This window comes from Balaenoptera physalus (genome assembly GCF_965194825.1).
Source record: "Balaenoptera physalus genome assembly, chromosome: 14".
NCBI lineage: Eukaryota > Metazoa > Chordata > Mammalia > Artiodactyla > Balaenopteridae > Balaenoptera > Balaenoptera physalus.
The window spans coordinates 55,413,887-55,558,065 of record NC_138893.1 but is presented as its reverse complement, the minus strand read 5'-3'; the positions used below and the strand labels follow the sequence as shown (position 1 = coordinate 55,558,065).

The following is a 144,179-nucleotide window of genomic DNA, read 5'->3' as shown; positions in this document are numbered from 1 at the left end:
TGCTGTATTAGTACATCTTCACAAATAACATACTATGTATTAATACTTTATCATTGATTATGGTTATAAAAATCAAGCCCAAGGAATCATATTTATGAGTAAAATTAAAGATATCTTTTGGTCTTTATTTCTTTGGAATCACTTACTGTTATCACTTGGTTTACAACCATTGCTACATTCAGAGAAGAGGTAACTTGTTGAAATCTAGTGAAGCTTGTCTTTCCATTATATACATTTTACGTCTCTAACTTAGGTAATGATTTTAACTCTAAACAGGTTTGATTAAAAGTTAAATGACTTTTAAAGTGAATTATAAAAACAAATTTTTATATTTTTATTTCTGGCTTAGACGTGGCAAACTAAGCTTAAAATACGACATGTTGTAACGTAGTCCTATGGTGCATATCTAGGACATGAGTTTGACAACAGCACCAAGCAGATGGCAGCCAGATGCAATAAAAATACTGTCTGTCTTAGGTGTTACTTGGTACCAATATAATTGGAAAGTATGAACACTCACAGGTAGCTGTACTTGACTGTATAGTAGTTGGTCATTCATGTGATCTATAGTGTACTTGTTATACATTTTGTTTAGATCTGATTGAAATGAATACACATTTTAAAACTCAAATTCCTGAGCTATGTCCACAGGTTCCAGTGGAGAAATGCTGCCCTAAAGGATAGATTAATTTGTCCATAATTTTTCCTGATCTCCCTTTCACAAATCTATCTCCTCCAGTCAGATCAATCTACACATCAGCCCCCAAGTCACATCTCTGGGTCTTTTTTATTTCTTCCTCTGAGTCTTAACTACTTTTTAGATTCCTCTATATCATTAACTGTTTGCTTAAATGTCACCACCTGAAGAGGTCTTTGATAGTGGGGGGATTGTGTGAGCCGTTCCTCTTCTCTAAAATATTTCAGGATGTTTATAAAATAAGGTGTGCCTGCTTTCTCGTTTTCAGTACTCACCACCACCCCCCACACCTATACAATTAAGGTGCTCAGATGAACATTTCATTTATTCTTAGCTTTAAAAAGTTAGTTAAAGAAATATAAAAATAGCACAGTTATTATAGAAACATGGCAAGTTTCATTTTCACTTTTTATTGGGATATAACATCTCAATAAAGAAATCGTATACTCAGTTTGGTGTATCCACTGTGTAACTTACCATCCAGATTAAATGGGGTATTTCTTTAAAGAAGGCTCTCTGCCCTTCTAATTAATAACCCTACCCCAAGGTAACCAGTCTTCTAATTTTCATCACCATGGACTAATTCTACATAGCAAAATCTAGTGAGGTTTGGGAACTGTTAACCAAAAAACATTTCTCAGTGCCAATGAAAACCTCTGGTGAGAACAGATCAATTATATAGTTATCTTACCCCTCTTTTCTCTTGCTCTCTGTACAATTTATTACTGGATTTTTGAATAAGGATTTTAGCTGCTGCCGCCACCACCAATACTAAGCGTATTTCTCTGGATACTTGAAAGATATGAAGTGCATCTCATCTTATCGTTTCATCAGAATGAGATCTCTGACATGACTACCTTGTGCCGGGGAACCAGACATGGACTCATTTGGGAGCATGGGGTGCAGGAGGCTTTCCTTTACCCTATTTATCTCACCACCAAGGTTATACCTGCTGTGTTCCTACCTTTTTCTCCACCTTCCAATGAATTCTCTTTATACCAGTACTAGGGTGTATGACAAGTGATAATAGAATATTATACTACTTGGTACAAGACAGGTTTAATCTTTTCATGGGAGAGCATGGAAGCTTAAGTTCTGCATGGACCTGAAGATAGGTACCAGCGATGCCAGAGGTAATCCTAAAAATTAATAATTGATCAACTCATTACTTACTGTTTGGACTTGTTCCGTCACATTCCTCACTCAGATGTGTGAGTGGTTGGCTCCTTGGCATTCAGGTATCAGCTTGCATTTCACTTCAGAATGAATGTCCCTGATCCTCCCCCCAAAGGACCACACTTGCCAATCTGTCAGCCTCTCATCATCTCCACGAGATTGGGTACTTTATCTGTTTTGTTGACTACATAAGAGAGCGTGTTGGAAACATGAAGCAGGAATAAAGTTAGAATCATCCAGTGAACACACTGAATAAGGAAATACTGTTCCCTAGAATTAAAGAAAGATGAAAGATCTCAGATTATCAAGCGCTAAACAGAAAAGATAAGGAAAACTATACGCCCGGATTCATTATAGATAAAATAACATCAAATGCAAAGAGTCTTCTAAAACCAGATCACTCACAAAGGAACAAAGATCAGGTGGACAGCAGATGTGTTATTTTAACAGTAAAATAAGACTTAAAAATTTCAATGTGTTGAAAAAAAATCCCAACCTAGAATCACATCTGTTTAAATGTGAGGGAACAGTGAAGATACTTCAAGGCATACAAGTTTTGCCCTGCAAAAAAGTAAAGTGAAACCAGCCTAACATAGAATCCACATTTCTGACGTGGCTCGTTAGTACCTCACTGAGGATCACCCTAATTCAGTAAGTACTTCAAAATGCAGCCCATTAAAAAGATTTTCTTTTATTGAAGTATAGTTGATTTATCAAAAAAAAACACAATCAAAAAGTGGGCAGAAGATCTAAATAGACACTTCTCCAAAGAAGACACAGATGGCCAAGAGGCACATGAAAAAGTGCTCAACATTGCTAATTAGAGAAATGCAAATCGAAACTACAATGAGGTATCACCTCCAGTCAGAATCATCAAAAAGCCTACAAATAATAAATGCTGGGGAGGGTGTAGAGAAAAGGGAACCCTCCTACATTGTTGGTGGGAATGTAAATTGGTACAACCACTATGGAGAACAGTATGGAGGTTCCTTAAAAAACTACAAATAGAACTACCATATGATCCTGCAATCCCACTCCTGCACATATATCCAGTGAAAGCTATAACTTGAAAAGGTAAATGCACTCCTATGTTCATAGCAGTACTATTTATAATAGTCAATACCTAAATATCCATGGACAGATGAATGGATAAAGAAGATAAACACACACACACACGATGGAATACTACTCAGTCATAAAAAAGAACAAAATAATGCCATTTGCAGCAACGTGGGTGGATCTAGAGATTATACCAAAAGAAGCCAGAGAAAGACAAATCATATGATATCATGTATGTGGCATCTAAAATATGGTACAAATGAACCTATCTATGAAACAGAAACAGACTCACAGACATAGAGAAGAGACTTGTGGTTGCCAAGGGGAAGGGTTAGGGAGGGATGGAGTGGGAGGTTGGGGGTCAGCAGATGTAAGTTAATATATACGGAATGGATACACAACAAGGTCCTACTGTGTAGCACAGAGAACTATATTCAGTATCCTATGATAAACCATAATGGAAAAGAAAATAAAAAACCAGAATGTATATATATGTATAACTGAATCACTTTGCTGTACAGCAGAAATTAACACAACATTGTAAATCAACTATACTTCAATTTAAAAAATTAAAAAAACAAACAAACACAGCCTTCACCCCTTGTGTGGTGCAGATCTTGGTTTTGATTTCTCATGGGTGACCTTTTTCTCCATACCCAAGGTCCTGCCTGGACTGACAGTGAAAGTCTTCACTTTCCTACATTGGTGGATAGAATCCTTTTAATCCTTTTTTTAATAGAATGAAGCAGTCTTGTGAACATCCAGGTCTTATGCAGTTGTTTCAAAACTTAATGCCCCATTTTGAGGCAATAATTCTGTTCTGTCCTTGGGCTTATGAGTCAATTCTGTACTCCACTCTTTATCTTTTGGGTTCTGGCACCTGAATATTTGCCTTTCTTTCCTTTGAGTTTGTATAAAAGTATTTTCGTAATATTTTATGCAGCATTTATATGTGTTTATAGTTGGTGGGGAGCCATTCACGTCAGCTCTGTCTACCATGTTTCTTTGGGTTTATCTTGATATTCTTATTTTATGATTGTTGAAGTTGAATAGTTAGTGAATTTATTTCTTTTCTTGCTTGTAATCCAGTGATTACATGCAAAGCTATACAATTTATATATTGATAAATACTGGGCATTTAATGAGATTTACTTGCAAATAGTTGGGATTTTACTTTTAGAATCTTTTCACACCTATGATTATTTAAATTAGAATCTTTAATTTGAAAAAGATTCTAATTATTTAAATTAGAATCTTTTCACACCTTAATTATTATTTAAGATGTTTTAAAATATTTTGAACAGTACTGTCAAATGGTGGGTGGATTTTTTTTGGTTAGACTTTAAAAAATGAATTCTGATTTCATTGCACTGGGATCAGTGAACGTTGCTAGAATAACAGTGTTGCTTTTGCTGGTCGATTAAGATATTCTTTGTGGCCTAGTAAGTAGTTAATTTTTGAGAGAGCTTTGCTAGCAGCTTTGTCCTGGAGCACATGTAAGGTCAGCTGCACCAAAAGCTTTCAAGTTTGACTTAGCTGTTCCATTCTTTAATGAGGAGGTTGACTGTCTATGCCCTATAAATTCTGCCTAACTACCCCCATTCTACTTGCATCACATCTAATTTCCCATCAGCCAAAGAGAGTCACTGGGGCAAGCCCAGAATCATAGTTGGGGGGCACTGTAAAGTTATATGGCAAAGGTATGGGTACAGGGACGGATGAGGCATTTATGCAAACCATCACTGAGAATTATTTCTTACTCTCAAACGCAAGTAAATACAAAACCAGTTGGAGACAGTTGAAATTGTTTTTGGAAGCCTTGTGATATTTAGTTAGTTCTGCCCAGTCTTCAAAGCTTAGTTCAAATACCATTAATTTTTCTTGATTCCATTAATTTTTCTTGATTCTCACAACAAGGTATTTTCATCCCTTTCAGATTTCTACAGATCCTTTTACCTTTTTTTAGGACACTCATTATTCAGTACCTTATAACTCTCTGAGAATATGCATTTTATTCTTGACTAGAGAATAATATCCCGAGGACCACTTTTTTTTTTTTTTTCCTGAAAAATTTCCTTAATTCCTAATCCAGACCCTGGTGTGCAGTAACTGTCCAATAAATATTTACTGAATAAACACAAGAATGAGCAAATGGAAGAAAGATTAAGCAAACCTTCAGAGAGAGTTTTTGGACATAAGAAAATCCCTTAAATCCTGTGAGAAGTCCTTGTAAGTTCTAATTATAATTCTTTTCTTCCTACAAGGAAAATGCTCAATTTCCAGTAATGTTAATTTAAAACTGACCTTATCTGAAGTGTTTCTTTAAAGAGAAACAGACACAAATCACACCCAGACTTCCCAGTGACAATTTATTTCTCCTAGAGAGGTAGAATTCCATACTGTATATAAATGCATATGATGTTTGAATTATGAAGCTAATCTCATAGTAACTAGGTAGATTTCTGAAACCAAAGGGTTTTCTTCAATTGTCTGTAAAGATAATCTTAAAATCCTTTAAAGTCTGGTGTTTGCAAAGAGCCAATTTCATCATTCAAAAGTGTCTACTTCTATGAAGTTCTAGAAGAGCTAAAACTAATGTATTGTGCTAGAAACCAGAGCAGTGGTTGCTTCTGAGGATGGGGATTGCCTGGAAAGGGGGTGAGGGAACTTTCCAGGGGAATGGAATTATTCTACATCTTGATAGTGTGTGGTTTACTCAGGTGTTGGTGTTTATCAAAACTGACTATATTGTATACTCAACTCTTATCAGAAGGCCCCAGTGTCCCCAAATGAGCAAGATGTTAAAGGCCGTTTCCAAAAGGAAAGGTGTTTCAAGTACCTGAAAATAAACCTTTTCTCATGCCCATTCTGATTTAGACCGACCATGTGTTTATACTTGCCCTTTCAAGGCATAGCTGGGCTTTATGCTTTGCATTATGATTACAATATTTATCTTGACAAAGATGATTTCTGATGACAACTAATAAAGTATTTAAGACAAGACTGGTAAATGCATGTGCAGAAACTCTCCAGTCTTTAAAAAATCAAACCATTCTTTCCAAATAACTTTTTTCCCACTTCTTTCTAAACTAATACGTGTTCTATGTTGATAATGTCAAAACATCAGATACTTTTAAGAAAGAAAAGAAAGAAAAGGAAAAGAAAAATCACTTATGATTTCACCACCCAGCGACTACTGTTAAAAACCTGGGGGCTAATTCCTTCCCACACTTTTCTATGTGAACATATATGTGTTTACATGTTTTCTTTCAAATGGAAGTTCTCTGTATGTTCTTTTCAACATGCCTTTTTAGCTTGATACATACTGAACATTTTGCAGCCAAGACTGTTCCTGACTGAGTAGAAGAGGGGTGAAGCCAGACTGGGAAGTGGCGGGAAGGGAGTGAAGACACAAGGACTGGCCCTGAGGCGTCTCACCATCACTCTGCCCCTCCTTGTCACCGTCTGCTTCTGCAGAGAGGGCTGTGCCTCCTGGGATGGGCGCCTGCAGTGCTGCTTGTCAGAGAAGGAAAAAGCCAACTTTCTTTCAGGGAATCCTGGCTGCACTGACCACAGGAAGCAAAAGGGAGCATGTGCAGAGGGGGATCTGCTTGCCCACAGTGTGTTTTCAGCCAGCTTGGAAATACTTAAGCCCTTTGTCAGGGAGATATGAAGCAGAGTTTTGAGTTACATGCTGTTGTAATCATCTAAAGGGCAATGTTTGTTTGTTTTAACCAGCAAATTGCATGTTTTCCTACTTCAGAAAAATTTTGTCAGAAGCCAGCTAGTAGACAAAGAAAAAATGCTATAGTGACCGTTTAACGATAATGCCAGCTAACGTGTGTATAGTGCTACCACGTGCCAGGCCCTGTTCCAAGACCTTTACCTACACTAAATCTTTCAATATAAATCGTTACAAGGCCATCTGTTAGGGACACCTCCCTGTCAGCGTTCAAGTGACCAATCCAGTATGCTTTTTTTTCCTTTAAAAATTAAAGCTTATCAAATAACAGCAGAACTGTTCTCTAATAGCTGCTTTTATTCTTACGTATTTTAGGGAAAGATCATATAGGTTGGTGCCATCTTTTGCCAGATTTCTACTGTTATCAATTGCTTCCTGGGTTTTTTTCTACTTTTTTTCTCTGTGAATCTGTCCTCAGCTCTTCTTGCTTTAAAATAAATTGCCTTGGAGCTTGCATAACCTGTTAACTGTGTTTAGGCCTCCAGCTCAGCCACTGAATGGCTCCACTGGTCAGTGTGGCTTCTGACGTGTCCCTGAGCCCTTTCATCTTTCACTTGACAATGAATGGAAAAAGTTTTCTTGGTGGCTCCAGTCTCTCTCTCCAAAGAATATAAAAATTCTGCTGCAGACTTAGAATTACAATGTTTCAGTTGAGAAGGAACTTTATTTAGGGATTAGCTAACTCAAAGATTTCCTGTTATTGATAGTAGTGGCTTAGTAAATACAAACTTGTTTTTGATTGATTATAACCATCTCATTCCATAAACAAACTCTTATTTGCCACAAGTAAGTGCCATGAAATTGAAAGAAGATCTCTCAATGTGCAAGCTGGCGGACAATCTCAGAATTTAGCCCTGAAATTTGTACTAAAAACGGTTATACGTGGCAATATATGAAAAGACCACAAGGTGGCGTAATTTCCCCAATTAAAACTGACCTTCCCGGTTCTATTTCAGTCTTTCTATTTTACAAGGTTAAGATTTCCATTTTACTTATTTTATTTTGCCTGTTGAAAAAGGGGAAGAACAACAATTCACTAACTCCTGTATCTGTAACAGCAAGGGAGATTTCTAAGTTATTTCATTATGTTTTAAAGTAGAATCTTCTCTTTTTCTAATTATAAAAGTAACAATTTCAGAAAATTTGGAAAACACGGAAATCATGTTCCTTATCTCTTTCTATGTGCACAATTAAAAGCACATACATACTTACACTCTCAGGATCACATTGTATATAAAACCTAGCAAATTGTTTTTCCTAGTAAGAGTATAAGATTTACAATTTATATCTATAATTATTTTCCAAGAATATTATTGAGTACATACTAAATTATTTTACAATATACATGGATCATTATTATTTTAAAGTAATTGTCTATTACTGGATAAGTGTTGGATATATAGCACCGTCTCCTATATAGGTCTTTGTAAGTCTCTGATTTGCTTCTTGGGATACATTTCTGTAAGTCTGAAGGTGTGAACATTTTCTAGGCTTTTGATAAATATTGTCTAGGAACGATTTGCCCATTTTAACAACATTTACCCATTTACCTAGCACTGTGTGTGTGTTAAGTTGTTCAACCAATTTTGTTAAATCTGGAGTTGTAAATATATGTAAGGCTTTTAATGCATATTGTCTAGGAATGATTTGTGTATATATCTATACTTCCACAAAATTAGACCAGCACTTACCTACTTGAACCAAGTAGTGTGCTTATGTATTCATTTATTCATTCATTCATTTTTTTATTTTTTCAATTCATTTGTGTGTGGTTGTGTGTGCACATTTTCTTTTCATGTCAATGTGTTTCTTACTGAAAGTGATAGTAAAAAAAAAAGTGTTTAAAACCCTGATCATATGGTTACTGAGTACCAAAATTCCTACCAGAGTTCTGTAACATATTATTCCTGTGTTCAGGGACCCTAGAGAACAAGAAGTCTCCTGGCTTCATTTTACTGATAAGGAAACTAAGGCTAGAGAAGAAAGCAATCTTCCCAAAGATGACAGGGCAGAAGCCAGACTCAGAACCAAGATCTCTTGGCTTCCTATACTGAATCCTTTCCATTCTACCATCCTACATAAATGAGCCAGGCATCTACCAAGGGGTGTCTCTGATTAGGTTAGTGATCAAGGCAGGAACTAGGAGAGTAAAGAAAATGAATGAAGACAATTGGAAATATTGAGGCCTCATATAAAGTGGTGAGGACATACCCCTTCTAAAATTATTGATGTTAAAAATTTAAAAACAAGATTTCTGTGGCTAGTAAGGAGTTTATAACATTGGTCTAAGGCCTTTTTATGGAATAACCAAGCAGTTCCCCACAAGGGCTGAAATTCTATGACATCTATTGAAATACTTTTAGCAAAAAAGCCTTTCTTTCTGTGAATAACTTTGTGATCTCTTCATCAGATTCCTTAGGTCGAATGAAGCTAAGAGCATCAGCATAGGCTTGAGCAGCCTTAACCTGAGGTGTTGGGATAGTAAAATTCTGGTGTACCAGTTGATGCCAGGAAAGAGCGACTAGATTAGGACAGGGCCCTGCAGTGGGGACTCTCATGATGATGGACTGAGACAGAAATCATAGGAGCAGTTCACAAGGTTACCTAGGAGCAATCTGTCTTGTTGCAAACTTTGTCTAAGTAATGATAATGATAACGTACCTTGGGGCATGTTCATTAACCACTCTGCTCTACAGAATCCACATCATCTGTTCTTGCTATTACTGTATCTATCACCCATTACTTAGTTTTATAATATGTCTTGATTTCTGGTAGAGTAAAACTTCCCTTCTCCTCTTTCTCATTCTACCCCCTCTCCATTCCCCTCAACTGTTTCCTCCTTCACCTTTTCCCTCCTGCTCCTCCTATTACTGGGATTTTTATTTATGTGGGAACATAAATTTCCTTTCCTTTACGAAAAGGAAAAAAACCTTGTTGGGGCTTTGAGATTGCACTGAGTCTACTGATCAGTTAGAAGAGAATTAGCATCTACACAATATTGGCTCTTCCAATCAGTGGACTTGGTATATAGCCCTATACTTATTTAGATTTTCTTTCATGCCTCTCAATAAAGTGTTATAGTTTTCTCCAGAGAATTTTTTCATGTAATGTGTTAGATTTATTACGTACATGATTTTTTTTGTTATTTTAAATGATAATTAAAAATTTAATGTCCTCTTGCCTCTGATATAAAAAGACAATATAGACAATTGCATCAAAAAGAGTAAAATACCTAGGAATAAGTTTAACCAAGAAGGTAAAAGACTTGTACACTGAAAACTGTAAGACACTGATGAAAGAAATTGAAGGAGACACAAATAAATGGAAGGATATCCCATGCTCATGGATTGAAAGAATTAATATTGTTAAAATGTTCACACTACTCAAAGCAATCTACAGATTCAATGCAATCCCCATCGTAATTCCAATGGCATTCTCCACAAAAATAGAACAAACAATCCCAAAATCTGTATGGAATCACAAAAGACCCCAAATAGCCAAAGCAATCCGAGAAAGAACAAAGCTAAAGGCATCACACTCCCTGATTTCAAACTATATTACAAAGCTACAGTAATCAAAACAGATAGGTAGATCAATGGGACAGAATAGAGAGCCTAGAAGTAAACCCATGCTTATATGGTCAATTAATTTACACCAAAGAGCCAAAAATATATGATGGGGAAAGAACAGTCTCTTCAATAAATGGTGTTGGAAAACTGGACAGCCATATGCAAAAGAATGAAACTGGACCACTATCTTACAACATACACAAAATTAACTCAAGATGGATTAAAGGCTTTAATTTAAGACCTGAAACCATAACACTCCTAGAAGAAAACATAGGTGGTAAGTTCCCTGACATTAGTCTTGGCAATAAAGTTTTGGATCTGACTCCAAAAGTAAAGGCAACAAAAGCAAAAATAAACAAGTGGGACTATATCAAACTAAAAAGCTTCTGCAAAGCAAAGGAAACTATCAACAAAATGAAAATGCAACCTACTGAATGGGAGAAATTTGCAAATTATATATCTGATAAGTGGTTAATATTCAAAATATATAAAGAACACATTCAACTCAATAGCAAAAAAAACCAAACAATGTGATTAAAAAATGGGCAGAGGATCTGAATAGACATTTTGCCAAAGAAGACATACAGATGGCCAATGGACACAAGAAAAGATGTTCTGCATCATAATCATCAGTGAAATGCAAATCAAAACCATGAGGTTTCACTTCACACCTGTTAGAATGGCTATTATCAGAAAGTCAACAATAACAAGTGTTGATAAGGATGTGAAGAAAAGGGAACCCTTGTGCACTGTTGGTGGGAATGGAAATTGGTGCAGCCACTATGGAAAACAGTATGGAGGTTCCTCAAAAATGTAAAAATAGAACTACCATACGATGCAACAATTACACTTCTGGGTATTAATCTTAAGAAAATGAACACACTAACTTGAAAAAACAGGTGCACCCCCATGTTCACTGCAGCATTATTTACAATAGCCAAGATATGGAAACAACCTAAATGTCCACTGAAGGATGAATGGATAAAGAAAATGTGGTCTATGTATGCAAGAGATTACTATTTGGCCATAAAAAAAGAATGAAATCTTGCCATTTGCAACAACATGGATGGACCCTGATGGTATTATGCTAAGTGAAATAAGTCAGACAGAGAAAGACAAATGCCATATAATCTCATTTATATGTGGAATCTAAAAAAGAAAACAACAAAAAACCCCCAAACAACTAAGCTCCTAAATACAGAGAACAGTCTGGTGGTTACCAGAGGTGGGGGCTCAGGGAGGGCAAAATGTGTGAAGTAGTCAAAGGGTACAAACCTTAAGTTATAAAATAAAAAAGTCATGGGGATGTACTGTACAGCATGGTGACTATACATGCCACGGAGAAACTAAGCCTGTACGCTACAGCTACTGAAGCCTATGCGCCTAGAGCCCGTGCTCCACAACAAGAGAAGCCACTGCACTGAGAAGCCCATGCACTGCAACGAAGAGTAGCCCCCGCTCGCTGCAACTAGAGAAAGCCCACACGCAGCAACGAAGACCCAACGCAGCCAAAAATAAATACAATTATTAAAAAAAATAATAATAATACTGTATTGCATATCTGAAAGCTGCTAAGAGAGTAAGTCTTTAAGTTTTCATTATGGGGGAAAAAATTCTGTAACTATGTATGGGGACGGATGTTAACTAGACTTATTGTGGTGATCATTTTGCAATATATACAAATACCAAATCATTATGTTGTACACTGGAAACTAATATAATGTTGTATGTCAGCATACCTAAAAAATACAATATAGAAACATAATTTCTTTTTTATTGAGGTGAAATTTAGCAACAGGGAATTGTACATATCTTAACTGTACAATTTGATGAGTTTTGATCAATGCTAACACCCATGTAACAACCATCTGATCAAAATATAAAACATTATAACTACCCCTGTAAGTCCCCTTATGTCCGATCCAGTCCATCAATGTCCATAATTGTCCTAAAACAATACTTTTCTATTTCTATAGATTAATTTTTCCCTTCCTTGAAATTCATATACCTGTGTGTAATAACATAGTTTGCCAGTTTCGTGGCAGCAAGGGGCAGTACCTACACCCTGGAACCTGCTGAAATTATTCAAACAGCTAATCTTAAGTTTACTAATCATACCTACCCTGTCTTGCTCATTCCTTCCCACGAAAACCAGGATAAAGGCTTTCGCCCATGCTTTCCCTTCACCCCCCTCTGCCTCCTGACCGACCAGGGAGCGTCCACATGTGGCCCTGCCTGGTGTGCTGTGCCTCCTGTTTCTAGGGAGCTGTGGGCAACAATTTCTTCCTTCGTGACAGCCATTTCTGTGTCTGCGTGTCTTACCATACCTGATTAAAACAAATCCCAGGTACGTTTTATTTTTTTTATTTTTATTTTTATTTTTTTAGTGAAACAAGTGAAGTGTTTATTAGGAGGGAAAAACCAGGTACACTTTAATGTAAGTAGTTTTTACAAACAAATTCAGGTTTTCTACCTATAAATTCATATCTTTTGTGAAGAAGGAAAATTTTACTTCTTCCTTTTCAATGTTCTTTTCTGTTTTCATTTTTTTTTTTTGCCATACTTCGCTTACTAAATCCACTATCTAATGTTGAGTAGAGGTGATGAGTGCTTGCCTTGTTCTCCATAGTGTGGGGAAATGTTTCCATTTTTCACTGATAAAGATAGTGCTAACTCAAGAGTCTTTACAGATGTACTTTATCAATGGAGGAAGTTTCCCTCTATTCCAATTTTGCTGGGGGGTTTCTCCATAATGATGGTAATGATTTTCTTCCAAATTTCCCCAAATCTATTGAGGTGAATTTTTGTTTTATCTTTTTTACTTAGTTAACAAGAGTGGACTTAAAATTTGTGTTTTATTTTAAAGGTTATATTGTATTCCTGTTGATAAATGCCTCTTGGTCATGATATTATGCTTGTTGCTGGATCAATATATTTTGTTAAGACAATGTGAGCATGATCACAACCATATTGGTGTGTAATTCTATTTCTGAGTGATGTCTTTCCCAGGTTTGGTGTCAGGGTAATAATTGGTTTCTACAAGACATCAGGAAGTGTTCTTCCTTCCTCTACTTTCTGAAAAGGTTAGTATAACTTTGATGTTGGTTCTTCCTTCAATGTGATAGAATTCATGAAGAAAGCCACTTGAACTCAAAGCTGACTTTTGATTTTGATAGTTTTGATTATAAGATCAATTTCTTTGACCAACATGACTTTTTAGATATTCTATTTGATCCTGTGTCATTTGCGTGAATTTTGATACTTAGTGCATCTGGGCACCTGTCCTCAGATGAAAAGCTGCACTCTTAAGAGATCTCACTCCTTGCAGTTCCTTTTTCTCAAGTAATCCCTTCTAGGATCTATTTGATTTGGGTGGCCCTCCGAACGTGTTCTGTGAACTGTTTTCTTATGAAAAACTTGCCCAGACTGAATCATTGTTATCTGTGAGAAGGTGAGATAGATTAGCTAGCCCACTTTCATGAGAAAGTGAAACTCTCCCATCACACCACTGAACAGAAATGAAAGGGCCCCTCTTGCTCAACAGCACCACCACTGCTGCTTCAGGATGAGTAATGGGAACAGGTCGGGGCAACATGTTTATTCTGATTCAAAGACTCTACTCATATTGGAAGCTTCCCAGGATCACCGTAGGCAGTTCCTAATGTTGGACCCAGGTACAGATGGGGAACCTGAGACTTGGTGGTGGGCAGGGGGCATGCGATTTCCCCAGCCTCATGATGGCTGACACAAAGGATCTGTGTCCCCTTAAGACTATGACAGCTGCTCTGCCCTGAGTGTTTGTGGCTCTGGACCAGACTCAGGGCTGTTGATTGTAGCATGGGACTGGCCTGGGCCTGAGACTCAAGACATTTTGCCCAAATACCTGAGACTTCAGTTGTGCACTCTGCTTCCACACCCGTCCACGTGCCAGCCCTGGGGATACACCTGACTCTGTGTCAGCCCTGCTACTGGGCAGAGCTGCCTCCATACCTCATCCTCCAGTACCAAGGCCCCCACCCAAGCTCTTGGGGCAAGATCCCACTGAGGACATCAGCACGTGAAGCCTAAAGACACCATTTTGAAGAGGGAATTATATTGGGATAGGTCCATCTTTCCAGTGAAGAGTTTGAGGGTCCCCAGTGGCCACCAGGTCTCCTGGTGAGTTGGGGCAGAGGCAACAAGTGATAGCCTGAGGCTACCTCCTTCTTCATGGAACATCTACAATTAGTGCAGCCCCTTCCAGAGCTCCACACAGCCAGAGGGCACTAGACATGGATGGGTCCAGTCCTGTTGGACTCCCACTCCACAGACTGCCCTCTCCACTCAGTCACCACACACTAGTCATTTAAAAATTCAACCATAATTTATTGAGACCAAGAAGCAATTTTCAGCTCTTTCTTGTAACACTGGTAGATAGAAACATTAACAGAGAAAAGTATTTTTAAATTTCAAGTGCCTTTGTGGATTAAACTGCTCACAGATATTGTATTGTTTAAACAAAAATGAACTGACTCATCAAAGAAATATCTACTGCTTGTTATTTCTAGATGTATGATATAATGGGAATGACTTAAACTGAATCGATCCTGAAATATTAGTATCAGGATGAAAGAAAGTAAAACCACTTGCCAAAAGTGAGCTTTGTATTCTAAAAATAAATACATGCATAGTTCCAAAATATTTTGAGGAAAATAAGAAACTCAGTGACATAAAAGTCTACCAGTGTATTAGGATTTTTATGGCTAGTGTCATGAGGGAAGCCACAGGTAACACACTTCAAATTTCAGAATGGCAGTGTCCAGGGAAAAAAGCCAGGCCATGGTGGACAAAAAGGCAGACAGAAACCCCTTGGTAGGATCTGATTCAGAGGGGTGTATTCGGGCTTCCTGGGGTGGTGGTGAATATCCTCTTGCCAGGAGCTCCCCCCTTAGACTCACAGTAAACATGGGTTGGGGAACGGAGCTGCAGGGGGAGGTCAGCCTGGCACTCAGGGGGAGGGTCTGAGGAAAGGGAAGCAGCACCCGTGCACAGAGATTGGGGAGCAAATGGTCCTTTGGGATCATCAGATGTCCAAGGGACCACTTCTAGGAGCTCAAGTTTAATCACAGGGTTTTTCTTTGTCTCAGGTTTGCAACCTCTTCTCTGTAGATGATGAAGTTTCATTCAGTTCCCTCCAAAACTCTCCTGAGGTTTTAGTTCCACGGACAGGCTGCCTCTGTGAAGAAGAAACGATTCTTGCCAGCTTTTTTTTTGAGATCTTTGAATTGTTTCCTGTAGGTCTTGAGCTCATCATTTTCATGCATCGTTAGGTCATTTGCTTCAGAACTTCCCATTTCTTGCTGCCAAGTCACGATCTGCCATGACAGGTCATTCTAAGTTGCTCTTCTTCTTGTCTCTGTTAAAGCTCAGTCATTTCATTTCCTCCCTCCTCAGGATGTTGATCTGCCCATTTGATTGAAGATTCTTCAGTCTGGACACCTTCATGATGATCTGTCAGGTGGGCTTTTTCTTCTCTTTTTTAGCCATGTGGGTGTAGGATAGATTGTTCTTGCTATTTTGAATGTTTGAATATGCATTTGACTTTGGAGCATCCTGCAGAGACATGACTGGACTCTACACTCAGGCTCACAGTGGAGACCTTGAGCCTTCTTTGCAGTCGCCCACAGTAGTTTTAATTGTGATTTAGCTTTTTCCACTTTTTTTGATAGAATTGGTTTCATCTCCCAGAGGCTAGATCTTTTTTTCTTTTTTCCTCAGGAACAGATATCAACCGTTCTTGGTCTGAATAGTGAGGATTTTCTTTCCCCCCATGTTTTATTACAACACATATGATGTTCCTCATCATACGGTTGAACAAGTCGAGGTCACCAGACTTTTCTGCATTTGCATCCTCTTCCCTCACAGGATGAAACTTGTCAGGAGCATTACATTTTGCTACAGCTTGTGCTGAACTGCTGACTGGCAGATTCCTTGTTTCCCTGTAGAGAAAGCCATTCTTTGACTACCTGAAAAATTCTGCCTAAAATCAAGAGAGCTATGAACACCTGAACCATCCCAGCACACTCCACCGTCTCCCACTGATATCCAGGGACAGCGAGACTGGGTGTCTCACTGTCAGTGCATTCTGCCAGGAAACTCTTCAGCATTTGCCACGATTGCTCCAGGTCCACATCCCTACCAGGAAGTGGTTCCTCCATAGTGGCTCCTGAAGCAGAGTCCCCTATACAGCTGCTCCCGTGGCCAGCTGGACCACACCACACTGTGGAGATCACCGAGCTGGGTTCTGCCCAGAATCACTCCTGTGACAGGTAACTGGGCAGACCATGCCTGCAGAGGGTTGAGTGAGCAGTACCAAAGCAATGGAAACTCACACACCCTCCACCCTGCCCTTAGCATTTTCTTTTCTCTACTTACACTTCTCCCTCTGTGGCCCCAGCAGGCCCATCCAATCCTCTAGGCATGCTGTACCCTCAGCCTGGAAAGATCTTCCTCCCATTGCCAATGTGGGGTCACACCCCTTCCTTAACAACTGTGTTCACTTGCCCCTATGTCCTCAGTGCTCCGGGCAGGGCCTGACTGGGATTAGGGGCCCAGTGCTCCATGTATTTTTGTGAGAGGAATACATGAATGAGCATTTGAATGAATGAAGGAAGGAGAAAGCCATCCTTTGCCATCGCTGGAGATTCATACATCATGTTCTGCTGACCCATCAGGCAGTTAAAACTCTGGTCGATGTAGAATGAAGGAGAGATACAATTAAAAATGTCGAACAAATGTTAATAACAGATGACCATGTAATGTTAATGAAAATTCGCCATTTTGGACTATAAAAGATCCTCAATTTAAAAAAAATTAAATAGTGTAATGGAGATCATTTCCTGTAATCCAATTTCAGGATAATTAAAAACAAAGTGTGAAGTAAGTAAAACAACTGCTTGGAGATTTCAGAACTCTCCTAAGTAATCTTTGGATCAGGGACTTCCCTGATCCAGTGGTTAAAACTCTGTGCTTTCACTGCCGTGGACCTGGGTTCAATCCCTGGTTGGGGAACTAAGGTCCCACAAGCCACATGGCCAAAAAAAAAAAAAAAAATCTTTGGATCAAAGAAGGCACCAAAAACAATATTCCACAATACTTTTAAAATACTAACAACAGATATACCAACAATACGTAGAATATAGATAATATTATTCAATGAAGAAAATTCATACCATATAATACTTCTGAACACTTAGGACAAACATGTGAAAATGAATCAAACAATGAATAATGTAGCTTAAAAAGCTAGAAATTGAAAAGGAAATACAAAGAAGGCAGAGCAACAAAAATAAGAAGTTTTAGCATAAAGTATTTTAGAGCTCTGAAAATCGGAACACTTGATAGGAAAATATAAGAACTGCTTATAGAGTGGCTATTTTTCTTTTCCCTGAGGATGTCCAGTGAACTCTGTGGACTCCGTAGAAGCTTCCTCAAGTACAGCTTAAAACTCTACTGGAAAAGTACATACTCCTGTACTAGTGAATATAACAAAAGAGAAACAGATTCACAAATATAGAGAACAAACTAGTGGTTACCAGTGGAGAGGGAAGGCGGAAGGAGTAAGGTAACATAAAGGTACAGGATTAAGAGGTACGAACTATTATGTATAAAATAAGCTACAAGGATATATTGTACAACGCAGGGAATACAGCCAATATTTTATAATAACTATAAATAGAGTATAACCTTTAAAAATTGTGAATCACTGTATTTTATACTTGTATTTAATATATAATTTTGTACATCAACTATACTTCAATAAAAAACCAAATATGATGATATCTTCACAGAATATGTCTTTGTATAAGCATTGCTATTAGTGATCTAGTAATGTAGATAATTCCAGTGACATTTAGATCCTCATGACCACTAAGTGTTGTTTCCTGTTCAGGTCTGCATGTTGCATTGGTTCTGGGCCATGAGTCTGTTCAGTGAAGTCCCTGTCTTCCATCTTCCACTGAATCCACACCTTTTGTTTTGTCAAAATCCCCCTTCCTTGCTGTGCATACTTCATTCCATTATTTCTTACAATGACAGAACAAAGAAAGCAACCAAAGCAGATGTATCTGGAGGTGACTGGGAGGTGGGGGAAGTCATGGTTTCTCAAGCTCTGCCCCCTGAAACTAGCCCTTCCCTTAGTTACCTGAGCAAGTTTCACATCTGCAGTGATGGAGGGGGAGAATCCCTATCTTTTATATCTTGAGAACCCACGACCCTTTTATCCTTACAGTCAAGTAACGAACATCTATCTAGTGTGAAACTTGTTATTCTGTAGACATTCACGGGGTGTACGCTCAGAGAAACTAATGTTTTGGGGGTTTGGTTTTGTTTTCCTAAAATTGTTCTTGAGGCAGCTGTGGTGTAAGCCACAGTGTACCACCATGGGCATTAGAGGATATTATTTCAAATCCCAGTTTTGTCACTTATTAGCTGTGTGACACTGGCCAGACCTCCTGTTCTCTGAATTTCCCTTTCCCCATCTGAAAAATAAAAATTAAAAATTTCTTCTTCTAGTGTTTTTTCTGAGGGGAGGGGGAGAGTTTAATGGTAAAATGTGTGTAAATTTACTTAGCTATTTACTTGATACATGTTTGGACCCTCAAAATGAATGAGTTATGTTAGCTGGTTTATGTTTGGGAAGCTATAATGTTAGTACAGTACACTAAAAAATTTCAAAAGGTTTTCATTTTCAAGGACAAAGTATATTAGTGTTTGATAAAGCATTAAAGGATAAACTTTTTTTTTTAATATACAAGGACTGCCCTCAAAGTCATACATTCTTAACTGGTTACTAATCTGAGAATCCAGAATGTTGAGCAACTTTTTGATCAAATCATTTACTTCACTGGTTGTCAACCACCTGGAGTGTTTAAAAAAAATTACCAGTACCTGGGCTCCACCCCAGACCTCTTAAACTGGAATGCCCAGGTGGGGCATTGAAAAAAAGGGCAAGAGCAAAGAACACCATATTTTAATTATCACAAAGCTAAAGTTCCTTCAAAAGGGAAATTAAAGTAGACCTAGCTGATTGTTCACTTTACGAGTCAGAGGCACAAGCTGAATTAGCAGGGACTGTTATAAAAGCTTTAGATTTCAGGTTCACAGCTGTCTGAGTAAGAAGAGAAGGTTCCAGTGGATCCGGCTGTGGTCCTGGTGCTCTGTCTCTCCTGTCTGCTTCTCCTCTCACTCTGGAAAGAGAGGTCCGGGAAAGGGCAGTTCCCAACTGGCCCCACTCCTCTCCCAATTCTTGGCAATATCCTACAGTTAGATGTTAAGGACATCAGCAAATCCTTAACCAATGTAAGTAGGTTTTATGTTCCTCCAGTGGCTTGCAAAGGGAAAGTAAATGAACATCTACTTTTAAGTAAACTATCTTTATTAAAATATATTAAAATACATTACAATATGTTAAAATAAAATTATTAAAAGATATTATTTTAAGGCAAACACTCCCTTCGAGTATTACTTTTGGTCTGTCATTGTCAATAGTGGAATGCATTTTGTGAGTAGAGAAACATTTAGGTCTTTGTATGGTTGAATCAAAATAATAACGTGACAAAAGACTGAAGTGTTTCTTCCCTTTGTTTCACCACCATTTGCTATGATTTTTGGCTGAAGGTAAATGGTAAGGGAAATGTTTTGTGATTAGAGATTTCATTCAAGAAGTCATCTATTATATAAACTGTGTTTTGTTCAGAATAGCTATGAAAATTGAACTTCTGTGAAGAAGCAAATTATGCCTGATGTTAAGGAAATAGCTTGGGAGTAAGACAAGTATGAGTGAATGAAAGAAAAAAGTAATTAGTCAGAGCCAGCTGGGTGGTAATAAAATCCTTTTGGATTCTGCACAAAGCTGCTGTCTGTGGCCAAGAATGAGGCAGGATGGAAGAAACTGTTCTTCCATGAGCTGCTCATGTCCTGGCACTGCCTTTGTGATGCTTGCTCTCTTTCTGTAAGTAATACTGGCAGATCTTAAACTGGGCTGGGAATTTGAATCATCTACGGTGGTTTTAAAAAATATAGATTTCTAGTATTTATCACTACTGAGTCAGAATTCCTATGGGATGAGCTTTACAGGTGATTCTGAAGCAGTCAACTGGATATTGGTTCCAAGGTAGGCATTGGGGACTGAAAAATTTCTTAAGCATCAGAGGTCAACTAAGCAGTGTTGAAATTTGGGTCTTCTCCTTAATAGACATTCTCCAAAGACACACAGATGGCCAGTAGGCACATGAAAAGATGCTCAACATCACCAATTATTAGAGAAGTGCAAATCAAAACTACAATGAGGTACCACCTCACATCGGTCAGAATGGCCATCATTAAAAAGTCTACAAATAACAAATGCTGGAGAGGGTGTGGAGAAAAGAGAACCCTCCTACACTGTTGGTAGGAGTGTAAGTTGGTGCAGCTACTAAGGAAAACAGTATGGAGGTTCCGCAGAAAACTAAAAATAGAATTAGCATATGATCCGGCAGTCCCATTCCTGGGCATATACCCAGACAAAACTATAGTTCAAAAAGATACATGCACCCCTATGTTCACAGCAGCACTATTCACAATAGCCAAAACATGGAAACAACCTAAATGTCCATCAACAGATGAATGGATAAAGATGTGGTACATATATACAATGGAATACTACTCAGCCATAAAAAAGAACAAAATAATGCCATCTGCAGCAACATGGATGCAACTAGAGATTATCATACTAAGTGAAGTAAGTCAGAAAGAGAAAGACAAATACCATATGTTATCACTTATTTGTGGAATCTAAAATATGGCACAAATGAACCTATCTACAAAACGGAAACAGACTCACAGACACAGATCAGCCTTGTGGTTGCCAAGGGGGAGCTGGGGGGAGGAAGAGGGATGGACTGGGAGTTTGGGGTTGGTAGATGCAAACTATTACATTTAGAATGGATATATAACAAGGTCCTACCATACAGCACAGGGAACTATATCCAATCTCCTGGGATAAACCATAATGGAAAAGAATATTAAAAAAAAGTATATATGTGTAAAACTGAGTCACTGTGCTGTACAGCAGAGATTGACACACCATTATAGTTGAAGTAAATCAACTATACTTCAATAAAAAAAAATTGGGGTCTTCTATTTATTAACTGTGAGACACTGGAAATAAACAGGAAAGCCTTTGAACCTTAATCTCTATCTATAAAACAGGGTAAATAAACCTAGCTCAAAGTTTTGATATGATGATATGATGATTAAAGTTTTGATATGATGAATCTGAGTACCAAGTACCCAGGCCATGGCCCGGCACATCAGAGGTGATATAATAATCACCATCATATTTAGTCTTTTAAAACATTTTTATTGAAGGATAGTTCATTTACAATATTGTGTTAGTTTCAGGTGTACAGCATAGTGATTCCGTTTGTTTGTTTGTTTTGCAGATTATATTCCATTGTATGTTATCACAAGATATTTTTTAAATGAAAATAATGTGGAGATTTATTATTTAAAGAAAAACATCTGGACACACACACATACTCCTAAAGGCTTTCAGGGGGTTGGGAGTGAGGTTTAGAACATAAACATTTTACTAAAATTCTCCAGGTGGTTCTTGATATGAATTACATTATAAATTTGAAGATCAATTATATATTGTAGATACTAAAATTTTTAAAGTCATGACATTTATGAAGGACTACTCGCAGGAACAATATGGATATGTCCATTACCTTTAGCTAATGGTACCCATTTACTAAGAAACAATAGGCTCAGCAACTCATCTCAAACATAAAAAACCAGATTCGTTCTGATATGATATGGTACTACTTTGAATCTGGTAGTAGTACCATCTTCGTAGAATACATGCTTCCAAGATGTTTGTTAGCACACTTTAAAATTACTCTGCCATCATTAGACATCAATTTTGAAATCATAGCAATCCGTGACTTACTTATTTCAGGTAGGTCAGATGATGACCATTCTATTCTAGCTTTTTGAATTTGTAAGGGGGAAAACACCTCGTCATGCACCTTTCCCCAGCACATCAAATTTCAAATTGAAAATGTGACCTGCTACAGTAATGCGCTTGCTAGTACTACACACCTTGTACAAAGAAGAACAGAGGCAAGATAGGTATGGAAAGAGAAAAACTTCTTTCGTTAGCCCTCAAACTGAGTAAAGTTTTGAAATGTAGAGATGATGTCTGACATTTATAATGGATACCTGTATGTTCATTCTTACTATGTAAATAAAATTGCTGCTATGAAGTGACATTAAAGTTTGTCAACAAATGAATTCTTCCTAACTTTACTCCCAGACGAAGGTTTGGATAAACTATGGCTTTCTAACATTTAAATCTACTTTGGAACATAGCAATACAGCTTATACTGTATGAAAGTTTTATGACTTTTTTTCTCTATTAGAGTTTTCCTAATTGACTCGAGCATTATTACATCTCCATTTTTGCATATGAAGATAGTGACTTGCTCCAAGTAATCCCCAGGTAGTAAATGGCTAGAATTTGAACTCTAAAGCCATGCTTTGCTGCCTGTAAGATTTTCTAGAACAAATCTGATTGTAAACTAATTTGTGTTTGTGTTTCACTTGATCCTCAGGGGAAACAGGGGTGCTTTTACCTTGATTTTTCAGATTTTAGAAACATTTCTGGAGGATCAAATTGTCTAGTGAATGTAGAGCTTAATTTAACTAAGTCTTGATTCCAAATACTTTAAATTTGACCTGAAATTTCTTTATCCCTTTTATCTTTTGATATACTCATATGATTATCCTCTATTTTATCTTGTTGATTACTTAACTTTTCAGTTCATCTCAAGTTGCAATCTGCCTGGGGGCAGAATTTGAAACTTTAAAAACTAAAAGCTTATAAATTTATAAAACATTGATACCTTTTTTACTAAGTAAAAAAAAACAAAAACAAATAAATAAGGCTGTGAGTAAATTTAATTCTATGGAACACAGGCAAGGGGCTGGAAAACTGAATTAGAAACTTCCTGAAAAGTCAAGTACTGATTTTTGTTCTTTCTTTTTTTCCAAAGGAAACTATTTCTACCGTAATTTCTAATGTCAAATATGGCTTCCTCTAACTTTTCTCCTTTTTAAAGGAGAACTGTACTAGCTTCCTTAACAACAAAAAAATCCAGTGAGATATTCACCTGATATAAAAGTACCCACAATTTCTTTTTTTGTTTTTGGCCACGCCGCGCGGCAGGTGGGATCTTAGTTCCCCAACCAGGGATGGAACCTGTGTCCCCTGCAGGGTAAGCACGGAGCCTTAACCACTGGACCTCCAGGGAAGTCCCCCACCCCTACAATTTCTTATACTACCTCTTTTTCATTGTTCTTCCTTGTCTTCAAAAGAACAAGAAGGACAGGATAGGAAAGATAGCATTTAGTTTTTCATGGAGAATAATTATGAAAAGAGATTAACCCCGGAAATCATGCCTTTCTGTGGTAGCCCTTAATGTTTAAGGACCAGGAAATAAAATATCCCACTATTACACAAACAGAACCAACTTATATAAATAATGAAATCACTCACGCTGTGAGGCCTCGAGTATACTCCATTCTCTGTTGTTTGATTTGCATAAGCGAAGATTATACGTTCGTATGTCTTGAGAATGAATGATGGATAAATTTGAACCACCAGAAGGATTTTTCATCATAGCTGAAGTCATTTTATAATGTAGAAATTCCTTTTTCCTATTTTAAGTAACGAAAGTCCATTCTTAAGAATATGTTGTCCAACAACTAAAACACTCTCAGGATCCGTTACTTGCCTGTGATTTGTACTGACTCCGCCTTCCGTTATCATCCGATACCCTCGAGGACGGTCTGAAACGGCGTTTGCTTTGCAGCATGTATTATCCAGGACGCTTGTTCCAGGGTTCACCTGGTATAAAAACTCGGCCAAACTCACGCCACCGGGGTCTTCAGCCGAGTCTGCACGCTGGGCCGGTTCAGCAGCGTGCCCGCGCGGAAGTGGCCGCCCGCTGCCGCTAGGAAGTCCCCCAGGTGCTGCTTCTGATACCACGCCGAGCTGTCCAGCACCGCGCAGCTGCCCCGCGTCTGCCCGTTAGTGAGCAGCTGCTGGTGATCAGCAGCCTAGAGCCCCCGGCGCACGGCGCGCACGTTGCTTTGCACGGGCTTTGCGTCCAGGGCCTTGTGCGCCCAGGTACTGCCGCTCCGGTCTCCTAGGCGCGCGGTGGCACCTCACACCGACGCGCTCGCTTTGTGGCCCAATCGGTGGAAGTGAAACAGGCCCAACAGTGCCAGCAGATGCCCCACAGGAAGCGAGTCATGGGGTCGAAGGTGCAGTAGATGGTCTGGGGAAAGTTGCCCGCCATACCACCGTCCAAGAGCTCTGGGAGCCCTGTCTTCGTACCCCTCTCGGGGAAGAACTCCTTGAACAGACCCGGAGCCTGCGGCACCTCCAGCAACCCCCGAGCGCCCGAGTTGGCCTCACGCAGTACCAGGGGAAGACTCTTGACCCGCCTGTGGTACCAAACCACCGCCTCGGGAAGTGCACCGCGATTTGGGCGCCGCCATCTTCCTTCCTGGTGACCTATTACAAGAAAGTGAGTATAATTCCCCGTGCTATACAGTAAATCCTTGTTGCTTATCTAGTTTATGTATATTAGTTTGTATCTGTTAATCCCATACCCCTAATTTGTCCCCCACCTTAGTAACCATACATTTGTTTTCTATGTCTGTGAGTCTTTTTCTCTTTTGTATGTAAATTCATTTGTATTATTTTTTAGAGTTGACATATAAGTGATATGATGTAGTATTTTTCTTTCTCTGACTTATTTCACTAAGCATATTATCCTCTAGGCCCACCCACGTTGCTACAAATGGCAACATTTCATTCTTTTTCAAAAATAATATTTATTTTTTTATTGGTCTTTTTTTTAATGGCTGAGTAATATTCCATTGTATAAATACACCAAATCTTTTTAAGCCAGTTGTCTGTTGATGGGCACTTGGGTTGCTTCCATGACTTGGCTATTGTAAATAGTGCTGCTGTGAACATTGGGGCGCATTATCTTTTCGAATTAGAGTTTTTGTTTTTTTCTGGGTAAATACCCAGGAATGGAATTGCTGGATCATATAATAACTCTATTTTTAGTTTTTTTTTTTTTTAATAAAATTATTTATTTATTTATTTATTTTTGGGTGTGTTGGGTCTTCATTTCTGTGCGAGGGCTTTCTCTAGTTGCGGTGAGCGGGGGCCACTCTTCATCCCGGTGCGCGGGCCTCTCACTGTCGCGGCCTCTCTTGTTGCGGAGCACAGGCTCCAGATGCGCAGGCTCAGTAGTTGTGGCTGACGGGCCCAGTTGCTCCACGGCATGTGGGATCTTCCCAGACCAGGGCTCGAACCCGTGTCCCCTGCATTGGCAGGCAGATTCTCAACCACTGCGCCACCAGGGAAGCCCCTATTTTTAGTTTTTAAAGGAGTCGCCCTACTGTTCTCCATAGTGGCTGCACCAATTTACATTCCCGCAACCAGTGTAGGAGGGTTCCCTTTTCTGCACACCCTCTTCAGCATTTATTATTTGTAGACTTTGTGATGATAACCATTTTGACTGGTGTGAGGTGGTACCTCATCGTGGTTTCAATTTGCATTTCTCTAATAGGTAGTGATGTTGAGCATTTTTTTATATGCCTGTTGGCCATCTGTATGTTGTCTTTGGAGAAATGTCTATTTAGGTCTTCTGCTTTATTGTGTTGAGATATGTTCCCTCTACAACCACTTTGGTGAGAGTTTTTTTTTTTTATCATGAATGGATGTTGAATTATCATTATACATATATAAGATCCAGAAATGTTTGAGGTTATGTGTGGCAGAATAAAAACATCAACAACATGATGTTGATAACAATCTTAATCATGAGCAAAATAGACCAAATTGTGACTTCTTTTGCTTATATTTGCATTTTCTTTACATTTCCCAGCTCTCAAAAGCGTATGGCCCTGTGTTCACTGGGTATTTTGGCTTGAAGCCCACCATTGTGTTGCATGGTTATGAAGCAGTGAAAGAAGCCCTGATTGATCTGTGAGAAGAGTTTTCTGGAAGAGGCAGTCTCCCTGTGTCTCAAAGAGTTAATAAGGGACATGGTAGGTGTGCATGTGTGCATGTTCAGCATTGGTAGTGAGGGTGGGGAGGATGGAAAAGAGGAATTTGAAGAGCCCCCCAGCAGAGCTGGGTCCATCTGCCAGGCTGCCAAGTGTCAGCTCACTCCTCCTTCCCTAGGGCCTCCCTCCTAGTTTCTGTTTCTCCTCTTGGTAGGAATCCTCTTTAGCAATGGAAAGAGATGGAAGGAGATCTGGCGCATCTCCCTCATGACACTGTGGAATTTCAGGGTGGGGAAGAGGAGCATTGAGGACCGAGTTCAAGAGGAAGCCCACTGCCTTGTGGAGGAGTTGAGAAAAACCAGTGGTGGGTGATTCTGTGCTCTGTAACTCTCATCTTAACAGACTGCTCCCTTGTCCAGTGACATCCTAGGAAGCATTTCAGGGACAGCCGCATCTTTCGTATGGGTCATGGTTGTGAGCCCTCCTGTGGAGCGGGGAGAGAGGAGAGAGCCAAGAGGGCTTTTGTGTATCTATGCTTGTGTGTGTGTACGCCCATGATGGTGCATATAGTGTGGATTAAAGGTCATTTAATCTTATCCTGTCCTGAACTTTTTGTTTTCAAATCATTAGGTCATGAAGGTAGAAGGTTTTGAGTCTCGTTTTTTTCTAGCATTAGAGAACAGTGTTTTTTCCCATAGTGTAAATGTGGGTTATGTATTCCAGAACATTTCATCAAGTGGACATGGTGGGAATGACCTCGTCACACCCTTATGGAGCGTGAAACAAATGACATGTGTTTTCACTTGATTGGCCTATATTTGTATGGTCGCCTCACTCACATGTCTTAGGGTTTCTTCTGAGACCCATTGCCTACTGTTCTGGCCAGTAATGATAATTGTCTATGATTTTAGTTGCTTAGGCATCCCTTAGTGCAGACCTCATCAATTGTGATTTCCTTGTAAATAACTGTTTTAAAATGATCAGCTTCAGTTATTTAATGTTGCTCCCTACTTACAGTGTTGTTTTATATATTTTAAGAAATAGATGCTGTGGCTTAATCCTGAACATTACACAAATACCAGGTTATAAAATGATTTATTTAAACAGATTTCAACTATTATTAATAACTCATTACCCTGCCTTCCCTATTAGTTTCTTCTGTTTTCAGCTTTCTTTATATTTCCCTCCCCCATTATTGATATAATAATCATGTTTTCTGTTTTCTCTACTTTATGATACTTTGACATTTTGGGGGCCTTGCAGACCCAGGGAGCAACTGCCTCTCCCAGGGTTAGCTAATTCTGAGATAGAGCATCACATCTTGTGTGTGAGCACTCCTTTGATTTGCAAACCAGCCTATCCAAAGCCAATACCCCCAGGAAACCTCCTTTATGAAACCCTCACACGCCAAGCCAATATTCTCCCTGCCCTAAATCAACCCAGGGCCAGTTACAGGACAACTAGGGACCACCCCTAGGGCCTAGAGCCCTCTGAAATTACCCAAACTATCCAGTCTTAAACTTAGTCAGCATACCTACCCAGCCTTGCTCATTCTTCCATGAAAACCCCAGTAAAGGCTTTGGCCCATGCTCTCTCCTTGTTCCTCCTGCCTCCTGACTGACCTTGGTGCTTCCCCATGTGGCCTTGTGTAGTGTGCCCCCTCCTCTTGGGAAGTATGAGTAATAAACTATCTTATCATCTCCTGATCTGTTGTTGGCCTTACCATCTGAATAAAAATAAAACCCAAGTACATTTTAAAACAATTGGATGGTAATTGGTAATTTTTTACCAATTTTGGTACTTTGGTAATATTTTACCCCTTACTGTCAGCTGTACTGACCTATGAAGTGCTTGTTAGGATGGATCTTATTTTCAGTCTGAATTCCAAATTACCCTGCTTTGTAAGTCTCTCTCTCAAGTGAAAGGAAAGATTAAAAATCAGATTTTAGCTGCCACACACACAGAAATCTTAAGACCTTCTCAAATTATCCCCTACCTTCTAAAGTAAAAGTTTTTCTGCGAGCTTAGTGTCTTGGCATGGTTCAGCTGAAAAGGAGCCTGGCATAGGAGCACTTAACTAAATAGGTTCCTATTACTTAATTCCCTATCGTTTCATCACAACACTTTGATTCAAGTCACCCTTAATTACATGTATGATATGATTTGTTTTTTTTGCATATAAAGTTTATCGATCATCCGATTATAGCAATTTCATGTAAATATTGACCACTAAAAAAGAAAACTACTTTTCCTCTACTTTAATTTATTTGTCTGTAAAATGATGGACTTCATCTAAATTCAAATTAAAAAATTTGTAACAGCATATGGTATTCCGTTGATGGCTATATGTAGCAATATCCCAGAATTCCACAAGAGGGCCTGTTCTGTCCAAATAAATTAAATGTGAGGCCTGATTGGTGATGAGGGACACTATTTCTTAGAGCAGGATGTTCCTCCCCACACCTCCTCACCTCCTCTCCATACTGCAATAAAGAAACAAAAGGACTCCATTTATCAATTTAATCTTTCTTGTTTGCCCTGTGATTTGTTTGAAATGAAGAATTCTTACCTATTTTTATTTTAGGCAAACAAATCTATCTTACAATTCATGTTCATTTGTGTTAGTTTTCTTCTCGTACAACATGGACAGCTTTTGCTTTTTTTTTCTTTGTTCCATCAAACACCTGAATTTTTCCATAATCTTTCTCTCTTTAGTCTTTTCCTTTCCTAATTCTACAAGTTATTCCTTCAGCTATTCACTATATATAAAACGTTTCCAGGTTCCTAACTATTGCTTCCTTCCTACGTCAGTGCTTAATTGTCAACAAGTTTACCAGACAGACGTGATTTTGCACTGATAGATAACCTGAATTATTGTCTTAAAAAACTGACCCTTAAATTTTTTTTTGTTCTTTCGCTCTTCAAAATAACCAGCACCTTGATTCAAGGCAGTGATGTAAATGGAGTATTTGGAGAACGATTATTAAACAAACTAGGATGGAATGGTCAATTCATGTTTGTTTTTTTTTTAACATCTTTATTGGAGTATAATTGCTCCAATATATTGGAGTATAATTTTAAGTATAATTGCTTACAATGGTGTGTTAGTTTCTGCTTTATAACAAAGTGAATCAGTTATACATATACATATGTCCCCATATCTCTTCCATCTTGCCTCCACCCTCCCTATCCCACCCCTGTAGGTGGTCACAAAGCACTGAGCTGATCTCCCTGTGCTATGCAGCTGCTTCCCACTAGCTATCTATTTTATGTTTGGTAGTGTATATATGTCCATGCCACTCTCTAACTTTGTCCCAGCTTACCCTTCCCCCTCCCCGTATCCTCAAGTCCATTCTCTAGTAGGTCTGCATCTTTAGTCCCGTCTTGCCCCTAGGTTCTTCTGACCATTTTGTTTTTTCTTTTTTTTTTTTTGGATTCCATATATATATGTTAGTATACGGTATTTGTTTTTCTCTTTCTGACTTACTTCACTCTGTATGACACTCTCTAGGTCCATCCACCTCATTACAAATAACTCAGTTTCGTTCCTTTTTATGGCTGAATAATATTCCATTGTATATATGTGCCACATCTTCTTTACCCATTCATGTGTTGATGGACACTTGGGTTGCTTCCATGTCCTGGCTATTGTAAGTAGAGCTGCAATGAACATTGTGGTACATGACTCTTTTTGAATTATGATTTTCTCAGGGTATATGCCCAGTAGTGGGATTGCTGGGTCATATGGTAGTTCTGTTTTTAGTTTTTTAAGGAACCTCCATACTGTTCTCCATAGTGGCTGTATCAATTTACATTTCCACCAACAGTGCAAAAGGGTTCCCTTTTCTCCACACCCTCTCCAGCGTTTATTGTTTGTAGATTTTTTGATGATGGCCATTCGGACCGGTGTGAGATGATATCTCATTGTAGTTTTGATTTGCCTTTCTCTAATGATTAATGATGTTGAGCATTCTTTCATGTGTTTGTTGGCAATCTGTATATCTTCTTTGGAGAAATGTCTATTTAGGTCTTCTGCCCATTTTTGGATTGGGCTGTTTGTTTTTTTGATATTGAGCTGCATGAGTTGCTTGTATGTTTTGGAGATTAATCCTTTGTCAGTTGCTTCATTTGCAAATATTTTCTCCCATTCTGAGGGTTGTCTTTTCGTCTTGTTTATGGTTTCCTTTGCTGTGCAAAAGCTTTTAAGTTTCATTAGGTCCCATTTGTTTATTTTTGTTTTTATTTCCATTTCTCTAGGAGGTGGGTCAAAAAGGATCTTGCTATGATTTATATCATAGGGTGTTCTTCCTATGTTTTCCTCTAAGAGTTTGATGGCGTCTGGCCTTACATTTAGGTCTTTAATCCATTTTGTCAATTCATGTTTAAGGGAACAGTGATGTGTTGATTTTAAGCATGCTTAAATTTTTGCTGATAAGGGAATTTCTAGGTAGATATTGCTTCAGAGATTCTCAAATTATCTGTTATCCACAACAAAGTTTTATATTTATATTTTAATAGTGTTTTATAAATCTTTTCAATTCTTTAGGGTCACCCTGTGATCCCACTTTCATCCTGGGCTGTGCTCCCTGCAATGTGATCTGCTCCATTATTTTCCAGAATCGTTTTGATTATACAGATCAGAATTTTGTTAACTTGCTGGAAAACTTTAATGAAAACCTCAGGATTTATGAGCTCCCCATGGATCCGGGTGAGGTCAGGATCCTCTCTTCCTGAGAAATTGTTTATGCTCTTTTCTCTGACAAGTCCAAAATTCTATATGGACCAAGCCGTGAAGTGAATGTTTGAAAACTGGACATTTTGGATATTACAACGTGATAACCCTGGGAATCAGATTCTCCCCTCTCTTTGTTTTGTTTTTTTTTGGCTTGCTCCAGTTTTTTTTTTTTTTTCTTAATTCCCTGCCCAGGGATCAAACCCCTGCCCCCTGCAGTGGAAGCATGGAGTCTTAACCACTGGACCGTCAGGGAAGTCCCTATAGTTTTTTTGTTTGTTTGTTTCTTTTTTTTTTTGCCTTCTACAAGCTGTAGCTATTTGTTTAGTGACTTTTCTAAACTATTTTCGCAAAGTCTCTTTTTTTTTGGCCTTGTGTGGTCACTGGAATCTCTGTTCCTTTAGCTTACGTTCAGCTAGTGTTTGGAGAGAGATGTCTTTTTTTTTAGGAGTGATAGATCTTTCTTTTGCTTTTCTTTTTTTTTTCATTCTTTTAAATTGAATGAAACAGTCTTTAAATTCTGTATTGCTTTACAGTTTTCAAAAGTTTCACACACATGATTTCATATAATCCCGTAATAACCCTTTTTCCCTCAGTACTCCTATACTGCCCCTCCGTCCTTCCCTCTCCCTTCTGATAACCACTAGTTTGTTCTCTATCTGGAGTCTATGGATATCGATATCCGTGAATGTGAGGAGCCAAAAAAAAAAAAAGATGAAGAGAAAGAGATGGAGAGAGAGAGAGAGAAAGGAAGGGGGGAGGGAGGGAGGGAGGAAGGAAATAACTCTTCTAGATTGGCTCTGTGCATGTGTGTAGCTTTCTAAATTTCTCAGTATACAGCGGTGCTTTTGAATGTCCTAATTCCCCAAAGGCACTCCCTCCCCAGCTTTTCTTCCTGGAGTTTGGTGCTCTGTTGTATGCCTTAACTGTAATCTTTTGCCCCAGGTGGCTGTGGGCTGTTCATTAATCTTGCAAGGTGTTTGAGACATCCCTGTTGCGTTTCCACTCTAGGTTAGATGAAACAAAAACAAGTGCCTGTGTCAGTCTGTCAGGTGGCCCCAGACAGGTTAGAACACAGAAACACGGTCTTCGTGACTGAGGTCTGCTCTGGTCCCTCTGGAACCAGGAACCAGGCTCCCACACCACAAGCTGCCTTTGTTAAGACTACTGCCAAGCCGAGGATGGAAGTGGGACAAGGGCAAAAAAAAAAAAAAAAAAAAAAGGAAAAAGAAAAAACAAGCCACAGATCTTTCCTGCCATTTTTAAAGTTGATTCTGACCGTTTCTGCTTGATTTTCTGACATTTTTGTAGGGGGATAGGCCTTTAGAACTGTCTGCTGCATCATTTTTGCTGATGTTATTCTGTAAGTGAATGTTTGAACACAGCAGTCCTGCCTTATTGTCATAGAGTGAACATCTGGGAAAGGTGGCTGAGCCTTTATTTTACAAAGAAAAGAAATGCCTGAGTATAAAGCTGGAATTCAAGCCTGTTGGCTTCCTGGCCAGTGGTATTTCCACTACCCCCAAAGCCCAGTTTCCATAAACTACTTTGGTGACTGTCCAAAAGGATGGCCATAACACTCAATGGACATCCAGGTCCTTGATGAAAGGTTTCCATTACCCACAAGGCTTATCCTCAAATATGTAGTGATTTCTTTATCATGTTACTTAGCAGAAATATCCTAATTTAGGAAGGAAGAGAATATCTCTTTCAAGGAGGGACAATGTTTATGAACGGAGGTGCTTCCGGGGAACACCGACTAGGGCAGGGGTGTTTGATGCTTCAGTTGGGATCCTAGCTGACAGCGTAATTGGGCTTGGGATGACAAAATGATTGGTTCTATGGTGTATGAATCATAAACAAACACCACAGTTTTGCCCTGTGGTGAGCTGATATGTCCTGTACTCTGCCTAAATAAAATCACATGATCTTAGAAAAGTCACTTACCTGCTCTGGTGCACAGCTACTTTATCCCTAAAATGCTGAGGTGGGTTTCATGCCGTTTTTGCACCCCTCTGAGTTGTAATATAGTGATTCTACTTCTGAGGCTGCTTGATAGTAGTAGAAATAGCAGGGAATGGCTTTGTGATCAATATCAGGTTACTCAAAATTCCTTAACCTCTGCCCTCATCTACAAAATGTGAATCATAGTAATTCATCTTATTCTGTGTTTCAAGGTTGTAAGGAAGAATTAATTTAAAAAATGAGAGAATTGACATAAATATGCTTTAATACCATAAGGTTGATGTATGAGTATAGGAAATTGCTATAAACTTTCATCATCTGGTCAGAGTTTTCTCCCTTAAATATCTCTAGCAGCATGAAGAATTATTTTAATGTACACTATAAAATGCTCCCCCTGAAGAAAGAGACCATTTTTTATTCACTTCAGTTTTTAACCAAGGCTTGGCATATGGTAGATATGTCTTCAATATATGTTTTTAGTTTAATAAATATATTTTTAAAATCTTTAAGGTCTGCAATAATTTCCCTGCTCTCATGGACTATCTCCCAGGGAGTCATAACAAAGTACTTAAAATTTTTGCGTATGTAAAAAGCTATGTTTTGGAGAAAATAAAAGAACACCAAGCATTTCTGGGCATTAACAATCCTCGGGACTTCATTGATTGTTTCCCGATCAAAATGGAACAGGTAAAATATTAATGACAGATTGGTTATCTGTTTGCTTGAATTTTTTTGTTCATTGACTAGTTCTGTACTTATTAGGGATATTTAAATGGTTGTGGACGAAATGCTTGACCAGCACTTTGGGTACTTACGTGTGCGTGGATCTGGATTGAGCATCAAAGGAGATTTAAAATTGAATTGTTAAATGACAATACATGGACCCTGTTCGTTAGGTACTAATAGGCTACCTGAGGAGAAAGAGAACATACGTCTCGGGTGAAATGGAAATACAAACAAATGAGAAATACAAAATACTGAGCCGTAAAAGGAAGGTGGATGTGATCATTTCACACAGCATGTGGGAGAGTGAGAAGGAAGGGCTTAGCCTGGGTTGGCTTCCTGAATGTCCTGAGGTTTGATGTAGATCTTCACATATTTGCAATAAGTCATAGGGGAGGGAATTTCAGATTGGTAGAATGGTGTCATGAGAGGTTCAGAGGTGTGTTGTGGTAAGGAGACTAGGTGGATGGAAGAGAGAAGCCTTAAATGAGTGTAACCAAAAATAAATTTGGACAGATGTGGAGTGGGAGTTTGCTGTCTGTCAAGTTACTGTAAACGTGAATGTTGGCAGGAAAAGTTGTGATTTGATCAGGTAGATGTATGAGCCAGAACAAGAGTAGAATGCAAATAATTACTGGGGAAGATTATTCTGGGAGTTCTGTAGAATGATCTGTATGATGAGAATGGAATTCAAGGACCAGCTGTGAGATTTTTAATTTCTTTGGACTTTGGCTTGATGAAAGTCTGGACCATGGAAATGCAGAAGATTCTGAAATAAAATCAATCTGTCCATCTTGTCATAGTATCAGAGATCTATAAGGATTGGTGTTAGTTAGAGGAGAGGATGAGAGTCAAATTGTAGGGACTATATGGGAAATTTCAGTAATAAGACCAAATTCCCTATTTGAGAAGTTCAACCCAGGAGGGAAAAATTCAGATAGTAAATCTGAATAGTGAATTTGAATAGTGGTAGGGTCAAGTTGGAAACTGTGACAAAAGTAATATAGATGCCATAAAAAACCATTTATGTAGGGACGGAGTTGTTCTTGAACTGGGGAAAGGCAGAATCTAGAACACACTGTAAAAAGCTAAATCTAGAGCAGGAAATGTCTTCATTTGAGGCCACCATTATTTTTTTTTATAAATTTATTTATTTTATTTTATTTATTTATTTTTGGCTGCGATGGGTCTTCGTTGCTGCATGTGGGCTTTCTCTAGTTGCGGCGAGCAGGGGCTACTCTTCGTTGTGGTGTGCGGGCTTCTCATTGCAGCGGCTTCTCTTGTTGCAGAGCACAGGCTCTAGGCGCGTGGGCTTCAGTAGTTGTGGCACGTGGGCTCAGTGGTTGTGGCTCATGGGCTCTAGAGCACAGGCTCAGTAGTTTGGCGCGTGGGCCTAGTTGCTCCGTGGCATGTGGGATCTTCTCGGACCAGGGCTCGAACCCGTGCCCCTTGCCTTGGCAGGCGGATTCTTAAACACTGGGCCATCAGGGAAGTCCCTGAGGCCACCATTATTTTATTCAACCACTTTGTAGCACTGGGCAGAAATGAGAAATCAGTTAGTAGGCTAAAATGGCAAGGTGCCAAAGATGCTGATGAAGATGACTTTCAAAGAATTGTCCCTGGATTTGAATTGGACTGCTCAAATCGTGTTCCAAACAGAGTGAAGTTAAGCAGATGGTGTGGTTTGAAGAAATGGAGGAAGGAAGAAGCGAATTACTTCTGTTCTCTGCCTTCTCTGCTGCTAGGGCAATGATTTTTATCTTTCTGGGGTCCAGTTGATTTGAGAATCTGATTAAAAATATGGACGCCATCCCAGAAAGATGCACCTATATGAGTTCTTGGTATTTTGCACATAATTTGAGGGATTCCCATAATGCTATGAAGCCACGCCGCTAATCCTGGGCTAAGGAGGCTCTAAGATGTCTGGTGTTTCATTTAACAGTGGCTGCTTCCTCAGTGCTATATTTAAAACCCACATTGTTTCTCTGGACTTCACTCTAGTACTTAGAGTCTGACATTATTTTTTGATAGCATCTTTATTGAGTATAATTTACATACCATACCCTCACACATTTTAAGTACAATTCAACATTTTCACAGAGTTGTGTAGCTCCCACCACAATCAATTTCTGAACACTTTTATCACCTTGAAAAGAAATCCTATATGCTTTAGGAGTCACCCCCATTCCTCCCCAACCTCCGCAGCTTTAAACATCACTAATCTACTTTCCATCTCTATAGATTTGCTATTCTGGACATTTCATATTAATGGAATTATACAATATGTATAATTCATAAAATATGTATGATAACATCTTTTGTGTCTAGCTTCTTTCACTTAACAATGTTTTCAAGGTTCATTGATGATGTATCATATATCAGTACTTCACTCCTTTAAATGGTTGGATGATATTTCAGTGTGGATATACCACATTTTATATATCTGTTTGTTGGTTGATGGACATTTTGGTTGTGTCTGTTTTTTGGTTATTATGAATAATGTTTCTGTGGACATTTGTGTACAGGTTTTTGTGTATACATATGTTTTAATTTCTCTTGGGTATATACCTAGTGGTAGAATTGTTGGGTCTATGATAACTTTATATTTAACCTTTGGAGGAAGTGTGGCAGATCAAAGACTTAATGTAAGAGGTGAAACTATAAAACTCTTAGAAGAAAACTTATGCATAAAATTGCACCATTTTATATTCTCATCAGCAGTGTATGAAGGGTACAATTTATTCACATCCTTGACAGTACTTCTAATTATCTGTCCTTTTGATTCTAGCCATCCTAGTAGGTGTGAAGTGGTCTTTCCTTGTGGTTTTGATTTGTATTTCCCTGATGGCTAATGATGTTGAGCATCTTTCATGTGCTTGTTGGCCATTTATATATCTCTTTGGAAAAATGTCTATTTCAATCCTTTGCCCATTTTTGAATTGGGCTATTTTTTTTTTTTTAAATTTCTAGTATGGCACTTCTGAACATCCTGTATTGCTTTTTTTTTTTTTTTTTTTTTAAAGCAAGGCAATGCTTTTTTTTTTTTTTAATTTATTTTTTATTTATTTATTTTTGGCTGTGTTGGGTCCTCGTTTCTGTGCGAGGGCTTTCTCCAGTTGCGGCAAGCGGGGGCCACTCTTCATTGCGGTGCACGAGCCTCTCACTATCGCGGCCTCTCTTGTTGCGGAGCACAGGCTCCAGACGCGCAGGCTCAGTATTTGTGGCACACGGGCCCAGTTGCCCCGCGGCATGTGGGATCTTCCCAGACCAGGGCTCGAACCCGTGTCCCCTGCATTGGCAGGCAGATTCTCAACCACTGCACCACCAGGGAAGCCCCCTATTTTTTTTTTAAATTAATTTTTAAATTAATTTTTATTGGAGTATCGAGTAGAGTTCCCTGAGCTATACAGTAGGTTCTCATTAGTTATCTATTTTATACAGAGTATCAATAGTGTGTATATGTCAATCCCAATCTCCCCATTCATCCCACCCCCCTCTCCCCCCTTGGTGTCCATACATTTGTTCTCTACACCTGTGTCTTTATTTCTGCCATGCAAATAAGGTCATCTGTACCATTTTCTAGATTCCATATATATGCGTTAATATACGATATTTGTTTTTCTCTTTCTGAGTTACTTCACTATATATGACAGTTTCTAGGTCCATCCACATGTCTACAAATGGCCCAATTTCATTCCTTTTTATGGATGAGTAATATTCCATTGTATATATGTACCACATCTACTTTATCCATTCCTCTGTTGTTGGACATTTAGGTTGCTTCCATGTCCTGGCTCTTGGAAATAGTGCTGCAATGAACATTGGGGTGCATGTGTCTTTTTGAATTATGGTTTTCTCCTGGTATATGTCCAGGACTGGGATTGCTGGGTCATATGGTAGTTCTATTTTTAGTTTTTTAAGAAACCTCCATACTGTTCTCCATAGTGGCTGTATCCATTTACATTCCCACCAACAGTGCAGGAGGGTTCCCTTTTCTACACACCCTCTCCAGCATTTATTGTTTGTAGATTTTTTAATGATGGCCATTCTGACGGGTGTGTGGTGATACCTCATTGTAGTTTTGATTTGCATTTCTCTAATAGTTAGTGATGTTGAACATCATTTCATGTGTTTGTTGGCCATCTGTATGTCTTCTTTGGAGAAGTGTCTATTTAGGTCTTCCACCCATTTTTGGATTGCGTTGTTTGTTTTTTTGATATTGAGCTGCATGAGCTGTTTGTATGCTTTGGAGATTAATCCTTTGTCAGTTGCTTCATTTGCAAATAGTTTCTCCCATTCTAAGGGTTTTCTTTCATCTTGTTTATGGTTTCCTTTGCTGTGTAAAAGCTTTTAAGTTTAATTAGGTCCTATTTGTTTATTTTTGTTTTTATTTTTAAATTGTTGAGATGTAAGAGTTCTTCAGTGTTATAGATATAAGTGCCTTATCAGATATATGATTTGCAGACATTTTGTCCCATTTTATGGGTTGTCTTTTTACTTTCTTTTTAAAATTATTTTATTTTATTTTATGTATTTTTTGGCCATGCCATGCAGGCATGTAGGATCTTAGTTCCTTGACCAGGGATTGAACCCACGCCCCCTGCATTGGAAGTGCGGAGTCTTAACCACTGGACCACCAGGGAGTCCCTGTCCTTTTACTTTCTTGATAGTATGTTTTGAAATTCAAAAGTTTTTGATTTCATGAAATCCAATTTATTAATCTTCTTCTTTGGTTGCCTGTGCTTTTGGTGTCGTATCTGAGAAACCATTATCTAATCCAAGGTCACGATGATTCCCTCCAAGTTTTCTTCTAATAGTTTTATAGTTTTAGCTCTTATATTTAGGTCTATGATCCATTTTAAATCAATTTTTGATAATAGTGTGAGATATGGGTCCAACTTCATTTTTTTGCATATGGGTGTCCAGTTTTCCCAGCACCATTTGTTGAAAAGACTATTCTTTTCACATAGAATGATCTCGGCAACTTTGTTGAAAATTGGTTGTAAATGTGAAGGGTTTACTTTTGGACTCTCAATTCTATTCCACTTGTCTATATATCTTGCTCTTTGCCAGTACCACACAATCTTGATTACCATAGCTTTATTGTAATTTTTAATATGGGAAGTGTGAGTCTTCCAATTTTGTTCTTCTTTCTGAGATTGTTCTATCTATTCTTGGTCACTTAAATTTCCACATGAATTTTAGGACAATCTCATCAATTTCTGCAAAGAAGCTAACAGTGTTTTTTTTTTTTTTTTTAAAGGAATTCCTTTTATTTTTATTTATTTTATTTATTTATTTATTTATTTATTTATTTTTTGCTGTGTTGGGTCTTCGTTTCTATGCGAGGGCCTTCTCCAGTTGTGGCAAGCGGGGGCCACTCTTCATCATGGTGCGCGGGCCTCTCATTATCTTGGCCTCTCCCGTCGCGGAGCACAGGCTCCAGACGCGCAGGCTCAGCAGCTGTGGCTCACGGGCCCAGTTGCTCCGCGGCATGTGGGATCCTCCCAGACCAGGGCTTGAACCCGTGTCCCCTTCACTAGCAGGCAGACTCCCAACCACTGCGCCACCAGGGAAGCCCTAACAGTGATTTTGATATGGATCATGTTGAATCTGTAGGTCAGTTCGGGAGTAATGCCATCTTAAGAATACTAAGTCTTTCAATAGATGAACATGGGATGTATTTCCATGTATTTAGTTCTTCTTTAATTTCTTTCAGCAAGGTTTTATACAGGCTAACTTACTTTTGATAGGCTATGTGTACATAACCACTGATGCTTCAAATTCACTTGAACAGATGGAAATAGTAATAATGGTTTATAAGAACTCTGCTCTCCTTCTTGGCCTCGGAGTAATTTTGAGTTGACAAGGTTAGAAAACTGTGTGAAGTTGATGTTACCAATGAGGATGACTACTTTTATCTACCAAGTACAACTGTCGATAGGATTAAGTCTATCTCAGTGGTGTTGGATTACATAATATTGGGCATGCCACAGGTCATTTGGGGATTATAAGAGCCTTATTAAATTAGTACTGGTCTGGACGACTGGATAGGAAGAAATTATTTTTTGGTTTGTTAATGACCTCTGTAGTCATTATTTCAGATTGTCCCATTGTTATTTTCAATTTTGAATCACATATGTCCCTCATCTAAACCAACCTTAGTTGTCCTTGTGAAGGGCTTTTACTCTCCCAACTTCTGACTTGTGAGAGCTTTATTCAGTCACTTCCTTACCCTTAGCATCTGCACTTGTTTCCTAGACCAAGTTGCCTATTGCCTCATATCTTGGAATACAGTAGTGGCCAGCCCCATTTTGTCTTTGTGAATCCATTCTCTTTCTCTATAATCTATTCTAGGATGTGCTGCCATGTTAGATTTTGCACATTTTCAACTTCATAATGGGTCTTTAGGCAACACAGAATCCACATAAATTCTTCAATGGGAGAAGAGAATTGCAAACTCTTGATTCTGGCTTATAATGGTTTTCAAAATATAGCTCTAATTTGCTCATTTCTATCAATTAAGATTGTGTTTGCCTACCAATAAAAAAAAAATTAACAAAGGCTTAAAGAAACAGTGGGTTTATTTATCTCACATAGAGAGTGTCTCATGTTGGGCAGTCCAGAGCTAGCCCTGAAGTATCATGGACTCAAGTGCCTTCCATTTTTCTTCAGCATTCTTAAGTATATAGGCTTCATCTTCATGCTCAGATACTCATGTTCCAAGATTACGTCTACACCACCTTCACCTTCATATCTGTGTTTTGAGTATGAAGAAAGAAAGGGAGAAATGGGCATCAGTAGGCCATTGGTAAGAAGTATGTTGCTTGGACAATGTAGCTGCAAAAGAGGCTTGGAATGAAATTTTTAGGCAAGCAAGGGATAAGGAGTAGGTAAGGAAGATTGTGTCAGCCCAATCCACACACTTTGCCATACCATACAGTTGTTGTTGTTTTAATACTGCACTCCAGTGTCTAAGTTTGCTTAGCTTTATGACAGTGTGTGTTATTTTGGATTGAATGTAATTATATATGCTGGCAAACTATCAGATAATTACATCAAATAATTCCTAGGAAAAGCACAATCAACAGATGGAGTTTACTTTTGAAAACTTCATAGCCACTGTAACTGATTTGTTTGGAGCTGGGACAGAGAAAACGAACACCACACTGAGATATGGGCTCCTCCTCCTGCTAAAATACCGAGAGGTCACAGGTATGAGCAAGATGGTGGGCAGAGTGAATTTCAGAGAAGATATTGGGTCCTCCATCTTATTTCTCTTAGAGAAGCTTTACTTTTGAAATTTCTGTGCCACCAGCTATAAGTTTAAAATTAAAATATTTAAAAAAGGTTAAAAGTGAGACAAATTTGTACAACAGGGGAGAAGGACTGAGAAAAGTGAAGACAGTGTGAGCAGTAGCAAAGGCAGTAAAGCTATGGGTTTCATCAATAAAAAATTCTGGATACGTGTCTGGACTTCATGGGAAGGGATTTGAAGCAGGCACAGCCAGCATAAATTGGCCTAGGATTGATTATTAGTTTTCTTAAGAGTCCACTTTGAATGGTAGGTACGTTTTTGCAGAAATCTTTCCTTATTCTGAATATGCAGCATTCTAATGCTAGGTTAGGGAAGATGGGAACTATATTTGTTGAAGTATAGCATAAATTCTAGAAATTTGGTAAGAAAGGCTGAGAAAATTTCCACAGTCTGGGAAGTTCTTTACAAGATTAGATTTAGAAAAAGATATATGCTATTTAGACAAAAGAAGTGCCTAACGGAATTTTTTCCCTTTTTGAACAACTTTAATTTTTACCATTTTATTGAGATATAATTAACAAATATAAATTTATATATTTAAGGTGTACAACATGATTTCATATTGTGAAATCAAATTGTGAAATGATTTCCACAATCAAGCTAATTAACTACTCTTAGCAAAGTTCAAGTATACAATACAACATTGTTAACTATGGTCACCATGTTGTATTGATACTTTAGATCCCCAGAACTTGTTCATCTTATAACTGAAAGTTTGTACCCTTTGACCAACATCTCCCCATTTCCCCCATCCCAGCCTCTGACAACCACCCCTCCACTCTTTGTTTCTATGAGTTTGACTTTTTTATATTTCACATGTAAGTTAGATCATGCAGTATTTGTCTTTTTGTGTCTGGCTTACTTTTTCTTAGCATAATATCCTCCAGGTTCATTCACGTTGTTGCAAATGGCAGGATTTTCACCTTTATTGGCTGAATAATATTCTGTTGTATACATCATCTTTTCTTTATCTATTTATCCATTGATAGACACTTAGGTTGTTTCCATATCTTGGCTATTGTGAATAATGTTGCAGTGAACATGGGAATGCAGATATCTCTTTGAGATACTGATTTCATTTCCTTTGGATATATACCCAGAAGTGAAATTGCTGGATCATATGGTAGTTCTGTTTTTGATTTTTTGAGGAACTTTTATGCTGTTTTCCATGATGGCTGTACCAGTTTACATTTCCATCAACAGTGTATAAGGGTTTCCTTTTTTCCACATCCTCACTAATACTTGTTATCTCTTGTCTTTTTGGTAATAGCCATACTAACAGGTGTATGGTGATATCTCATTTCCCTGATGTTGAGTACCTTTTCGTATACCTGTTGGCCATTTGTACATCTTCTTTGGAAAAATGTTTATTCAGGTCTTTTGCCCATTTTAATTGGGTTATTATTACTGTTATTATTATTAGCTATTGAGTTGTTTGAGTTCCTTATATAATTTGGATATTAACACCTTGTCAGATATGTGGTTCACAAATATTTTCTCCTATTCTGTAGGTTGCCTTTTCATTTTGTTGATTGTTCCTTTTCCTGTGTAGAAGCTTTTTTGTACTGATGTAGTCTTACTTGTTTATTTTTGCTTTTATTGCCTGTGTGTTTGGTGTCATATCAAAAATTATTGCCAAGACCATGTCAAGGAACTTTTCCCCTATGTTTTTTACGAGGAGTTTTATGATTTGAGGTCTTACATTTAAGTCTTTAATCCATTTTGAATTAATTTTTATGAATGGTGTAAGATAAGGATCAAATTATATTCTTTTGTATGTGAATATCCAGTTTTTCCAGCACCATTTATTGAAGAGACTATCATTTTCCCACTGTGTATTCTTGGCACCCTTGTCAAAGAGAGTTGACTGTAGATACATGGATTTACAGATCTTTCTGAACTTACAATGGGGTTACATCCCAGTGAACCCATTTTAAGTTGAAAATGTTATATGTCAAAAATGTGCTTAATACATCTAACCTACTAAATAGCATAGTTTAGTTTAGCCTACCTTAAACATGCTCAGAACACATACATTAGTCTATAGTTGGGCAAAATCATCTGCCACAAAGTTTATTTTATTATAAAAATTGAATATCTCATGTAATTTATTGAATACTGTACTGAAAGTGAGAAACAGAATAGTTGTATGGGTACAGAATGTGGTTGTAAATGTGTTGGTTGTTTATCCTCATGATTGCATGGCTGACTGGGAGCTGTGGCTTGCTGCTGCCACCCAGCATTATGAGAGTATCATACTGCATATTGATAGTCTAAGAAAGGACCAAAATTCAAAATTCCAAGTACAGTTTCTACTCAATGCATATGGCTTTTCTACCATTGTAAAGTGGAAAAAACCGTAAATGGTACTGTCATAAGTTGGGGACCATCTGTATTTCTGCTGTATTCATTATGTTCCATTGATCTATATGTCTGTTTTTATGCCAGTATTCTACTGTTTTTATTACTGTATCTTTGTAATATAGTTTAAAATCAGAAAGTGTAGTGCCTCCAGCTTTGTTTTTCTTTCTCAAGATTGTTTGGTTTGTTCAAGGTTTTTTTGTGGTTCCATATGAATTTTAAGATTTCTTTTTGTGTTTTGGTGAAAATGTCATCAGAATTTTGATAAGGATTACATTGAATCAGTAGATTGCTTTAGGTAATGTGGACATTTAGAGAATATTCATTCTTCTAATCCATGACTGCAAAATATCTTTTTATTTGTGTTCTCTTTAATTCTTTTTTTTTTTTTTTTTAAATTTTATTTATTTATTTATTTATGGCTGTGTTGGGTCTTCGTTTCTGTGCGAGGGCTCTCTCCAGTTGCGGCAAGTGGGGGCCACTCTTCATCATGGTGCGCAGGCCTCTCACCATCGCGGCCTCTCTTGTTGCAGAGCACAGGCTCCAGAAGCGCAGGCTCAGTAATTGTGGCTCACGGGCCCAGTTGCTCCGCGGCATGTGGGATCTTCCCAGACCAGGGCTCGAACCCGTGTCCCCTGCATTGGCAGGCAGACTCTCAACCACTGCGCCACCAGGGAAGCCCTCTTTAATTCTTTTTAATCAGTGTTTTATAGTTTCTGATGTACAGACCTTTCACCTCTTTGGTCAAATTTATTACTAAGTGTTCTATTCTTTTTGATGGTTTTATAAGTGGATTATTTTTATCATTTCTCTCTCAGATAGTTCATTGTTAGCATATAGAAACATAACTGACTTCTATACACTGAGTTGTATCTTGCTATTTTACTGAATTTGTTTATTAGTTCTAACAGTTTTTGGTGTAGTCTTTAGGATTTTCTATATATAAGATCCTATCATTGTAAATAAAGACAATTTAACTTCTTCCTTTACAGAATGGATGCCTTTATTTTTCTTGTCTAATTGCTTTGGCTAGGACTTCTAGTACTATGTTAAATAAAAATGGGGAGAGTAGGCATCCTTGTCTGGTTCCTGATCTTAGAAGAATAGTTTATAGTAATATTAATCAAAGAATTATATTTGCTTAATTGGAATAATATCAGAAAACACCTTTTGATAAAAATCCATCAATGTTGGTATAATTGGGTTAAAATATTCCTTAATAAACTGAGAGTTAAAAGGTTCTGGCTCAGAAGAGCAGGAACAAAATGGTGGGGTCATAATTTCAGGTACTGTTTGTTTCCCACTCACACTGGATTAAAAACATCATGCTGTACATTTCATTTGGTCTCCAATATTCATTAAAAATTATAAATGGTTTTAAATAAATACAATTATACAGCTAATATATTTTACCTCTTAAAAACAAAAAGAATAGCTTATAGCATTTACCTTTTTTTGGTTAACCATCCACTCTTCCCTTTACTTATTTATTTATTTTAAAATTAAATGCTTTATTGAGGTAACATTGGTTTATAACATTATATATGTTCCATGTGTACAACATCACATTTTGTATACACCGCAGTGTGCTCACCACCAAAAGTTTAGTTTCCATCCGTTCACCATACCGTTGACCCCCTTAACCCATCTTGCCCTCCCTCCACTCTGCTTCCCTTCTGGTAACCACTACTCTGTTCTGTGTATCTATGTTTTTGTTTTTGGTTTGTTTGTTTGTTTGTATATTCCACATGTGAATGGAACCATACAGTATTTGTCTTTCTCTGACTGGCTCATTTCACTTAGCGTAATACCCTCAAGGTCTACCCATGTTGCAAATGGCAAGATTTCTTTCTTTCTTTCCTTCCTTTCTCCCTCCCTCCCTCCCTCCCTCCTTCCCTCCTTCCTTCCTTCTTTCCTTCCTTCCTTCCTTCCTTTCTTTCTTTCTTTCTCTCTCTCTTTCTTTCACTGAGTAGTATTGCATTGTATATATACCACATCATCTTTAACCATTCATCTGTTTATGGCTACATAGGTTGTTTCCATATCTTGGCTATTTTAATGCTGCAGTGAACATACGGGTGCATATATCTTTTTAAATTAGTGTTTTCATACTTTTTGTATAAATACCCAGAAATGAAATAGCTGGATCCTGTAGTAGTTCTATTCTTAATTTCATTAGAAATCTCCATACTTTTCCATAGTGGCTGAACCAGTTTACATTTCCACCAACAGCATATGGGGATTTCTTTGTCATTGACTTTTGGCAGTTTTAATATAATGTGTCTTGGAGAAGGTCTTTTTGCATTGAGGTAATTAGGTGTTCTCTTAGCTTCATGCACTTGTATATCCAGTTCCTTTCCCAGGTTTAGGAAGTTCTCAGTTATTATTTCTTTAAATGAACTCTCTGTTCCCTTCTCCCTCTCTTCTCCTTGTGGGATACCCATCATCCTTATGTTGTCCTTCCTAATGGATTCCAATAGTTCTTTTAGAATTTCTTCAATTTTTTTTAACACCTTATTTCTCTCTCCTCTTCAACCAGAATCATGTCTAGATTTCTATCTTCAGGCTCCCTAATTCTCTCTTCCATGGGGTGCCCTATTTCCAGTGCTTTGTAACAGCGGTCCCCAACCTTTTTGGCATTAGGGACAGGTTTCGTGGAAGACAGTTTTTCCACGAACGGGGGCGGTGGGTGATGGTTCAGGCAGTAATGTGAGTGATGGGGAGCGATTGGGATTGGCAGATGAAGCTTTGCTCACTGGCCCACCACTCACTTCCTGTTGTGCGGCCCGATTCCTAACAGGTGGCCCAGGGGTTGGGGACACCTGCTTTATAATGTGTTCTTCATCTCGTTTATTGCATGCTTTAGCTCCAGATTTTTTTTTTTTTAATGTTTCAGTCTCTTTGGTAAGGTATTCTTTCTATTCATTAATTTCATTCCTTAACTCATTGAACTGCCTGTCTGAGTTTTGCTCTATCATGTTGAGTTTGAGTTTCTTCACGACAGCTCTCTTGAGTTGTCTATCAATTAGATCTCAATATTCTGTGATTTTCAGTTTGGCTTCTGGAGAATTTTTATGCCATTGTTACGATGGTGCTTGATGAGTTGTTCTTCTACTGGTGCATTTGAAGTAGCAAACACCTTTCTTCATTAGGTAAAGGTGTTTTGTCTTTCTTTTAAACTTGTTTCTAACAATTCAACAGGTTTGTAATTGGAGGCCTTTTTGTTTGTTTGTTTTCAGTAGATGACACTATAGCACAAGTTTTTGGTTTCTCTTACTTCAGCTGCCTCTGGCTATATTTGAGAATTGGCACTTTCCACCCCACTGCCTTTGCCAGAGGTGTTGTTCGGTGCGCTCATTGTCACTACTTATGCCTCATTGTCACTGGTGCTTTGCTGTTGCTGGTATCACTGCTATTGCTGGCATTGCCACCTGGGGCAACAGAACGGCAGGCACCTTGTCCAGGGTCGTCTGGGCTGTGGGCTTCACTGCCGAGGGGGGAGGGTGGGAGTTGGAGGGCAGTTGGAGCTATGGTCACCTCTGCTGCATTAGGGGTTTTCAGGTTCATGGGTGCTGCTGCTGTGGGCGGGAGGGTGGGGGTCCAGAGTTGCAGGTGCTTCCACAGCTGAAGGGACAGAGTCACAGGTCCTGCTGCCACTTCTCAGTTCCTTGTGGCTGTGGGTGCTGTTGTGACTGGGAGGTCAGAATTGTGTGCAATGCCCCCCCTGCTACTCCTGGATTCTCTGGGGCTGTGGGCTTAGATGCCATGGCTGGGTGCCAGGATCTCAGGCATTGCCTCACCTGTTGCCTCCATTCTACCTCCTCTATGTGTTCCAATCCACCCACCTTTAAGTGTAGAGATGTGTGGAATTCTCTGGCATCCTTGTGTGTTGGGCAGAGTTCCCTTTGTTCAGTTATGGACGTTTAACTGGTTGTAGATTGAAGGTGGGGACAAAGGGAGTGTCTCACACTGCTGTAATGCTGATGTCACTCCCCTCACCGTTGAGTATGTTAGCCCTGGGCTTGTTATATACGTTGAGATACATTCCTTTATTTTATTGAGATACATTCCTTCTATACATAATTTGTTGGGAGGAGTTTTTATCATGAAAGGATGTTAAATTTTGTCCACTGTTTTTTCTGCATCTATTGAGATGACAGTATGATTTTTATCCTTTATTCTGTTAATGTGGTGCATCATATTTATTGTTTTGCATATTTTGAACCACCCGTATATCTCAAGGATAAATCCTGCTTAGTCATGGTGTGTGATCCTTCTAATGTGCTCTTGTATTCAGTTTGCTAGCATTTTGTTGAGAATTTTTGCATCTATGTTCATCACACTTCAAAAGGAATTTTATTATTCCAGAAGTCTGAGTCCAGAAAAATGGTGTTTGCCATAAGAATTTCTTTTCAGGTCAATAGTTTTAACTTTTATGAACAATTTTTTTTAAATTAAAAAAATTATCTTTAAGCAAATTATGTTTTTCTGGGTCAGAATCCCATTGAAATGATGATAAATTAATTACAAATGAGAATTATTCCTGAAGAGTCAGGCGATCTCATGTAGGAAAATGGAGGTTTTTTCAGAGAGGGTGCTGGGCACAAGGTTTAGAAAACATCTATTTCAAAATGGACTCGGTGGATAAAGCAGATGGGAGAGGAGACACCAAGAACAAAAGAGAAATGATAAATTGAGGCTTCCCAGTAATTAGAAAATTAATTACTAAGAGTTTGAAACATCTGCCTGAGCATTTGCAATAATTCTAAATTGGCATCTAAAAATTAGGAATTGAAATATGTGTTAAAAGACCAAGAATGTACAAAAGAGTCAACATAATCATAGTTGTCTTACTTGTACAGTATTTACATAGTCATAATGATATAAACAATGAATAGTGATATAATAAAAAATTGTGATATAAATATATTGGGGAAAATTGAGTGAGGGGAAGTTTTGTGTGTGCGTGTGTGTGTGTATGTATCTGTTTGTGGGTACTTATTTTGTATGGGGTGGTGGTTGAGATGTAAGCCCTTATTCACTTACCAGAAAGTTGGGCAGAGTTCCCTTTGTTCAGTTATGGACGTTTAACTGGTTGTAGTTTGAAGGTGGGGACAAAGGGAGTGTCTCACACTGCTGTAATGCTGATGTCACTCCCCTCACCGTTGAGTATGTTAGCCATTGTCTAAAAATGGATAAATCAGGAAATAAAAGTAGTAATTTTTAAAATAAATGTATTTATTTTATTTATTTATTTATTTTTGGCTGCATTGAGTTTTCATTGCTGTGTGCAGGCTTTCTCTAGTTGTGGCGAGTGGGGGCTACTCTTCGTTGCGGTGCGAGGGCTTCTCATTGTGGTGGCTTCTCTTGTTGCAGAGCATGGGCTCTAGGCATGTGGGCTCAGTAGTTGTGGCTTGCAGGCTCTAGAGTGCAGGCTCAGTAGTTGTGGCACGTGGGCTTAGTTGTTCTGCAGCATGTGGGATCTTCCCAGACCAGGGCTCGAACCCGTGTCCCCTGCATTGGCAGACGGATTCTTTAAGCACTGCACCACCAGGGAAGCCCTAGTAATTATTTAGAAATATGAAATTTAAATTTCAGAAGAAACTGCTAGAATGTTTCAAAGTGGCCACCTTTGGGGAGTATGAGGATTAAAGAAGATAGCATTGAAAGTTGCAAATAAATACACACACAACACATGTACAGTCACACAAACCATACATACATATACATCAGTTACAGAATTTGATTTTTAAAATGAAATTAATACTTGATTCCTGTTTTTTCTTTCTGCGAGGACAGTAATTTCTTGAGTTAATAATGTAATATTTATATTTGAAGCATTTCATAATTTCTATTTGTATTAATGATCCTGTATGCTAATATATAGGTGTGCACAGATTTATCTCAGAGCCTAGCTTGTATGAAAGTCATTTGTACCTATATTATGGCAACTCACTCTGTATGTCTAGGTGTCCTTCTGGGCATATAATTGATGTTTATAATGATGTTGGAACACTTTCACAGAGCTTTATGTAACTCTGAATTGGTATGCAAATGTGGTATGTATTTTCCTGTTTTTCCATCAGTCGCACTTGTGTCTTATCAGCTAAAGTCCAGAAAGAGATTGACTGTGTGATTGGCAGACACCAGAGTCCCTGCATGCAGGACAGGAGCCACATGCCCTACATGGATGCTGTGGTGCATGAGATCCAGAGATACAGTGACCTTATCCCCACCAACCTGCCCCATGCAGTGACCCGTGACGTTAAATTCAGAAACTATTTCCTCCCCAGGGTAAGATTTGTTTCTCCTGCTGTGACCTCAATGCTCTTGAAGTTCCCATATTCACAGTGTGGTTGCAATCCTTAAGATGAGAGAATTGCAAAAGTCATGCGTGGGGTAGCCTGATGGGTTTTGTGTTGTTTCCAATTTGTGACTATAAATCTTTATGACAGATCTTGATTATCTGGCTAAGTCTCCCAAATTTGCTCTGCTTCTTTAATATTGTTTCGGCTACTCTTAGCAGTTTACATTTCCAGATAAATTTTAGTATCCATTTGTCAATTACCCAAAACACTCAGCTATGATTTTTATCAGGTTGATATTAAATCAGTTTGGAAAGAATTGACATCTTGACATGTTGAATCTTTCAATTCACAGATACAATTGATTTGGGCTTTCTTTAATTTTTCAGTGCTGTTTTGTTTTCAGTACAGTGGCTTGCACATCTGTTATGTTTTTCTCAGATAAATAATATTTCTGATGTTATTATACATTGTATAATTTTATTTTGTTTTTGTTTTTTATTTTTTGGTCATGCCACGGTGCATGTGGGATCTTAGTTCCCGGACCAGGGATCAAACCCGCGCCCCTTGCATTGGAAGTGCGTAGTCTCAACCCCTGGACCACCAAGGAAGCCCCTACATTGTATAATTTTAAAAATGCCTTTTCCACTTTTTTGCTATATGGAAATATATTTGATTTTATTTTGATGACCTTATATCTAGCAACCTTTCCAAATCCATTTATCATTGCTAATAATTTGTGGATTGATTTGTAATTTTTGTATACACAATTTTGCCACCTGGTTTAATATTTGTTTTATTCTTTATCTTCCAATTCTCATGACTTTAATTTTCTTTATTGCATTATCACACTGGCAGGATTTCCAGGATAGTGTTGAACAGAAGTGGTGATAGTGGCCATTGTTTAATTTATGATATCCAGGAAGAGGTGAGGGCTTAATATCTCATCATTGAGAATGATATTTTATGTATATTTTTGTAAATATTAAAAAAAGCAGATCAGGGAAATATTCCTAATCTTATTTTTGTATGATATTTTGGGATGAACTTTATTTTTTAAGAGCAGTTTTGGGTTCACAGCAATATTAAGCTGAAGATACAGAGATTTCCTATATACTCCCTGCCTCGACACATGCATAGATAGCCTCACCCATTGTCAATATCCTCTACCAGAGTGGTGCATTTTTTACCGTTGATGAGCCTGTATTGGCACATCATTAGCATCCAAAGTTCATCATTTTCATTAGGGTTCACTCTTGATGTTGTACATTCTACGAGTTTGGGCAAGTGTATAATGCCATGTATCCATCATTGTGGTATCATATAGAGTAGTTTCACTGCTCTAGAAATCCTCCGTGTTCTGTATCTTCATCCCTCTCTCCCCCAAACCCCCGGCAACCACTTTATACCCATTGATTAGAAACTCCCCATTTTCCCGTCCCCTGCTCTTCGCAATCTGTATAATTTTTTCATAAACGTGTGTACAAAATTTGACCAAATGTATTCTCTGCATTTGTTTATATGGCATATATTTTATTCTCTCTGTCTCTCTATCGGGGTCTGTGTCTGTCTCTCATATATAAAAAGCTCAATTTGGTTTGCTACATTTTATTGAGAGCATTTGTATTTATATTCACAAGAGACTGGTCTGCAATTACTCTTTCTCAAAGAATTTTTAATCAGACTTCTGATATCAAGGTAATGCTGGCCTCATAAAATAAGGTGGGTAACTTTCCATATTATGGGTATATTTTTATTATATATATATAATTGCCTCCTTTTCTTTTCTTTTGGTGTTTGCTTAGTTCTGTCTTCCCTGTACCTGATAAGTTTTGCTTAAGCTCAGATATTGCATAAGAAAAAAAATGCAGTCTCAGGTGATGTTTATCTTCTTCCAGAAAGTGTTCATCTTTCCTTCACTAGGTGGACAGAATTATATAACACCTCCTGTTTCAGAATTGGATATTAACACAGTCAAATATTGACTGTAGATGCCAGTTTACCTTTCCAAGTTTCTTCTGTCTCTGGAATCTGGAGACTAATTTTTGTCTGCAGCTTTCCAGTGCTTTCTAACACTTGGTTTCTATGTTTATTCAGACTTTCTAGTTGGTATCCTACAAGTTACTGCCATTTGAAGCCTGCATATGTTATTGTACATAAAAATAAGATGACTGAAAAGTCTACTTTGAGGGGAAAAGGATCGTGAGTTTATTAAGGTTGAAATTACTATTGCTATCTTCTGGGGAAGAGGGAATTGTGCATATCTGCATTGTCCCATATGGTAGCCACTAGCCACATGTGCCCAGTGGGTGCCTGAAATGTGATCAGTGCAGCTGAGGAACTGCATTTTAAATTTTATTTACTTTTGATTAGCTCTACTTTAAATATACGTAGCCATGGATCACTGAAAGCTACTGTGTTAGAGCTGATCTAAATTTTTTTTTTTTCCTGAAACGTGGGTTTAGAAATCCCTCCTCCTTAATTCTGCGATACTAAAAACCTGGAAAATTGAAAACAAATATAAGTTTGATGCAGTTTCATTTGGTGGTCAAAACCTTACTTGAACTGAAGTGAATCTATAGTCCTTATTTATGCTACTTTATGTGAATATTCATGTCCTGCTGAAGACATTTGTGAACTGTTGATAAAACTAACCTTGTTTACCTCAAAATGTTGCAAGAATTAAACCAGGTAACATGCAAAATACAAGCTAAAACTATGAGACACTATTTTCATATATCAGTGTGATGAAGTCAAAGGCTGAGAAAACCTTTTATTAGAGAGGATATGTGTAAACAAGTACTTTCAAGTGCCACTGGCAGGATTATAAATAATACATCTTTTTTGGGGGGGACATTTTGGCAATATCTATTAAAAAATAAAATATGGTATCTTATAATGTAAGAATTATAATTCTTAGAATCTACTACAAGTGCTAATGAAGGAATGTCCAAAAAATTCATCCTTGCATCATTGCTTGTAATGAAAAAATATTTTGAGCTATCTAAATGTTCATTAGTAGTGCAATGGCACATTTATATTATGTAGCATGATAAGGCAGTTGTATATGTGTTGACATGGGACAATATCTAAATTATTATTATTTTTAAATTAATTAATTAATTTATTTTTGGCTACGTTTGGTCTTTGTTGATGCACGCGGGCTTTCTCTGGTGACGGTGCGCGGGCTTCTCATTGCAGTGGCTTCTCTTGTTGTGGAGCACAGGCTCTAGGCACACGGGCTTCAGTTGTTGCAACACGCGGGCTCAGTAGTTGTGGCTCGCGGGCTCTAGAGCGCAGGCTCAGTAGTTGTGGCATACGGGCTTAGTTGCTACACGACATGTGGGATCTTCCTGGACCAGGGCTCGAACCCATGTCCCCTGCATTAGCAGGCAGATTCTTAACCACTGCGCCACCAGGGAAGTCCCTAACTTATTTTAATTAAAGAAAAAATCAAGATCCACTGGATGCTTGTCACTGGGTAAAAAAAGAAGAAAGTGATAAGTGGCATAAATGTATATAGGATTATCTGCCTGATATGCATAATATCTCTGGAAGGTATATAACTAGTTGGTGGGAATGGTTGTTTTTGGAAAGTCTAAATAAGTTTGTGTAGTTAGATGGGAAGGAGACTTACTTTTTACCATATGTGCTTTTTGTGACTTAATGTATTCCTCTATTTTTTACTTGCGGTATAAGTTATGTAGAAGAAAAATCACCTTTCTAAGTGTAGAGTCTAAAGAGTTTTGACCAGTATGTGAAGTTATGTAACTACCACCACAACTAAGATATAAAACATTTTCATCATCTCAAAGAGTTTCCTTATTCTCCTTTTGCAAACAATCCATTTCCCCCAGTTCTTGCCCTTGGTAACCACTGATCTGCTTTTGGTCCTACAGTTTTGCCTTTTCAGGAGTGCAATATAATGTGACATAAATGAAATAACTTGTAATCAATATATGCCTTTATCTCTTTTTTATGTGGCAGAATATGTTTGAGATTCATCCTTGTTATTGCATGTATCATTGGATTATTCCTTCTTTATCGATGAGTAATCCATCATGTGGAGTGCCACAAATTGTTTATTCATTAACTAATTGATGGATATTTGGGTTGCTTCCAGTTTTGGGCTATTTGAATAAAGGTGCTTTAAACATTTGCATACAGGTTTTTGTGTGGACATAAATTTTCATCTCTTTTGGGTAAATACCGAGGAGTGGGAGTGTTGCTTAAATGTTTAATTTTATTTAAAAAACCCACCAAACTGTTTTCTAATACGGCTGTGACATTTTCCCTTCCTACTAGCAATATATGAAAGTTCCAATTGCTGGAGGTAGGTACCCTCCAACACTTGCCGTTGTTAGTGTTCTTAAATTTTATTTTATTTTTAATTTATTATTATTTATGGCCTCTGCCCTATTTTTTGTTTTGATTGTTTCTGGTATTTATCGGCATTCCTCCAGCCAGATCACCTGCGTTCTACCCAAAACAATCCAATACGTTTTGAAAACCATTTTGGAGGGGCTGTTCTTGGGTGGTGGTGGGAAAGGGAGTTTTGGCCAGAACGATATTGACTGGTAGGGAAAAAAAAAATTCAGAAAAACACCAAACCAAGTACACGCCTCTCCCCACATACACACCTGTATTTATGTACACGCACACATGGCCGGCCAAGCCGGCCCTTGGGGGCTTTGAACAATCATCTCAACGCCTCTTTCCGTTTCTCTTGTCCTGAGTATGGGTAGGGGCGAAAGGGGAGAGATTTCAAATCTGTAAATATTTTTGAAGCGAAAAAAATAAAACATTTAAAGCATCGTTGTTAACTTTGGTGGAACTGATTGTCTGGTGTGCTAACGCTGGAGGTTTACTCGCTTTTCCGTGGAAGGGCTTGCAGGCGCGCGTCAGACGTCTGGCTCGCCCCACGTGGAAGGTGGGGCGGGGATCAGGGGTTAAAGGTCGGGACCTTGGCGCCGCCCCGTGGAGCCTCACCCCTTTCCGCTCGCTGGTGGTGCCCGTAGGCCCCGCGCGGGCTGAGGCTCAGCCCGGCTGGAATCCAGCTCCGGAGCCCGCGCAGACAGGGCCAGACGGCGGGTGGAGGCAGGCCTCACTGCTGAAGCGGTGGCCTCCCCGAACGCGCTTTTGTGCAGCACAGGGAGTGCCTAGGGGTTGGCGGCAGCGAGGCGCTGTGCGACGTGGTCCAGCCTGTGACACAAGCCTCCCCTTCGAGGGCGCAGGGCAGGTGGGGCGGCGCTGCCTGGACCAGGTATAGCGCCCGACTTGCTCATCCCCCATCCTGGCGCGACAGGCTGGCAGAGCTCGCAGCTCCGGAGCCGGTGGCACAGTTGCGCGTCCTGCGCGGCCGCGGGAACTGGGCGCGGAAAGACGGCCCTTCGCCTGAGGCGTCATGAGGCCGGAGACTAGGCAAAGAAAGCTCGAGAGGCAAAGGCTCCTCCCCACACTGTTGTTTACGGTTTGCATTGTGGCTAAGAGGCCGGGTCGCGGGCAAGCACGTGGCCGCTGGCCCTGAATGGAACCTGGGTGTGCCGTCTGTGTGCCCACCGACTTCAGCGCCCCAACACTTGCCGCCGCACCCTCTAAATTTTAGACACTGAAGTGGTTGTGTAGTGATATCTTATTTAGTTTTACTTCTATTTTCTCGGTGAATAATGATATTTGGCTTCTTTTCATGTGTTGATTGGCCATTCGTATGTGTTCACTGATAGTGTTTGCTCAAAGTCCTATTTTTTATTGGGTTGTTTGCTTTATTATTTAATTATTGCAGTTCTTTATATATTTTGTATGCAATCCCTTTGTCATGTCTCAGTGTTGTAAATGTTTACTCCCAGTTTGTGTCTTTTTCTTTCTTTATTTGGTTTCTAAGAATGTCTTTCAAGAAACAGAAGTTTAAAAAAAAAGCATAGTTTAAAATTTTTATGAAGTCCAGTTTATCAATTATTTCTCTTATGAGTTGGGCTTTTGTGTCATATTTATTTTCCAGCACATGCTATCAAATATTTATGCTTTTCTTTTTCAAGTTTTATACTTTTAGCACTTATATTTAGCTCTATGATCCATTTAAAGTTCATTTTTACTTATGGAGTGAAGTAATGATTATATTTCATTTCTTTTCTTTATGGTTATCTACTTGTCCCAGCACCATTTGCTGAAAATGTACCTGCTTTTAAAATCTTAAAGTAACATTTTCCTGTATTATTTGTTTTAAAATATACAAGGCAATAATTTTAAAAACAAAATTATAGACCTTAAATACAATAAACTTAGGGGGTGCAATTACCCCCAATTTTGAATTTAAAAGATTTAAAAATTTAAATAGTATTTAAACGTACAATGGATATATATATATGAAATATATATGAAATTGTGTATGTATCTATATTTTAACTACCTGTCTATCTATCATCTGTCTATCACACTTAACACCTAAGTACTTCAGTGTGTATCTTCTAAGAACAAGTGAACAAGGACTTTATCTACATAACAATAAAAGCATTCACACTAAAGGAATTATCATCTATGCAATATTTTTTTCTTATATATATATATATATATATATATATATATACTATAATTACATTTTCTCAATTATCCTAAAATATCTTGTGTAGCTTTTTTTGAGGGGGCATCTAGTGTCCAATCAAGGAACAAGTATTTAATTTGATTATCTGCCCCTTTACTCCCCTGTTATCAAGAACAGTTCCTTTTCCTATGTTTATTTCATTTTAATACATTGACAGTTTCGAAGAGTCCAGGACAATTTTCATGTTAAACGTTCCTCAGTCTGGCTTTATGTGATTCTTTTCTTGAGATTAGATTCCAGTTGTGTGTATTTGGCAAGAAAATTACTTAGGTGATGTTGTGTATGTCCCACTGCATCACATTTCGGCTGAAGACATGTAATGTCAGCTTATCCCATTATGGGTGATGCTAAGGTGATCACTTATTAAGGAGAAATCTGCCATATCTCTCCATTGCTGAGGTTCTGTTTTCATAGGTAATTAATTAAAAATCTATGGCATGGTACTTTAAGACCTTGTGAATATACTGTTTCCCAAATCATTCATCCAACAGGTTTAGCATTAATTGATGATCTTTACCTGAATTGTTGAAAAATGAGAATTTTTCTAATTTTATCATCTCTCTTTGTTTTTTTAATCTAGAATTCATCTATAACTAAGTGTTCCCCCCACATTTTAAAATTAAGGGAAACAAATTTCATCCCAAAGATAAATGCTTAGTAGTTGTTAGTGTACTTGTTGATATTATCTAAGAAGTCACTTTTCCTCTTGGGAAAATTTTCTTTCTTACTGTAGTAAAATAAGTATAACATAAAAATGACCATTTTAGCTATTTTAAAGTGTTCAATTCAGTGAAATTTAGTACATTCACAGTGTTGTGCAACCATAGCTACTATCTAGTTCCAGAACATTTTCATCACTGCAAAAGGAAATCCGCCACCCGTTAAGCAGTCATTGCCCATTCCTCACTCCTTCCAGCCCCCGACAGCCACTAATCTGTCTCTGTCTGTATGGATTTGCCAGATGCCATTTTTAATCAGATCAGACCTCTATTTTAAAAAGCCCTATGAACAGATTCCAAATACATCTGACTTTTCAAGAGCCCTCAGAGGCTTCCATTTTAAACTATAATCCACAAATGAGATGTAAGAAAGCTGAAATGATGAAATAGAGCCAAGGGTGGGATACAGACAGCAGTGTCCAAACATTGTGATAAGTAAAGGGGATTCAGAGATCTAGCACCCAAGTAACCAAGTTCTCAGTACTTCAAATGCTATTGGAGGCCACTTTAGTAACATCGCTGCCACTGGTCTTAAACTCATCCCTGTTTATTACTTGGTCTGTCTGTCTGGAATTGCCGCTGCCCTTCTTTGGACCTGGGACTCCTCATCTCTAGATCAAAAGATGGCACTAAATGACTTGTAACATTTCTACCGCTCCACGACCTCTTTATAATTCATTTATCTTCATCTTTCATTCCAGGGCATGACTATAGTAACATTGCTGAGTTCTGTGCTACATGATGACAAAGAATTCCCCAACCCAGAGGTGTTTGACCCAGTCCACTTCCTGGATGAGAGTGGCAACTTTAAGAAGAGTGACTACTTCATGGCTTTCTCAGCAGGTAATAAAAATGAATTTCCTTAGGTACTTAGGGAACAAGACACCTTTCTGGAATTGGTTGGAACTTAATGATGCCCACCCTGGGGCTGGTAGAAAGGCTCTTTGTCCATGATCACGAGCACCACTCCCAATGCCCATGCGCTTCCTCCCCTCACCATACATCCGCAGTATTGGAACTTCAGGGAGGTGACCCAGTTCTTCCAAAGTGAGAAAGCTAGAAAATAGGTTGATTGAATTATGCCTCTAGCTGTATCACTGAGCTACCTAAGAGCTCCTCTTAGCAGGTGAAACTCATTTAGACTTTCCTTGGCTGCCATGAGAAACGTACATAAGTTCACAAGTTTGAGTATTTGCTATGTGATACCCCTGACTCCGCAGGCTGAGCTCTGGGGTTAAAAGTATCCACAAGCACAGAATGGGCACTAAAGTGGCTCACATCCTAGTTAGGGAAACAGATTAGTAAAGAGAACATTGAATAGTGCTGTGAGAGAGGAAAGCACAGGCTGCTCATGAGATCAGAAGGGGAAGCTGCCTGTTTTCTGCTCACTCATTCGCCACAGTGAGGCATAAAATGGAATAAGGAACGTTCAAACAGAAGAAAGCGAATTTGAGCTGCCTCACAGGAGCAAAGTAAGGAGAGAGGGCAGGGCACTTTCACAGGAGCAGGACATTTCCTCTAGATTGAGAAGGTCAGAACCTGCCAACTGCAGTGTCAGGGAGTTCTTGGGAATGCGGCAGGATACTCTGCAGTGCTTCCAGAGCACCGTGATCTTCCTCCACTCATGATCTAAGTCTTGGATATTGGGTCCCCACAGCTACAGTGTGTGCTGAGTCTCTGGCCACGGACTCACCTTCATGTATTTGATGGCTTTTGATGCCTGCTTTGGGTCTTGCTCTGTATATACCAAGGTGTCGAGGACCGAGTCTTCCCTTCAAAAGCACATATTTTAGCATAGCAGAAAAATAAATAGAGAATTATGATTCAAGGTGATTGATGCTTGAAGGTGAAGGAAGGATAAGAGAAATGCATCTTAACCAAATGGAACAGCACAAGACACAGCTAGGAACTTCATGGTGTGTTGGAGATTGATGAAGAGTGGATATGGCTAGCGTTGAGAGTAGATGGTATGAAGAATGGACGGAATGATACGGAGCATCGTGCTGGGAACAGGATATAAAGGGCCAGCTCAACCCATTTGGACCTCATCTCATGAAACAGATGGGAGTGACATTTAATATTTTCAAGTGGGAGAGTGACACATTTAGACATGTGATTTTGAAAGCACATGAAGGAGAAAAAACCTTTGGCTGAATTTTGTGCCAGAGGTAGAAGGGGAAACACATATATATGAGTTCCCTCCTCTCAGTCCTTCTTCTTTCAACTCATCTGGACAAGCAGAGTGGGGGTGTTTCTACAAAGATTATTGGAAATGGAAAAGAGCAGTTATAATGTGGGAATGCATGATGAAGTGCTTGATGTAGAGCTGACACTCAATAAATATTTGTTGAATGAAAGGTTCCCATGAAGATATTAGGTGAATAGCGAGTGTGTCTGTCCTTCTGTCCATCTGCCTATCTAACCATCCTTCCAGCCCACCATCTGTTCAGTCATTCTTATATTTTGTGACAGTTCAAAACACAGTGTTCAAGGAACAGATACCCTATGTGTGTTATTTTTGGGAAAACAAAATTGTATGGGAGAAGGCCTGGTCCGCATGGAGCTGTTTTTATTCCTGACCAGCATTTTACAGAAATTTACCCTGAAATCGGTGGTTGACCCAAAGGACATCAACTCCACCCCAATTTCTAGTGGGTTTGGCCGTGTTCCGCCCTCATACCAGCTCTGCTTCATTCCTGTGTGATGAAGGGCAGACTATCCGGCTGCTGCCGTGCTGTTGTCTGTAACTCACTCTCCTCTGGGGCGTCAGTCACCTCCTCCTCGCTACCAGGGATGCTGTTTCTGACCTCCCATCTCATATCTCCACATTCTCTCAATATCCAGCAAATCTCCAACCTCCATTAAAAGAAAGTTTACTGGGCTTCCCTGGTGGTGCAGTGGTTGAGAATCTGCCTGCTAATGCAGGGGACGCGGGTTCGAGCCCTGGTCTGGGAAGATCCCACATGCCGCGGAGCAACTGGGCCCGTGAGCCACAACTACTGAGCCTGCGCGTCTGGAGCCTGTGCTCCGCAACACGAGAGGCCGCGATAGTGAGAGGCCTGCGCGCCGCGATGAAGAGTGGCCCCCACTTGCCACAACTAGAGAAAGCCCTCACACAGAAATGAAGACCCAACACAGCCAAAAATAAAATAAATAAATAAAAATAGTAAAACCCCTCCCTAATTAAAAAAAGAAAGTACATTAGAAATAGTTTAAAAAAAAAAAGTTTACTGAGTTTTACTGCACAGATGTATGTGCTGTCTTTATATTCTGTAACACTTGTACTGACTGCCACATGTGCTCATACTTACCTAAGAGTTGGTACTATGTTATCACTGTGAAACAGAGTGGAATGATTCGTGTAAGCCAATACATGGCCATTTGTCCTCCACGTGTTCGAAATAAAAAGCGTCAGTATTTGCTGAGCCAGTCTCAGACTTTCCTTCTTTTGTACCTAATGCAGGTAAGAAATGATAGAAAATGGAGTCCAAAGAGAGCATGCTTGTCCTCATAATGATAAGCACGGAGAGGGACAAAGGGGAAGAGGGCAGAAAAACTCTTTTTGCTGAGTGTCACCTAGACTTACTTGAGGTTTGGATTTGAAAATGAGAGAAATTGTGTCCACGAGCAGCTCCAGCCTGTAGGGGAATAGTGAGATCAGCAGTTGGGAGGAATGAACAATAAGTGTTGGAATTCATTCCTCTGGTTTGGTGTTACTGTGAACACCAAATAAAGATATGAAACGTTCACATTACTTTGTGTTTCAAACTTACAGTCAAATATTAACCTATGTTTTCATATTTCTAATCATGTGTTCTAAGGGTTATTCTTTTCTCTCTGAACAAGAACAGAATCCCTAGAAGGAGTCATGAGATTCTATTTTTTTCTACATTCCATCACACATTGTTTTATACTTAACATAAGTGATGGCAATATGATGCTATGATTGTGAACTTTTTAGTCTAGTGACATCTCCGAAGTGTAGGCAACTGGGAGATAAAGAATATCTTTGGGACTTATCCCTGAAACGCCAGTGGAAATGAGAATTAGAAATTTCTACTGCATCAGTATTAATTTCTTGATTTTGAAGGTTTTATTATAGTTATATAGGGGATTTGCCTTCTTTTAAGGAAACATTTACTGAAGTAATTCAGGTCTTTGGAATCAGGTCAGCAATTTACCCTCAAATGGTTCAAAGTAAAATAATTCTTTGTACATACTACCGAGTTTTCTCTCTGAGACTTGTATTTGTTTAAAAAAATGTATGAAGCTAAATATTGGCTTATATTCAAAATAAACTAGTTTTTCACCTATGAAGACTCATTATTGCCAGTGGACATCTGAAAAAGTGCTCAGCAACATTAAGCTTCATGGAAATGCAAATTAAAATTTTAATGAGATATTCTTGTATAGCCATCAGAATGGTTAAAATGAAAAAAAAATTATACTAAGTGTTGGCAAGAAAGCGAAACAATTGGCATTCTCAGGGTAAAACTGTAAATTGGTTCAATCATTTGGACAATTATTTGGCAGTATTTATTGGAAGTAAACACATGCATGTCCAGCAGTTTCACTTGTAGTTACGTAATTAACAGAAATGTAATACATTGTGATATGAAGAAGGTATGTATAGGGATGCACGTAACAGCACCAATAAAAATAGCCCCACACCAGGAGAAACTGAAATGTCCATAACAGTACAGTGGAAAAAATAAATTATGAAATTCTTTTTTTATGATCTGTGTCTTGGTTACACAGAAATATTCACATTGTGTTAGTGTGTTGACGTGCACATTTAGAACATGTGTATTTTTCTCAATGTATGTTATGCTTCAATTAAAACAATTGTTTAAAAGCAAATAGATCTACAGAAGAAATATTTGAGCAGTAATTTCAGAGAATTTCCCAAAATTAATGTCAGACACCATGCCACAGATTCAGGAAACTCAGAGAACATCAAGTAGGAAAAATACCCCAAAGTCTACATGTAGGCACATCATATTCAAATGCAGAATATAAAGACAAAGAAAATATCTGAGAGAAGCCAGAGGAAGAAAACATCTTACCTACAGAGGAACAGGATAAGAATTATACTGGGATTCTCTTCAAAATCTATGCAAGCAGAAAGAGAGTGGAGTGAAATATTTGAAATATTTAAAAGAAAAAAACCCCACCAACTTTGATTTATGTAGCCAGTGAAATTATCTTTAAAAGTGAAGGAGAAACAAGCACTCTCAGACAAACAAAATTGAGAGAATTTGTCTCCAGTACTTGACTGGCAAGAAATATTAAAAAGTTTTTCAGAGAGAAGAAAAATAATATAGGTTAAAAAAACCTCTAATTTACATAAACAAAGGAAGAGCATTACAGAAGAAATGATGGAAGAAATAATGGAAGGTAACATAACACTTTTTATTATTCTTAATTGAATAGTAAGAATATTAATATTGAATATTAAGAAAATTAATATTAAATTGAATACTGATAATATTAATTCTCTTTATTATTCTTAATTGAATAGTTTATTTGCAATAAGAACAGTAATGTATTTTGTGATTATAGCTTATGGATAAATGAAATAAATGAGAGCAAAGATATTAGTGATGCTAGAGAGTATGTTCTAATAGTATTTTAAACAGAAGTGGCAAGAGTGGACATTCTTGTCATGTTCCTGATTTTAGAGGAAAATCTTTCAGCTTTTCACCATTGTGTATAATGCCAATTGACCTTTACCAGACCCAAGGACAGGACCAGCCCTATTCAGAACAACTCCTGCCAGCTGCACCCTTATGTCTAAAGATCTCCCCTTATAACTGTGCAACAGTTTCCGACCCCAACCAATGTTTACTTAACAAAAACTCTTACTTACTGCCATATCCAATTATAATTCTTGATCAACAACTCATATAACTAATTGTGATCTTGCAGTCTTCCCCTTTATAAGCCTCCATCGTTTTGTAGTCCAGTGGAACACAATTCAAGTGTTTCTTGAGTCTGTGTCTCCTGGGCTACAGTCCTAACAAATTCCCAGTAAACACCTTCCTATTTCAATCAGGTCTTTTCTAAAATTTTGGTTAACACTGTGCATATTTCATTCCATTATTTCTGACAAAGACAGACTCCAAAAGGCAACAGAAGCAGTTGTGTCTGGAAGCAACTGGGAGGCTTGAGCCATAGTTTCTCAAGCCCTCCCCACTAAATCCTTGAGATTGGCTCTTCCCTCAGTTACCTGAGCAAGTTTTACCTCTTTGGTTATGGAGAGGGGAGAATACCTATATTTGATTTCATCTCTTGAGAATCTGTGACCCTTTTTCCTTGGAGTTCAGGGACATCTATTTATTGTGAAGCCTGTTATTTTGTGAACAATCAGTTGGGTGTATATTCAGAGTAACATTTTTGGGGTTTGGTTTTGTTTTTCTACAATCGTTCTTGAGGCAGGTTGAGAGTGCATCACAGTGGGCGTCAGAAAATCTCAGTTTAAATCCTGGTTTTATTAATTATGAGCTATGTGACACTGGACATTTCTGTTTACCCAGAATCTTCCTTTCACTCATTTGAAAAATACAAAATTACAGTCTCTGCCTTCCAGTGTTTATTTTGGTGGGGTAGATGTGGAGTTTCAAGGTAAAAGTCATGTACATTTACTTATACAATTACTTTATCTTTGGTCATTGAAGGTGTTTGAATTAAGTTACTGTTAACCACGAATTCCAAGAATGTAGATCTGGTTGAAATCAAGTGGTGTTTATTTGGGGTTTGTTAGGACTGTAGCCCAGGAGACACAGATCCAAGAAGCACTTAAATTGTGTTCTTCCAAACTACAAAATGGGGAAATTAATAAAGGCAGAAAACCACAAGGGCACATAAATTTTTTGTCAAGAATTAGAATTGTAGATGACAATATGTAAGGATGCTTGTAAGCAAGAATTGGTTGGGGTTTGAAATGGTTACATAGTTGTGAAGGGGGAGGGGAACTTTGAAAATATAAAATTGTAGCAAGCACCTGTTAGCATATATTGTTTTGAAAATGGCTGGTGGAGTCCTTGAGTTTGACACAGTTGGGAATTCAAGTTCTCAGTGATGCAGGAACATGTCTAAACACATCCACAATGACTATGTGGCTTCATTTTGGGTGCCTGAACCATAGTTATTCCATTTTGATTTTTAAAGGATCTTAAATATATCATCATTAACTATATTATGTATAGGCAAATGTAATATTAATACAGTACATTAAAATATTTAAAAACCTTTCATTTTCAAGGACAGAGTGTCCTAGTGTTAGCTATAGCATTACAAGATAAACATTAAAAAACAAAATAAAAAGTCTTAAAATTTGTATGGAGACACAAACGACCCTGAATAGCCAAAGCAGTCTTGGGGGGAAAAAACGGAGCTGGAGGAATCAGACTCCCTGACTTCAGACTATACTACAAAGCTACGGTAATCAAGACAATATGGTACTGGCACAAAAAACAAATATAGATCAATGGAACAGGATAGAAAGCCCAGAGATAAACCCACACATCTATGGTCAACTAATCTATGACAAAGGAGGCAAGGATATACAATGGAGAAAAGACAGTCTCTTCAGTAAGTGGTGCTGGGAAAACTGGACAGCTACATGTAAAAGAATGAAATTAGAACACTCCCTAACACCATACACAAAAATAAACTCAAAATGGATTAGAGACCTAAATGTAAGACCAGACACTATAAAACTCTTAGAGGAAAACATAGGAAGAACACTCTTTGACATAAATCACAGCAAGATCTTTTTTGATCCACCTACTAGAGTAATGGAAATAAAACCAAAAATAAACAAATGGGACCTAATGAAACTTAAAAGCTTTTGTAAAGCAAACTACAAACAAGATGAAAAGACAACCCTCAGAAAGGGAGAAAATATTTGCAAACAAATCAACTGACAAAGAATTAATCTCCAAAATATATAAATAGCTCATGCAGCTCAATATTAAAAAAACAAACAATCCAATCCAAAAATGGGCAGAAGACCTAAATAGACATTTCTCCAAAGAAGACATACAGATGGCCAAGAAGCACATGAAAAGCTTCTCAACATCACTAATTATTACAGAAATGCAAATCAAAACTACAATGAGGTATCACCTCACACCAGCTAGAATGGGCATCATCAGAAAATCTACAAACAACAAATGCTGGAGAGGGTGTGGAGAAAAGGAAACCCTCTTGCACTGTTGGTGAGAATGTAAATTGATACAGCCACTATAGAGAACAGTATGGAGGTTCCTTAAAAAACTAAAAATAGAATTACCATATGACCCAGCAATCCCACTACTGGGCATATACCCAGAGAAAACCATAATTCAAAAAGACACATGCACCCCAATGTTCATTGCAGCACTACTTACAATAGCCAGGTCATGGAAGCAACCTAAATGTGCATTGATAGACGAATGGATAATGAAGATGTGGTACATATGTACAATGGAACATTACTCAGCCATAAAAAGGAACGAAATTGGGTCATTTGCAGAGATGTGGATGGACCTAGAGACTGTCATACAGAGTGAAGTAAGTCAGAGAAAAACAAATATCGTATATTAACACATATATGTGGAATATGAAAAATGGTACAGATGAACTGGTTTGCAAGGCAGAAACAGAGACACAGATGTAGAGAACAAATGTATGGACACCAAGGGGGGAAAGCGGGGGTGGGAGGGGTGGCGGGGGATGAATTGGGAGATTGGGATTGACATGTATACACTAATATGTATAAAATGGATAACTAATAAGAACCTGCTGTATAAAAAAATAAAATTAAAAAATATATATAAGGGAGTAATTTTTAAAACAAAATTATACCTTTTATCTGATAGAATTAGGGGATGGAATTTTCCCCCAGTTTTGTATTTTAAAAAATGTAAATCTAGGGACTTCCCTGGCGGTCCAGTGGTTAAGACGTCACCTTTCAGTGCAGGGGATGCAGGTTCAGTCCCTGGTTGGGGAGCTAAGATCCCACATGCCTCACAGCCAAAAAACCAAAACATAAAACAGAAGCAATATTGTAACAAATTCAATAAAGACTTTAAAAATTGTTCACATCAAAAAAGATCTTTAAAAAATTTAAATCTAAATAACTTTCAAAAAGGTATATATTTTAAATGTGTGTGTATGAAAGTGTGTTGAAATCTACTCTGTCTGTCTGTTCCTCAATACATCATATGTATGTCCCAAGAACAAAGATTTTCTCATTCATGACAGTAATAATATTTGCACTCAGGAGTTATTGTTTATACAATATCGTCTAATACACAACCTATATTTAAATTTTTCCAACTTTCCTAGAATATCTTTTATAGCCTTTCTCTTTGCAATTCAGTCTCCAGTGAAGGAACAAGCATATCATTTGGTTATCTTTTCCCTTTGGTCTCCTGTAATCAAGAACAGTTCTCTTTGTTTCTTTATTTCTTTTCAGTACATTTACCTTTTTGGAGTCCAGGCTAGTAGTCATGTAAAATGTTTGATTGTTTTCTAGATATTAGATTCCAGTTATGATTTTGGTGAGAGAACTATATAGGTAATATGCATGTCCCACTGAATCTCATTGGGGAGGTGAGGGCACATAATATCACTTACCCCATTATTGGTTATGTCAACCTTCTCACTAAATAAAGTGGTATCTCCCAGATGTCTACATTGCAGAGGTTCCATTATTTAATACATAATTAATAAAAATTTATGGCATGGTACTTTAAGACCCTGTGAATATCCTACACCCAAAGCGTTCACCCAACAGCATTAGCATTTATTGATGGTCCTAAGCTGAATTGTTGCAAAACGATAATTTTTTCTATTTTTATCATCCCTTCTGTGTTTTTAAGCTAGGATAATCCATAGTGAAGATCTCCCCCATATTTTTAAATTAAGGGAAACAAATTACACGGCAGTGATAAATACTCCGTAATTGTTATTGTACTTCTTCTCATGATCTCAGAAGAGGTCCTTTTTTATTAGGTCAGACTTCTATTTACAAAAGCCCTGGGAATGGATACTCTGGACATTTCAAGTGCCTACAGAGACTTTCATTTTAAGCCACATGTGAGGTAAATGAAAACTGAAGTAATGAAATAGAGCAGCAGATGGGTACAGACACCAGTGTCCAATCTTGATGAAAGCAGAATGGATTCAGAAGGTCTGGTAGCCAAGCCCCCATGTACTCAGTACTTCAGATGCTATGGGAGGCCACTTTAACAAGATCGCTGCCACTGGCCTTAAACTCATTACTGTTAATTGCTTTGTCTGTCTGGCTTGAAATGCCTCTGCTCTTCTTTGGACCTAGGTTTCCTTATCTGTGGACTGAGTTGCAACGTTTCTTTCAGCTCCATGACTTCTTCATAACACATTCCAGGGCACAACCATATTTACATCTCTGACTTCTGTGCTAGATGATGACAAAGAATTCCCCAACCCAGAGGTGTTTGACCCTGCCCACTTCCTGGATGAGAGTGGCAACTTTGAGAAAAGCGACAGGCAGCAGAAATTTATTTCCTTCAGTATTTCATGGAACAAGATACCTTTCTGAGATCAGATACAACTTACATGGTATCCACTCTGGGGCTGGCAGGCTTGCTCTTTGTCCATGAACAGAAGCACCAATCCCAGTGTCTATGTGCTTCCCCTGCCTCGTGATGCATCATTATTGGGCCAGATCACTGAGGCTTAGAGTTGACCCAGTTCTTCCAAATTGAGAAAACTAGAGTATGAATTGATGAAATTCTTCCCCTAGACACATCACTGAAATATACAAGAGCTCCTCAGAAAGTAAAACTCATTAAGACTTTCCTCACCTGCTGTGAGAAAGGTTCATAACTCCACGACTTCACTGAATATTTCCTATGTGATATCCCTCTCTCCCCAGGCTGAGCTCTGGATGGGCACAAAAGGGCCTCACTTTTCAGTTAGGGAAGCAGATAAGTAAATAGGTCATTGTAATCCAGTACAACTAGTGCTGTGAAAGAGGGAAGCAGACTTCTGGGGGGCGGGGGGTGGAGTTTTGGCAGAGGGAAAAGTGTGCTTCCTCATACTCTCTTATACTCATACCATGGTGGAAGCCACATTATAATAACAGAAATGATATTTGAGGTACTTCAAAGGGGGCAGAGAAAAGAAGAGAAGGCAGGACATTTTAAAGGAGCTAATGAACCATAAGAATAGGACATTTGCTCTAGATAAAGGATGTCAGAACCTTCTGCCAAGTAACCACAGGGTCAGGGAAGCATTGGGAATGTGGCAAAATACCCTGTAATGATTCCAGTGCACCCTGCTCTTCCTCCAGTCATGATCCTATATCTTGAATATTGGATCTCCACACCTGTAATGTGTGCGCCGAGTCATGGACTCCCCTTCCTTTATTCTATGGGGTTTTATTCCTGCTTTGAGTCTGATAGCAACATAAGGACAGAGCCTTCCTTCAAGAACTCATATAACGAGGCTTCCCTGGTGGCGCAGTGGTTAAGAATCCGCCTGCCAATGCAGGGGACACGGGTTCGAGCCCTGGTCCGGGAAGATCCCACATGCTGCGGAGCAGCTAAGCCCGTGTGCCACAACTACTGAGCCTGTGCTCTAGAGCCCGCGAGCCACAACTGCTGAGCCCGCACGCCAAAACTACTGAAGCCCGCACACCACAACTACTGAAGCCCATGCACCTAGAGCCTGTGCTCTGCAACAAGAGAAGCCACCTCAATAAAAAGCCCATGCATCGCAACAAAGAGTAGCCCCTGCTCGCCACAACTAGAGAAAGCCCATGCGCAGCAACGAAGACCCAATTCAGCCAAAGATAGATAGATAGATAAATAAATAAGTTTATTTAAAAAAATAAATATGTTTGATGCTGCACTGAAAAATTTTCTATGAGAAAGCACATGATTTTTTAGAAATTATGAATAGCATTTATGTTTACCATTCTACAGAAAGCTAATGTAAAAGATAGTTCATAATTGCTTCTTAGTTTTCACTAGAAATTAAGGTTTTTAAAGGTTTTCGACTGAAAAAAAAACCCCTCAATGTAAGAGCCATGAGCTGAGCACTATTCAGTGTCTTACTGAAGACTATAGCCTGGAAGACAGCCTCTCAGATACCTCTGAGGAACCCCTCGAAAGAGGTAAAAGAGGAGCCAATATATATATGCATTTTTTGGCTGGGAAATACATGTAGTCAAAATATATTTTGGAGGGCTTCCCTGGTGGCGCAGTGGTTGAGAATCTGCCTGCCAATGCAGGGGACACGGGTTCGAACCCTGGTCTGGGAAGATCCCACATGCCACGGAGCAACTGGGCCCGTGAGCCACAACTACTGAGCCTGCGCGTCTGGAGCCTGTGCTCTGCAACGAGAGGCCGCGATAGTGAGATGCCTGCGCACCGCGAGGAAGAGTGGCCCCCGCTTGCTGCAACTAGAGAAAGCCCTTGCACAGAAACAAAGACCCAGCACAGCCAAAAATAAATATAAAAATAAATTTTAAAATATATATATATATTGGTAAAAAAAATTACTGCTGATAAAAAAAAGAAATTGAGTTAATGATTTTAGTGCTTATATATGGGAAAATGCAAGACTCTGGGGTCCTTAAAATTCTTTCTTAGATATGCACCTTAACTATCTAGGGGCCCATATATCCAAAACACAGAATGCTTAATCCTGAATTCCTTTCAGGGTGTACTTGCAGGTCAGCAACTGCAGTGGCTAATGACCTGATCCTTGTAGAATTGGAATGGAGGGCAACATTCTTTGTTTACAAGGTTAACAATTCTGATTAGTATATGTAATTAAAACTACTAAAATTAATAAGGAAAACATCTTATGCAAGGAAGTTTATTTTTTTTTTAAAGATACAAAGAATAGAAATGCATTTTGTTAAGGGAAAAGAAAGTGAATTTGCCCTGAAGCTGGTTATTTCTTTCTTTTTTTGTTTTGGCTGCGCGGGGTCTTCGTTGCGGCACGCCAGATCTTTGTTGCTGTGTGCTGGATCTTCCTTGTGGCATTCAGAATCTTTAGTTGTGGCATGCGGGCTCTTAGTTGCAGCATGCATGCGGGATCTAGTTCCATGACCAGGGATTGAACCCAGGCGCCCTGCATTGGGAGGGCAGAGTCTTAACCGCTGGACCACCAGGGAAGTCCCTGGTTATTTCTAAATGGAAAAGAAAATAAGGAATGAACTAATATGGAAGTAGAAAGTTGTAGAAGGTTTGTGAGAAAAACAGAAATCTTTAGAAAGGAATTTTATGGGTGGTCAGGACTGGCTAAAACTGAAAAAGTGAATGAGTTTTAATAGTAAAAGCAAGGTGGTGTAAAAGTAGGATTTGTTTTTCTGTTAAGAGGGCAAAGTTTTCTTGGAATATTGATCAACTTTTGATAACAGATTGTAAAGTTTCTCTAACCTGTTAAGTAATCTGTTGAAACTTTCTGTATTTGCCTTTGAAATCTTTTTGTCTCATTGGTTAAGTAAATAAGTATCGTTTCATAGTGACCTACGATCCTATCTGACCAAGTGTTTTAAAATCTGCTGATATCTTTGACAAACTTCCCTAAGTCAAATTCTAAATGAAGGTCTTTTGACCTCTAGCTAAATTTGGGATGCTTCAGAAGTTCCCTGAAACATCTCAAAGAGAGAGATTAATTAGGCTTATTTGGTATGTTGAATTACATGGGGAGCATTGTCAAATGAGTAAAGATAAACTTTCTTAGGTTATATGGGTAAACGTTATTAATATAAATGTTCTAGAAATTATGTGAAATTCCTAAAATTGGATATGTCCTGGTATAATGTTATGTCATAATTTTACTTATCTTAAGATGTTATATGTTGCATAAATAACCAAATTTGTCAATTTCATTGTAATCAGGTCTTTAACCATGCCATTTAACGTCTTTTTTTTTTTTTAACATCTTTATTGGAGTATAATTGCTTTACAATGGTGTGTTAGTTTCTGCTTTATAACAAAGTGAATCAGTTATATATATACATATGTTTCCATATCTCTTCCCTCTTGGGTCTCCCTCCCTCCCACCCTCCCTATCCCACCCCTCTAGGTGGTCACAAAGCACCGAACTGATCTCCCTGTGCTATGCGGCTGCTTCCCACTAGCTATCTATTTTACGTTTGGTAGTGTATATATGTCCATGCCACTCTCTCACCCTGTCACATCTTACCCCTCCCCCTCCCCATATCCTCAAGTCCATTCTCTAGTAGGTCTGTGTCTTTATTCCCGTCTTGCCACTAGGTTCTTTATGACCTTTTTTTTTTTCTTTTTCCTTAGATTCCATATATATGTGTTAGCATACTGTATTTGTTTTTCTCTTTCTGACTTACTTCACTCTGTATGACAGACTCTAACTTCATCCACCTCACTACAAATAACTCAATTTCGTTTCTTTTTATGGCTGAGTAATATTCCATTGTATATATGTGCCACATCTTCTTTATCCATTCATCTGTTGATGGACACTTAGGTTGCTTCCATGTCCTGGCTATTGTAAATACAGCTGCTATGAACATTTTGGTACATGACTCTTTTTGAATTATGGGTTTTTCAGGGTATATGCCCAGTAGTGGGATTGCTGGGTCATATGGTAGTTTTATTTTTAATTTTTTAAGGAACCTCCATACTGTTCTCCATAGTGGCTGTATCCATTTACATTCCCACCAACAGTGCAGGAGTTTCCCCCTTTCTCCACACCCTCTCCAGCATTTATTGTTTCTAGATTTTTTGATGATGGCCATTCTGACCGGTGTGAGATGATATCTCATTGTAGTTTTGATTTGCATTTCTCTAATGATTAATGATGTTGAGCATTCTTTCATGTGTCTGTTGGCAATCTGTATATCTTCTTTGGAGAAATGTCTATTTAGGTCTTCTGCCCATTTTTGGATTGGGTTGTTTGTTTTTTTGTTATTGAGCTGCATGAGCTGCTTGTAAATCTTGGAGATTAATCCTTTGTCAGTTGCTTCATTTGCAAATATTTTCTCCCATTCTGAGGGTTGTCTTTTGGTCTTGTTTATGGTTTCCTTTGCTGTGCAAAAGCTTTGAGGTTTCATTAGGTCCCATTTGTTTATTTGTGTTTTTATTTCCATTTCTCTAGGAGTTGGGTCAAAAAGGATCTTGCTGTGATTTATGTCATAGAGTGTTCTGCCTATGTTTTCCTCTAAGAGTTTTATACTGTCTGGCCTTACATTTAGGTCTTTAATCCATTTTGAGTTTATTTTTGTGTATGGTGTTAGGGAGTGTTCTAATTTCATTCTTTTACATGTAGCTGTCCAGTTTTCCCAGCACCACTTATTGAAGAGGCTGTCTTTTCTCCACTGTATATGCTTGCCTCCTTTATCACAGATAAGGTGACCATATGTGCCTGGGTTTATCTCTGGTCTTTCTATCCTGTTCCATTGATCTATGTTTCTGTTTTTGTACCAGTACCAAACTGTCTTGATTTCTGTAGCTTTGTGATATAGTCTGAAGTCAGGGAGCCTGATTCCTCCAGCTCCATTTTTCATTCTCAAGATTGCTTTGGCTATTCGGGGTCTTTTGTGTTTCCATACAAATTGTGAAATTTTTTGTTCTAGTTCTGTGAAAAATGCCAGTGGTAGTTTGATAGAGATTGCATTGAATCTGTAGATTGCTTTGGGTAGTAGAGTCATTTTCACAATGTTGATTCTTCCAATCCAAGAACATGGTATATCTCTCCATCTATTTGTATCATCTTTAATTTCTTTCATCAGTGTCTTATAATTTTCTGCATACAGGTCTTTTGTCTCCTTAGGTAGGTTTATTCCTAAATATTTTATTCTTTTTGTTGCAATGGTAAACGGGAGTGTTTTCTTAATTTCACTTACAGATTTTTCATCATTAGTGTATAGGAATGCAAGAGACTTCTGTGCATTAATTTTGTATTCTGCTACTTTACCAAATTCATTGATTAGCTCTAGTAGTTTTCTGGTAGCATCTTTAGGATTCTCTATGTATAGTATCATGTCATCTGCAAACAGTGACAGCTTTACTTCTTCTTTTCCGATTTGGATTCCTTTTATTTCTTTTTCTTCTTTGATTTCTGTGGCTAACACTTCCAAAACTATGTTGAATAATAGTGGTGAGAGTGGGCAGCCTTGTCTTGTTCCTGATCTTAGTGGAAATGGTTTCAGTTTTTCACCATTGAGGACAATGTTGGCTGTGGGTTTGTCATATATGTGCCTTATTATGTTGAGGAAAGTTCCCTCTATGCCTACTTTCTGCAGGGCTTTTATCATAAATGGGTGTTGAATTTTGTTGAAAGCTTTCTCTGCATCTATTGAGATGATCATATGGTTTTTCTCCTTCAATTTGTTAATATGATGTATCACGTTGATTGATTTGCGTATATTGAAGAATCCTTGCATTCCTGGAATAAACCCCACTTGATCATGGTGTATGATCCTTTTCATGTGCTGTTGGATTCTGTTTGCTAGTATTTTGTTGAGGATTTTTGCATCTATGTTCATCAGTGATATTGGCCTGTAGTTTTCTTTCTTTGTGACATCTTTGTCTGGTTTTGGTATCAGGGTGATGGTGGCCTCGTAGAATGAGTTTGGGAGTGTTCCTCCTTCTGCAATATTTTGGAAGAGTTTGAGAAGGGTAGGTGTTAGCTCTTCTCTAAATGTTTGATAGAATTCGCCTGTGAAGCCATGTGGTCCCAGGCTTTTGTTTGTTGGAAGATTTTTAATCACAGTTTGAATTTCAGTGCTTGTGATTGGTCTGTTCATATTTTCTATTTCTTCCTGGTTCAGTCTTGGAATGTTGTTCATTTCTAAGAATTTGTCCATTTCTTCCAGGTTGTCCATTTTATTGGCATAGAGTTGCTTGTAGTAATCTCTCATGATCGTTTGTATTTCTGCAGTGTCAGTTGTTACTTCTCCTTTTTCATTTCTAATTCTGTTGATTTGAGTCTTCTCCCTTTTTCTCTTGATGAGTCTGGCTAATGGTTTATCAATTTTGTTTATCTTCTCAAAGAACCAGCTTTTAGTTTTATTGATCTTCGCTATTGTCTCCTTCATTTCTTTTTCATTTATTTCTGATCTGATCTTTATGGTTTCTTTCCTTCTGCTAGCTTTGGGGTTTTTTTGTTCTTCTTTCTCTAATTGCTTTAGGTGCAAGGTTAGGTTGTTTATTCGAGATGTTTCCTGTTTCTTGATGTAGGCTTGTATTGCTATAAACTTCCCTCTTAGAACTGCTTTTGCTGCATCCCATAGGTTTTGGGTCGTCGTGTCTCCATTGTCATTTGTTTCTAGGTATTTTTTGATTTCCCCTTTGATTTCTTCAGTGATCACTTTGTTATTAAGTAGTGTATTGTGTAGCCTCCATGTGTTTGTATTCTTTACAGATCTTTTCCTGTAATTGATATCTAGTCTCATAGCGTTGTGGTCGGAAAAGATACTTGATACGCTTTCAATTTTCTTAAATTTACCAAGGCTTGATTTGTGACCCAAGATATGATCTATCCTGGAGAATGTTCCATGAGCACTTGAGAAAAATGTGTATTCTGTTGTTTTTGGGTGGAATGTCCTATAAGTATCAATTAAGTCCATCTTGTTTAATGTATCATTTAAAGCTTGTGTTTCCTTATTTATTTTCATTTTGGATGATCTGTCCATTGGTGAAAGTGGGGTGTTAAAGTCCCCTACTATGATTGTGTTGCTGTCGATTTCCCCTTTTATGGCTGTTAGTATTTGCCTTATGTATTGAGGTGCTCCTATGTTGGGTGCATAAATATTTACAATTGTTATATCTTCTTCTTGGATCGATCCCTTGATCATTATATAGTGCCCTTCTTTGTCTCTTGTAATAGTCTTTATTTTAAATTCTATTTTGTCTGATATGAGAATTGCTACTCCAGCTTTCTTTTGATTTCCATTTGCATGGAATATCTTTTTCCATCCCCTCACTTTCAGTCTGTATGTGTCCCTAGGTCTGAAGTGGGTCTCTTGTAGACAGCATATATACGGGTCTTGTTTTTGTATCCATTCAGCCAGTCTGTGTCTTTTGGTGGGAGCATTTAATCCATTTACATTTAAGGTAATTATCGATATATATGTTCCTATTCCCATTTTCTTAAATGTTTTGGGTTTGTTATTGTAGGTGTTTTCCTTCTTTTGTGTTTCTTGCCTAGAGAAGTTCCTTTAGCATTTGTTGTAAAGCTGGTTTGGTGGTGCTGAACTCTCTCAGCTTTTGCTTGTCTGTAAAGGTTTTAATTTCTTCATCAAATCTGAATGAGATCCTTGCTGGGTAGAGTAATCTTGGTTGTAGGTTTTTCTCCTTCATCACTTTAAGTATATCCTGCCACTCCCTTCTGGCTTGCAGAGTTTCTGCTGAAAGATCAGCTGTTAACCTTATGGGGATTCCCTTGTGTGTTATTTGTTGCTTTTCCCTTGCTGCTTTTAATATGTTTTCTTTATATTTAATTTTTGATAGTTTGATTAATATGTGTCTTGGCGTGTTTCTCCTTGGATGTATCCTGTATGGGACTCTCTGTGCTTCCAGGACTTGATTAACTATTTCCTTTCCCATATTAGGGGAGTTTTCAACTATAATCTCTTCAAATATTTTCTCAGTCCCTTTCTTTTTCTCTTCTTCTTCTGGGACCCCTATAATTCGAATGTTGGTGTGTTTAATGTTGTCCCAGAGGTCTCTGAGACTGTCCTCAGTTCTTTTCATTCTTTTTTCTTTATTCTGCTCTGCAGTAGTTATTTCCACTATTTTATCTTCCAGGTCACTTACCCGTTCTTCTGCCTCAGTTATTCTGCTATTGATCCCTTCTAGAGTATTTTAAATTTCATTTATTGTGTTTTTCATCGTTGCTTGGTTCCTCTTTATTTCTTCTACCTCCTTGTTAAATGTTTCTTGCATTTTGTCTGTTCTATGTCCAAGATTTTGGATCATCTTTACTATCATTATTCTGAATTCTTTTTCAGGTAGACTGCCTATTTCCTCTTCATTTGTTAGGTCTGGTGTGTTTTGCCCCTGCTTCTTCATCTGCTGTGTGTTTTTGCTTATCTTACTGTGTTTGGGGTCTCCTTTTCACAGGCTGCAGGTTCGTAGTTCCTGTTGTTTTTGGTATCTGTCCCCAGTGGCTAAGGTTGGTTCAGTGGGTTGTGTAGGCTTCCTGGTGGAGGGGACTAGTGCCTGTGTTCTGGTGGATGAGGCTGGATCTTGTCTTTCTGGTGGGCAAGTCCACGTCCGGTGGTGTGTTTTGGGGTGTCTGTGGCCTTATTATGATTTTAGGCAGCCTCTCTGCTAATGGATGGGGCTGTGTTCCTGTCTTGCTAGTTGTTTGGCATAGGGTGTCCAGCACTGTAGCTTGCTGGTCGTTGAGTGAAGCTGGGTCTTGATGCTGAGATGGAGATCTCTGAGAGATTTTCGCCGTTTCATATTACGTGGAGCTGGGAGGTCTCTTGTGGACCAGTGTCCTGAAGTTGGCTCTCCCACCTCAGAGGCACAGCCCTGATGCCTGGCTGGAGTACCAAGAGCCTTTCATCCACATGGCTCAGAATAAAAGGGAGGAAAAATAGAAAGAAAGAAAGAAAGAGGATAAAATAAAATAAAATAAAATAAAATAAATCTATTATAATAAAAAATAAGAAAAAAATTAAGAAAAAATTTATTAAGAAAATTTTTTTTTAATTTTTAAAAATATATTAATTTTTTACAATAAAAATAAGAAAACAATTTATTTAGAAAAAATTTTTTTTAATTTTTTAAAATAAAAAATAAGAAAATTATTAAGAAAAAATTTATTAAGAAAAAATTTTTTTTAATTTTTAAAATAAAAAATAAAAAAGAATTATTAAGAAAAAATTTTTTAATTTTTTAAAATAAAAAATAAGGGAAAAATTATTAAGAAAAAATTTATTAAGAAAAAAAATTTTTAAGTAAAAAAAAAAAAAAAGGACGGACCGAACCCTAGGACAAATGGTGAAAGCAAAGCTATACAGACAAAATCTCACCCAGAAGCATACACATATACACCCACAAAAAAAGGAAAAGGGGAAAAATTAATATATCCTACTCCCAAAGTCCACCTCCTGAATTTGGGATGATTCGTTGTCTATTCAGGTATTCAGCAGATGCAGGTACATCCAGTTGTTTGTGGAGCTTTAATCTGCTGCTTCTGAGGCTGCTGGGAGAGATTTCCCTTTCTCTTCTTTGTTCGTACAGCTCCCAGGGTTCAGCTTTGGATTTGGACCTGCCTCTGCGTGTAGGTCACCTGAGGGCGTCTGTTCTTCGCTCACACAGGACGGGGTTAAAGGAGCAGCTGCTTCGGGGGCTCTGGCTCACTCAGGCCGGGGGGAGGGAGGGGAACGGATGTGGGGCGAGCCTGTGGTGGCAGAGGCCGGCGTGACGTTGCAGCAGCCTGAGGCGTGCCGTGCGTTCTCCCGGGGAAGTTGTCCCTGGGTCACGGAATGCTGGCAGTGGCGGTCTGCACCGGCTCCCGGGAAGGGAGATGTGGATAGTGACCTGTGCTCGCACACAGGCTTCTTGGTGGCGGCAGAAGCAGCCTTAGCGTCTCATGCCCGTCTCTGGGGTCCGCGCTGATAGCCGCGACTCACGCCCTTCTCTGGAGCTCGTTTAGGCGGCACTCTTTGTTTCCTGGTGCGAGAGGAAAGGTGATTCAGAGGCAAGAAAAAGTCTCTTGCCTCTTCGTCAGGTCCAGACCTTTTCCCGGACTCCCTCCCGGCTACCTGTGGTGCACTAGCCCCCTTCAGGCTGTGTTCACGCCGCCAACCCCAGTCCTCTCCCTGGGATCTGACCGAAGCCCGAGCCTCAGCTCCCAGCTCCCGCCCGCCCCGGCGGGTGAGCAGACAAGCCTCTCGGGCTGGTGAGTGCTGGGCGGCACTGATCCTCCGTGCAGGAATCTCTCCGCTTTGCCCTCCGCACCCCTGTTGCTGCGCTCTCCTCCGTGGCTCTGAAGCTTCCCCCCTCTGCCACCTGCAGTCTCTGCCTGCGAAGGGGCTTCCTAGTGTGTGCAAACCTTTCCTCCTTCACAGCTCCCTCCCACTGGTGCAGGTCCCGTCCCTATTCTTTTGTCTCTGTTATTTCTTTTTTCTTTTGCCCTACCCAGGTACGTGGGGAGTTTCTTGCCTTTTGGGAGGTCTGACGTCTTCTGCCAGCGTTCAGTGGGTGTTCTGTAGGAGCAGTTCCACGTGTAGATGTATTTCTAATGTATCTGTGGGAAGGAAGGTGATCTCCGCGTCTTACTCTTCCGCCATCTTGCCCCCCATTTAAAGTCTTTGACATTTATATTACTCTGATGCTTTTACAAAAATGAAGATCTTCAAGAAGTTTCATAGAAAGGACTTTTTAGAAACATAGGTTTCTGATACCTTTTAGATCATACCACCGAACTGGGTAAGAAATTACAGAATTCTAACGGAAAACCTGATGGCTTCATAAACTTCTAACAAGAGATCAAGATCAATAAGAATTAATTACATGGGACCGAATGAACTGAATATGATTTATAAGTTTTCTGACTTTTTGTCTGAAATGGTACTGGCTTTTAATATTTGTTTTCTAGATATGAGGAAACCTTTCCTCTTATGCTAACTATGACTATGTATAATGTACACAAATATTTAAATTCTATCACATATTATCACTGTTTTATACATTTTTTATTTATTTGGAGTTACCCACATATTTAATTTTGTTCCTGCTTCTCCACTCTTTTATCTGGGATTTCCCCTCTTCTTCTTAAAAAATATTTTTTACTATTACTCTTTAGTTCGTTATGCTAATGACAAATCTGTTGTTGTTTTTCTGTAAATGTTTTCATTTTTTTCAAAAGATATTTTTGCTTGTATACAATTCTTAGGTTTGTTATTATAGCACATTAAAGCTACCTTTCCATTGAGGTCCAGTTTCCATTTTTGCTGTTGCAAAATTAATTATCAGTTTAAGTTTTTCTTCTTAGGTGGAATCTCTTTCTCTTTCTTTTCCTTCTTTCTTTCTTCCTTCCTGTTCTCTTTCTTTCTTTCTTTCCTTTCCTTCCTTTCCTTTCCTTTCCCTTCCTTCCTTCCTTCCTTTTCTTTCTTCCTTTCTTTCTTCCTTCTTGTCTTTCCTTTCCTTTTCCTTCCTTCCTTCCTTCCTCCCTTCCTCCCTCCCTCCCTCCCTCCCTTCCTTTCTTTCCTCTTTTTACTCCCTTCTGACTAAAGTATACCTATGTAAACAAAGATGAAGCATTTATCTTTTTATCTCTACCTGATCCATCCAGAATTTGGCTTTTTCAGCTGGCTTCCCTCTGGACTTGGTAGTGTACTGTGATCCAGATTGCAACCAGTTATACTAATCATTGTTCTAATTTGTTCTTTGTTGTTTTAAAACTGTTTATGCTTTGTGTCTCTCATTGCTGTACTATAGCCTTATTAATGCTATTAGCGCTATTACTCATACCATATTTTATAAGATTGTTGTTTCTTGTATTACCCAATGTGTAACCAGGTCTCTGACAAAATTAACGATGGTTAACGATGGCTAAATGTCTTGAGGCAATTGGTCACATATATATAGCTCTCCATAAAATTAATTGTAATAGTGTAACTCTAAATATGGGAAAAAGCAATAAGGGAGAAACATTTCCTGGATCATAATAGGCTAGTAAGATAGATGATCCGGAGACTCTTTAGGATAACAAGGCCTAATTCAGAATAGCACACGAATAGCCTATCAGCGAAATCCTCACCTGACCTAGGAATGAGTCTTCCCAGCTCCATGGGACAAATTGGTCATGAAATCCCTACCAAACCTTGGTCAAATTTATGACCAGAAGTGGGAAGTGAACAAAAAAGAACCATGAGCATCAGTCATCACCCAGTTATACGAGTGGGTTAAATCACAACCCACCGCAGTCAGCCACCAACAGTGCACCCTGAGGGGAATTCATGAAAAGCAGGACGAGGCACTCTGCTTTGGATAAACAGGCCCCTAGGTAATTAGATGCATATCTCAGGAAGAATTTCAAGGACCCCAGATTCTTGCATCTTCCCATATGTAGAAAAACCTAAAATCACTAACTTGAGACATCTGTTCTTTGTGATTAGCAGTGATCTTTTACCAAGATGCGTGCCTGACTACACGTATTTCCCAGCCCCAAAAAGTCATGTGTACCCTGGCTCCTCGCCCACCTCTTCAGAGCAGTTCCTCAGAGCTACTGAGTGCCTGTTTCCCGGGCGGGAGTCCTCAGTAAGACCCCGAGTCAAACTTAAACCCGCAGTTCTCATGTTGTGCATTTTTCTTTAAGTCAACATAGGGTTTGGCTGGAGAAATCATCGGGACGCTTTCAAAATAGCTGTCCTACTGGAGGACGGGCAGAATTGAGAAGCCAGAGCGCAAGGCAATTAGAAGAGATTTGGTGGACACATGGGAACAAGGGAAAAGAACATGGTATCTAGAAGCGAAGCAGAAATCCAAGATGTCTTGTTTTAAGGTAGGTGCAGGTTGTGTGGTCCAATAACGTAGCCAGTAGCTACGCATGCCTATTGAGAATTTGACACGTGGCTAGTGGCATAGATTAAAATGATAACACTTTGGATATATGGCACTAAATACAATATATTATTAAAATTGATTTATTGATTTTACCTTTTTCTTTTTCTATGTGGCTATTAGAAAGTTTTAAATTACATATGTGGCTTTCATTGTACTTCTTTGGACAATGGTGACGCATCCATTTACAGATTCATTCACCAAACATTTGTGGACTATCTCCCTGCTCAGTGCTGAGTAGACGAAGCTGATACAGATAGAGGAACAGCTCTTATGGGGGCTTCATTCTTTTCAGGAGACTATGATTAGTGTCTTATGTGATGTGTGCCCAGGAGGTGTGCCCTGGATACAGGATCACAACAGATCCTAGGCATGGTGGGCCAGCAGAGAAGGCTATCTAGAGGAGGGATGCTGGGGCTTTGTCCTGAAAGACCACTGATGTTAACTAAATCAAGAAGTGGAAGAAGAGCGTTCCAAGTCAGAGGGAATCACTTCATCAAAGTCTGTGATTCTGGCTGCTTTTCCTCTCCAGGAAGTTGTCCAAAAGCTTAGTAATTAAAGAATGATGCAAGTCAGATCAGAGATATTCCAATACATTTCTTCCATTTTGCCTTCATTTTAGAGTAAGCATGACAGAAGAAATAAAATCAGATGAACATGGTAGGCAAGAAGGACAAGAAATAGGTCAAATCTTAAATTGCTCTTGGCAGGAAATAACTCTATCAATATAAACTAAAGGCTGGAGGAAAAGAGGAGTTCTTGGCCACAAAACACAACTTGCACTGAGGACAGTAATGCTGACATCCTGTTTCATTTTTCTGGGAAACAAATTAGCCTTGGAGGCCATGGATAACAGCCATAGTGGTCACTTGACACTCCCGGTATCTGGCCTCCACCGGAAGGGAGGCACCCTGTATGTAAGATCCACTCCTAAGAAGTAATACTGTCGTTGAACAAGAAAAGCATCAGACATTTGGCACATTATCTGAGGAAAAGGACTGGAGAAAGTTCTAAGAATGTATATTACCCATTCATCCCCCTCCAGTCAATAAACCCAAGTCACAGTTGTTACTGTATTTGTAAATGCATCAAACTTGCTGTGGTTCAGAGCTTTCATTTTATGTTGATTTGCCCAAATTACGAAGTTTCAGCCACCTTGCCTTTTACAAACTTAGAAACAGAAAGAGTTTAAAGTAAGGATTAATAGAAAGAGGAAGGAAGGAAGGAAGGAAAAGATAGAAAGAAAAATCAAGAGCTTTAACATGAAGTAATTTTCTGCCTGAAAGTTTTTCTTCAGTCTTATAGATTAGAACTGCTTGTGTCTAAACTGTCTGCAGTGTGTCCAAGTTTCAGAGATCTGCAAAGTGAAATCCCAGCACCACCATCTAACTAGAATCCTTACTATTAGAAAGCTAGTCCCTTCATCAGTAAAGGACATCAGCTATTGCCCGGGCTGATGAATACTACTTAAGGGTAGATGATTTGCTGTTTCAGAGGAAGAAGGGTTGGTGGAGTGACCTGTCCATCTCTCTTAACAAATCAGTCTCTAGAGCAACGGGGGTGCTACTGTTTGAGCAAATGACTCCTTTAGTGGTTGGTCACCAAGAGATGACCTACGGTAACCTAAGATCTCTGACTCAAGGCCCCTTAACGGCCAGGGTTCCAGGTCTCTTCCTGGAGGAGAATGCATTTGCCACTACCCTGAGCAACCTGCAGGTTTAGGGCTGCTGGCCACGGTCCTGAGTTTGCTTCCCTTCACAAAGGAGAGGGGTTGTGATGGCAGCAAACCAGCCTGGTAAAGCTCACCATCTGTTATTTGGAAAGCATTCATTTCCTCTAAGTCCCCAAACATCCAGATGTAAAGAAAACATTTCATCACAACATAACTATCTTATATTAGCATCAGAGAAAGATAATTTGGAGCAGTCTTCAAAGAAATGTAAGAACATGGCTGTTGGGAAGTGCCTGTTGGTCCAGTGGTTAGGACTGTGAGCTCTCACTGCCAAGGGCCCGGGTTCAATCCCTGCTCGGGGAACTAAGGTCCCCATTTGCCACATGGTGGGGCCAGAAAAAAAAAAAAAAAAGGCTGTTTTCAGATGCCAGTTTTCTCACACCTGGAGGAGAAGGTGTGCAAATCTCAGAGGTATGGGAACCCCCAAACAAGAGGAGAGGCCTCAGAAATCTCGTCTGGCTTGAGACAGGAAATAGGATACATGGTCACATGAAAAAGAGACACCACACTGCCTTGAAGTCTATTAATTTATTGGGTGAAACGAAATCATTGTCAGACATATTAAATTTGGTTTGGTTCAAGTTTGGCTGATGTCCATTTGCAGCAGAGATGAATGGAGGAGAAGAGAAGACACAGTGATGCTGGTAAGGGGACACTGAACAAAACCATCTTCTGTTAATTATAAAAGCGGGCATCACACAGCCAGCGTGAGTCAGTTAGCTGACGAGCAGGGATAAAACCAAAGCGAGAACTTTCTAGATAAGAGAAGCCAGAGCTTTCAGAGGACAAGATGCAGCAGGGGCTCGTTGGGAGACCAGCGTTCGGTGCTGAGCTGCCGGCTCACTTGGGGAACACAGTGATCACATCGTAGCCCTCAGGTGGAGTGACCCGCTCCCGGGCGTGCTTTTCACAGTAGATCTGATCCTCCACAAAGAAATGGCCCTTCTGTTTCAGGTTGGTGCCACAGTCGGTGCACACGTAACACTCAGGGTGGCGGTGACGGTCCCGCAGCTTCACAAACACGCCGCTGCAGGAGGGAGGGAGGAGAGGGGCTCCTTTAGTGACAAGCACCTGAAGGGGGCACCAGGCCTGGGGGCTCCTCCCAAGGGGCCCATGTGGCAGATCAGGGCCTCCTCCCAAGGGGCCCAGCTGGCAGATCAGAGCCTAACTGGCCTCCAGTCATAAAGGGGCTTTCTCATGCCTGGGGTCCAAAGATATTACCCTTGAAGCCTTCGGGAAGTCCTTCCCACTTCAACAGAGCAGCCCTGCTTTTTCTGGTTTTACATGTTCATACCCTAAGGGTTCTACAGCCAAGGAAAGCCTTCACCACCTGGCTCTGGGACACAGGACCTACCTGGCCTCTCTGCTCCATTTTCCAGGCAGGATTTTTCTCTCCATCACACCCGAAATGTGCAACATCCAGCACTTTCCACATTTTCATGGTTTACCCAACCTGCAGGGCCTCTGATGCCCTGGAAGGCAGATACTCACACAATGCCGGTGCCACACTTGTCACACATGGGCAGCTTCTGGGCATTTCCAATCGATGCAGCCACTTTGGTGACTGGAGCCTTAACACTTCTGAATCCTGAGGGCTTGTTGGGATCCCCTAAAAGGAGGAGAACACTTGGGTTGGCCGGAAGTGTAGGATTGCATAAGTATCATTTAGCTCTTTGAGATTCACTTATATGTATGTTCCAGCAAGGTCATGGGCACTGAAGTCAAACAGACTTGACTCTGCTGTGTGATCCTGGGCAAGTTACTTCTCTGGTCTGCAGTTTCCTTTTCTATGAAACAGGAGATCATTTCCCCTTCACAGTGGGACAAAAAGATTTAAAAAGACACATAAAGCCCTCCCTGGCACATGGTCAGCCCTCAAAACACAAATTACATTACATGCTGATTAAATACATGCAAACACTGATATGGGACTTAAAAATGCTTTATATAGATAGAAAAAAATAAATAAAAATGTCTGATAATCGAAAGGCAATGTAGTCAGATGCCAAAAGAAACCCACATTACAAAGAGAACAAAATCATTATAGTAGAGTGTGCTCCAAGCAGCCAGATAAAAACCACCTGCTGCAGGGCAGAGTCAGCAGCAGCCTTCCTGCAGTCAGCTTTCTGTGTACAAAACAAAGCTCCTAAGTTGCTGGGTGCTGAACTGCCTACAGCCCAGTTCATCACCTGTGTACAGCCCTGTGTTATGGTAGCTATTAATAATGGTAAGCTACGAAAATTACTGTTATCGCTATATATTTGGCTGGCTGTGTTTCCACATCACATTTTCTTTTACTGTGATGTGGCCTAGCAAGCATTGTTAGGTTTGTCAGCTATTTACACATGTCTCTCCGTCTGGACTGCAAATTACTGGAGCACCAGAACCCTATTTCATATATTTTTCAATACTCCACAGAGCCTACCACGGGCTTAACAAATAATAGAGGCTCAATAAATACACAAGAAATAGATGATGAAATGCCATGACAAATGCATGATGGTCCCCTCTTAGTCCAACATGCTTTGGCTCAGGAAGCTGGAGAAGTCTCTACACTCATGGTTCTGAATGGGCATCTGTGAGCATCCTGGGCACCAGGAGAGATTTCATAAAATTCACAGACCAGGCTCTACCCCACACCTGCTGAAGGAGCATCTCCAGGTGCAGGGGCCCCAGGATCCTGTTCTATACTCCAGGTTAAAATCCACTTCTTTAGACTAAAACAGCTGTTCTCAAATGCTGTTGTGCATCAGAATCACCAGGCAGGCTCATTAAAACCCGGATTGCTGGGCCCACTCGTAGAGTTTCTGATCAAGCAGGCCTGAGGTGGGGCCCAAGAATTTGCATTTTTAACAAGTTCTCAGGGGCTGCTGCTGCTGGTCCAGGAACCACACTTTGAGAACCACTGAATAAGAGCGAAAAATGGCTTTCTGTGTCAGGTGAGGGGGCGAGGAGAGGGTCATCCCGTATCTGCAGCCATGCTGGGCAATCTGGGGCCGACAGATGAGGGCCCTAGCTTGCTCGTCCTTTTCAAAAACGAGTCCCCATATGTTGGCTGGTGCTTCTGAACCAAAAATTGAGATTGTGTGTGACATAAGGGGCATTTAGAGTTGGCTAGGCGTGGTAGACTGTATATTTTATCTGCAGTTATCCGTACCCTCCCATGCTTCCCAGTAGGTCAGTGAGTCTCTACTGGTGGTGATCTTGTTCCCTAGCAACAGTTTTGGTTGTCTCAGTTGCAAGGGAGTGCTATTGGCATCTAGTGGGTAGAGGCCAGGGATGCGGCTGAGTGTCCTGAAACGCACAGGACGGCCCACCACAAGGACTCACCTGGCCCAAAGTGTCAGCAGCACTAAGGCTGAGGAAAACTTGCTCTTGGTGGATTATACTCCCCCATCCCATCGACTTTGGGTTTGACCACAAGACTTGCTTTGGCCATCGGAGTGTGAGCAGATGTGAGCCCTGTTTGGGCAGAAGCACGACGTGCACTTGTGTGGCTTGGCCCTAACCCCACTGAGCTGCTGCCCTCTGCCATAGGAAATCTTGCCATGTGCAACAACACGGATGGACCTGGAGGGCATGACGCTTAGTGAAATAAGTCAGGCAGAGAAAGACAAATGCTCTGTTATCACTTATATGTGGAATCTAAACAATAAAACAAATGAATAGAACAAAACAGAAAGGGACTCACAGACATGGAGAACAAACCAGTGGTTACCAGTGGGGAGAGAGAACGTGGTAGGCAAGATAAGGGTAGGGGATTAAGAGGTACAAACTACCGTGTACAAAATAATAAGCTACAAGGATATACTGTAAAGCACAGCAAATATAGCCCATATTTTACAATAACTTGAAACAGAGTCTAATCTATTAAATCACTATGTTGTACACCTGAAACTTAGTAATATTGTACATCAACTATACTACAATTAAAAAAAAAAAAAAAGAACAGCAAGCCCTGGAGAGTGACACCGCTCTCTGCTGGGCTCCCCGATAAAGCCCGCCTCGCTGCAGCTTGTTCAGCTCTGCAGCGCCACCTGCTGGCTTCATTTTCTTCTCTCACCTATTCAGCCAACACTGCAAATGCAAGAGAAATTTCCCTTCTTCCTTCCCTCTCCACTAGCTTACAGTAAAAATAGCTCCCTTCAGACTGGGCTACTACAAAAATGTTCAAATATCTCTCCTTCCAATGAACCTTGCATCTCAAAGCTTTTGGGAAAAATGTGAAAATGAATGGAGTAAAGCACAGCCTTTTTACTATCCACTTCAATGCTCAACAACCCTCTGTGACTACATTACCTATAGAATCAAATTCATGGTCCTTAACCTTGCACCTGGTGGTCCTCCATGATCTGACTGCAGACCATCTGAGGATTTTCCTGGAAGCCTGGGAACCAGCCGAAATGAGCCTAGATACTTCCTGAGCAAGTCTCCAGCTTTCTTATCTCAGAGCCTGGGGTCCCCACTGTGTTTCTCGGTCCATGATGGCTGGGGACAGATGAATGAATAAACAAGATGCGGTGTATACATACCACAGAATATTATTCTGCCTTAAAAAGGAGGGAAATGCTGACACACGCTACAACATGGGTGAACCTTGAGGACATTATGCTAAGTGAAATAAGCCAGGTACAAAAGGACAAATACTGCATGATTCCACTCATATGAAATACATGGAATAGTCAAATTCATGGAAACAGAAAGTAGAATGGTGGTTTCCATGGGCTGGGGAGGAGGGAGCCATGAGGAGTGGGTGCAGAGTTTCAGTTTTGCAAGATGAAGAGTTCTGTGGATGGACAGTGAAGATGGCAGCACAACAGTATGAATGTCCTCGGTGCCATGGAATCATATGCTTAAAAATGGTTAAGACGGTAAATTTTGTGTTAGGTGTATGTCCCCACAGTGAAAAAAAAATACAGCCTCCTTCTCCCTGCAATTTTTAGAATTTGATCCAGAGCAAGAGAAAGTGTGAGGAACCCAGGACCCTTTCTCCTAGTCCAGAGGCTGAATTTCACCCCAAATGAGAAGACCCACATTGAGTCTGGAGATTTATCACCAAGCCCTGCTGCAGCCAGACCTCCCTTGGGGGCCTCACTGACTGTGTGCCTGGCACACTGCACGCACCGTTTCCCTTAAGGCTTTAAACTATCTGTGAAGTAGCCATTATTAGCCTCACCAGATGTGTGCAGAGAGAGTAGGACTTAGAGAGACGAGCCACTTGCTGGAGGTCTCGTGGTGCGTCTCGGGCAGATCCTGGACACCAGTGCTGGTGGTGCAGCGCTGCTTCATGAACCACAGGCCTTCTCGAATGACAGTAACCCTCACGGAGTGCCTTTACCATGCACCAGCCACTGCCCTGAGCTTTGACCATTTCATCTCAAATGAAAACAGGTATTTGAGCTCCCTTACTTGAGAGCCTTCTGCATGTGGTAGATGTCTGGATTGGAACTTATGCTGTTCCATTCAGTGAAAATTTAATGCAAGTGCATATTAAGAGATAAGGGAGAGACCACAAGATCTATTATCTCCCTTTTCCTTTTTAGCAAAATTTTTATTTTCTTTGGAGCAAGAAGATATCCAGCCATCCAGCCCAGGCGAGAAAAACTATAATTCTCAGACTCTCTTGCAACTAGATGGGGCCATGTGACTAAATTCTGGTCAAAATATAAGTGGAATAGTCATGTGGGACTTCTGGGAAAAAGAAAGCTGGTTCCTCTGAAAGGGGGATTCCCCAATTAGCCCTTCCCCTATTCTTCCTTCCTGGTCCCTGGAAGTAGGCATGATAGCTGGAGCACCAGCTGCCAACTAGAACCATGAGGTAGCCTTGAGAATGGAAGCCACTGGCTTGGCAGGTAAGAATACCGGATGGAAGGGATGAAGCATGAAGAGCAGGGAGCTGCCACCTCAGGGCAGCTCAGTGATCCTGGGCTTCAAGTCCTTCTCTGTTACCTCTGTGACCTGAGGCCATGCAGTGAGGTGAGCCCTGCAATGTCTGTCTATGTTCTACTTTGGGCTGGAATGGACTGACTTTTCCTCTCTTAACTGAAGGGTTTTGCACCCACTTACTCAGAGTATAGTTGTGGTTTCTCACGTTTTGAAAAACCATCATCCTCTAGGGTTGGCCCCCAAGTCATCTGTCAGTTGGGCTAAGGCTGGAACTTAATACAGAGTATATGACTCATTCCTTCCAAACTGCACAGGTACTCCAAGCAAAGGGGGAAATTGCTGGTAGGGACAATATCCTTCTAGCATAAAAGAAGAATTTTCCTAATATCCTGTGCTTGTAAATTGCCAGTTTCTCTAAAGAACCACCCAAATGGGGAGGAAGCTGGGGTGCGGAGTGTGTTCAGGAGGGAACTTTCAGCTCAGGAAGGACTCCTGGGATGCCAGCTCTGCAGCTGGGGGCTTCCTGGAGGAAGGTGACTCTTCCAGAGGGCACTCAGCTCTGACCCTCACTGGCCGCCCTGGGCAAAGAACCAACCCCTCAGGAGCCTGGCTGAAGCAGGTCTCAGAAACAGAACAACCAAGTGTCCCTCCCAGAAGTACCAACTCTCTTCACAGGCAGGCACACTGGGAAGAAGAGAGCAGGAGAAGGCAGGGCTCCGGTGAGCCTTGTGGAAAGGGACAGCGCAGAGTGTGGAGGGTTGGGCCTCATTGAGACCAGGAAGGGCTGCAAAACCCAACTCCCCAGAACTCACTGGTAGTTAGGCTGATGGTGAGAATCAGAGGCACTTGTGAATGACCACGTGGGAGGTGGGCAAGCCCGAGAGCTGTCGCTCACAGGTCACCTTTGTGAGAAGGGGAAAAAAACATCTCTTCTGGGCTTCCCTGGTGGCGCAGTGGTTGAGAATCTGCCTGCCAATGCAGGGGACACGGGTTCGAGCCCTGGTCTGGGAAGATCCCGCATGCCGCGGAGCAACTAGGCCCGTGAGCCACAACTACTGAGCCTGCGCGTCTGGAGCCTGTGCTCCGCAACAACAGAGGCCGCGATAGTGAGAGGCCCGCGCACCGCGATGAAGAGTGGCCCCCACTTGCCGCAACTGGAGAAAGCCCTCGCACAGAAACGAAGACCCAACACAGCCAAAAATAAATAATAAATAAATAATTATAAAAAAAAAAAAAAACTCTTCTGCAACACACCCATCTGCCAGAAATTTCTCCTTGTTGTTGTTACAAAGCTATTGAGACAGCTTTGCTGCCACCCACTTGAAAATTATCGTAAGAAACACAGAGTGTATGATGTGTAGAGGGCAAAGACTATCTCCTGAGACCTGCAGAGCCACATGTGTGGCCCTGGGCACCTCGGGCATTGGAGCTCACGTGTGGACAAGCTAAGGCTGGCCTGGAGCCTCTTGATGAGGTCTCAAACATCATAACAGTTACGAAGCACCTACTGTGTGCCAGTCACAGTGACGGGTGTTTTGTGTAATTTATAACATTTGATCCACACACCAGTCTTAGAGGAAAGGATGTTCATCCCTGATTGACATATGAGCAAACAAGCCTGGAAAGGTTCAGAGACTTGTCTAAGGTCACTCGGTGGGGGGATGTGGCCAAACTGAGGGCCCTCTGGTTCTCAGGAAGCCATCCTCCCTAGAGCAAGAACAAGCACATGGCCCCAAAGTGAAGTTCAGAGCCTGGCTTCACTACTGCTGATTCATTTCATTCTGCTTGTCATTCATATCCCATGGCCTTCACCCACTCACACGTGCCAGCCACCACAGAAACATGGTGTGTGGGCTCAAACCAAACCAGTGGCCAAGGGACAGACGACAGAATCCCACAACAGTCAAGCTCCCCATGTCCTCAGCCTCCCCATGCGCCTGTGACAGGAAACAGCTAGGCAGGTGTGGCTGGGAGCTCATTCATTCCTCCCCCCACTCCACCCCCCTTTTTCTTTTTTTTTTGGCTGTGCCTCGCAGCTTGCAGAATCTTAGTTCCCTGACCAGGGATTGAACCCGCGCCCTCAGCAGTGAAAGCACAGAGTCCTAACCACTGGACCGCCACGGAGTTCCCTCTTTCTTTTTTTAAAAGAGCTTTTAGCCTTTTAAGAGCCATGCCTTGCAAAGCACACTGTGTTCTTTCCACCTCTTCAGGGCTGTGTTCATCTGTGTTTCAGCAATGACTGCTCCTCAGCCCAGGCCTTGAACAAGAGCCTCTGACCCCCCGCCCCCTCACACACACGCACGCACGCACACACACACGACTGATTACCTTTCTCCTCAGACTCCAGGATTTCCTGCAAAACCAGGAATGAAGTGGACTGTTTCGGAGGCTCATTTAACTCTTGTTTCTCCTGAAGCATCTTGTAAACTTCAGATTCTTTGTCAATGACGAGTCCGCTTGGAAGCTGAGAATGGTCTAAGCTGTGAAGAATGTTTGCAAGTTCATTAGGACATGTCAGAAGTTAGGGGGAAAAAAATTCACCAGGCACCCCCTTGCAAGAGAAGGCACCCATGAATCAAAGGGTGGAGAGAAATGATCCCAATGGACGAAGCCTTCTCTTAATGCAGCCATAGACCTCCTGCCGATTCTGTGAGGTGTCTGTAGGCAGAGCTGGCTGCTGCTTCCAGACAATAAGAGGCTAGTTTTCCAGATAGTTTCAGTGATTCAATTACTTTTTAGCCTAATCCCATGGAATGGGAATGCCGTGCTTCTTTCAAAATTACATAAACAACATGATGTTGAAAGAAAATTTAGAAGAGGGAAAATGTCAACCACAATCCGAGCACTAAAAACTCAGCTGGGTCCCCTTAGTACGGGCTACATTCTTTCCCCAGAGCAGAAATCAGTGTTCTTTATTGCTGATGACATCGAAGGGCTCTCTCTGTCTCCATAAACTCTCCTAATTCTCACGGCAAGGAGCTCTGGTCTCTTCACCTACCACACAGAAGTAATAGTGTCTGCTCTGCTCAGTTCACACTGTTGTTGGCAAGGATGAGAAAGGCAAGAACTTTGTTTTCTGTTTTCTTGTTTTTTTTATTGGAGTATAGTTGATTGACAATGTTGTGTTAGTTTCAGGTGTACAGCAAAGTGAATCAGTTATACATATGCCTCTATCCATTCTTTTTTAGATTCTTTTCCCAAATAGGCCATTACAGAGTGTTGAGGAGAGTTGCCTGTGCTATACACAGGGTCCTTATTATCTATTTATATATAGTAGTGTGTATATGTCAATCCCAATCTCCCAATTTATCCCTCTACCTCCGCCCCCCCTTAACCCTGGTAACCATAAGTCTGTTTTCTACATCTGCGACTCTCTTTCTGTTTTGTAAATAAGTTCCTTTGTACCATTCTTTAGATTCCACACATGTGTGATATCACATGATATTTGTCCTTATCTGACTTACTTCACTCGGTATGACACTCTCGAGGTAAGTACTTTGTAAACAGTGAAGTGCTGTTCCGTTGAGCGGGGGACAGAGGCCTCAGCTCGGGCCCAGGGACGGGGCAAGCCAGGCCTTGCCGCCCACACCTCCCCCTGTCCTTCTGGGCTCCCCACGACAGGGTGAGACAGGCAGAACTGGCGGCCTCTTTGCCCCAGGGCCCATTTTCCAGGGGAGACACCTCTGCTGCCTGGTTTCGGGGAAGGAGGAGAGTGAAAGGAGGTAAACTCCAGTCCGCTTTACCTGTGAGGTCTGTCCTGAGTCCCACCCCTTTGCACCACCCCCTCCTCCCCTGTCCCAGCCATGCCATCTGTTAACAGCACGGCTGACCAGCTTCGCAACTTGTCCCTCTGCCGCCACTCTCAGCCCCCAGGACCGCCTTACTTTTTTGACCAGAGGCCAGAGTGGTACTTTAAACACGAGAATCAGACTGTGTGGGGATGTGGCTCCAAGTGTTCCCATCTGACTCAGAAGCAAATAGTCACAGTTTTAGTAACAAGACACAAGCTTAACCAAATTCACCTCCTTTGGAGTAAATATTCATTACAAAAAGTAGAAAGGCCCTACAAGATGTGGCTCTGCTCCCCTCTCCAAACACATCGCCTGGCACCCCTTGCTCGCTCCAGTGAGACCAGCCTTCATGGGGTTTCTAGGACACACCAGCCTCAGGGCCTTTGCATATCCTGCTCCCTCTGCCTGGAACGCTCCCTCCCCAGAGAGCCCCGTGGCTCCCACACTTCACTCGGGTCTCTGCTCAGATGTCCCTCCTCAGAGAGGGTCCCCGACCCTCAACTTAAAACAGTCCACTCCATCCCTGTCACTCTTCCCTTTGCTCTGCTGCATCTTTCTCCATGTTGTTTCTCACTCACCATCAATTATACTTGTTTCTTTATGGTCTGTCTTCCCCTGGAAAGTAAGCCCCATGAGGGCAGGGCCATGGCCTGCCTTGTTCACCACTGTGTTCCTGCCCTGTATCAGTGCCCGGCACAGGGCTGGGGCATGGTAGGTGTTAGAGAAGTGGATTAAGTGCCTCTCTCCTCCTCACTGCACCCTCTCCCTGCTCCTGTGGGGTCGCAGGGAATCCCCCAGGGCTGTGCCAGGGACATGGGCAGTCCAGCCTCCTGGGCCCAGATCACCTCCTGCCTCTCAGCCTCGGCTGCTTTTTCAGAAGCCTCCACCCGCTAGGGAAGAGGGGCAGTGTGCCCAGTAGAGCCAGAGAGGAAATACCAGATGGTGGTGCAGTTTATCACCCACCCATTGCATAATCAGTTCACATTCCATTTTAAATGTGACTCAAGGCCCCGGCTGGAAGCAGGGTCACTCGCATCAGTGAAGCTCCAGGTTTTCCCTTTGACTACAACCAGGTTCTCACAATAGAGGACAAAGCCCTCAAAGAGTGACATCTTTTCTGCTGCTCTCAGGGAAGGTCAAAATGTAAGTAGAGAGATTCATCAGCTGGTCACTTGTGCGGGCCACGGTGGGGGGGAAGGGAAGGGAAGCCACCACCCCTGCCCGTCCACAGCCGCTGGTCTCTGTCCGTGTCTCTTTCCCTCCATCCCCCAGGCAGGTGATGGGCCACCCTGAGGAGCGGTTGTAACCAGGGGCCACAGTCTTCCTGTGGCCCACCTTTTTAGCCCTGTTGTCTGAGATACATGCTGGACTCTTTCTTTGGGTCTTGAGTTCTGAGCTTGCCCTATAATAAATGTATTATGTTATTTCGACAAATATTTTTTTCTATTACACTTAGAACTATTTTAAAATCAAGATCAGACCGTGGAATGTTCTTGGGGAGAATTTTTCCCCTTCTTTGGTGTATGTTGTTATGTCTGGAAGCCACCAAGGGACTGCTAAAAATGACAGAAGCCAAACTACAAGGTCATCACATATTCTTCCAGCAAATGGTCTTGGAAAGTATTTCCATGATTAGTGAAAAGAAAACAGCTTACTATTTATTCTCAAATAATGATAATATCTTTCTACCACTTGACAATTTATAAAGCACTTTCAATACCCATCGCCTTATTTGAAGCATTGATCTGCTTAATTCAAAGATAATATCCTAAGACCCAAGTCTTAGATGTTAGACTATCAGATATAGACAAATGACATCACAATATATTAAAAAAAAAATTCTAGGACAAAAACATGCATGAGAAATGGAGCCCCCAAAAAAAGCATTCTCACTTTTTATATATAGTAACAGCATTGAAAGGAAGAATTCTATAGTGATAAGCTCTCAAAAATATGAGCTACATGACTGAGTCACCAGGGGAAAAACTTCTGAGAGTGGGTCACTAAAAGTAAGCACAGTCTTCTAAACCCAGTCTTTACAATTTTAATAACAAAATACAAGATTTTAATCAAATTTAACTCCTTTGGAGTAACTATCCATTACACTCTTCATGTTTCCTGCTTCTTGTTTCTCCCTGAGTCAGACTTGGTGCTGAATGTATGCCAGTTCCCTAAATGTTTGTTTTCTTCCAGTCTTTTAGGCCCTGACCACAGGGCCTGTCTCCCCAGGGATATCACAGCCAGGTGGCGCTCTGCCTGACGAGGTGGCTGACGTAGCTGGGTGTTTAAGGCTGGTGGTCTTTAGAACGTCAGAAGAAAACTCCACTTGAGCTCATTTCCAAGAAGAGGATTTCAGAGGCTGAGCCTGCAGACCTTATGTGACACAAAGGCCTGTTCCAGCCAAAAGAGCAGCTGGGGTGAAGGTCAGAAGGTCAAGGAGAACAGAGGAAAAGCACACCCATGGTTTTGGAACAGCAACCCTGGGATGAGCATCTACTCCATCAAAACAGTGAAGTGACTAGAGTGGGGACATAAGAGACTCTTTAATTTTTTTTTTTTTTTTTTAATTTTATTTATTTATTTATTTATTTATGTCTGTGTTGGGTCTTCGTTTCTGTGCGAGGGCTTTCTCTAGTTGCGGCGAGCGGGGGCCACTCTTCATCGCGGTGCACGGGCCTCTCACTGTCGCGGCCTCTCTTGTTGCGGAGCACAGGCTCTAGACGCGCAGGCTCAGCAATTGTGGCTCACGGGCCTAGTCACTTCGCGGCATGTGGGATCTTCCCGGACCAGGGCTCGAACCCATGTCCCCTGCATTGGCAGGCAGATTCTCAACCACTGCGCCACCAGGGAAGCCCTTTAATTTTTTTTTTTTTAAACTTGAGCCATCACCCATGGCAGCAACTTAATCATCTGTATATAGATCTCAACTAAAACAAGGAAGCCATAAGAAAAAAATTCCCACTGCTGATAAAACCTTAATGGCATCATTTTCTCACATACTAAGTCAGCTTTGGTTCTGAACTAAAACTGCCTGTGTGTGTGACAAAGTTTGGGACGCAAAGAGGGATTACTTGAATTACAAGATGCATCCAGACGGGAGAAGACATTCTCTTCATAAAAATCGTTTTCCCATCTGGGAAGATGGAGTAGACATAAGTTTCCCTATTCCTCCCACTAAGTACAACTAAAAACCTTAGACATCCTGTATAAGATGAACACAAGAAGACTCGGGGGGCTTCCCTAGTGGCGCAGTGGTTAAGAATCCGCCTGCCAATGCAGGGGACACGGGTTTGAGCCCTGGTCCAGGAAGATCCCACATGCCGTGGAGCAACTTAAGCCTGTGTGCCACAACTACTGAGCCTGCGCTCTAGAGCCCGCGAGCCACAACTCCCGAGCCCGTGTGCCACAACTACTGAAGCCCGTGCACCTAGAGCTCGTGCTCCACAACAAGAGAAGCCACCACAATGAGAAGCCTGCACACCACAACGAAGAGTGGCCCCTGCTCGCCACAACTAGAGAAAGCCCGTGCGCAGCAACAAAAGACCCAACGCAGCCAAAAATAAATAAATAAAATTTATATTAAAAAAAAAAAAAAAAAGACTCTGAAAGGGGGACAGAAGAAGGCAGACCAGCCAGATACCTTGGGACCCAAGGAATGACAGTGGTCATACACTCCAGGCTCCAGTAGGGAGCCCGTATGTCACCCCCACCCAGCAGTGACAAGGCCACCACTCACCTGCAGTGAGTCCGTGGAGGCCATGTGGGTAGCCAGATCTCCCACTCCAGCAATAGTGAGCAGCCTCCAGTAACCTCCAGTGTCAACACAGCAGAGTGGGGAAACTGGCCTTCTACCCCCACCTTGGTTAAAACCACTCCTCAAGGTGGCCCATCACCTGACCTGGGGATGGGAGGCTCCCACAGTCCCCTGAGGGTGGGAGGGAGAGAGACAAGAGCAGGGACCAGCAGCTGTGGACATACAGGGGGTGGTGGCTTCCCTTCCCCCCGCTGCAGTCTGTTGCAAGTGACCAGCTGGTAAGTCTCCTCTACTTAAATTTTGACCCTCCCTGAGACCAGCAGAGCATGTTCATTCTGTGAGCTTCATTGCTGTTACTGACCCTGCTTCCAGCTGGGAACCTGAGTACTTCAAGTGCCCCAGGAGGCTGACAGGAAAAAGAAAAAGAGAGGAGAGGAAGAAGTAACTTGGGGAGAATTACCCAGGGAAAACCTATACCTCAGTTTTCTTTCTTTTTTTTTAAATTTAATTTTATTTTTTATTTTGGCCATGCTGCGTGGCTTGCGGGATCTTAGTTCCCCTACCAGGGATTGAACCTGGGCCCGTGGCAGTGAAAGTGCTGAGTCCTAACCACTGGACTGACAGGGAAGTCCCTCAGTTTTCTTTTTAAAATGACATGTGAGCTAGTTATACAATGAGTGGATGCAAAATGAGTGAGTAAACATAATTGGCATAATTCATTTGCACTTGTAAAAGTGTCTTCACCCCTAAAGATAAAGTGGTTAGATTTGCTGAGAAAACTGTTGGTAGCCATTGCCTGCATTCTTGAACCTGGGAGACAGCCTGGCAGACTGCAGAGCATATCGCTTTATTTCTCACAAATTAGAACTTGTTTACATACAAACCTATCCTTCTGTATTGATAAATTGCACCACCATCTGATATTTGTTCTTTGGCTCCACTGGGTACACTGTCCCTCTTCCCTAGAGGGTGGAGGCTTCTGAAAAAACAGCCGAGGCTGAGAGGCAGGAGGTGATCTGAGCCCAGATATCCAGAAAAGGACTAGAGGATATGCTGACGGCAAATAAGCTCATGAAAAGATGTTCAACATCATTACCCACAGGGCAAGTGCAAATTAAAACCACAGTGATACATTACTACACACCTATGAGAATGGCTAGAATAAAAAATAGTGGCAACACCAAATGCTGGAGAGGATACAGAGAAACTAGATCAAACATTGTAGGTAGGAATGTAAAATGGTACAGATATTCTGCAAAACTGTTTGGTAGTTTCTGTAAAATTAAACATGTAACTACCTTATGACCCAGCAATTGTACTCCTGGTCATTTATCCCAGAGATGAAAATTTATGGTTACACAAAAACCTGTTCACAAATCTTTACAGCCACTTTATCCATAATAGCCAAAAATAAGACACAACCCAGATGTCCGTCAATGGGTGAATGGTTAAACAAACCGTGGTACATCCATACCATGGAATAAAAAGGAACAAAAGAGGATAGAACAACCAGACAGAAGATTTATAAGCAAACTGAGGACCTGAACCACACTATAGACCAGTTGTACCTAACACAGAACACTGCACCCAACAACAGCAGAATATACATTCTTCTCAAGTGCACACAGAGCATTCTCCAAGATAGATCACAGGTTAGGCCACAAAAAAGTCTTCACAAATTTAAGAAGACTGGGGGCTTCCCTGGTGGCGCAGTGGTTGAGAGTCTGCCTGCCAATGCAGGGGACACGGGTTCGAGCCCTGGTCTGGGAAGATCCCACATGCCGCAGAGCAACTAGGCCCGTGAGCCACAATTGCTGAGCCTGCGCGTCTGGAGCCTGTGCTCCGCAACAAGAGAGGCTGCGATGGTGAGAGGCCTGTGCACCGTGATGAAGAGTGGCCCCCACTTGCCGCAACTAGAGAAAGCCCTCGCACAGAAACGAAGACCCAACACAGCCATAAATAAAAAAATAAAATAAATAAAAAAAATAAAAATAAAAAAATTTAAGAAGACTGAAATTACCAAGTATCTTTTCTGACCACAGTGGAATGAAACTAGAAATCGGCAAAAGGAAAACTGGGAAGTTCACAAACATGCGGAAATTAAACAACCCACTAATGAACAATGAGACGAAGTCACAACAGAAATTAGAAAATATTTTGAGACAAATGAAAATGAAAAAAATATATCAAAACTTACGGGACATAGCAAAAGCTGAGAAAAAACATTATAGTAGCAGTAATGCCTAATTTAAAAAGAAGAAAGATCTCAAGCAAACTTTACACCTCAATGAACAAGAAAAAGAAGAACAAACTAAAGTTAGCAGAAGGGGACTTCCCTGGTGGCACAGTGGTTAAGAATCTGCCTGCCAGTGCAGGGGACACGGGTTCGAGCCCTGCTCTGGGAAGATCCCACATGCTGCGGAGCAACTAAGTCCATGCGTCACAACTACTGAGCCTGCGCTCTAGAGCCCACGAGCCACAACTACTGAGCCCAGGTGCCACAACTACTGAAGCCCGCGAGCCTAGAGCCCGTGCTCTGCAACAAGCGAAGTCACCGCAACGAGAAGCCTGTGCACTGCAACAAAGATTAGCCCCTGCTCGCCACAACTAGAGAAAGCCCGCGCACAGCAATGAAGACCCAACAGAGCCAAATAAATAAATAAATAAAATAAATTTAAATAAATAAATAACGTTAGCAGAAGGAAGAAAATAATAAAGACTACAGCACACATAAAACAGAAAAGAGAAAAACAATAGGAAAAATAGAACAAACTTAAGAGTTTGGTTTTTTGAAAAGATCAACAAAATTGACAAACCCTCAGCTAGACTAAGAAAAAAAGGAGAGAAGACTGAAATAACAAAAAATCAGAAATGAAAGAGAAGACACTACCATGCCTATAACAAATAAAAAAGATCATAAAAGACTATTATGAACAATTATATCAACAAACTGGATAGCCTAGAAGAAATAGATAAATTCCTACGAAGACTGAATCATGAAAGAAAAAAAAAATCTGAACAGACCTATAATAAATAACATGATCGAATCAGTAATCAAAAATCTCCTAACAGGGCTTCCCTGGTGGCGCAGTGGTTAAGAATCCGCCTGCCAATGCAGGGGACACGGGTTTGAGCCCTGGTCCAGGAAGATCCCACATGCTGCGGAGTAACTAAGCCCGTGCACCACAACTACTGAGCCTGCACTCTAAAGCCTGCTCCTAGAGCCCGTGCTCTGCAACAAGAGAAGCCACCACGATGAGAAGCCCGTGCACTGAAATGAAGAGTAGCCCCCGCTCACCACAACTACAGAAGGCCCGCACACAGCAACGAAGACCCAACACAGCCAAAAATAAATAAGTTAAATAAATAAATTTTTTTTTAAAATGTCATAAAAAGTCTTTAAAAAAAAAAAAAATCTCCTAACAACAAAAAAGCCCAGGACCAGATGGCTTCACTGGAGAATTCTACCAACTATTCAAAGAAAAATTAACACCAATCCTTCTCAAAGTCTTCCCAAAAAAACGGAAGAGGAGGGAACACTTACAAATTCATTCTATGAGGCCAGCAGTACCCTGATAGCAGAACCAGACAAAGATACTACAGGAAAAGAAAACTACAGACCAATATCCCTGATGAATATTGATGCAAAAATCCTCAGCAAACTGAATTCAACAGCACATTAAAATGATTATACACTATGAGTAAGTGGGATTTGCTTCTGAAATGCAAAGATGGCTCAACATATAAAAATCAGTCAGTGTAATTAATACACTATATTAACAGAATGCAGATTAGAAGACAAAAACCACATCATCATTTCAATTGATGCAGAAAAAGCATTTGACAAAATTCAGTATACTTTCATGATAAAAACACTAAAAAAACTAGGAATAGAAGAAAATTACTTCAGCATAATAAAGGCCATATATGACAAGTTTACATCTAACATCATACTCAATATTGAAAAAGTAAGTTTCTCCTCTAAGATCAGGAACAAGACAAGGATGCCCACTCTCACCACTTCCATTCAACATAGTACTAGAAGTCCTGACCAGAGCAACTAAGCAAGAAAAGGAAATAAAAGGCATCCAAATTGGAAAGCAAGAAGTAAAATTATCTTTGTTCACAGATGACATGATCTTATATGTGGAAAACCCTAAAGCTTCCATACACAAAAAGAATTGTTAAAACTAGGACTTCCCTGGCGGTCCAGTGGTTAGGACTCCACGCTTCCACTGCAGGGGGCACAGGTTTGATCCCTGGTCAGGGAACTAAGATCCCTCATGCCACAGGGTGTGGCCAAAAAAAAAGAATTGTTAAAACTAATAAAGGAATTCAGCAAAGTTGCAGGACACAAAATTGATACTCAAAAATCAGTTGTGTAGAAACACAGAATACTAACAAAGAATAATCCAAACAGAAAATTAAGAAAACAATCCTATTTACAATAGCATCAAAAGAATAAAATACTTGGGAATAAACTTAGCCAAGGAGGCAAAAAACTTGTTCTGAAAACTATGAAACAACAATGAAAAAAGTTGAAGAAGACAAAAATAAATGGAGGGGCTTCCCTGGTGGCACAGTGGTTAACAATCTGCCTGCCAGTGCAGGGGACACGGGTTTGAGCCCTGGTCTGGGAAGATCCCACATGCCACGGAGCAACTAAGCCCGTGTGCCACAACTACTGAGCCTGCGCTCTAGAGCCCGTGAGCCACAACTACTGAGCTCACGTGCCACAACTGCCAAAGCCCGCACGCCTGGAGCCCGTGCTGCGCAACAAGAGGGGCCACCGCAATGAGAAGCCCACGCACCGTGACGAAAAGTAGCCCCCACTCGCTGCAACTAGAGAAAGCCCGCGTGCAGCAACAAAGACCCAGCGTAGCCAAAAATAATAAACAAATAAAATAAATAAAATTTAAAAATTAAAAAAAAAGAAAAATAAATGGAGATATATCCATTTTCATGGATTAGAAGAATTAATATTGCTAAAAATGTCAATACTACTCAAAGTGACGTACAGATTCAATGCAATCCCTATCAAAATCCCAACAGCATTTTTTGCAGAAACAGAAAAAAAAAAATCCTAATATTCATATGGTATCTCAAAGAACCCCAAATAACCAAAGAAATATTAAAGAAGAAAAACAAGACCAGAGGTATCACACTTCCTGATGTCAAAACATAGTGGAGGGGAGTTTCCTGGCGGTCCAGTGGTTAAGATTCGACACTTCCAACGCAGGGGGCACGGGTTTGATCCCTGGTCAGGGAAGTAAGATCCCACATGCCGCATGGCAGGGCCAAAACAAACAGGTGTGGGGGGTGGGGTGGAGAGGAGACCATATTGCAAAGCTACAGTAACCAAAACAGTATGGTACTTGCATAAAAACAGACATATAGACTGAAGGAACAGAATATGCAGCCCAGAAATAAACCCTGGTATATAAGGTCAAATGATCTTTGATGAGGGTCCTAAGGATACACAATGCAGAAAGGATAGTCTCTTCAATAAGTGGTATTGAGAAAGCTGGATATCTGTGTACAAAAGAATGAAATTGGACCTTTATCTCACCATATACAAAAATCAACTAAAAATGAATTGAAGACTTATTGTAAGACCTGAGACCATAAAACTCCTAGAAGAAAACAGGGAAAAGCTTCATGGCATTAGTCTTGGCAATGATTTCTTGAATATGACAGCAAAAGCACAGGGATCAAAATCAAGTGGGACTACATTAAACTAAAAAGCTTCTACATAACAAAGGAAACATTCAACAGAGTGAAAAGGCAATCTACAGAATGGGAGAAAATATTTGCAAACCATGTATCTGATAAGACGTTAATGTCCAGAATATACAGAGAATTCCTACAACTCCACAACAAAAAAACCCCCAAATAACCAGGTTTTTTTAAATGGGCAAAGGACTTGAACTGACGTTTCTCCAAAAAGATACACAATGGCCAACAACCATGTGAAAAGATGGTCAACATCACTATTCATCAGGGAAACACAAATCAAAGCCATGAGACATATCACCTTATGCCCATTAGGATAGCTGCTACCAAAAACCAAAATAAAACAAAAAACCAGAAAATAACAAGTGTTGGTGAGGATGGAAAAACTGAAACCCTGTGCACTGTTGGTGGGAATGTAAAATGGTACAGCACTATGGAAAACACTATGGAGATCACTCAGATAATTAAAAATAGAACTACTGTATGATCCAGCAATCCCACCTCTGGGTATATATCCAAAAGAATAAAAATCAGGCTCTCATAGAAATATTTGCATACTCATGTTCACTGCAGCATTGTTTACAATAAATAGCTGAGAGGTGGAAGTAACCTAAATGTCCACTGACAGATAAATGGATAAAGAAAATGTAGTATATTCAGATAATGGATATTATTCAGCTTTTAAAAAAAAATCCTGTCCCATGCTGCAACATGGATGAACCTTGAGGACATTATGCTAAGTGAAAGAAGCCAGTCACAGAAAGACAAATACTGCATGATTCCACTTATATGAGGTGTCTAAAGTAGTCACTCTTAGAAACAGAAAATAGAATGGTGGTTGCCAAGGGCTGGAGGGAGGAGGGAAAGCGGAGTTGTTCAATGGGTGGAGAGTTTCTGTTTTGCAAGACAAAAAATTTCTAGAGATCTGCTGTACAAGAATATGTATGTAGTTACCACTACTGCACTGTATACTGAAAAATGGTTAAGATGGTATATTTTATGCTGTGTGTTTTTTACCACAATTTTAAAAAAAATATCTTTCAAACAGAAAAAAAAGGAACTACTGGTACCTAAAACAACCTAACTAAAATCAGATAAATCTCCAGTGAATGATTCTGAGTAAAAAAAGTCAATATCTGAAAGTTACATACTGTGTGATTCCATTAATAACATTCTTGAAATAACAAAATTACAGAAATGGAGAGCAGCTTAGTGGGTTGCAGGGGTAAAGTGGGGTGCAGGGGTGGGAGGGAAGTGGGTGTGGCTATAAAAGGGAAACATGAGGAATCTCTGTGGTGATAGAAATGTTCTGTATCTTGGCCATATAAATGTCAATATTCTAGTTTTGATTTCATGCTTATGGTTTTCAGGATGTTACCATTGATGGAAACTGGGTGAAAGCTATAGGGGATTTCTCTGTTTTGTTCCCTGTAAGTGCAATATGAATCTACAATTATTGCAAAATAAAAAGTTTAGTTAAGTTTAAGACAAATTTTCTCCAAATGATGGAGGCTAGACACTAACTGGAAATGATGTAGAGGAGATTTTAGTACGTGATTTTTATGTAGGTGGGGAGAAAGGATGTAGGCTGACTCAGAAAAACTGTTCAAGTCTGAGCTGCCCCAACCTGGTTACCCCAATGTTCACCAAATACGCAATTCTGAGAAACCCTGTGTAATCATTTTTGGAAGGGGAGCCTGGTCAGAATGTTCCCTAAGTTTTAATCTTTTTTTTTTTTAATTAATTAATTAATTTATTTATGGCTGTGTCGGGTCTTCGTTTCTGTGTGAGGGTTTTCTCTAGTTGCGGCAAGTGGGGGCCACTCTTCATCGCGGTGCATGGGCCTCTCACTATCGCGGCCTCTCTTGTTGCGGAGCACAGGCTCCAGACGCGCAGGCTCAGTAATTGTGGCTCACGGGCCCAGTTGCTCCGTGGCATGTGGGATCTTCCCAGACCAGGGCTCGAACCCGTGTCCCCTGCATTGGCAGGCAGATTCTCAACCACTGCGCCACCAGGGAAGCCCCCCTAAGTTTTAATCTTCAAAGGCCTAGATGTTGGATCTAATAAGAAACCAGAGGAGTAATTTTGGGCACCAGGAGAAGAGGGAGGAACATCCAGACCCCCAAGCCAGTTCTCTGTGGGCAAGTTTAGTTAGAGGGGCAAGCAGCCACCTTCATGATGGTTTTCTTCTGACCAAGCTCCAGTGAGTCAGGGCTAATATAATCCCTCTGGTATCAACTGAACAAAGAACAATGAATGCTTCCCTTTATTTCCACTGTACCTGCTTAGAAATCTGCCTCATGAGTTTATGGGGGGATCACCTGAGAACACAAATTGGAAGAGCTAGTATCTTGGGACTCTTGTGGTGGCTATGGGAGCCCAACTGATTATTCCATGAATACCACTCCATCAGGAAGGTAATCAATTGTACTGGTTGGCTGAACTTAAGCTACAGTGCTGGGAAAGAAAGAAACTTACCCTAAGTTACAGCAAGATCTTCTCCATGATACTTGTCTACATGCTTCCACCCTCTGGAGCCCCTAGTACTCAGAAGTGATGGGTATGGAGCTCCTCATGCATGCTGAAATCAGTAACAAGTAGCATTTACTGAGCACCACCAGAGGCCAGCCCCCAGGCTGGATAGTTTTTGCACATAGCATTGAAATTTCCCAATAACCTGGTGGTGAGGTAGTTCGTATTATCTGCTTTATAGATGAAGAGACTGAGTTTCAGAAGTTACGTGGTTTGCCCAAGGTCCCACAGCTAGCAAGAGGCAGAGCTGGAATTCAAGCTCAGGCCCCTCTATCTATAAAGCCTGCACCTTTAAGAAAGTATCAAGCAGTATCACATATATAATGAAATCCAGGCCCCAAATCACCAGAAAATGACCAGAGCCCCTAAACTCAGTGGAAAGGGGTCAGAGGGCAGGTGAAAGCTTTCTGCTGATCAGAGCCACATTTCCTCCACCCACTTGGTACACAGTAGGCACTCAGTAAACAACTGTTAAGCTGAACTGACCCAGAGTCCCTCCCACTCAACCGTGTGTGCTGGGAGAACAGGAGGCAGATGGCGGGCACCTCTTGCCTGCCTTCCCCGTTGAATTTGGCAGTGGCAATGCTCTCTGTGTTCTTGTCTGACAGGGATGGGGCCCTGGGAAATCCTACAAGACAGATAGCCACACACACACCAGGCTGCTTTGAAGGGCATGCGACAAAGAAACTCAGAGTGTGCCCCAGGGTATCCGTGATGACCTCAGATGCAAAGTATGAAGTGAGCCAATTCTGTAACCTCAGCGAATTTCACAGACTAAACAGTGGCGGGTGAACGCTTGTGACTTCTGCTGACAGAGCGGCAACATGACCTGGTAGCTGCTGGGTTTGCACAAGAATCTTCCTTCACTGATATGCACAAGTGGCCTCTCTAGGAACAGACCAGTAAGCAGAGACCCACACACAGGGCATTTCCTCTGCCAGGGGTTGCCGGTATTCCCACTGTTGCTGGATTCATCTTCAAAGAGTTTGGGATGGAGCCGAAGCTGGGACCCCTCTGCTGAGAAAATCTGGAAGGAGACTTGTGATAAAGACTCAGAGGCTGCTGTAGCCAAGAAAGTCTGCCACAGGCGGGGAGAGGGGCTGCAGGAAAGGCTCGCACAGTGTCCAGACAGTAGAGATTCAATTGTTTCAGATTGGAGGGAGGGAACAGGCGGGGAGCAGGAGAGAAGAAGAAAGAAGACATTAATAAAAGAATAACGGCCAAGGCCATACTAAAAATACTTCCCTGGCACATATTTCTGCCAATGCATAGCAGCCTTTCAATTAAGGATGTGTCATTTCCTGGGTTATTAAATCCAGATCATGGAACATTCCACTCTGGGACAGTAAAAGAGGGTCACGTTCTCAGCCTCCCCCAGCACAAAAGCAGCAAAGAATGGGGATCATGGCTCTCGGTGTTTCCACCACTCAACTCCCCACTGAGCTGCTTGGGAGAAAGCTTCCCTTCCGTGGAAGCTTAGGGGGGCCCAGCATGGCGCTCTTTCTCAGGTACCCCATAGGCCCCACAGTCACCGTGAAGGGCATCATCATCATCTCAAGCCAGTAGGGGCCTGGCAGGACTCAGAATTGAAGGACGAAGAAGTATTAGTAGCCATTTTGCCTTGGTTACTACAATAAATGCTGGCGACCTTTAACATCTTATAAAGCCAAAGTCACACGGCAGAAAGTCTCCCCTGCTAGGCCCTGCGAAGCTTAAAAGGAAATTGCAAGGCCGTCTCAGTGCTGGGCACAGAGACCTGCATGCAGCAGGTGCCCAAAACACCTGCCTCCCTTTTTCGGGGAGAAGGACTATGTGCACAGTATGATCAAGGGGCTCTCGAGAGATCAGGGGGCTCCCCACAATAGCTCTTTCCAAACATTTAAGTAGTTTGGCACCTCTTGTGCCTTAACCTGTCCTAAACTGCATCTGCAGTAGCGGGTTTGCCATTTAATCACCCTAACAGCTGGGCAGAGTCTTGTTAAAGGTGAATTGAGAAGAAATTGAACGGCAAAATTGGCTTCAGAACTAGTATAAGAACTGAGTATTCCAACCCTAAATGAAACAAAAAGACAACCTGCAGACTGGGAGAAAATATTTGCAAGCAATACGACTGACAAGGGGTTACTTTCCAAAACATGCAAACAGCTCATACAACTTAATATCAAAAACAACCCAATCAAAAAATGGGCAGAAGACCTAAATAGACATTTCTCCAAAGACAACATACATATGGCCAACAGGCACATGAATGGATGCTTAACATCATTAATTATTAGAGAAATGCACATCAAAACTACAATGAGGCATCATCTCACACCAGTTAGAATGGCCATCATCAAAAAGTCTACAAAGAGGGACTTCCCTGGTGGCGCAGTGGTTGAGAATCCACCTGCCAATGCAGGGGACATGGGTTCGAGCCCTGGTCCAGGAATATCCCACATGCCGCGGAGCAACTAAGCCCATGCGCCACAACTACTGAAGCCTGTGCTCTAGAGCCCAAGCTCTGCAACAAGAGAAGCCACCGCTATGAGAAGCCTGTGCACCGCAATGAAGAGTAGACCCCGCTCACCGCAACTAGAGAAAGCCCGCATGCAGCAACGAAGACCCAACAACAAAAAGACCCAATGCAGCCAAAAATAAGTAAATAAAAAAAAAATTAAAAAAAAAAAAAGTCTACAAAGAACAAATGCTGCAGAGGGTGTGGAGAAAAGAGAACCCTCCTACACTGTTGGTGGGAATGTAAATTAGTGTAGCCACTATGGAGAATAGTGGAGGTTCCTTAAAAAACTAAAAATAGAGCTACTATATGATCCAGCAATCCCACTCCTGGGCATATATCTAGAAAAGATGAAAACTCTAATTTGAAAAGATACATGTACCTCAGTGTTCACTGCAGCAGTATTTACAATAGCCAAGACATGGAAGCAACCCAAGTGCCCATCAACAGACGTTTGGTTTAAGAAGATGTGATACACACACACACACACACCCCTGAATATTACTTAGCCATAAAAAAGAATGAAATAGTGCCATTTGCAGCAACATGGATGGACCTAGATAGTATCATACTAAGTGAAGTAAGTCAGACAAATATTATATGATATCACTTACATGTGGAATCTGAAAAATAATACAAATGAATCTATTTACAAAACAGAAACAGTCACAGACACAAAAAACAAATTTATGGTTACCAAAGGGGAAAGGGGGGGAGGGATAAATTAAGAGTACAGAACAGATAAACACCACCATATATAAAATAAATAAACAACAAAGATTTACTGTATAGCACAGGGAACTATATTCAGTATCTTGTAATAACCTATAATGGAAGAGAATCTGAAAAAAAAAAATGTATATATATATATACACACACATATAAAAAACCGAATCACTTTATACACATAAATACCTGAAACTAACATAAGATTGTAAATCAACTATACTTCAATTAAAAAAAAAAAGAACTCAGGGTTCCAAGCGGAAAAGATCCTCCGAGATCAGACAAGTTTGGAGCACATGGTATTTTCCAACAAGTCTGACTGTCAGCAACATCTAAAAATCGGGGGATTTCAGATGAAAAGCTTTCTGACTTCTGGTTTGATGAAATGAATCATCAGAAATGGGAATCCTAGGCCCGCATGTGGTGTCTGGCTGGAGCCAAGGAGTGGCTCCCCCTCTGGACGGGGCATGCACTGCCCAGCTGCCAAGGGTCACTCTCCTCCCCCTTGTCTGCACTCAGAGCTCTGTCCCTGAGTCCTTATCTTCCCTGCCACCTTTGGGCATGTGAGGTGGTAACTCGTGCCCTAGTCCCTCCCATTTTCCACCACAGACAGCTGATCCCATCTCTTACTCTCTGTCCTCAAACCCAGTTCTCTACCATGGGCTGTGGGATTCCCAGTGTTTGTGGATTCATCTTCAAAGTGGGAGAGAGTCGACTCTGGGCCCCCTCTGCTGGGAAGATGCAGAGGATCCTTTGGATAAAGACTTAGAGGCAGCTGTGGCCAAAGGCGACAGGCCTCCCCAGCCCTAAGCAAGACGCTTAGACCTCTCCACCCCGGCCACCTGCAACCCTTCCTCTCCCCTGGGCAAGCCCACCTCTGCCTCTGCCCCAGATCTGAACCTGTTCTAACAGACACACATTTATATCCTCACGGACTTCTTTCTGTTATTTCTACTGGGCCACTTGAGGGAAAAAGGCAAACACTGCTTCACCAAAAACTGCATTCAGGTACTCTTCCCTTGCTCAGACCAAATGGTGGTCATAAGCAGAAAGCCCAAACTATGAAAACTGAACAGTTTCTTGGGAAGCAGCAGAGCCGTCAAGGAAGGAAAATGGTCACTTAGAAGAAGACAGTGACCACGGAAACCAGGATAATAATAACATAGGTCTCGGTGAATACTCAGTTGGTGTGTCAGACACGGTACTGGCATTTTACAGGTTACTTCTTATTTTACAACAGCCCTACAAGGCAGGTGGTATTACCCCCTTTTTAGAGATGAGGAAAATGAACACAGAAAGAACTGTGCTAAAGTAGACATTTTTCTCCCAGGGCTAGCGGCTGAACCTTCTGCCCGCTGCCTGCATGAGCCTGTCCTGGTGTGAAAAGCCTCTTCCAGGACTGGCCCAGAGCGGACTGCATGGGCCTACTCACGCTCTGCCATTCGTCTCCTGCCCACTGGCTGCCGTCTTTGACTCCAAGGCGTTGTTGAAGTTGGAGATGTTTTCAGAGGAGTAGAGGCCAGCTGGGTTGTTGTACTGGTTTGTGATGACCCTGGGGGCAGGGCTGGAGGCAGGTGAGGCGGTAAAGGGCATGGCACTCCGGTTGTGGGCGCTTCCTATGTGTAGGACCTCCTGTGGGCAGAGATCAGAGGAGAAATCAGGGGGGTGTCCAATATGCACCCCTTGATGGACGGTACAGGCTGAGTGCCAGGGAGAGAGAGGTGTTCCAATGAGCTATGATGGCCCTGGCTCAATGCCAAACTAGCTGAGGGGCTCTGACAAACCCACCTGACACGGGGCAAGACCCAGGACGTTGCACGAGCAGGGCACGTGTGCAGTTTCATCTGCCAGCTCTGCCTCCTGGTTCTTCCCTGAGGCCCAGCAGAGCCTGATCTCCTGCTGGGTACCCCTGGGCAGGACACCCCCTGATGCCCTGGGCTGTCAGGATCCAAGTCAGAGCTGAAACACCCTTTCAGGGCACATTTCCAGAGGGATTAAGTACCAGGAAGAGAGGAACTGGCATCACTTCAGTGCGGAGCAGGAGACGATTAAAGGTGGAGACGAATTCCCCAGGAAGGAGCGGTTTAGAGAAGCAAGATAAGAGGGTTGTTGTGTCACCAGTGAAGCAGCTGCTGACTAGGCAGAGAAGCCTCAGTGCGCTGGCAGAAGGGGCTACGGGGAATGACTGATCTGGTGTTTTGTGTGGGAGAAGGCCAAGGCTGATCAGGTGGAAGGCTGGGGGATACCTGCTACAGAGCGGTGCCCAGGGGGGAGCTGCAGGAGAGGACTTCGAGTTCCTCCTGTGCTCACTCCCCTCTTCCTGTAGCCTGAGGAAGCGCCCTCCACCCCCACGCGGGACTGCCAGGACTTGCAGGGTGATCGCTGCAGCTGCCACACCTAGGAGCTACTTTAAGAGCACGCCCGAAAACTTCTTAAACTAACATGCGCTTTTTGAAAAAAATCACGGCTTTTCTGATGACTCAGTTAGCAAGATGCTTTCCGCATGGGTGTTCTGGTTCAAAGCCTGCTCCCAGGGGAGAGCGTACTCTGTGCAGCCTACTAAACTCGATGTGCGTCCTATTTTCTGGGTCTCCCAGAAATCCTCCTGAATCCTGGGCTCCTTGTTAACACCCAGGCCCAGAACGACTGCTCTTCCCTTTTTTTTTTTTTTTCTCTCTTTCTTCACTAAACCTTCAAGTCTTCCACACTTTCTTAGAAAACGGTGATGAAAACCACCAGCTTAATTCACTGTGTACTGACTTAAAAGACAACATGAAAATGTGTTTATGACGATTCAGATAGTCTCCCTCTTCAACAAGTCGGAATCAGTGCGGTTTTACTGTATACATTACGTTGAGCTGACTTTATCCACGTTGGACAAAAGCTCAGTACACACAGCTTGTTCACCAAAGGGGAAGTATAATTAGTTAAGAAAATAACTTCAGCAGTAATCAAAGAATGGTTAAGTACGTTCTACGGCACAACTACCCCGAGGAATAAGAAGTGGTCATTAACGGCAGCAGACTTCCCAAAGGGTGGCCTGGGACTCGGGCCCCCGTCAGTGGCTACCTTGCAGCTCTGTGGGACAGGTGGACGGCGGCAGCCGGGATTGCAATTCTTTCCTCCTCTCTCCTTCCCCACAGCAATTCCTTAGGAGCATCTTAGGATGCTGAGCACCAGGGAAGAGCCCTCATATTTCTGTCTTGGCTCAGTTTTTTCCCTGTCGCTTCCTGCTCGGCTTTGGGCAAGTTATACTTCTTTCTTAGCCATTGCACAGTGCCCAGCACACAGCAGACAGTCAACCAGTGTCATTCCCTTCTCCTTCCATAGAAACACATTTTCAGTTAGAATGGAAGTCAGTAGAAAATGCAGGTTGGAAATTCTGATTTTTTACTTTATAGAGAATCTCCTAAGAATGTATCTGTTTTGTATATAAAAGGAGTATATCTAACCCCATGTGAATTACTGGTCTTTCCAGAAGTCAGGCAGTTAATTCAGGGCCTGCCTTTTGGAAGGGATGATGTCATTGTTTGGGCTTTGTATTTATGTCTCCAAGGAAACTCAATAATGAGGAAATATAAACTAGGTGTGTAACTACACTGACCTCAGATAAGCTGGGGTGTGGGCTAGCCTTACATGAATGAACAAATCCTTTAATTACAGATGAACTCTGCTCTTACTCATTCCTCTATTTGAGAATGACTGGAAGTGGAAGATTTTGGAAAAATGAGAGGTGGGAAGTTTTTCATATGAACAAAGAATTACTGGAATCAAAAGAAATGTATAGTCAAGTTAGATGTTAAAGTGTTGGAGATTTTTCTTTAATCTGAAGAAAACTACCTTCAAAAGATTAATATAGGTACTCAGATTATATGTTTAAGATGAAAATTCAAGTATAATACATATAAAAAGTATAACTAAAATGTAAGCATTGCCTTACTGAAGTGAAAACTAGGATTTTAGATAGACCACATTAAAACAAAATCATTCCTTATATATTATAAAACATATAAGGACTTAACACATTAAAACAACATTTATAGTAAATTTAATGAAATGGCTGAGAACTCCCTAGGAAATTGGAATTGACTGTGGCATGTTTTAAATTAGTTTGCACAACTGCCAGTTTATAGACTGAATGCCATTTCATGAACTTTCTTTCCTTAGAGGGGCTGTACAGAATAATATGGTCATGTCAGTTTTGAAATGCCAGATGCAAAATGATCCTTAAAGTGACTCTTAGGACTAAGTATTATTTTTATTATATTAATGGGAAAAATTTTGTGGGACTGCATTTCTGACATTTTAATGGAAGACATTTGAGAAAATACCATTCACATACAACCACTCAATTTACCCACACTAATGTACCCAGTGAGTTCAATTTCATACAAGTTTCTGTTTTAGGTATAAAAGATAACTAGCTATATGTTGTCTTTTGATTATATCTCAATACACCATAAAAATGAAACAGTGTCCCAAATTTTGGAAAAAGAAATTAAAGTTCACATCTTCAATTGGGACTAAATGTATAACAATCACAAACCAGTCTAAAAGAAGTTTACAAAAGCCATTATCGACTTACCTACTAACATACCACTAACAACTCATTAATTTATCCAAGAGACACACTTTGTGAAAAGTAACATATCAGGTGTGAGGAATTTTACAAAGATGTTCTAAACATTCTTCTCTACGTTTCTCCCCTTGTTTCTAAAGACTACCCATTCCTTGTAGATAATTTAGGAGATGTAGTTAAAGAAGAAATACCATCACTTATAATCTATTATGTACAAATATGGGATCTCAGGACAGTCTCCCGTCCAGGAAATTCTATTTGGCCAACAAATTGTGCATTGACTCCCTATCACATTTTCCAATATGAACTACCACTTTATTTTAGTAATTTTAAGATCTCACTGTAAGAAAACTAGAGATTCCCATCCTAAGGCTCTTGGAAACCAGGCAGTAGGACCCGGGACCCGGGGTGGGGCGGGGAATGTCTGGGTTTACTACTAAATTTCCTTGTAGTTCCTCTAGGCCTCAGGACCCAAACTTCTTTTCATCCCTGGCATGATTCATTTGCATCTGCAATCCATAATGAGCTGAGTCAGCACCCCTATTTTGCCGTGGTTCTGCCACCCTATTCTGCACAGGAAAGCTTCCGCCCGCTTCCCGTATCCCCTTCCTACCCGCTGTGTCCAGCCCAGGCCCTGGCGTCACTGCCCTGGGGTTTTCCAGCCCCTTCCTCCCGCAGTTCCCTTACGGGAAGAACCAAACAAGAGCCAGGTCCCAGCAGTGTCAGCGGAGGGCCCTCCCACTGCGTCCTATCCCCTGCCTCCAGGGCAGGAAAAACGCGAGTGTGCCCAGCTGTGTCAAAAGCAGAAAGGCCTCTGGGTGCTGAGAGCAAGGGCCATGGTGGGCAAGTACTTACTTGGGGTTCAGAGGCTAAATTCATCCTGTATGGGTGACGTTTCCCTTCCTCTGTCACCAGAGGAGACCAGATTTTCTGTTCAGATCTGCAACAGATTGGCAAAGCTGTTGTTTCATGCATGCTAAATAAATAATATATACTAAAAACGGAGTGGGAAAGTGTCCCCTCTTGCCCGGCTGCTAGCCTCCGAACTAGCACTCTGCCCCCGCCTTCCCCTCCATTTTGCTATCAGTGTGTGATTTTCGGAAGCACCAACCTCATGACATCATGTCTGATGGCTGTGTGCGCTCAGCCCTGAGGGATTTCCCAAGCTGCTGTCATTCTTCCAGCCTCATCCTCCCCCACTGCGCTCTGTACCGCTGACCCAGCCACACTGGCCTCCTCCGTGCTCCTGAGCGTGCCTGATGCCGCCCCACCTCTGCTCAGGACGGGGTGAGCTCCTCTATCTCATTCCGTGTTCCCGATCCAGACCAGATAACCAACTTGTTCATGAAGTGCGTCTGGACCAAACAAAATTGATGCCTCCTTTTCTGAGCTTGGAGAGGATTTCCTTGTACCATTCACACAGCAACTCTCTAGGTCTTGTCTCAGTTTTCATTAGTGAAGCATTTTTTCACTCTTACGGGTAAAGAATATTTGTACTTATCCTTATATTGTCAGAGTGCCCAGCACAGGGCCAGATATATACAAGATGGAGCTATTCAATGTGTTGGTAAATGGATCAAAAAAATCAGTTAATCTGTAATGAATGAATGTCTTGAAGGAGACGATGTGGACTGAGATAGAAATGGAGACAGGAATGAGGGATAAATGTGCTTTTGAGGGGATAGTAATAAAATGGTGCACCTCCCATGGGGGTAGGGCTCTGAAGTGTACAAGACGGTTTTCATTTCATTATACCGATTTCACTACCTCAAAGTTTTGGTTAGTTGTGTTAGGTCAAATGAAAATGCAAATATCTTAGAGAAAGATGCCCACACTATGAGGAGTACTGTGAAAATTAGAGAGAAAAATGAGCAACCTGAAATTTCTATTCCACAGACCTTCTGCCTGCCTACACCGTACAAGGCACTGAGCTGGGTGGGTAGGGGATCCTGAAATAGGTGAGGCAGTCCCTGCCCACAAGCAGCTTCCAGTCGACCAGAAATGAGCGAGTGTTTCCACGGGCCTCACCTGGTTACTGTGAGAGTCATGTTGTCTGTGCAGCCCTTGATTTTGTTCTGAGCTTCCAAGTGCGTCATATTGCTGGTATTTTCCCCATCGATGGCTGTGATTACGTCTCCAACACATAAATTAGCTGTAGCAGCCTTGCTTCCGGGAGTGACCTGGAAAAAAGGAGAGAGCTGGCTTAGTTACCATCTGTCTCCAAGGAAACCACTGGGTAAGTTACCACTGGATTAAGTATTCACTAATGTGGATCAAAGCATTTAAAAAAAGGAAAGAAGCCTAAAATCATAAGTTTCAATAATAATGATCCTTTATGGTTATGTAATACATTATGGTTTACAATGAGTTCTTTTCTATATACCGTCTCATTGGATCCTTACAATAACCTTGTGAAAAAGGAAGGCAAGTATCAGTCCCCATATTGGCCCCCATTTTAGAGACCAAGAAACTGAGGTTTAGAAAGATCTGTGACTTACCTGGGATCACCCAACTGATATAGTACTGTATTACTAGTCATCCAACTATCAATAGTATAATACAGAGCCAGGACTCAAATCCTAAAGCAGACCCAATGTTCTTCCTACTGTCTCTTGCTGCTTCCCTAAAATAAGTCACCAATTTAAAAAAACACACACTTAGAGAACATTATGTACAGAAACATCCTATTTCTATAAAAATCTTAACAATTAATATGCTATTTACACACAAAAAAAAATTGAGACACTGCATACCAAACTGTTCACAGTATTACATTTCTGTAATGTTTTTGTTTTATACAATGAGCTTGAATTACTTTTGTAATTGAAAAAAGCAACAAGGAATATTTTAAAATACAACAGTATAGGATTATACTGGTTCATTTCCTCCCAGCCAGGAAACTGACTATTAGGGTTAGACCCTTTGGGTGGCTGATTTTCTACAGGCCAATGCTTCTAAAACCAGTGGTTCCAAATTTATGGGCAACAAATGCTTGGGGGAAGCCAGCCAATGACTGCAATGGGTCATCAAATTCATCTGCCTAGTGAGCATTACATGTGACCTGAATAAATATCAAGCTTCACGTGGAGAGGTACAACTATCTTTCAAGTGAATACAGACGCTATTGTGATGAACAAAGTATGAACTCATTTTGAAGTAGTACTAACCTCAGAGATGTTTTTTACTATTAGGTATTTTCTAAACCAAGGTATACTAAAAATAGGACCATCATCCCAAGGTCAGTCCATGACTTTGACATTAGAAGACCTTCCTTGATGAGAAGTCCAAGGCCTCCAGGAGCAGAGTACGCCCAGACTCCCAGCACCCACAGGGTTCTGGCCTCACCTTGGAGAAGGCCCTTGACCCCTGGGAGCCCAGTGAAGAAGATCTTATGAACATTTGAGGGTCTCCGTAAGGCTGAACCACAGGTAAGAGGCCTTTCAAGACATCAAATCAGGACACAAGGCTTATGTGCTGAGCCTCCGTATCTGATGCAGTTTTCAGCAGGCAGTTTCCAATCAGCCCTCGCCAAACGGAAAACACTGACCCTTCTGAGGTGGGCTAGTGTGATGGCTGCTGTCATGGCCATCCCCCCCATCAGTGCGCTACCCCCACAAAATAAGGGGTGGATGACTTGATCCTTGAGGTTCCTTCCGGTTCAGACATGCTATGACTTTATCAGGCAAAACTCTCCTGGAATGTAGCAGGATGTGGAAACCAGTGCAGAGATCCTGACCTCCTAACCTTCCTTTCTGGCTTTCCCATCATCTGTTTACCAGTGATCTGGCCTTTAGAAAACAAAAGCCCCCAATCCAAGGTTCGGATCTTCTTCTAATGCAGCCACTGGGAAAAGATATTTTATACAGGCGAGCGTAGGCCGCACTCCTTTCAGTTGACTTCGGGGAGTTAGTTCTGAGTCACTCAGTATGTGCCATAAAGACAAATTCCTCTCATTTTCTGCCCGTCTTCCCGAGAAGACTGACCTGGTGTGACTTCATGTATATTTCGCTTTTTCTAAAGAACAACACAGACCCCTTGTTTTACAAATGGCCCTAAGCATCACTTTATTTGGGATGAGCCATGGTTCTGGGTTGGCAAACTCCGTCTCCAGGGAGAACAGCCTGATTGAACTCATTTATCATGACCAACTCTCATGGTCTTAAAGAGAAGTCCCCTTGGATAAAATCCAGAATCACTAATGAAGTTCCTCAGGACTGTGCCATTCCCCTACTAAGCTCTAGCTACAGGGGCCTTCCTTACTTCTTTCCTGCCTCAGGGCCTTAACACCTGCTGTAGCCACTACCTGATTAACTTCTTGGCTTAAATGACCCTTCTCACGGAAGACTTTCCTGAACCCTCCAATCTAAGTTAGATCCCTTGTCAACCTTCCCCCCACCCCCGTCAACATTTTCATACACTCTCTTCTTCACGGCACTTGTCAATTAGGTTTGTAAATCGATTCTGTGGGTTTGTTTACATAATGCTTGAGAGCCTACTAAACAGTAAGGTGTGTGAGAGCAGGATTTGTCTGCCTTTTGCACTGTGGTATCCCCAGTGCCTAGCAGTGACTGGCACATAGTAGGTGCTCAGTAAATATTTGTCCGATGAGTGACTGAATCCAAAATATCTAGCGGTTGTTAAATATGTAATCATGCTGCTTCATTCCATCCTTTAAAAAAATGACTATATCAAAAGGAATCAAATAATCACTTTCCCCAGCATTGCTATCCTGGACTGTCACCACTCACAAAACTAAAATGAGGAGATGGGGGCGGTGGGGGGCAGAAAGCTTGAGAAAATGAAAAGAGAAATTTCCTTTTACTTTCATATGCTCAGCTGCTAAGAACTCTGGAATTTCCAGCATTTGGTTCAAACTGTCTTGGAGGTGAGGCATTTCTGCTAAGTACATCCCGACAGATCCTGGACAAGTTAGAACCAGTCTTAAGAGCCCTGAGTCTGAGTAATCAAGGCCTGGCCATCCTATCTTTTGGTCTGATTTTTTTTTTAAGCCAAATTAATGGGGAGCCAAAGGAAATCTCAGAAAGTTATAAGACGACATCATCAGGTGGGACTCAGATGGACTCACACGTAAATGAAGTCCACATTCTTTTATGAGCTATTTCTGGGGGGGAAATGGATTTAAACAAATTATGGGATGTGCCTTTTACAAAGCTCTTTCACATACATTCTCCTAGTTGAGATAATAATGATGATGACCTCACCACCAACACGTAAGATAATTTTACAGATGAGGAAATTGAAACTCGGAAAAGCTGTGACTGACTCAGGTTCACACAGCTAAAGGTTGGAGCCTGAACTTGAAACCAGATCCCCTCATTCCAAATTCCACTCCCCTTCTGCTTTACCACAATGCCACAAGCAGAGGCTCCAAACCCAACTGTCAGAGCCAAAGAGAAATCCAGAATTAAGCAGACTCATCTGTTGTGGCCTTCAACACAGGGAACTGGAGTGTCACAAACTCCTGCCAAGGCCTGGGTGCCACTCGCCATCCGTCAGACAACCATCTCCATTGGTCTATGCTGAGCTGGGGCCCAGTAACACCTCCCCTTATAAAATACTAAAGTCAGAACTGAAAAGCCCTGAGGACAGAAGGCCTGTGTCTCTAACTCTGGTTAGTTCCCAACATGAATGGAGGACTCCAATCCTTACTGCACACTAACTATTCATCACAATCATAGCAGTATTTATCAGTTAATGAGTGCTAATTATGGTCAAACACAGTTTGTTTGGCAAGGGTTAATTTCCCAGTCCTCCTGAGATACTATCAGGTAGCCAACATTATTTGCATCATCATGGAGAAGGAAGTGGAGGAACAGGGGTTGACAGCTGGTGAGTGGCGGGCTGTGCGGCTCCGAGGTCCGTCCACCTAACCCAGTATGCCCCGCTGTCTGTTCTGATTTCCTCCTGACCGTCAAATTCCATCAGAACCGGCTCAGAATGGAGTCAGCTTCAGTTTCTAAAACAAGTCCTATACTCTCCAAAGAGACAGGCCCATTAATTAGTTCAATGGACATTCTCAAAAACCCTCTTCCAGCTTTCTTCCCCAGAGACCATACAACTTGATCACACAACTCTCGATGCCTAAGAATAAACGGGGTTAGGCACAATTTCCGCTAATGAACAATCTGCCATCTTCTGCAGAATTCACTCATGTCTCTCTCACCCTTTGCCCCCGCAGGCAGACACTTTGCTCAGAGGCCAATCTGTACATGCACCCTATACTGCATCATTAAAGCCTGTGCACTGCCGTCAGACTTCTAAACACAAAAGAAGGTTCATAGAATTTCACTTCTAAGTGGCGCAGAATAGGACTATGATGTGGCTCTCCCACTTTCTTCGATTTACATCTAAATAACTAAATATTTCTTTTATACAAAACTGGATGCATACCCACTGGCCACAGCAAATGAAAAGATGACTTTCTCCCTCTGTATTATGGCATATACCTATTTTATCCCTCCTCTGTTACCTCCTTCTTTCATTCATTCACTCATCAGATAGATATTCCTTAAGTCTGTTCTCAAAGACAGTGTAGCTTATTAAGATGTGGCTACTGAAGTTAGATGACCAGGGTTCAAGTCCCGTCTCTGGTGCTTGTGAGCTAAGTACCCTTGGGGGGGATGTTTCACCTCTGTGTGCCTCACTCTTCTCACCTATGAAACAGGGGTGATAAACAGTCCAGGCATCGAAAGGCTGTTGTGAAGATTACATGAAATGATTCAGGCAGAGCACACTGTCAAGTTCACAGTCTCCTGGGGCAGACAGGTATGTACACCAGCTGATGCTAGAAACAAGTAAAGAGGCAATGGGAGCCTAAAGGTGGAATCAGGGAAGGCTCCCTGGAGGAGGCATTGCTTAAAACTGTGCAAAGGCACTACAGGAGGCAGAAAAGAGCATGCCAACTTACAGGAATAGCACGTGGACTGGCATAGATAAAACACAGGAAGTGAAGGGAGAGGAAGGGGAGGAGTCTGGAGATGTAAAAATAGGCCAGGCTGTAAGAGTTCTGTCATTTTCTTTTTAACAAGACTGTACTTTATCTGGAAAACAATGGGGAACAACAAAGGAATTTAAACATAGCCTCTGACTCAACTGCCCAGTTACTGCCAAGAAACAACCACTGAGCCCTAGCTCTGTTGAGATTAAGGTGACTGCATTTGTCAGATATTCCTTAATGGTAGCTGAGAGAAGCAGACCCATTCGAGGGGTCGACAATTCAGCCTCTAGGACAGCCATTCTGAGGCTGGCTTCCCCTAGAGAACTTGTCCAAAGGCACTTCCACTTAAAATTACGTGTTTGATTGACAGCCAGATTGGGTTCCCTTAACTCCCTAAGCTCAAGATTGAAAGCTGGAGGAGGCCCATGAAATGAATCCAGTCTACAATCTTGGCTTTTCAAAATTTAAATTACTCTGCCCCCTTTAGCTGAGGCAGACACTCTCCATTTTGTCAGTTCTCACCATGCTCTACTGCCCCCAACACAGAAACGTGGGACCAGCTGCCATTTAGCATCTTTCTTGCAGCTGTTAATTTTTCCACTACCTCACCCTCGAGTCAAAACTCTTATGTTGCCTCCGAACCCCTTCATGCAAATGTGCTTGTGACCACTGGCTTAGTTAAAAAATTATATGCAGAAATGTTTTATGAGTAGGACTACAAGACACCCTGGTTTGCCCAGGACGGCAACAGATTTTCCCAGCTTAATTATCAAAAGCACCCCATTTCATTTTCAACAGTGTTCCAGTCTGGATGATAAATTGTATTGCCACTCTTTTGACAGAGATGGGGGTTTTAACCAAATACTTGTCAAAGAGTTTAAACAGTTCTGAAGCAGCCTCACCCCACCCCAAGGGAAAAACTGTCCCTGTTCAAAGGTTCTCTGACTTTAATCTGCAGACAGGAATACAGGTCAATATCCTGAAAGTTCACAGAACATTGTTAACCTTGACCCTTGGAATTGGCATCTAAACTTCACACCAGAAATTGACCCAGCTCACCAATAACTCAGGGGGAAACTGACATTGGCAAGGATGAGGCAATGGTTCCCAAACAAGTTGGTCGTCAGATCCCCTCAGGTTTTAAAAATATAAATAGATCTCTACATCCCACTTCAGATCTACTGAGGGGAGTCTACACCATCGGTCCCCAACCTTTTTGGCACCAGGGACCGGTTTTGTGGAAGACAATTTTTCCACGGACGGGGTGGGCGGGGTTGGTTCAGGCAGTAATGCGAGCGATGGGGAGCGATAGATGAAGCTTCACTTGCTCGCCCGAGGCTCACATCCTGCTGTGCGGCCCGGTTCCTAACAGACTGCAGACAGTTACTGGTCCGAGGACCGGGGGTTGGGGACCCCTGGTCTACACAGTGGGACCCAGGAATCTTTATTTTTTAAAGCTTCCCAGAAAATTCTGATGCTCACTAGGTTTGGGAACATCAAGGGAGATGCTGACCAGCCTTCCCCCCAAAGTTCTCCCTGAATGAAGTTAACCAGGTAAACAAAAACTAATTAGAATCTAAGATCTCAGCGCCTCCAGAGACAACTTCAAGGCTTACATTCTATTAAAATACATAGAAGGCCCTTAAAAGAAACATCCAGGGACTTCCCTGAAGGTCCAGTGGTTAAGACTCTGCGCTTCCACTGCAGGGGGTATAGGTTCCATCCCCGGTAAGAACTAAGATCCCACATGCCATCCATGGGGCGAGGCCAAAAACAAAAAAGAAACAGCCATTAGAATAGTATTTTCCTATCTCTTACCAAAACAAACAAAGAAAAATCCCCTACACCACTGGTCAACGTCCTTGAATGCAAATGGATTATTGCAGAAGTTATTTCATTCCAGATGCCTAAATAACTTAACATGGTTCCTATTTTGCCTCTGCCAGAAAACTCATAGCTAAATGTAGTATGCAATTACAGAAACCACCTGATTGAAAGGTCCTGGCACATCTCTTTCTTCTTCTATGTTCCAAATGTTTAACTTATTGATTGATTGGCTGCGTTGGGTCTTCCATGGCTATGCGCGGGCTTTCTCTAGTTGCTGAGGGATTCTAATTGCGGTGGCTTCTCCCGTTGCGGAGCACAGGCTCCAGGCGCGCAAGCTTCAGCAGTTGTGGCACACGGGCTCAGTAGTTGTGGCTCACGGGCTCTAGAGCGCAGGCTCAGTAGTTGTGGCACACAGGCTTAGTTGCTCCGCGGCATGTGGGATCCTCCCGGACCAGGGCTCGAACCCGTGTCCCCTGCATTGGCAGGCGGATTCTGAACCACTGTGCCACCAGGGAAGCCCCCAATTTTTTGTTACATCTTATGGTGTGTGTTCTTTTGTTTGAAATTTTGTAGCCATGTATTTTGGTGCTATAAATCACCTTACAAGTTGAGTGTATTAATATTAAATAATGATAACTTAGTAATTTTTAACATTATACAAACAAGACTGGAATAAAGAAATTTGGAATTCAAGTTCAATCTCAGTGCCATGTACCTTTAGGGACAACCTCCTTTGAACTAATGGCCGTGTCCAAGTATTTAGGTATAAAATTTTTTAAAAAATAAATTTATTTATTTATTTAATTTTTGGCTGTCTTGAGTCTTCGTTTCTGTGTGAGGGCTTTCTACAGTTGCGGCAAGTGGGGGCCACTCTTCATCGTGGTGCGCGAGCCTCTCACTGTCGCGGCCTCTCCCGTTGCGGAGCACAGGCTCCAGATGCGCAGGCTCAGTAGTTGTGGCTCACGGGCCCAGTTGCTCCGCGGCATGTGGGATCTTCCCAGACCAGGGCTCGAACCCGTGTCCCCTGCATTGGCAGGCAGATTCTTAACCACTGCGCCACCAGGGAAGCCCAATTTTTTTTAAAAAAATAAACTTATTTATTTATGGCTGCATTGGGTCTTTGTTGCTGCGTGCGGGCTTTCTCTAGTCGCGGTGGGCGGGGCCTGCTCTTCATTGTGGTGTGCAGGCTTCTCATTGCAGTGGCTTCTCTTGTTGGGGAGCACAGGATCTAGGTGCATGGGCTTCAGTAGTTGTGGCACACGGGCTCAGTAGTTGTGGCTTAGTGGGCTCTAGAGCGCAGGCTCAGTAGTTGTGGTGCACCAGCTTCCTTGTTCTGCAGCACATTGGATCTTCCTAGACCAGGGCTTGAACCCACGTCCCCTGCATTGGCAGGCGGGTTCTTAACCACTGCGCCACCAGGGAAGTCCCTATTTAGGTATAAATTTAAACGACTCTGAGCTGGATGACAAAGCAGAGCCCCGCCCTGCAGTATGCCATTTAGATGTGGAGTTTGAACTCTCCTTAGTCAGACTTCTGACTCAGTTTGTTTGTGGGCCCAGGCTATGGCACAGACTTTGAAGCCACATTATAGACACAGAAGCTGTATGAGCTTATGCAGTTGGCTTGAAAACCCCAAGAATGTTTCAAAATGTTCTTGGTTACTCTATACCCGTTTTCTTAAGAAAATGAGGCAATAAAGTAGTTCAGGTCCAAGTAGCTGAGCTGTGCCGTAATCCAGCTTCACTTCGCACTCGGTGCAAAAGGAAGCTATTAACGCTAAGGGGTGGCCGATCAAAGAGACTTATTGCTCTCTTAGTCTGAAAGACCAACCATCATTTCTTAGGTAGGAATATAATTAAAAAGCAGATAGCAAAGTAGAATACCCTGACTAATTGATCAAGAAGTCATCAGTCTCTCAAAAGTCCCTATACAAGTCCCAGTGAATCCCGTGTGCTTTTAAACAGCCCCAATAACAGCCACCCATAACCCAAATCCTAACCGTTCACTAAACACATAACCTTGGGCAGTTACACTCTCCATTGCTTCAGTTTCTTCATTTATCAAATAAAATTTATAATAGGGTCAACTTCATTTGTTGTTGGATTAAATGAGATTTCATTTGTAGAGTTTAGAACAATGTCTGGCCCATAATAAGCACTCAATACACAGTAGCTACCATTAATATATTTTTTTAATAGTACCACTGTATCCCGACACCTTCTATGTGTTAGCCATAGTGCTAAGCTCTCTCTAGACATCATCTTACTCCTCACTACAACCTTTGAAGACAAGGACTATTATTCCCGCTTTACAAATGAGAGCACTGAGGTTTCAGAGGCTAACCCTGCCTGAGGACATACAGCTAATACAGGGACAAGACAAGGTTTGAACCTAGATCAGGCTGATACCGAGACTTCATTTTCCCATGACATCAAGATAGCTTTAATTCTTGATTTGCTGCATTAAAAATAAGGGAGAAAGTACAAAGCAGTGACATCCAAATAGTTCACCATGACATGGTAATTTGATTTTTAAAAATGCTACGTGAATGGAAAAAAGTCTGAAAAGTTTTGCAGCAAACCGTTAAACAGTGTTTATCTCTGAGAAGTAAGATTGGGGAAAGGTGTTGGAAGGCTTTCACCTTGGGCTGGCCACATTTTTATATTATTCGATCTTTTATAATAAGCACAAGGGTTGTTAATGTAAGCTTTTTATTGAGGCATAACACTCATACAGGAAGGACACGAATTGTAAATAAACAGCTGGATGGATTCTCACAAAGAAAGCGCCCCCATGGAATCAGCACCAAATAAAGAAACAGAACATTAGCTGAACTTCCAAAGGCCCCTCGTGCCTCCTTCCCATCACTAACCTCCTGGCAAAGGTTACTGTGATCCCACCTTTTAACACTATAGATTAATTTTGCCTGATTAATCATATATAACTGCAACGATGTGGTATTTATGCTTTATGTCTGGCTTCTTTCTCTCAACATCATGTGTCTGCCTGTCTGATCCGTGCCATTGTGCATGGTTGTAATTCCTTCATTCTCACGGCTGCAGTGTTTCATATCATTATTTATATGTTTATAAATACATTTATATATACCACCATTTATTTCTCCATTCCACTGTTGTTAGACACTTGAATTGTTCCGAGTTTGGGGCTATCGTGAATAGTGCTGCTTTGAAGATTCTTGACATGTCTTTTGGTGCCATGCGGACACATTTCTACTGAGCAGTTAACTAGGAGAATTGTTGGGTCATAGGGTCTGATCACGTACAGCTGTGGAAGTGTAAGTATTTTTATTTTTATATAATTTTTTTTTAAGAAATGGATGTAAATCATTGCTGCATCACCTGAATTTATCTGTATGCATTTGACAACTTTATCCTATATAGGTCATACCTATGTCCTTATCTTCTTATCTGGTATGACATGAGTAGTCATACCTATTAAAATTAGGCCGAGTCCTTGGTCAAGAACCTGGCCTCCTACAAGACCAGAGTGTTCTTCAGAAAGGTGTTTTTCATGTTTATGGCATTTACTGAGAAGGCAGTGTACTACACATATGAAAATACACCACGGACCTCAGTTACAGATGAGCTTTCCACTTCACCCACGCTGGTGCTAATAACAGTATCAACAATCACACAGGGTGCTAAGTGCCATACAGAAATTCCCTTTCTCGTCTTAGGTTTTCATGGGTACATTTTGTTCTGGACTTGGCTTGGCCGCCACTTCGCAGGCCCATCCTTGGCTGGGCAAGGTGGATCTGTCCACTCCCTGGTCATCTTCATTTGCCATAAAAACTGCCCCCAAATCCCCTCCTGGCCACCTACAGAGGCTTTTCTCTGGCAAATCATCCAATTCCTCTGCTCTTCTGTTCTTCCCTGCCCACACGGCCATGGAATCCTATGGCTGGTCTGTCAGTTCTCCCAGGTGGGGCCATGGCTTCTAGCTTTTCAGGAGAAACAGGAAGGGGAGGTGCTGCTGTCTAGGATGCACTCAGGCTGAGGCCACCCCAGCCAACCCCCATGGGCATGAGGGGCTCTGGGGTGAGGAGCCCAGGAGAGTCCTACCCCTCATGTTGATGACTGCCCCGCCATTAGCACTTCTCAGACCTGGGTGCTGGGTAATATTATCATCAATGAAATATTGACAGTTACGGCTTGTCAGGGGGCAGAATACTGTGGTTAAAGCTGGCCTGGGAGTCAATCTGTCTGACTTCAAATCCCAGCTCTTCAATTTACTGTATGTACTGTGTGTCCTGTGTCCCGGTGTCGTGGGTTGTGGGGAGTACAGAAAAAGATAATGCAAGTGCACACCTAGCACAGAGTAGCCATTCAAAATATATTAGCTACTGTTAAAACATTATTATGACATAGAGGTTAAGGCCATGGGCTTTGAAGCCAGACTGCTCAGCCGAATTCCAGCTCTATCCACTCACTACTGTATGACAAGGGCAAAGTACCTAATGTTTCCATGGCTCAGTTTTTTCATCTATAAAATGGGTATCTTAATTGTATCTACCTCACAAGATACTTGTAAGGATTACTGAAAGACTATGTTAAGCTTAGAACACTGCCTGGCATATAAAAAGTCTTATATACAGTTTAACTATGGTCATTGCTGCAAGCCAATCAAATAAATACGCTCACACAAATCTTCCAAGTGTAAATGGAGGCTCTTGTGATTAACATAAGAGTCATCTGGGCATAGATATTCACAGATGAATAACACAACCCAAATTCATCTGAAAACATTTCTGAATTCATATTATGTTTTCTCATCAACTGGTGGTTGAAGGTACAATTAATGTCATATGAGAGGTTGGGACACTTTTTAACAATAAAAGAAAGGGGGCCCTCATATTCAAAGGGTACAAAACCATTGGTTTGCTTATTTATTATTTTATTTTATCTTTACAGAGAATTGAGCCCCAGAGAAGGCATGTGACATACCTGGGGTCACCCAGTGTGGTGTTCAGGACTGGAGTTCAGCCCGAGTTCCTGCCCTGGACACTCTACCAGGCACCATACAGAAGTTCTGGCAGCTTCTCCAGGCTCTCCTCTGAGACATACTGGAAGTCAAATCATCCTTTAAAAATTAATTTTCTGACATAGGCTTTTGCTCATTTTTAATGAGCCTTTACCTTTTCCTTTACAAAGAAGTTAAGAAGTAGTTCATTCATTGAAAAAATTTGTAAATTCAAATTACCTAACCTATGGGCACTGAGCTTCTCCCCTGTAAAAGGCAAAGAATACTCATTTTCCTCTCCTCCAGGGAGCAATGGCAAGGTATGGCCTAGGGAATGAGCACAGGTTGAAAGCCACTCCTAACTAGTCCCAGCACAAGAGCAATTCTGGTGCTTTTCCCAGTCCTGATCAGAGTAGGAGAGTGATCTCAGTGGTTAAATGATAACCTCCTCTCAATTATCTGCCCCATTGCAATACCTTAACACCATTCTCCGCTCTCTCCTCCTCAAAGACAAACCAGCAAGGTTGGCATCCAGGATTTTGGGTAAGGGGCAGGGTCTCTGGTCAAGGGGACATAACGTGGCTTGGTGAATTTCATGCCAGTAGGCTCAAGCATTCACTTCCAAGCCATTCCCTGTAATTCATCCTCTTCCTCCTCTCCTTAGATCAGCTGGAGCAGCTAATATTTCCCAGGTGATCAATTTCACAGAATGAGGGAGTACCGAGCAAGGGCCATTAATGCATAATGAGCCTTTATGGACAATTCTCACTTTTCACAATCTGACAGATAAGCCCTGCTCTTTCGACCTTAAGGCCATGATGTAAGCCTACTCGAGTCTGGAAATAACACTCTTTAAAGTCAGAAAAGACCCTCTGACTACAGAGTATCCATTATTAAACACTCCTTAGGATACTTGAGCGAAAACCAGAGGCTCTTAGCAAAGACTTCCCCAGGACTCGAGAGGCAAATAAGCAACTCCTCCCACCGAGAGCATCTCCTTATCTCTGGCCCCGCCCCTTCCTGCCTTTTGTCAGTTGCTGGGAGAGGAAAAACAGTCAACATAAACTCAGCAGCAATTTTGGCCTGGGTGTGGATTCTCTGAAGACTTCCATGGAAGGCAACTAGAGGAAATAAGAAATTGACGAGGGGGAAAAAAAAAAAAACAAAACCCAACTCAAGGAGATAGACAACTGTAGACCTGGAGCAGGAACTGACAGAGAAAAAAAAATCTCAGAGGACAATTGCAAATATGTGTCTGGATCGTCAGGGAGTCCAAGGTAGAGGCTTAAATGAGAAACTGGTAAAAGAAAGAAAGATAGTTTATGTCCATTCAAAGTTAGAGAGCTGGATTGAAATTTTAAGTGTATCACAATAACAAAGATGAAAATATTGAGGAACAAAAGCAGCTATTCACACACACACAAATGTGTTCTGTTTGTTTCTGTTCAGAAACTGGCTAAAAACAAGGAGGTAGGTTAGTGAGCTGCTGAGGTCCTGGCAATGTTCTATTTCTTGACCTGGGTGGTAACTCTACAGGTATGTACTTTATAACCATTTGCTGTGCATTTTTAGTTTATGACTTTTTAATTTCACAATAAAAAAGTTAAAAAAGAAAAAAATAATTTCAAGTATACAAGATTACAGAGTTATATTCAGGAGCATTAGTAGTTTGACAAAAGAATGAAGCCAATACCAGAATAATTCATGCAAGAGAAAGCAAACATAGCTATTTAAATAAAAGGCACTCCTTTCCCAGCCTAATTTTATGGTTTGCTTTGGTGTGGAGACTCAAAGTCTGCATATAGAAAACCATAGCAAACTGTATCTGCCCCGAATGATGAATCTAGCACACCTACCAACCAGAACGTGTGTATAATTTCGTGGATGCTCACACCTCCTCACTACTGTTCACTGTTTACAGAGCAATCTCACATACCTTAACTCACAGCCAATAGCTGGAGTTATCCCCATTGCAGAGATAAAAAAGGCAGCTACAGACAGTAGAAGACTCACCCCAGGTACAGCTCAAGTAAGAAGCAAAAATCAAACCTATACCAGATCTCAGACAGCTACCTCAGGGACCCTTTATGACAATGACTTTCCCATTCCCAGGAAGTTAGGAGGCCCACATTTTTTTCCATGTGGGAATAATGAGATGAATAAACAGGTAAATTACTGTCAGCAAGAGAATGTCACCTCCTCTGAGTCACTTTCACTTTTCAATTAAAGCACAACCCAGGGTGTTATAAAGATTAGCTTCCCTCACTGAACCATGAACACCTTGAGAGTGGAGCCGTGTCTTCTCATTTCTGGGACTCCAGGGCTTTGCTCTGTAGTTTCTAGAATATGCTATATGCTCATGAGACATGTGCTAATAAAAAAATAAACAGATGAGGGTACAAACTAAAGAATTCACAGTATTGTGTTTTCCACCCCATACCATCATTCCTGCACAGGGCCACTTGCATTAAGTCTTTTAAAAACAGGCAGTAATTGCCCTTTTAACAGATGGCCAATATATTCTCAATTCTTTTTTTTTTTTTTTTTTAAATCACCCCCAATCTGTCCCTCCAGCTCCAGCTCCGGCTCCTTGGAGGAAGCCGTATTCTCCAGTTCTTAAGAAAAGGTTTCATGTCATACATAAATTCAGAAGCTGAGCCGGCTGACAGGTTAATTATAGACACAAAGAGTGGGGACAAATGGACTATGAGGTAAGCGAGTCTAAATGTGCCTTCCCTGGATAAGCATTTATTAATAAGCCTGCAAAGATTTACTGGGCACAGCCAGGTTCAGCTCGGTGCCAGCCTTGGGGGCAGGGGTCCAGATTTGGGGAAGGCACAGTTTCTGTGCTTGAGGAATCTGGCTGGTGGCTGGGAAGACAGCATGTACCTGCAAGAATAATCAAAGTTGTCCCCTGGGGACAGCAGGTGGAAGACAGGGAGAAGACAGGGCCTAAGAACTGAAGCACCTGCCCCTTTTGGGAGTGGGATGGTCAGAGAAGACATCACCCCACTAGGGCCCACCTGCAAGGAAATGTGGGTAGGACTGTGGCTGTAGAGAAGCCAAAGAGGAAGCCCCAATTCTTTTCCTCCTGTGCCTCCCACCATATTCTTTCGGGGGCTGGAGGCAAGGACCTAAGTCAAAAAGACCCATAGGGATCTTCCCCTTCCCTCTCCACCCTCCCCCTCCAAGAAAAAGGAGGAATGTTCAGATGGCTGGGGAGGCAGGTCTAGGGTCATCTTCAGAAAGCAGATGAGCCCAAGAATGGAATGATAGGCCTAGCAAAGCTGGGTACCAGAGGGTGCTTTGCGCTCCATTTTTTCATTCAGTCAAAAAATATTTCTTGTCCGCCTTTTGGTGGCACATTGAATGTAGCAACTCTCAGTGGGACATCAACCTTGCCTTTAGCCCAGACTAGATGACCAAAGCCTGGGCCTCCAAACAATGAGTCTGGGTCTCCCTCGGGCTTCCGCTTTATTTGGAGATGATGGACCTGGTCGTCTCCGATTGAACCTGGGCCCTTCCAAACAGATGAGGACCCTCTGAGAATTTTTCAAGCACCAGCTTCCCCCAGACAAACACATAAGGTGGGAACCCCACCGCACCCCTATTTATGGGGGAAAAGGGCTGATCAGTTGATAATCCCGATATGCCAGGCAGAAATATGGCACGGCCATCTCCCGCGAAGTAGTGGAATGTCCAAGAGGGTTTATTCGGGTTGGTCTGTTTCCAAAATCCCGCCATTGCTCCAAAAGACATTAGAGAGGTAAAACCTGGCCATGGATCAAGTCCAAAGAGTGAGAAACTAGTTGTTTCGATTGTTGCGTTTAACCTCACTCGCCCTCCCCGTCCCCGCCCCAGTAAACTTCCCATCCTCTCCACCTCACTTTCCAGGTGGTTCCTGCTACTTCCAAACTGCTTTCCGCCGCTCTGCGGCTTGTTTAGAACGGGGAAGCGCTATCTCCCAGCGTGCGGGATCTGTGGGGACCCTGAACCTTTCACCCGCTGACAAAGCGCGTCCACACGCCGGCCACGCTTCCGGAGCGAAGGCACGAAAACTGCGCCTTTCTGCCCCGCGGACGCGGTAAGTGGTGCTCCGCAGCCGGCTGGCTCGCCTGGGAGCGCGGCGTCTGGCAAGCGCGGCGGGGGCTGCGGGCCCGAGGTGCGCGGAAAGCGCTCGGCGCACCTGGCGCACCTGGCGCACCTGGCTGCGCCCGGCCGCCCCGGCTCCGTCCCAGGCTCCGGAAGCCGCCGTCTCCGACAGCGCCCGCGGGGCCCCGGCCGCCCCAGGTCCCCTCTGGGTCACGCCGCTCCCCAGCCCGGGATGGCCCCGCTCCCCGCGCGTCCCAGGCTGCTCTTACCCGGGAAATGGCGAGAGGCTGCTCGAAGTCCTTGCCCCCCACGAGGCGGAAGCCCCACGGTCCCGGGCCCTGGAGCGCTATTTGCTGCGTGGTCATGGCGCGGCGACGGCGGTCGGCGACTCCCGGGGACAGACGGGGCAGGACGCGGAGCGGCGCGCTGGGCTCCCCGGCAGCTGTCGGAGAAAGAGAGCGCGGCGCGGGTCGGGGGAGCCTGGGGCGGGCGGGAGCTGGGCGGGAGGAGGGCGGGGGCGGCTCCGCCCAGGCCGCGTCGCCGCCGCCTGCCCCGCCTGTCCTCCCGCCCGCGGTCCGCAGCTGCCCCCCCGCCCTTGGCGCCCGCCCGGGGCCTGGCCGAGAGTCGGGCAGAGAGAGCCTGGGGTCAGCTCGGGGGTCTCGGGATCTCAGCAGCCCCGCCCCGGCCCCCAGCGCCACCTCCCTCCCGCGCCAGCCGCCGCCCGGCGGCACTCCCAGCCCCGCCGCGGGCGCTAGGTGAGAGGCGAGTAGTTTCCGGTGACCTCGAAGGAGACAAAGCTTGGCGCTTTTGAAAGAGTTTGGAAGTGCTGTGCAAAGTCATCTCTTTGAGGTCAGCTCCATTTTCACATTTGTTTTATTGTAAACGACAACGATGTTTCAAAGGTGCTTTCGAGTGATCTCGTTTGAAAATATGAAGCAGTCAGGGCATTTATAGACCCATTTTACAGATGAATTAACTGGGTCGGCCAGAGGTTAGAAGACCTGCCAGAAGCCACACAGCTTGTCCGTGGTGTAACTGGACCGTCGCCCAGGCTCCCCGTGCCAAAACCCCACACTGGAACTTTTCTAGTGCGAATGAGACCAACGTATGAAGTTGTAAGTGAACTTAAAAACCTTCCTAGAAACCTTTCCTCCCGGCTGGATTCACTGTAGGTTCTGCTCTTCCCAACAATTCACACCTCAAGTTTGAGGCGGACCAAGTGCGTGGAAAGGGAACTGGGTTGAGTCCGAAGACCTGGGTTGCTGACTTGCCACTAGCCTCCTAACTGGGCTCTGCCCCCCTCGCCCTGGAGTACGTTCTCCTCGCCAGATCAGACCACATCTCCTTGTCCAGTGGGTCCCCCACTTCCCTCTGAGTAAAGCTGAAATGCCTAAAATGCTTGTAGGGCCACCCACAGAATGGCCCCAACTCCCTCTCTGATCTCATCTCCTTGTGCTGCTCCCAGCCCACATTCGCCTGTTGCTTCTGCCTAAAGGCTTTGCGTCAGGGCCTCTGGAATGCTTTTCTCCCAGACATCCTAAGGCTCGCCCTTTGTTCAGATGTCATCATCTCAGTTAGGCCATCTCTGAAAGCCCTATTTAAAGCCTCCTCTCTAGAACACCCTGTCACCTTCCTCTGCTTTTATTTTCCCATTGTATTTATCACCATCTGACATACTCAATATTTCACTTATTTGTACCCCCCGGTCACCCCTAAGCATTAGTTCCCCAGTGGTAGGGGTTTTTATCTGTTTGGATCACTGCTGTATCCCAGCGCCTAATAATAGTGCCTAGTATGTAGTATTTAATGAATGCAATACATTGGCCAACCTTATGACCTTTGGGTCCCAGGTTCTTCATAGTTTTCTTGGCTCCAATTCATCCTGGCACCTGAGCCCCAGTGTTCTGTCTCCTTGTGATCCTGGCCTACCTACCCAGAAGCCCTGTGCACAGATTTACACATAAAAGGATCATCTTACTTGTCCAGTTGTGTCACAGCACAAATGCCTGGTTTGGGAATGGTTTGCTTGAATTTAGAAATCAAAGTCGTTTTATGTCATCTATCCATCCCTCTCATCTTGCATCCTGATATTCTTTTTTTTTTTTTTAATTGAAGTATAGTTCATTTACAATGTGTTAGTTTCAGGTGTATAGCAAAGTGATTCAGATATACTTTTTCAGATTCTTTTCCATTATAGGTTATAACAAAATATTGAATATAGTTCCCTGTGTTATACAGTAGGTCCTTGTTGTTTATCTATTTTATATATAGTAGTGTGTATCTGTTAATCCCAAACTCCCAATTTATCCCCCCCACTCCCCATCCTGATATTCTTTTTTTTTTTTCTAATTTATTTAATTTATTTTTGGCTGCGTTGTCTTCGTTGCTGCGTGTGGGCTTTCTCTAGTTGTGGCGAGCGGGGGCTACTCTTCATTGCGGTGCGCGGCCTTCTCACTGCAGTGGCTTCTCTTGTTGTGGAGCACGGGCTCTAGGCATCCTGATATTCTTGAATCTGAGAAAAAGGAATGGAGTTACAGCCAGGAGCCAACTACCTGCTTCATCGAAGCCAAAAATTATACCCTCTTTGATTAAGATTCTCCTGATTTAAAAACATGCTTGTATTTCAAGTCCCTGCAGAATTTGGGAGAATTGCCAAATTCTGGGTCTGCCCTAAGATGGGTAGCAGTTTTGAATATTTTGTGTCCTAGGAAGAGAAAAAGATTGAAGAGCCACAGCTTCTGTTCTCCCCAAAGGTGGGAACTGCCTCTCGTTCATCCCCAGGTGTCCTGCTAGCATGGACCTGATACATCGTGGGTGCCAGTAGTGCTTATTCTATACAATATTCTTTTCAGATATAGGGCAGAAGTACATAGGTTACTTCATTTAGTTATTAAATGTTGTCAGTTGCAGTCTGGCTCTATATAACAAGAGCTATAAAACAGTCGACACTCTGACCAGGTCATCCCCTTTCTGGGCACTAATTCCAAGGACATAATTTAAAAGAAGAGGAAAAAGCTTTATGTACAAAGATATTTATAGCCACATTATTTATAATGACAAAAAAAAACTGGAATTAAGCAGCAGCAGAAAAGTGGCTAAATATGGTATGGCCATATGAGGGAATAGTATGCAGCATAAAAATGATAATCATGAAGTCTATGAAGGACTTCCCTGGTGGTCCAGTGGTTAAGACTCCACGCCCCCAATGCAGGGCGCCCAGGTTTGATCCCTGGTCAGGGAACTACATCCTGCATGCCATAACTAAGAGCCCGCGTGCCGCAGCTAAGATCCGATGCAGCTAAATAAATAAATAAATATTTTTAAAAAGACTATGAGAAGGCAGGGAAATGTGTTTTCAAGATATGTAAAAAAGAGTGGAACAAAATTATTTGTAAACCAATTATTATTTGTAAACAAAATTATAGATATCATGTTAAAAAATAAAAATTATGTCTACCTATTGCCCAAAATTAGGAGAAAGTACAAAAACTAACTTTGTATTGGAAGATGGAATTGGAGAAAAAATTTTAAAATAATTTCTTCTAACAATGATGTAAAGTTTCCAAAGCAAAAATCAATTAAATGGCCTCAACTCCTTGGATGCAGACTAAATGCTAGTGTTTCTGGGGGTAGGGAACCTCATCTTCTCTCTTTTCGATCTCCCTCCCCCTGCTCCAGCAAGCCAGCTCTGAGCTGGGCACACAGCATGTACTCAGAAAATACCCAGTGATGGACTGACAGCTCTGACCCCCAAACACAAGCAACCTTGTTTTATCTTAAACACCATTATTTATTAATCCAAACTCTGCAAGTCCCTCACTGGCCACCCTTGACTCCTGCAGAGTACCAGTTGAATGGCCTTAAGCAACTTCTCTGAACTTCAGTTGCCTTGTTTATTATCATTATAATGAATTCCATGAAAGTTTTTTGACCCTAAACAGCCTACATCAAAATACCTGCATATGAGGGGGTGCAGGTGGGGTAGAAAGGATGCTGAAGAAATGGAAGCAAGGACAGGAAAAGGACAGAGGAGCAGTGGTCTAGGAAGTCAGGGAATAGTGGGTGTTTCCAACTCTCAGTCCAGTTTAACAAGGTGGACAGGTGGGTGGCATCTGCTGGCGGATCCCCCCGCCCCATCGGGCTTCTGCAGAGCTGGCTACTCCCACACCCAGGGTGCCACTGCCAGGACCCTCCAGAGCCACTGTGCTGAGGGAATAACAGCCCCATTTCTTAAGGACAGTGAGAGTAGGACTGTACTAGCCTTTACATACGGACTTATTTAATATCCAGGACAAGTCCTGGACCTGCTCAGGGGACTGCAGAGCTCCCATTGCTGGAGATCGCGGCCATGACCCCTCCCCCCTCTGGGACTGAGCCTTGACCCAAGAGAGAGAGTAGGTGACTCCCAGGCTCCAAGCCTCCATTGGGATCTGCGGCCGGCTCTGCCCAGGGGCTAGAGAGCCGGAAGCGGCCGACGGGCTCAGGGCGCAGCGGCTCCCCCATCCCCAAACCGGTGCAGCTGCCCGGGGTGCCCTGGTCAAATGACATCACAACGATTTGTTTCTTCTTTCTCTAAAAAGAACCGAAACCCAAGCTCAGAAGCTTGCAAAACAAAGCATTTTTTCCCGCTGGGTCCTATCCCCCCCTGTCTGGTCCCCATCCACCCTCAACCCCGCTCCCAGGGTCAGCGCGTCCTGTACTGGGATCCCACGCGCGGCTGGTCCCACTACACTCCAGGACGGCTGACCGGGGGGGAGGTGCCCTCGGCTGAGACAGGGACTGGTCAGAGAATCGGACGCCCAGTTCTTTACTTTCTCCCGCTTTCTGCTCCGGCCCCAGGGGGAGGGGTGGGGGGGGTGGGGGTGAAGGGGTGGGATCCTGAAGTGGCCGTTTGGGATTGGGCGCCTGTCGGATTCCACACGGAGCATGCTCCGTGGAGCGTCGGGCCCTAAGGACACCTGGACACCTGACCTGGCTGAAGTCCCCTCCGGGCTGATAAAGGTGTGGACTGATGAACTGGGAGATCTAAGGCCTGCCGTGTGCCTAGCAGACAAGAAGCTGTTTTGTCCACCTGCCTCCTGGATCCCTGGACACGTGGCACAAAAATCATCAAGTCATCAAAGAGGCCGGACCACTACCATTTCTCAAGCATCCCTGAATATTAAAAGAAGAAATTCCAAAACAAGATCATAGATAAAGTGGTTCATATTAAGCATACATATTGGAAAAGTTAAGACAAAAAGACAATGTCATATAATAGTGTTGTTCACAAGATAATTAATGAATTAATAAAAAATATAATTTACCTCCTGATACCTAAATTTAAAGTTGTATGATTAACGTATTTCATTGCTGTTATTATATTTCAATGGCTTTATATGTAACCTCATAGGGGAAAAACTTCAAAAGTCTAAATTTGAATCTGTAGCGTACATGGACCCACCCGTTGGTCACCGCCCCGAAAGAGGAAAAGTGGCTTGGGGTCAGAGTCACCCAACAGACCCTAGCCCAATACCCAGACAATAAACATTGTCCCCATTACTAAACAGTGACTATGAGTCAGAGTGTGTGCTAGGAACTTGACATATATTGTATTTCATCCACACAATAGCCCAGTGAAGTATTGTGATGCCCTTTTTAAAAAAAAAAAATTTATTTATTTTTTTGGCTGCGTTGGGTCTTAGTTGTGGCACACGGGCTCCTCTCTGGTTGTGGCCTCATGGGTTTTCTCTCTCTAGTTGTGTTGTGCGGGCTCCAGGGCGCATGGGCTCTGTAGTTTGCGGCATGCGGGATCTCTCGTTGAGGTGCACAAGCTCAGTAGTTGTGGCACGTGGGCTTAGTTGCCCCATAGCATGTGGGATCTTAGTTCCCCGACCAGGGATCGAACCCGTGTCCGCTGCATTGTAAGGCGGATTCTTTACCACTGGACCACCAGGGAAGTCCCGTGATGCCCTCATTACAGGAGGAAGCTGAGGCACTGATGCGCTGCCCTGGTCCCCCTTCATGGAAGGACTTATTTTTCCAGTTCTTGGGAGGTGGACAGCCTTCAACTTTTAGCCCCCTCAGGGACTGCCACTGCCCAGAGAGCAGCCTTGCCCACGGGCATGCCCTACCCCAGCCTGCCTGCATTCAATGACTGATCTTGGGATAAAAGACCAGCCATTTGGGCCCAACATGGGACAACTCTGATGGGTCATTATGGCTCCAGAGATCCCTGTAGCTCAGCTTCTCCCTCTGCCCAATCCAGCTTCCTCTCACTCCCTCCCCCAGGCAGTGAGCCCAAGGGCTCTCCTTAATAAACATCCTGCTTAGACACTCTGTCTCTGGGACCAGAGAACTCAGCCTGCAATAGGCCCAGAGAGGTCAAGAGACTTCCATAAAATCACTCAGTAACCAAGTAACAGAGCAAAGTCTGGGCTGGGGAGGCAGAGGAGGAGCTACAGGGTCCAGAGGACTTTGTAACAGAAAAAGGGAGGGACAGGAGGTTATTCAGGGGTTTCTAGGATCCCAGAAGACACCTCATGTCCACAATTCATGGAGGGCCCAAGGGCCAGATCTTCCTTCTCCACTAACAGGGACACCCACAGCCCAAGTGTCAGCAACTCAACTAGACTAGAAGTCTTTGCGGGATGGGTTTTTGGACTTCCTCCTTGGAGGAAGTAGAAATTGAGATAAACTTTAAAAGTATGAAAAAATATGGAGGCAGAAAGGCCATACTGAGCAGCAGAAACAGAACAAAGTAGTAGGAAGGGTGGGGGATGGTCGGGTGAAACAGCATTATTGGGTGATGGGCAGCCTGGAAAATTCTGTGGGGTGGGCTCTGAGTGCCAGAGGCCTGCTATGGTGTGCAGTGGGAACAGGCAAAAGCTTTCCCTCCATCTCATCTCATTCCTCCCATTCCAACTGTTCTCTCTCTCTCTCTCTCTCTCTGTGACATCCTCCCCCAAATCCATTTCTTCTCAGGGTTTGATCGTGGTGCTGGCCTGGTCTGGCCATGGCTGATACTGAAACTGACTATTTATAGCATTTGAGGACAGATAGAGTGGCAGGGCCAGTTTCCATGACGCCAGGGCTCCCGGAGGTTGGCTTCCTCTCTGTTGGGTCTCCACCCGCCCGCTCTGGGTCTGTCTTCTCTCCTATCATCTCTGATGCTCTACTTCCATGTGGTCATTTCTTGGGTAGCATCAGGGCTGCTGCTGGGTACGCTAGCAATGATAACTGACTTCAGATACCACACCTGGACACCCCACTCCTTGTATTAGACCACATTCCAGGCTGAGGAGATGTCTCAGCCGTCACCGCTGGGTGGTGAGCCTGGGGTCTTCTCCTACTTCCAGGACTAGCCACCTAGCCTCTGCCTTGAGCTCCTACCCACTGACCACCTGAGGTTATGAATACCAGAGGGTAGGAAGAGAGGATACAAATTACAAAAGTCTAGAGGTAAAAGAGGCCAGAAAAAAATTAAGGTGGAAAAATGACCATGAAGACATGTGCTATCCAGCCAGACATTAGCTCCTATTTTGGGTCTTGGAAGCATGCTAAAAAGAGAGTTCTGTCATTGGTCAGTTGTGAGGATTTGACAAACTACTTAGCCTATTGGGGCTGTTTCTTCTGTTTTAGTCAAAAACTATCTACTGAATACTCCCCATTTACTATGTACTGTTCTGTGCACTAAAAAATCAACAGCAAACAAAACAGACAAAAATTTTCTCCCTCATGGAGCTTACTTTTAGTGTAAGGGACAAACAATAAAATAAATAAGTAAACTATGGTGTGTTTTGTGGATATAGATTTATGTAGGTGTGTGTGTATTTAAATAACTATGTATATCTATGCGTATTTGCATGCCTGTTTTTCTACCAAGCGGCTAGGAGCAAAGATACTCCAGAGCAATGAGTACGCTTGCTTTCCTGAACTTGGTTTCTAAATGCCATAAAAAGAACCAGGGCTTCTCAAGGAAATTCTAGGGCTGCAGCAGGATAGGTACAAGAGGAGCCCGGATTAGCTTTTTATGCAGAGAGTATGAAAGTGCTTGAATAAGTGGTGGGTGTATTGCAGGAGAGGGAAATGTCACATCCTGGGACCTGCAGGAGTCCTTAGGGTGGACCACCAAGTGAGGGTTCTTGGTCTCGTAAGCTGGAAAGAATTCAAAAGCAGCCAGAGTAAAGGGAAAGCAAATTGGTTTAGAGAGATACACATTTCTTAGGCAGAATGTGGACTGTCTCAAAAAGTGAGAGCGACCCTGGGGCATGGGTTCGTAGGTTTTTATAGGTTAAGTAGTTTCATAGGCCAATGAGTGGGAGGAATATTCTTGCTATGTCAGGGCACGGTAGGGATTTCCCAGGAATTGGGCCACTGCCCACTTTTTGGCCTTTTTTGGTCCTCCTCGGAACTGTCATGGTGTAAGGGGGAGTGATTTTAGTATTACAATGAAGGTATAATGAGCTAAAGGTCAATGACTGGACTATTCTCAAAGCCACCTTGGTTTCAACTTATTCCAGCTGGTCTTCATCTCATTCCAACAGCTGCACCCCTTCTTCATTATCTAGCGTTTGTGTCCTGCCCCTTTCCCTCCTGTCTCATTCCCTGCTCAGAGACTTTACTCCCATATTCTTATGGGAAGCAGAAGGGCAATGGTCCGTCTTCTGTAGCTGCTTCAGAGCTGAGCAGGGGCATCGACCCTGCCTGTCAGGGAGTAAAAATCTCTGGATTTTTACTGTCCCCTGTCCCCAGGGGCAGGACATCTTGTTTTAAGTCAGAGGGAGGTATGGGTTGAAATCCTCACATAGCCATCATTTTGATGTGGAACTGTTGTAACCCGGAAGACACGAACTTTGCCAAGAGGTTAAAGAGGCAGGGTCCGAAGAAGAGGAAGAGGAGTATGACCATGACTGGACCCAGGAGGGGCAGGAACCAAGCAAGGCTAGGGAGGGTGCTCTTAATAGTAGACCAGATGGCATTAGGGGCTGTCCCCTGCTTGTAGTGGTATAACCATGATGCCTGTTATTAAATCTTTTTGATGTTCATCTTGATCTGGCCCGAGTTATTAACGTAGGTACAGCAGGTTTTGTTTATGACCACACAAATACCACCCTGCTCATCCAGGAAGTAATCCAACGCCAATCTATTGTCCATGACCACATTGCCCAGTGAGTTTAAAGAAGTTGAAAGTCTATTTAGGGCATTGCCGGTGGTCAGGGCTAGGCTCTCTGAAGTGTTAGTTAGATTTTCTAGGGTTACCTCATGGTAGGCAAAGCCACCCCATGGAGCTGACAATCCCCTGCCAGTCCTATTCCTGCTAATATTGATCCGATGGCCCTCTTGGGACCGTATTGAGTATTATTATGAATTGTGACTGTGAATGGGACCAAGTGTCCTAATGTACCCTGTCTCTCGTGCCACACATTATGGATATAAGGATAAGCATTTACGAAGGGACCAAATTTTCCCTGGGGTGCGCTTGTCTTTGGGCTCTCATTCTGGGAATTGCCACGTATGCAGACATATCCTGAAGGTGAAATAAGAGATCTGGGAACAGAAGAGTTTAGCAAGGAAGCAGCCGTAGGGATCCATGGAAGGGACAAGTTACGAACACAATGCAGGGACAAGGGCCCATTAGTATATTCAAAATAGTTAAATCCGGAGTATTCCATGCCCTCGGCTTAGATGAGATGGTATAGTAAGAAGGTTTTAACCCCCTGCTTCCGTAGAGCCTGACAATTTCTAGCCCAATTTTTAGTCCATTCCATCCCAATCCCATAGGCACTTGGGGTCTGGTCTTCATTATAAGCACACAGAATGAAGGCATCCGTAGGAATGCAGTTTGGGTCTGGGTTCCAAAACACTGTTGTGATATTACCATCTGGTGGCCAGGGATTGCTCTAAAGAGGCTCACCATACCCAAGAGAACCATTAGAGGTGTAGTGGCATCAGAAGCATGACTGGTTTTCTGAATAACAAAAGTAGCCATGATTAATGGAAAAGTTATAAACACCCTTTTAAAAGGAGTCAAACATAGGCAAGGTATTGGGCCTGACGGGGGGAATTACCCATCGTGCTCAAATCGGTGGAGGGAGGTTTTTCCATGTGTTCGAATTGATAATACTCTTGTTGTATGTACCTATTCATACCTGAAATTGTTGTTGTAAGCCAGGGTTTTTATGGCAGACCCAACGATTAACTAGTTTTTCTCCCCGAGTGACTGTTTTAGATGTGTTTACTAAAGCATTATTTTCCCATTCCCCCTGAGCCACGACCATCGTCAGAAGTCCTACTAGGAGTATCGTGGCTTTTGACATCATATTACTATATATTTGTTCAGACCCAGCGGAGGCAAAGAAGATGTTTACCTGGGGAAGGGTGTTCTGAAAAGTGGCAGAATAAGAGCATGATAGTCATGCTCTAGTCAGATATGACTAGGTCAACCCATATCTGTTCTCTGGAACAAATATCTGAGGTCTTCCACTGCCTCGCAGGAGTAGGTTCCCTCTGGTTCCTATTGAGTCTCATAAGGTACAGGTTTTATTCTAGACAGATGTACCCAGCTAGTAACTCCTCTTAGCTTGACAGCAGTTGGAGTACTTAGTAACACTTGATATGATCCCTTCCATTTTGGTTGTAGCTGGTCCTCAAGGGACCCTTCCTTCCAAGTTTTTAGTAGGACAAAGTCCCCTGAGTGGACAGAGACCTCAGCCTTTTCTTTTGTGGGGGTGGGTAGCACTTCATTCCCTTTGAGGGCACTTTGAACTTGGCTCAAGCTAGCAATGTGGGAGACCAATTTGTGGGTTTCCTCATCAAACAAAAGATCTGAAGTCAAAAAAGGGCCTTGCATAGGTCATTTCAATGGAACTAAGTTTTAAAATTCCCTTTGGGGCCATCCTGGTCCATAGAAGGGCTGAGGCAGGAGGGAGACCCAGGTTTCTGAAGTCTCGGCATAAATTAGCAAGCGTTCTTTGTAGAACATGATTTGCCTTTTCTACCTTGCCTGAGGATTGGGGCCTCTAGGAAGAGTGGCAGCTGTAGTTAATACTCAGAGCTGAGGAAACCTGTTGGGTCAGTTTGGCAGTAAAGGAAGGTCCGTTATCACTCTGTAAGCTTTTGGGTAACCCAATCTCGGAACTATCTCTTTAAGCAGAAATGTGCATACTCCTATTGCTTTTTCAGTTTTAGTAGGGAAAGCTTCTGTCCACCCTCTAAATGTGTCTATGAATAACAATAGGTGTTTCCATCCCCTACATGGGGGCATTTGGGTCAAGACCACTTGCCAATCCTCCCCTGGATAGGTTTCCCAATGTTGTATGGGCCAAGTTAGGGGGGGAAGTATGGGGTGTCTTCCTGGGCCACTGGGAGCACAAAGCTCACAAGTCTTGGTGACATTTTTAACAATTTGGGACAGTCCTTTACCCAGGAACACCTGCGTAACCAGTTTGACTAGGTAGTAGGAGGATTCATGGAAGTGCTTAAGTATTTTCCATTGCTCGGCCCCAGGAGTGAGAAGCTTGTTATCTTTTGTCAGCCACCCTGAGAGGTCTCTTTCCAGTTCCCTACCTTTATCCCACTCGAGTTCTTCTGGTGTATAAGGTGGCACCATTGAGAAGGGAAGAGCTTTTGTTCCGAGAGCTGCAGCTTGTAGGGCCAGCTGTTCTTTGGCTACTGTCTTAGTGACCTTGTTGGCCAGGGCATTTCCCTTTGTAAGGGAGGTGTTGTCCCTTTGGTGGCCTCTGCAGTGAATGACTGCAACCTCTTTTGGAAGCTGGATGGCTTCTAGCAGTTCTAGAATTTCTGCCTGGTGTTTTATAGGGGACCCGTTGGCTGTTAGTAATCCCCTTTCTTTCCATATGGCATCATGGGCATATAGTACTAGGAATCCCTACTTGAAATCAGGATATATATTGATTCTTAATCCCTTTCCTAGCTAGAGTGCTCTGGTCAAGGCAATCAATTCGGCCTCTTGGGCGGAAGTGTGAGAGGGTAGAGCTCCAGACTCAACAATTGTCTGCAAGCTGACTATGACATAGCCGGCCTTTCTAACCCCTTCATGTATACAGCTGCTTCCATAGGTAAATCATTCTGCATCAGGATTGGTCAGGGGCTCATCCCTGAGGTCAGGTCTACTGGAGTAAACTTGTTCAATAGCCTCCACACAGGAGTGAACAAGGGACCCTTGCGGTGGGGGGGTCTGGCCTTAGAGTAGCTGTGTTCAGGGCTTGGCAGACCTTAAGAGTTACGCCTGGGGTGTCCAGTAGGAGGGCTTGGTGTTTAAGTCATCATCCACCCATCGGACATTGGTGTCCCTTTGCTTCTACGACTCCTTGTACTTGGCGAGGAGCTAGGGCTTCCAGTGGTTGCCCCAGAGTGAACTTATTGACCTCTTCTACTAACAGAGAGGGGCAGCCACTGCCCTAAGACATCGTGGCCATCCAGTGGCCACCTGAACAAGTTGTTCTGAGAAATGAGCTATTGGTTTTGGGAGGTCCCCAGGTTTTTGGGTGAGGGCACCTAGGGCTACCCTTGTCTCTCAGCTATATAGAGGGTAAAGCGTTTTTCTAAGTTCAGGAGACCTAATACAGGGGCAGTCCCTAATTTTAGTTTTAGAGCTAGGAACGCCTGTTGGCAATCTTTACCCCAGTTGAGGGGTTTCTGGTCACCTCCTTTCAGGGCCTCATAGAGAGGCTTTACTATGAGCCTGAATCCAGGTATCCAGATCCTGCAAAATGCTGCCATCCCCGGAAAGGCCCTCAGTTACCTCTTAGTCTGGAGGGTTACAATGGCTTCCTTTCAGTCCTGGGCTAGAGTCCTCATCCCAGAGGTGAGCACATATCCCAGGTACTTAACCTGTTGGGTGGAAATCTGGACCTTGTGAGGAGACTCGATATCCTCATCCCCCTAGGAAGTTGAGGATGTGAATGGTGTTTTTAATCTGAGTCTTCCCTAGTGGGACTGGAAATTAGGAGGTCATCTCCATACTGTAGGAGAGACCCATTGACCAACTGTAATTCTGTTAATTCCTTTGCTAATGTGTTCCCAAATAGGTGGGGGCTATCCCTGGAGCCCTGGGGCAGCGTGGTCCAGGTTAGCTGGGAAGTGTTATGAGTATCTGGATCTGTCCACTCAAAGGCAAAGAGATATTGGGAGTCTGGGTGCAGGGGAATGCAAAGGAAGGCGTCCTTTAGGTCCAGCACTGTAAACCAGTTAGCATTTACTGGAACTTGTGTCAGTATGGTGTATGGATTAGGGACTATTGGGTGATCTGGGACCCACTGTCTCATTAACTGCTCTCAGGTCTTGAACAAACCTGTATTCTCCACTTTGATTTTTTAGCATGTGTCAAAGTTTCATTTATTTTTTTAAATTTTATTTTAAATTTTTTTATTGAAGTATAGTTGATTTACAGTATCATGTTAAATTCTGCTGTACAGCAAAGTGACTCAGTTATACATATATATATATATACATTCTTTTAAAATTCTTTTTCCATTATGGTTTATTACAAGATAATGAATATAGTTCCCTGTGCTCTACAGTAGAACCTTGTTGTTTTCCACTTTGATTTTTTTATGTGCAGAATGAGGGTATTACACAGAGATTGGCAAGGTCATAACAGCCCATATTTTAAGAACTTGGTTATTAAAGGCTGGATACCTCATTGAGCCTCAGGCTCAAGGAATCCTGCTTTTTTTCCACAGGTAATCAGCACTGGGTTTTAATGAAATCTGAACTGGGGGCACATTAGTAGCTCTGCCAGGAACCTCAGAGTCCCAGACAGGGGGGTTTACTTGAGAAACAACATGGGGTAGAAGGGAGACTTCCTCTGATTTGTGACCAAGGCAGTCAGGCTCCCATGGCTAAGAGCAGTTGTTTCTCCTGGTGGGTGCCTTCTCTGAGGGAGTCTCCGAATTGAACTATTGTCTGGAACTTGGTGAGCAAATCCCTTCCCAACAAGGGGACAGGGCACTCAGGCATGAGCAGGAACTGGTGGGCAAATGTAAAACTTCCTGGTAAGCAGTTGAATCGTTTGGCTTTGGGCCGTCCATCGACTCCTGTTACTATACAGGATTGAGAGGACAAGGGTCAAGGGAAATCAGTCAGCACAGAGTAGGCGGCTCTGTATCTAATTAAAAAAATAACTTTCCTACTTCCCACGTCAAGGGTTACCCGAGGATCCTCCGGGGAAATGACCAGGCATCCTTTGGGAGCTGGGGGGTCGTGCCTTCCTGGGTGCCAACAGCCTTCAGTCCTCTCAGCCATCATCAGTTTGGGAGCCCCAAGTCCCCTTCAGGACTGGGGGCAGTCCCACTTCCAGTGGCCCTATGTTTGCATATCGGGCAGGGTCTTGGTGGACTTTTCCCAAACAGAGGGCGTTCATCCTTCCAGTGGCCCTCCTGGCTGCATTTAAAACATGTTCCTTCTCCGTGGGGCAGTGGCTCTGATCCAGATTTTCTAGATCCTGCCCCACCCCCACCCCCC

At 41.7% G+C, this 144,179-nt stretch overlaps 2 protein-coding genes and 1 long non-coding RNA gene across 4 annotated transcripts; 1 reads left to right on the top strand and 2 right to left on the bottom strand.

Moving 5' to 3' along the window:
- Positions 1-17,675: 17,675 nt before the first annotated feature.
- Positions 17,676-59,915, top strand: CYP2C18 (cytochrome P450 family 2 subfamily C member 18; the record flags this gene model as incomplete). Its single annotated transcript, XM_082423517.1, is given in 12 exon segments — positions 17,676-17,742; positions 19,401-19,582; positions 26,236-26,337; positions 26,341-26,398; positions 26,571-26,720; positions 30,903-31,042; positions 31,044-31,064; positions 33,564-33,740; positions 40,850-40,991; positions 49,562-49,749; positions 57,779-57,920; positions 59,576-59,915. Coding segments are annotated over 12 exon segments (1,575 nt in total). The 3' UTR covers positions 59,782-59,915.
- Positions 59,916-82,871: 22,956 nt separating this feature from the next.
- PDLIM1 (PDZ and LIM domain 1) lies at positions 82,872-130,201 on the bottom strand. Its single transcript, XM_082423909.1, has 7 exons — positions 129,983-130,201; positions 113,885-114,036; positions 112,712-112,796; positions 108,710-108,909; positions 90,573-90,724; positions 83,850-83,967; positions 82,872-83,385 (listed from the first exon to the last, which is right to left on the bottom strand). The coding sequence occupies exons 1-7, from the start codon at positions 130,076-130,078 to the stop codon at positions 83,199-83,201; spliced, it is 990 nt and encodes a 329-aa protein (XP_082280035.1). The 5' UTR covers positions 130,079-130,201; the 3' UTR covers positions 82,872-83,198.
- Positions 121,411-125,728, bottom strand: LOC309642419. 2 transcript variants are annotated; one of them, XR_014253182.1, is made up of 2 exons: positions 125,606-125,728; positions 121,411-124,598 (listed from the first exon to the last, which is right to left on the bottom strand). It is a non-coding gene; the product is annotated as an uncharacterized lncRNA (long non-coding RNA). The 2 variants fall into 2 exon arrangements; XR_014253183.1 differs by having other exon boundaries at positions 121,411-124,602; positions 125,606-125,717.
- Positions 130,202-144,179: the final 13,978 nt, after the last annotated feature.

Excerpts from the sequence above, each read along its gene's own strand:
- PDLIM1 (XM_082423909.1), bottom strand. The coding sequence starts at position 130,078 with ATGACCACGCAGCAAATAGCGCTCCAGGGCCCGGGACCGTGGGGCTTC. Across the intron at positions 112,797-113,884 it reads ATGACTCTCACAGTAACCAG|ATCTGAACAGAAAATCTGGT; the intron begins GTGAGGCCCGTG and ends AATCTGTTGCAG. Across the intron at positions 83,968-90,572 it reads CCTGGAGTCTGAGGAGAAAG|GGGATCCCAACAAGCCCTCA; the intron begins GTAATCAGTCGT and ends TCCTCCTTTTAG.